The sequence below is a fragment of the Stegodyphus dumicola genome, chromosome 9 (assembly GCF_044657685.1).
Source record: "Stegodyphus dumicola isolate Sdum_Otavi_A_Nest chromosome 9, ASM4465768v1".
Lineage (NCBI taxonomy): Eukaryota > Metazoa > Arthropoda > Arachnida > Araneae > Eresidae > Stegodyphus > Stegodyphus dumicola.
In genome coordinates this window covers 85,392,619-85,517,242 of record NC_140776.1, presented here as the reverse complement: position 1 = coordinate 85,517,242, position 124,624 = coordinate 85,392,619, and the positions used below count along the sequence as shown (strand labels likewise).

Below are 124,624 nucleotides of genomic sequence, written 5' to 3'. Positions count from 1 at the left end.
ATATACTCTTTTGCAAAAAAAAAAATCGAAACACCAAGAAAGACTTTTGTGCTAGTGATGAAATTTGGAATGCAAAAACATCTTGATCGAACATGCAAATGATCAAAGTTTCAAGCAAATAGTAGGAATTCCGATCATAGCATGCATTTCTAGTGCTCAATTCGCAAAGTATAAAACCAGTAACAGAGCCAGAAAATTTATCTTTTTTTGTTGCTGCCATTGTAATTCCGTAAAGAAGCAGCTAAACATGCCATCACGACGATATTAAAGACCTTACAGACAACTAAACGACTTCAAACAGGGTTGCATGAAGCTGGGTAATCATACCGAGCAATAGGCCGCGACCTGCAACGTACAGACACTGCTGTGCAAAGATGTTGGCAGCAATGGTTGCTACAAGAAAATTGCTGATGAAATGAAGGCTCTTGAAGGCTAAGGAGCGGAAATGTGAGGCAATATAAGCCAGGCCCAAACTGCCCCAACACTATCATTGTCGACTATTGTCTATAGCTCCCGTGGTACCGTCCACCAACTCACGGCGCTTGTCTGAGGCGGGGTTACGCTCAGAGAGGCCTTTAAGATGTTTGCCTTTGACCCTACAACATCGGCGGAGTGGTGTCGCAGCCAATCATCATGGCTGCCATCAGACTGGCATCCCGCTTAACTCTTGAAGCGAATGACCACTGTGTTTGTGTCTGGAAAGGACGGGGCCAGTGTCCCACCCAATCAGCCTTTGTTTTACAAAGGCATACAGCCATAACCCCTGGTGTGATAGTGTGAGGCACTATTTGTTATGACAGCATGTCATCTTTAGTCATCCGCCGTACATCTCTAACAGCTCAAGGATATGTTGATACCATCCTGTGGCCGGTTGCATTACCCTACATGGCACGTCATCCTGGGGCAATTTTCCAACAAGATAATGCCAGCATTTGCATATTCCTGAACTGTCTCCGTGCTTTTGATACTCTTGCTTGGCCAGCAAGGTCACCAGACCTTTCATCAATCGAGCACGTCTGGGGCATGGTAGGCTGAAAGATTCAGGTACCACAAAATACCGCAGATCTGGAGCGACAGCTAATGAATGCCTGTCAGAATGTGTCGCAGGATGACATTGGGAACCACACCTTGTCTCAACGAATTCAAGCATGCATTGCCGCCAGGGGCGGTTCGATCAACTACTAATTTTAACACTCATAATGGGTGATTGTGAGCCGTGAACAGGTGCTATAACCATGATTTTTTAATAATTTTATTATCTGTGTGTGAGCTATACACATATTCATTTTCAACAACAAAAAAACCTCTTCATTCATGGCGCTTTGATTTTGATCCCCCCCCAAAGAGTATACATGGTAATTTCTAAAATAATTGAAAATGTTTAAAAGTGGGTTTTTTTTTTTTTTTTTTTCCCTTTCAAATTTTTTGTGCTATGTAAATATAAACCAAATTTATCATATTTGACCAATTAATATTATTTAAAATTCTTTTTAGTATTATTTTTACATTAGGATCAAAAGAGTCATTTATAGTGTGGTGTAGTGGTCGAACACGCTACCCGAAGCTTTTGTTGTTTCAAGGTTGAAATTACTCAAACTCGTGTTATAAAACAATAGCGAGAATTTTAATAAAAGTATAAATATGAGAAGTTAAGATAACATCAATCTGGTATGTGGATAACACTTAATCCACATAACAGACACTGTACTTTTAAACGGTTACAAATGTTCTGCGTTAAAACAACAGCATATTTGGAAAGATTAGTCCATGCAAATCTCTTAGCACAACAAAATACTCCAAACAGAACAATGCTACCTCCAGTATTCTCGGTGGACATGCGGTCTTCTAGCTTGGAAAAGTCGGCTCGTTGAACGTGCAGATAATAATTTCGAACTTCCGTACACACTCACTGAGGTATTCAGCTACGCTCTCTTGAAACAACTTTGTCCAAACCTTGACTTGAAACAACCTTCACAATGTCCAAACCTTGACTCCCGTAGCAGGTACAGTTGCAAACTGCACTCCAAGCCCTGTCCAAAACTCCCTTTGTCTGGGAACTATATCTTTGGAGGGCGAGATAAGGAACATCTGAGAGTGAAATGAGAGCCTTTAGTAGTGTCATCATAAATATGGGTCTTGTTGTTTCACCAGCTTTGGAATCATACTGGTCTCAAGCATTTCATTTGAAGATGTCATTTTTTAAAAACATTTTTTCCAAATATTTTGGTCATTACATTTAGAAGCAATTTCACCAAACACTCAAAAGACGAGGACAAGGATAGAAAGAGTGAGCAGCTTTCTGGATTACCTAAACAAAAAATTAGTGGAAAATTATATATCTCATGAAAATTTGGCAGTTGACGAATCTATAATCTATTTCAAGGGGAAAATTCGTTCTCATGTCTAACCTTAAAAAAAACCAACAAAATGGGGACTTTGCGTTTATGTTTTAGCAGATTCTAAGACAAGTAATTTATATGCATTTGTTCCATATTGTGGAAAAATTACAACAGATGGCTTAATGAAACCAGATCTTGATATCACTAGCAGAATTGTGATGCAACTCTATCGAAATTTACGAAATTTGATTCCTGAAGGTAAACGGTATCATATTTTTACTGTCAGATTTTATACGAACCCCACTTTAGGTGCAGAACTTCTAAAACCCAATTGCGTTCTTACTGGAACAATTATGACCAATCGAAAAGAATTGCCAGAAAAATTATATAAAAGAAACAAAATTAGCTGTTGGACATAAAATCGCTTATAGAAAAGGAAAAGTGTTAGTAACATGGCGTGACAAAAGAGTGGTCACAATGTTTAGTACAAAACAATCTTCTGTTTCACAACCTGCAAGAAAAAGATCAAAGATGACTGAAAATGCAAGTGAAAAAGAAATAAACAAACCGACTATCATGTTAGATTATAGAGAAAATTTATTGATAAGTCTAAGCAAAGGCTTTCGTGCTCCTACACAAAAAACCTGGCCGATTATCCACAGATGTTTAGATGGGAAGACTCATTTTATTTTTTCTCATAAAAAACACAAGGACTGTATGGTGTGTTCTAACCGGAAAGTCAAAAGAGGGAGAAAAGAAAACATTTTATTGTGATAAGAAACCCAGTCTTTATCGAGAAGAATGTTTTAAAAAATATCATACTTTGAAAAATCATAAATAATTAAGGGAAATTAATTGGTTAAATATATAAATTTATATTTATTTACTATCCTACTACTAAATATAATCGAAAAAATATCTGTTACACACTCTGCACAATTGCAATACAACCTTTTATTGAGACTTTCTTTTTTTATCTATTTGGTAAATGAATTAAGGGGTTGCTGGTTAGTAAGGAAAAAAACATTAAGGAGTGGAAAAGGTTAACGAAATGCATTTAAAAGTGTATGGTTTCATTTTCTTACAACATTTCCAGTAGGTGGTGGATGGGATACCATCTAATTTTCATTTTATCAATAAGCAGATTTAATTTCCATTTTTCTGGTTCAAGCAAATTTGGAAAATCTTTTTATATTTAGAATCCCATTATCTGAATGCAGGTAGTTTTATCTTTCAATTGCTGTCAGCTTCATGATCATTTCATTGAGTACTTAGAAATTGCCAATACATATGCTCCGATAGTTTGATTTTTCATTATGATATCTAAAATATTTATAGGTATGGTAGATTGACATCTCACTCCTTATTTCAGTCTAGAATTAAAATTTTCTACAAGACCATTTAAATTGCACTTCATATTTTTACATACAAGTGAATATATTTTTACATACAGATGAATGTAAACCAGCAGTAGGCAGCCTTTTTCTTTTTTAAATCATAAAGAACTGGATGTTAAATACTGTTAAGTTAGCTGATAAAACATTATTTTATAGGAGTTAGTATCTGTAAAACAAAATGCTTAGACTGATTTATAGATGTATTCAAAATTTATGTGCAATAATCTGTAATGTGGTTTATTGATGAGATTTCTGTAAAATTTATTTCACTGAGTATATGATGAAAAGTAATTCAAATATTCATTCGTTAATGCTGATCTGTAGTCATATTTTGCACATTTCATCTTAGAAAATGTCTTCTCATTGAGCACAAGTAATGTTATTTACTGATACTTGTTTATCAGAGAGTTTTTAGTTGAGTAGGTTACTTGGAAGGCATTTCGGTATAATTTGTCTGGATTCTTCTTCTGTTATTTGTTTTGGTATATTATTTCTGTGCTGATTATCACTTCCAATTGAAAGTTGGGAGGAATTTACTCAAATGCATAATTAAATGTATTTTGAAGTGCAGAAATTAATTTTGCATTTGTATCGAAGTCTGTAAAAGACTGCTGGAGACTGTAAAGATGTGCTATTAAGTTTAATTGAAGAATTAATTCACAATAGAAAAACCTTGGCAAGCCAAATTTTGTCTAAAAGCCATTAATCGAATGAAGAAATGCCAAGAACTTGCAGTGGAAAACATGAAAGAAGCTCAACAACGGAGGAAAACATGATACGATCGAAACGCAGTGAAAAGAGAATTTGCTAGAGGAGATTTAGTTCTTGTTTTATCAACGAATCGTCAAAATAAACTAGAAATACAATGAAAAGGACCTTGAAAAATAGAACAGAAAATTTCAGAAACCAATTATATTGTAAGTTTCGAGGAACGAAATGAACCAAATCAAGTATATTGCATTAACATGCTTAAACCATATTACAAAAGACCAGAAATGATTAATATGATAACTGAAGTAGAAGGGGACTTAGAAATGGGCATACCTCATTTATCTTCCAATAAAAGTATATTAAATTTCTCGGACATCATAGAGGAGGATGAACTCGAGGAAAGGTTAAAACCTGAGCAAATAGAAGATTTACAAAAAGTTTTATGGAAATATTATGGTTGTTTTTCAAATAATCCTGGACTAACAAACTTAGTTTGTCACGATATTGAGCTATTAAATAACGAACCAATACAAATAAAGCCATACAGACTGTCATCCCGACAGACTGAAATTCTCAAAAAGGAAATCCAGAAAATGCTCGATCTTAAAATTATAGAGCCGGGAGAATCAGACTATACATCTCCCATGCTTTTGATAGAATCTTCATCAAAGGATCCTCGGCCTTGTATTGATTATCGTAAACTCAATGCTGTTGCTAAAACTGAATACTATCCTATATTGAAGAACGTATCGAAACTGTAGCAAAAGCAAAATATATTACCCTATTAGCTTTATCTAGAGGCTACTGGCAAATTCCGTTAACAGAAAGAGCCCAAAGATATGCAACATTTGTAACTAGTTTTGGAAGTTTCAGGCCTCTACGTTTACCCTTTGGATTAAAAAATGCCCCATATTTTTTTAGCAAAGTTATGACTAAAGTCCTGGCTGGATGCGAAGGATTCACTGTCTATACCTGGATGACATTGCCATTTACTCTGAAAACTGAGAAAAGCACCTTAAAAACTTAACTTCTGTTCTAGAGAGAATACAGAAAGCAAACTTACGACTAAAGCCATCAAAATGTAAATTTGCACACGATCAAGTGAGATATCTAGGCCATGTTGTGGGACAAGGACAGCGAACTCCTGATGAAGTAAAGATCCTGGCTGTAAAGGTGTATCCTGCACCTGAGACCAAAACAGAAGTATGCGTTTTCTTAGGACTAGTAGGGTATTATCGCCAGTACATACCGAGAGTTTTGGAAATTGCTTCACTCCTCACGGATGCTTTGAAGGGGGTAACAAAAAAGGAAATATACAATGGTCTGAGATATGTGGCCAAGCTTTTAAAAATTTAAAAGAGTTGCTATGCAAGAAACCAATTCTGTATGCTCCCGACTTTGATAAAAGATTTATTATACAAACCGATGCCTCAGACAATGGCATGGGTATAGTAGTATGCCAATTAGATGATGAACAACATGAACATCCTATCTTGTATATAAGCAAAAAATTTACTAAATTTGAAAAAATTATTGTACACTGAAAAGGAGTGCGCTGCCATCATCTATGCTATCAAGAAACTGAATTTTTATCTGGATGGTCAGCAGGAATTCTTGATTCAAACTGATCATAACTCTTTAGTCAGGCTACAATCCAATGCAAAATGTAGCTGTAGATTGATGCACTGGGCACTCTCATTATAACCTTATAATTTTAAGATCATTCATTGCAAATTATCTTTGCACAAGAACGTAGATGTTCTGAGTAGAAATAAGTAATACCATAACTCTTAGTGTATGTAACCACGTTTATAATTTATTTTATTATTTAATGTATACTCACCTGATTGTATTTGAATGTTCTGCATTTTTTTTTTTCAATTTAAATATGGTGTAAAAATATTTGTTTAAAACTTAAAAATTTTAGCCTGAAGTTTGGAAACGCGTTTCCTTTTTAAGCAAATGAGCAAGCTGATCTTATAAACTTTCAAATTTTACAGAACTTTTCTCTTCGGAAAAAGTCTCTGTTGGGGGAGAGGTTGTAATAGCTTTAAATATTATTGAAATCTTATAGTTTAAATAATTAAAATAGATAAATATTAAGGTATTCGTGAATGCCAATGTTTGAAACCAGGCTCGAGTGCCACGTGCGACTCTCGCAAGAAGAATGTAATTTATTTTTTAAACGTTAGAATTCTTTCTTCTTTTTGTTTTGTATGTCGCCAATTTGAGTGCTAAATAAAGTTTTTTCTGTGTTCCATCAATGGAGTTTGCTTCATATTGCGAAAGAAGTATATTGTTATGATGAAAATAAAGAAATGTTGGCTTATTAAGATTTTTTTTGTCTTTATTCATAATGCACCCAGCCTCGGGTAGAGACAGCCCGCAATCGAATGAACTGTTTTGAATATATTTCATTTTTCTGTGTTCTCCGTAACATAGTGGTACCCTCGGCGGGACAGTATGCTATGGATTAGTATTTTCGGACTGAACTTCTGATTTTGAAAATGGATTTGATCGTTTTATAGGCGCAAAGGAAAAAACTTAGAATTGAGTTTTCTCAAAACTCAAAGAAGATCCAAACTGAATTAACTAAAGAAGTAAGAGATTTAAAAATTCTTTCGATTTTGAAGTGTCAACTTTGTGATAAATTCCAGAGACTTGACGTATGTCAGGATGCTATCTCGCAGCAGATTTTGCAGAGATTGAAGATGGAGAAAATTATTTATTGATTACTTTTAAGAAGCGGAGAATTACCGAGACAATTTCTAGAACAGTATGCTCAAATAGATGCGGAAGTACAAGCCTCCTCTCTTCCAAGTAACTCAGAATCGAGGATTTAAATTGCCCAAAATTGAATTTAAAAAGTTCAGTGGTGGAGCAAAAGATTACCTGACATTTTGGAAACAGTTCCAGAAAATCCACAACGACAAAAGCATCGCTGATGATAACTAAACTAAACTCTCCAGTACCTCGTCTAAATAAAACTCTCCAGTACCATTTTTTTCGCTCATCGTGAATGGTAATATTTTTGAAAATATGGGAGTTTACGAAGCAACGCAAGTGAGCAATGTACCTCAATACTGATAATAAAATGCAGATGATATAGCAAATGGCAGTATCTGTTGCAGGCCATGGAACCCAAATCGAAGGCAAGACGCCTAGTTCTTAGCTTTCCGGCAATGGCAGCTAATTATCCCAAAGCCATCGAACAACTAAGAGAGCGCTTTGGACGCGAAGATTTATTTACTTGTGAAAATATATGTGAGAGACTTATTAAGCCTAGAGATGAAGAACGCTGTAATCTAAAGAGCAAAAACTGATCTACCCTCCCTTTATGATGAACTAGAAGGAAAATTGCGATCGTTGGAAAGTCTGGGGAGAACCCAAGAAGAATACGGTGATTTTTTGACCCCCTTAAGTGGAAAGTTGCTTATCAGAAGAACTGATGGCGTGGGAAAGAAGCCGAAATCACAACTCCATTGAAACTAAAGGGACTCGATCCTCACAACATTTAATGAATTTCTTAACACTTTACCGACCGCTAGCGGTTCAACATCATACGCACGTCCGATCGGCCGCTCAGGCGCAGATTCTTCATGTTCTAAATAACTGTCAGGACAATCTGATAAATCGTCTAAATAAAACTCTCCAGTACCATTTTTTTCGCTCATCGTGAATGGTAATATTTTTGAAAATATGGGAGTTTACGAAGCAACGCCAAGTGAGCAATGTACCTCAATACTAATAATAAAATGCAGATGATATAGCAAATGGCAGTTGTGTATCGCCATAGCTACCGATTGATAGGCTATTTTTAGGTAGCCCTGAGAAAAAAAAAAGCGATTACCGTATTTGACGGCATATAAGACGCACCCTTATTTAGAAGGCCACACACAAGGAAAAAAAAGTTTCAATAGTCCGCGCGAAAGCGCTGTACCACAATAACTTAAAATGTGATTTCTTTTAGTTCTCACATTTCGTAAAAGCCGAATAAACAATCATTGAATGGAATTACCAAACATATTTTTATTAAGGAAAATTACCGAAATGCTTTGCTGCTGCTCTGTTTCCATGCACTTTGGCGTAGTTTAACACTCCTAGTTTATACTGAATTGTATAGCTTAATCTCTTGTTTCCTGTAGTCATATTTTCTAGGGTATTTTTTTAAACAAATAGTTTTAAGCACCGATACCGACACGTTTATACAGAGTAGCACCGGTACCGACGCGTGTCGGCTGAGTCAAAGAAAGTCTATGTAAAGAAGGAAAGGCTCCATAGACGTAATGTGACCGTTGAACCTGTTCGAACTCCGACATCAGCTTCGAGCGTTGGCGCTTTTTGGCGACAGATATTTCACGCATGCTCAAAATAATTATGGCAGATGTAGAAAAAGTTATGCGTGTTTAGACATTTATTCGGGCTAAAAATAGCATTCAGTATTGAAAAGTTAACCTGTATCCTTCCCGTATAAGACGCAGGTAACTTTTTTGATACCAAATTTAGGGAAAAAAGTGCGTCTTATATGCCGTCAAATACGGTAATAGACTATCGTTCGGCAGGCGTTGCCTAAAAAAAGGTCAGTTAATAGGCAATCGGTCTCTAGACGTTGATGATGAAGAGCCGATTAATAGCTATCGGTCGGTAGGCGTTGGCGATAAAAAGCCGATTAATAGGCTACTGGTCGGTAATGTGTTAAAACAGGAAGTCAAAGGCGAAGATATGCTTCTACTCGCAAGAACTGGTTTCGCCTCCCAAGAGAATCATAGGAAGAAAGACTTTCACCGCGGACAGGTAAAGCAAAATGAACCCGTAACAGTGTTAGCTAAGTCTTGAGAATTCAGGTAAGAGTATTCACAACTGTAATTTTTGTAAAAAAAAAAAAAAAAAAAGTTATTGAAAGAAAAGGTGCTTGTTTCTCTTGTCTGAGAAGAGCGAGTCACATTAGTAAATTTTGTTCTTCGAAAAGTAAGTTAAGTTGTTCTATTTGCAAAAGTTGTAATCACTTTGATGTAATGTGCAACAAAACACTAAAAAATAACGATCAGACACGTATTTCAAAAGACAGTTCTCTTTCTAACTGTAGCAGAAGCGAGACTATTTTTGCAAACGCTTTGTGTTCGAGTTCTGTGTCAAGGTCGCGAAAAAATTATTCGCTGCATAAGCGATAGCGGAAGCCAAAGTAGCTACGTTAGTGAAAGTATGATGAGTCAGCTTAAAGTATCTCCACTTAGAAAGGAGACAGTTATACATGCACTGTTTGGGGGGGGACGAAACGAAACCTAAACAACATGAAGTGTTTTTAGTCGAGGTTAGCAATTTAAAGGGAAAGTTCGCATGTAATTTTGAAGCACTTATTGAAAAAAGGATTTCCGATTTTATTCCTAAGGTTAAGGATAAAGAGATTTTGAATGAATTAAAAGAAAAGGAAATCGAATTTTCTGATCCATTGCGAAAGGAAACTGAAATTATCGGAGCAGATGTTATAGGAAAATTATTGACGGAAAATTCTATTGAATTACAATCGGGGGGTAACGGCTGTCAAAACGAAACTTGGGTGGACTGTATTTGGAAAACGAAATTCGGGTGAAAAGTATAATATTTTGAAAACATTTTCAATGCATGTCCGGATAATTCCTTTGAATGAGTTATGGGAACTCGAAAAAATAGGAATATGCACTCCAATCGAAATTGTAAAAATGAAATAAAGTTTTAATTTACTTGAATTTGAGAACAAAATGAAAATTCTTCCAGACGGAAGATATGAAGTAGAACTTCCGTGGAAATGTCATACGACACATTTAAGCGATAATAAAGAATTATCCTGGAAGAGGTATCAAAAGATGATCTATAAACTCAGATGTAGCAAACTTTTCGATGATTATCAAAATGTGTTCAAGGAATGAGAAAGGTTGAATATTATTGAACGCGTACCAAAAAACGAACTGAAAATGAATGTCATTATTTGCCGCATAGGAATGTAATCAAATTAGGAAGTGAAACCGCAAAAATTCGTCCTGTTTTTGACGCTGGTTCCCACGCCGGGAATCGAACCCGAGCCTCCTGGGTAAGAGCCAGGTGTTTTGACGCCTCTGCCTCTGAGAGGGAAACTCTGAACGAATATTTATGTAAAGGAATGAAGCTTATTAAATTAATACCCGATATTACAGATCGTTTCAGGATATATCCGATAGGTATCAGTGCCGATATTGAAAAGGCTTTCTTAATGTTATCCGTCGCATTTAAAGATAGAGATTTTTCTCAATTTTTTTTCCCATGCAGTGAAGGACATTAAATTTATAGGCACTCCAGAGTTGTGTTTGGAGTTTCTTCGAGCCCCTACTTGTTGAACCCATCTAATAGAAAACTGCCTATGTCAGCATAGTGAAGTTACTCAAAAATTGAAATCATCATTTTATGTGGATAATTGTGTATCTAGTATTTTTAGTATCGATGAACAGTTTACGGTTAATCTTTAGAATATGGTAACAGGTAGTTTGGCGACATTTTGGTAAGGCGATAAAGGTTACTAGCTAGGACATTAGCAATAATCTGAGAAGTACACAATTTGAATCACAGATTATTTTGTCTCAGAGAAATGAGAGATCATGAATGTGACATTTTCCAGAAAATTCCGATCGTGATTTTAGCTAATAAGCACTTACAAACAATTTCGCTTCTAAAGTGCAGAATCGCCCATTTATCTGTTTGGTGCCTTTTACAAAAGTAAGAAGAATTGGATTTTTGTCAGTTTTCTTTGACTTTTTAAGTGAAAATAGGTCGATGTGTACATAGATAAAGTCAAGAGTGTACGCAATGACATTTTTCTGGAATTCTGGGATTTTTTTTAAGTGAAAATCGGTCGACGTCTACATAAATACCGTGTATGTGCAATTCTTAAAAATTCTTAAAAAGCAGTTAGCGATTCTGCACTTTCTCCCAATTTCGCACCTAATCTTCGTCATGATTTTCCATAAAATTTTTGTTCCATAAAAGTGCTAGTATAAGCGTAATTCGGCTAGCAGATTGTTGGAAAAAATGTTGAGTAAAGAAAACATGTCTTTACTTCGTGAAAAAAATGGCGTCCAAAACAAAACTAGCAGGTTGCTGCTGTAGCAGGGTTGGTTGCCAAATTTTCGCAAAAGAATTGCCAAGTTACCATAACCTAAAGATTCACCCAGTTTACTTTTATTGAGCATTCCAAATTAATCATGTCAAATGGATGTTGTAACTTGCGCGGTTTTGAAAGCAATGTGGCTGGTACAAATGTTGACAATCATTCAGGGGATACGGTGAATCTTCGGATTATAGTAACTTGGCGATTTTTTGGCGAAAATTTGGTCAGCAACCTGCTAGTTTTTGTTTAGATGCCATTTTATTTTCACGAAGTAAAGGCATGTTTTTTTTTACTCAACATTTTTTTCCAACAATTTGCTAGCCGAATTACGCTTATGCTAGAACCTTTATGGAATAAAAGTGCTTAATCATGACGAAGATTAGGTGCGAAATTGGGAGAAAGTGTAGAATCGTCCACTGCTTGCCGCGTTTTTAAGAATTGCACATACGCATTATCCATGTACACGTCAACCTATTTTCACTTAAAAAATCCCAGAATTGCACAAAAATGGCAGTGCGCACACTCTTGACTTTATCCATATACACATCGACCTATTTTCACTTAGAAAGTCAAAGAAAATTGACAAAAATCCAATTCTTCTTACTCTTCTAAAAAGCGCCAAACAAATAAGTGGGCGATTCTGTACTTTTAGCAGCGAAATTGTTTCTAAGTGCTTATTAGCTAAAATGACGATCGGAATTTTCCGGAAAATGTCACATGACATGTCTCATGATCTCTCATTTGACTGAGACAAAATAAACTGTGATTCGAACTGTGTACTTCTCAGATTATTGTTTAAGTCCTATCTAGTAACCTTTATCGCCTTACCAAAATGTCGCCAAACAAGCGGTTACCATATTCCAAAGATTAGCCGGGGATACTTCCGTTTCAGGGGTAATTTGGAATTTGCATAATGATACGTTGAGTTGCTGCACAAATACAGATACATTGACCTGTAATACGAAAATCACAAAGAGGACAATTTTTGATCGTATTGGTTTATTAACGCCAACTACATTGCTTCCGAAACTACTGTTGTAAAAATCGTGTAAAGTGAAAATTGCATGGGATGATGAATTGTCTCCAAATGATGTAAATACATTTTTGAACTGGTTTAGAGAACTTAAGGTTTCGAACGGTGTTACTTTGCTTCGATACTTGTTTACTAATGACACGTCTGAACTACATGTATTTATGTATGCTTACAAGGGGGCGTATGCAGCGTGAGTCTTTGTTCGATCAGTATTTAATTCTGGTAAAAATAAATCTCGTACGGGCGAAGTCTAGAGTATCGCCTTTGAAACCTTTAAGCATTCCTCGCTTAGAATTAATGGCCTGTTGTATAGGTTCTAGACTTGCAAATCAAGGCTCTCAGTTAGCCCGACTTAAAAGTTACCCTCTGGTCCGATCCCACCACTGCCCTTTGGTGCAACAAGCAGAGGAAGGAACAGAGCAAGGAAATTGGTCCGTTTTCGTCGAAAGTAGGGTTAAAGAGATTCGAAAGTTGACTCGAGGTCATTCATGAAGACATGTCCCAGGGAAACTGAATATTGCCGATTTGTTATCGCGCGGATGTTTTGTGAAGCAAATGCTTCGGTCTAGATGGGGCGAAGCCCCCTTGTGGTTGCGAGAAGGCCCTGAAAACTGGCCCACTGGTGAGATTATTTGTTTGTATGATGAAGTAGAATTGGAGAGGTAAGAGATAAAAAGAGTGAATATTGATCTATCAAAAGACGCACCCCTTGGTATCGAATCACTGAATCCAATTATGATAAAATGATTAGAATATTTGCATGGATATTTAAATTTGTAAATAATTGTAAAGATGGTTCTGAAAAGAATAGAAACATTGAACTTTCACATGAAATTGAAAATTCTGAAAAAATTATAATTCATTTGGTTCAAAATTATTATCTGACTGATACTATAGCCAGAAAAATGTGATTTCATTAAGTTATTAATCATAAATGTACATAATAAGAATTGTCATGCTGGTCTTCAGATGATGCAATGTACATTACGAAAAACATTTTGGATAGTCAGAGCTAGAAAGGCCATTAAAAATGTCCTCTTTAACTGTATCATTTGTAAAAGATTAAATACCCCTGTTTTTAAAAAAATGGAGGAAAGGTGGGGATCGCGCTGTTCACGTGCACTGTGTAGCGTGCCATTCACCTTGAACTTGTAAATTCTCTTTCTACGGATCTTTTCTTCTGGCGCTTCGACGATTGGTTGCTAGGCGCGGATGCCCTAGTGAATCTATAGTGATAACGGGACAAATTTTCGGGGTGCATCTAATGATTTATGAAAACTAAATTGGGCTAAAGTATTAAAGGAAACGGGAACTGTAAAGGTACTCTGGAAATTTATTCCACCTTCTGCAGCTTGGCGCAGTGGCTAATCGCACCGATGGTTCGAATAGCTAAGAGACTGTTCACACCACCTACGTTTGCGCTTGCGCACAATCAGTCCTGGTACCAGCATTTTACGCCGATTTCCGTAAGGCAGGCGGTAGCGAGAGCGAAGGTTTTTAACCCTAACTCAGCAATAGAAAGGGTTGTTAATAGTTCACCAGCAAAAGAATAATTTGCAAGTAATAATTATCAGTTACAAAAACGAGGTCAATCTATATACATAATAATGTTCAGGAAAGGATTAGTTAAAATAGGGATTTAATGATAATTTAATTGCAAGCGAGGACGTGTAATTAGTTCAAAAATTGTTTAATGTATTGACAAAAAGGCTACAGAAAATACTTAAATTCTTTTATTTAACAGAGGAATTTTTATGCAAACTTAGACCCAAGTCTTATAGCACAGGACTATCAGAATTTATTATTCAATAAGAAAACTTGCTGGAAATTATAATATTCTTCTATATTCATCACTTTTTCAGTATCCACACATGGTTATAGGTTCAAATGCCATATTTCAAAATCAAAGTTATTTATGAAATAAAGCCTTATAAAATCTGATAAATCATTTGTGTGTGCAAACTTTTAAATCCGAATCTCTTACATTAAATTATTTCTGCCTTTTAAATTACATCCCATTCTTTATTTCAATTTAATTTATTAATGTGTTTGTACTAATATTTTAAAATTCTTTGAAGTACTTTTTGTGACCTGAAAATGTCAAGTATTTCCATAAAAAAAATAACAGGCATGCAGAATTGTTAATAAACAGTATTATATGATTAATTGTTGATTTAATCGCTTTTAACTTAATTCATGTCTAAATTTTCTACACAAAAACCCTCTGTCTAATTTTGATTATCTTTATTTCTAATTTTTATTCTCGAACAAAAATTTTCAAAGAGGAATGAATTAAAGTCTTGATTGCGCAAAACACATCTTTGAAGTTAAATGTATTCTAAGAAGTACAAAAAATGTGAACAAAATCCACCCCCCAAATCAGTCATTTAAACTATTCCAACCGTTCAGGAAAACGATAAACATTGCGAACATAAAAATCTGCTTTTTTATATATATACTTCAATAAAAGGAAATGTGTTCCTTCTTTTTAAAAGAAAAGGAACCCATTTTCCTTTCTAAACTTTTGAGAGTCGCCAACGCTTTAAAAATGATAATACTAACTCACCTTTTAAAAAAAGATTCACTACAACACTTGGGCAGTTTGCGTACGTAGAATCCGTTCTTTTCGATTGGGTTCAAATGACGGATCTGACAACTCAATGCGCATGCGTGGTTCATGATGGTGCGAATAGCTTAAGCGGCTAATCGCACCGCTGGTGCGAATAACATCGGCTGCAGCTTGGTGGGGCGGCTGGTGGGAGAGGTTGGTTCGAAACAAGAATTTCTGAAACGTACTTTAGGTAAATCAGTGTTATCATATGAAGAAATTTATACTATTATTTGTGATTGTGAAACTGTAATTAATAGTAGACCCTTAACGTGTGTTTCTGAAGATCCGCAGGAAATTGTCTCTCTGACAACGCTATGTTTCATATCGAGAAGAGAAATTCCAGTGTTGAAGATCTTGATGAATTAAATTCGTCAAGTCTTAATAAGAGATTAAAAACTAATCTGTTAAATGAATAGAACTAATCTGTTAAATGATCTGCGACAACGCTTTAGAAAAGAATACCTTAGTCAACTGTTTCAAAAGCATAATGAAAAACTATCTCGGGAACCTGTAGTTGAAAAAATAGTACTGATGGGGGATGATAACAAAAAACGTTTATTTTGGCCCTTAGCCCGAATTACAGAATTGATCCCTGGACGTGATGGAAAGATTCGCACGGTTAAACTTAAGACCCGGCATGGAACGGTTGTACGACCAATACAACGCATTTTTCCTCTGGAGATACAGGCCAATGACAGAAACATAATCCCTGATAAGAAACTGTGTAAAGAGCAATCTAATTCTTGTGCTGGATGTACGTTAAAAAGGGGAATTGAACCTGATAAAATGGTAATGCAACAATATTCCTCCTCTGGACGATTCGTAAAAGCTCCAAAAAGACTTGGATCTTTTAAATAATGTTTGTTATGAGCTTGACACTCAACCTGAGTGTCAAGACAAGAGTGTCTGAATCATTTACAAACATGGACCTTATAAGAGATAGACTAACCCAGTGGGCGGGGCACGCGTCACCGACATGTCCGCAAGAAAGAGTAGGGACGATCTGGTTTACATGATCTGGACGATCTGGTTAATTTTAACACTGAAACCTACGGCGTTTCTATCACATAATCTTTTTAATTATTAAATGTGATGCGTTGTATAGTGATGAGACAATGAAAGCCACAGTTTTTTCCAAATAGGATTTAATATAACTCATTAAAGCACGTTTTACTGCATTTCGCGCATTTTTTTCACGCGTAGTTCTTGTATAAATATCTTTACTTTGGTAAAACGGTACAAACTCTAAGCACAAAATTTATGAACTTAATTTCGGGTAAAAATAAAGTAAAATTAAATAAGATAGATAGTACGTGATGCTTCGAAATAAATAAGGTAAAATTAAACAAGATCTGATAATTCTTTTTAATTTAATGAACATTTTCAGGCAGTGATTTTCAAAACTATAATAACGTTACAAAACGATCATTTATTTGATTATATGATCATTAAATTACTAACATTAAAGTGGATTATTTATTTTAGTAATTTATAAAATTTAGAGCATAAAATTTTCTGAGTGTAATGAAGTGAAAAAAAAGATAAAATAAAATCTAGAAACTCTCAGATTTTATGTTACGCCAAAAAGGAACCTTTTTTTAAAGTTTTGTGTGTTACCTATATTTATTGAATATCATGTTCTTCGCCCATAAACTACATACATTTCAAAACAGCATATCTTTAGAATTTTCGCACTGGAGATAAAACTGTTATTTTCCGTACAGTGCTCGCTCGTTGAGTTTTTTAATCAAAAATTCGTTAAAGTTTTATAAAATATGAAACGGATTAAAACAAATTCGAAATTCGCCCGTCCAGATGCCCATGTTACTGCGAAGGATTATATTATTCAAAATTTTCTTGCTCTAGATACTGTCGTTTTTGCCACAGTGTGAGAAACATACATGTAATTCATGCAGATTCTTCATTATTTAATTTCTTTACACATAATATAGGGTGATAATATTTGGTAACAAGTTGCAAGGAGATACGGACATTTATACTAAAAGAGCGCAAAATGCCCCTTCGAAACTAACAGCATTTGTAGGGTACCGCCCCTTTGGGCTAATAAATTAAATTAACAGTAAATAAAAAAAATCTTATGCAGAATAAAAAATAAATTAAAAAAAATAATCACTATAAAATACAAGCAAAATTAATTATTATGGTTAAATACAATTTTAATATTAGAATTAAATGTATAAAAGTTAAGGAATCAAAAGTGTTTATCATTATGAAATATATTTGAAATAAAATTCCTTCATAGAAATTTTGCTATAATACTCATCTATAATTTAAAAAAAGCAGCACAATTTGGACTTTTAAACAAAACTTTCAAAAATTCTTTTTGAAATATTTTAGTATTATTTACATATATACACCAATAAAAAGCATAAAAATTGCAAGAGAAAATTGCTTGTTTGAAATTTCGGTTAGTTCAGATATAAAATATTATTTTCTAAAAGAAGTAGTTACAAATTTCCTTACAGCATAGGAAAAGCTAAAAAAATATCCAGCCCTGAAAGCATGCAATAGCTTTATAATTATTTGGAACGTTAATTATGCTTGATAAATATATGCTAAATTTTTAAAAATCAATCTCTCTTTCAAACATAAAAATATGTAGAAATTCTAATTTATGAAATGAGGCGCTACAATCAGCTTTTTCTTGACAATTATACATACTGCAATAGGCAACCACTGTTAAATTTCTGCAAGTCGTCCGTACTCCTCCGGATGTGATCAAGGTGACAGCCGGGAACGCCTCAGGAGAGGGAGAAAAACCATTTGGGTTAGTCTATTTCTTATAAGGTCCATGGCGTGCTGAATATTTTGGAAATTTTTTTTTCTGTAGACAGAACTAAAAACCTGATCTCGGAAGAGAAAAAAAGACTGTTATGATGAAAATAAAGAAGTTTTGGCTTATTAAGATTTTTTTGTCTTTATTCGTAATGCACACAGCCTCGGGTAGAGGCAGCCCGCAAATGAATTACCTGTTTTGAATACATTTTCTTTATATATTTTCTGTGTTCTCCGTAACATCATTTTCTTGTTTAGCAAACTCACTAGTTGAAGCTAAAGTCTTTAAAACCCTCTGAGCCCTGAAATTTCAAAGGTTCTCAAAATGTCATGAATATGTGATATTTTTTTATTTTAATTAAAAAATGACTCTTTCATTTTGTACTTTGATTCCTTTTCTTCCAATATACATCCAAACTGAAGCTAGATACTTCTAGACTTTCAAAAATCTAGCAGAAATTTTCATGTATAATGAATGTGGGAGGCAACTTTCTGTACGGAATTTTCCGGCCTTAACGCTGAGAGGGAACTGAGTGACATAACATTCAATTGTTTGCCCTTCTTGCTGGGCTACACAAAAGGAATTTGTAACGTTCATATACGACACTCTGCCGTGGTGAACAATAATCTTCAAAAGACTTCAAGACCTCTTCGTACTTCTCTTTATTCTCAGGTGGCTCAAATCGAAATGTGTTATAAATTTCGAGTCCTTTAGTACCGAGTAAATTCAAAAGAATTGCAATTCTTATCTGGCTTGGCATCTTTTTTCCGTTGCAAGTAAATAGTTTTCTAGCTCTTGTTTCCATTTTTCCCATTTTCTTTAACATTTTTGATGGAGAATGTCAGCGGAGCAGGTGGTCTGAAATCCATTTTGCTCCTGACACCATGTAACTTCTTATTTAGTTTGTTTCACTTAATAACTTCTAGACTTCCAAAGTAGACTAAACTAATGAATATGGCTCAAATAATTCAAATTTTAATTAAAAACAGTTCACATGACATTAAGCTAGTACAACAACAGACAGATAAAGTAGACAGATGTAGACAGACAGACAAAGTAGACAGATGTCTTGTTTTGCACCCGCTAAGTCTTTCTGCACAGATGAGCGTAAAATCAAGCATAGGTGCGAAGGAAAGGTATATAGAAAGGGGGGCAATTTCGTATTTGAGGAGAGTAAAAAGGAACTACATTTCATTCATTAAATCTTTCTTCGCGACTGTTGGCAACTAAGCGAAATATCCCATTCTACCATCTCGATTCTTCTTATCATCCTTTTGTTGTTCCAGATATTCTTTTATCTGATGCAGAATAAAAGCGCGCTGTCACTCTCTTTCCATTCGACACAAGTCAGGCCAACACCAAAATAACGCGTTCACTGTTGATCACCAGAGTGATGATGCTGATGTCAGCAAAACGTCACCAAATCCCGTATGTGTCTTATACGAAGGTTAAACACTCAGGCGGATTGCCTGCTGTCTATTTTATTTGATTTCTTAGGTGGTTTCCCTGCTGCCTGTTTTATTTGATACTTAGACGGATCTCCTATTTTATTTTGGTTACTTATTCCATTTTTACTTTTTCTTTTTACTGGTTAACCGTAGGGAAGAATGAAATTAACATACAGTCTCGCAACAAATGTATCGAAGACGAACTATCAAACGTCTGCTATGTACTTCTGCAAGCTACTTCTTGATGATATAGAAAGACTACTCTTTGATGGTATTTCTTAGGTTATGAGTATATTATATTTTTTTTAAGATGTACAAAAACCGCTTCCAGTAATATAAACCTGAAAATATTTGCCTCTTTTGACAGGAGATACTTATCAGTTTGGTTTCTGAAAAGGGTAAAGCCCCTTCATTTAAAATCAAAGTTATAAAAAAAAAAAAAATAAATAATAATTATTTGACAGACTCTGTAATTTAGTGACATTTGTATCTCTTTTATTACTTACAGTATGATTGTTATCTTTATTGTTATTTAATTTCTGTTTAAATTATTGCAGTTCCTGATTTTAAGGTCTACTTCAAGCTACCAAAAACCATGGTTTTTCGAATTTGGCAACATTGTCTATGTTGATTTATTTGTAGGGGTTTGGTATTGCAGACACATTTTATTTCAGGGATGAAGAAATGGGGGATAGTTCTCCTTCTGCTTCTGGTAATTTACCCTCTTTTTAGAATAAGGATAAAAATTGTAATTTCTTGTTTTTGTCGGTTGTCATGTATAATATTTATGTTTCATACGTTTGAAATAGATGAATCTGCTAATGTTTGCGCTGGATGCTTGAATGTTATTGACGATGAATTTTTGCAAGCATTAAGCAATGAGTGGCATGTCGATTGTTTCAGGTATGAATTGAGAATGTTTTTCAAGTTTTTTTTTTTTTTTTTTTTTTAATATACAAGAGATGTTGATATACTCTGTGTGTATGTATTAAGAAGTCCTATGCTGTACTGCTGCTGCATAGTTTAAAATTTGTGCATATTAAATATGTTGATGAATTATTAAAAGTTATCATTATAATATATATGTGTGTGTATGTAATATAAAAGTATATTAGTATAGAAAGCAAAATTTCAACTTAGATTGCAGTAGTCCTTTAATTCTCAGTTTTAATTTGGTTATTTCTCCTTTCTGCCTAAAAATAGTAAGTGTTCGTAAAAAATCTGTCTAAACAGGGTCGTTTTACAAACAAACCGTACAAAGATAAATTCGTGTGTGCAGTCGCCTTCAGGCTGCATTGTTCAAGGTGCTTTGAGGTGTGAAACATCTCTGGCTCTGACATTGCAGAAGCAATAATTTTTCAGTTGTAGCTCCACTTGACATTACAAGAATCATAATTTCACAACCAGTGTTGAGGGATTTTAGGATTTCTGCACTCTGTCTGACGCAAACCCTCTCGATTTCAGGGAGGCTGATGGACTAGTGATTCTGTTCTTCTCTAATATCGTTTCAACTATAACAAATCAGAGGATATAAAATATGACCAAAAATAAAGAGAGTATGACTTATTCAGTCTGCAGACTGTTTTAGACAAGGCAAGACCTCGGAATCATGTCAAATTCTCGTCTGGACAGACTTTTGCTGCTAGCAAGATCCTAATAATACAGACAATAACCTATGATAATTATTTTTATGCCTTTAGTGTTGTTATGTATTGTATTAGAACTTCTCATAGATTTATATTAAATGTAGTTTTGTTCTATATGCAGTAAGTAATATGCAACTTTAACAAACGTGAACATTATGTTACCACATAAAGATTCGCTATCACTGCAGAGTATCGCCATCACCCTACCCTAAACTACACTGGTGAAATAAATTAAGAGAATTTGCATATTTTATCGAATTGCGTGAAAAGAACTGAACTGAAAGAAAAAACATTGCTTCTAGATAAAAATGCAAATCTTGTATGGCAAATACATAAGCGTATACGTGTGTGTAGGTGGAGCCATCAGAAAAACAGGCTTTATAAGTGCATGGAGAGTAAGATGAATTGCATTGGCTAGCACACTTAGGCAAATTTATTGGTGTTATCTTGCAGCAATCGGTTAAATTCACATCAGAACAGTAAAAATGAGTAACCATCAACTTTTAGATGATGGAATGAGGTGGCGGATTGTGGGGAGGCTAGAGGCAGACCAATCACAAGTCCGGATATGTAGAGAGTTTAATTTAAAGCCCAGCATTGTGTGTAATCTATGGAAACAGTTTCAGGATACTGGATTCATCGAGAGAAAGCCTGGGGAAGGTTGTCCAAGAGCCACGACGGCCTGAGAAAATCGCATTTTGTCCATTTTAGTGAGGCGTAACAGAAGGGCTACAACTTCTCAGCTCTCTCGGGACCTGTATGCAGCCACAGGATCCCGTGGGTGACTGTTTCCAAAAGACTGAATGAGGAAGATTGTTTGCCAGAAGACCATCTGTTTGCGTCCCACTTACGTTTACAGATAGGAGAGTCCGATTAGCATGATGTAGGCAGCATAGTGATTGAGTACGAAGCAATGCTCCCAACATACACGGTAATCTGTTTTCACTTTAAAAACATCAGAAAATTGCTTAAAGTCAACATCCATACAATTCACTACTCCAAACTGTCTAAAACACACAGATACTACATGTGTATTTCAGTTGCCACTTAAATACCAGTTTGTAGATTTACTTATTATTTTGTGACAAACTGCATTTTTTTTTTTTTTTTTTTGTAACTTTTAGGGGTGACATAATTAAAAAGTATCTAATTTTAGTTCACTTATAATTAATGTAATGCAAATCATTTGTAGATAAATACAATATTGAGTGTGGTAAGGCGAACGTAACATGACCAGGAAAAGTAGAATTAAAAAAACAGGCTAATCTTTAGAAAATGGTAACAGGTAGTTTGGCGACATTTTGGTAAGGTGATAAAGGTTACTAGCTAGGACTTTAGCAGTGTACATGGATAAAGTGAAGAGTGTGCACAATGCCATTTTTGTGCAATTCTGGGATGTTATTTTAAGTGAAAATAGGCCGATGTGTACATGGATGATACCGTGTATGTGCAATTCTTAAAAACGCCGCAAGAAGTGGGCGATTCTGCACTTTGTTCCAATTTCGCACCTAATCTTCGTCATAATTAAGCACTTTTGTTCCATAAAAGTTCTAACATAAGCGTAATTCGGCTAGCAAATTGTTGGAAAAAAATGTTGAGAAAAAAAAAAAAAAAAAAAAAAAATGCCTTTACTTCGTGAAAACAAAATGGCGTCCAAACAAAAACTAGCAGGTTGCTGTAGCAGGGTTGGTCGCCAAATTTTCGCCAAAAAATCGCCAAGTTACTATAATCCAAAGATTAACTAAAAAACACCTTGCGCAACCAACTGAAAGGCAAACTGTATAAACATTATAATTGACCTTGCTAGCACATTGAATCTTTGAAAGCATTACTTTCGAGGCAGTCACACATGATGAAGATATCAGCTATCTTTTTTTCTACTTTAAAAAAGTGAAAATCGAATCTGTTTATGTAACTGTAAGTTGGCTAAAAATATTATACAGGCAGGGCATTGACAAGCTTAAAACTATTCATTTAAGAATGAACAAATTTTGTGCTTCCATACATGAACTTATATTCCATGTGCAGATAAATACAGTCAGGCTGATTAAAATGTTATAATTTAGACATATTGATGGCATAGTTGTCAATGATAATACAGGTAGAGGTAAATGTGGAATAGGCACCAGTCCATCGCCAATTAGTCTATCTTCTACCATCATGAGCATAGTTTCCTAACAGATGGGATGAACCGTTACCATCAAAATGATAAGGCTTCCCTTCTGCTGTGAATGACATCACTAGAGAGGGAACTAGTAGACATAACAACCTATCACTGCTGTTTTGGAGGTAACGAGCAAAACCAACTCATAGTACTGCATGCTTGTAATTTCAGCAAAAGATTTGTATATTACATGAATGTTTAGAAGAGATTTAAAAAAATTTTATTTGGTAATAATCTATTGAAAAGTAATTTATTTGGTAATAATCTGTTGAAAAATAATTTACACTTTTTGTGCTCCTTATTGCAGAGAAAATTATTCAAATACTGGAAAAAAAAATTTTTTCCTTTTTCAAATTAGATTTGATATGAAAAAGTAGTTATGTGCAATTTACTAGCAGAATTTCAGCTTATCAAAACATTCTAAGGTATGTACCAGCAGTATTTTAAACTATACGATTTTTTTAAATTGAAAATACATTTCAATTTGTGCATTTAAAAAATGTGTATTTCTTGATTTTCCAAAAATTAGGCCTTACTGTTACAAGTTTTATATTGACTAAATGTTCACAGTTATTTTAAATTCAATAAAACCTGAAATTAATTATACCGACACATGAATTAACAAATAACACAGTAGTTAATCATTAATTCGAAAGCATTTAACTAAATCTATAATAAAATGTGTTAAGATATTAACTAAGGTATAATTAAGGTATACCTTGTTGAGGTAACTAAGGTATTTTTAAGTTATTAATAGGCAAGTGGAAACTTCATAAATCTCTCTAGAATACCAGGATAATGGGAATATACATTTAAACACAGCTAGCTAGCATTTCCTAGATTCTTCTTCTTATTTTATTTATTTATTTATTTATTTATTTTTCTGAATGGAAACCTAATGAATTGCAAAGTAACCTGCATTTTCATTTTACGTTGAAACTATTTATAACATTTTCTTATGAATCTATAGTAGTAGTCGATACTAAATTTTTCGGTTAATCTTTGGATTATGGTAACTTGGCGATTTTTTGGCGACCAACCCTGCTACAGCAACCTGCTAGTTTTTGTTTTCACGAAGTAAAGGCATGTTTTTTTTTTTTTTTTACTCAACATTTTTTTTCCAACAATCTGCTAGCCGAATTACGCTTATGCTAGAACTTTTATGGTAAAAAAGTGCTTATTCATGACAAAAATTAGGTGCGAAATTGGGAGAAAGTGCAGAATCGCAAACTGCTTGTCGTGTTTTTAAGAATTGCACGTACACGGTATCCATGTACACGTCGACCTATTTTCACTTAAAAAAAAATCCCAGAATTGCACAAAAATGACATTGCGCACACTCTTGACTTTATCCATGTACAGTGCTAAAGTCCTAGCTAGTAACCTTTATCGCCTTACCAAAATGTCGCCAACTACCTGTTACCATATTCCAAAGATTAGCCAATTTTTCATCCTTTATAGATTTATGAAAATATTTTGTTGAATCACACAGTGAAAGAGCAACTGAACATTTTGAGGAGAAAATGGAACTTCTATAAAAATTAATTTGGTTTGTCCTAAGTTTCAAAAGGATGCTGCACTTTCCCAACTACTTGACTGCCCAAAAACTTCCAGAGAAAGTGCTGATGATAGGAGAGTTCGAACTGATAGAAACAAAGGTTAGAGTAGACTTTAAGGTACCCCTTGTATTATGGCGAAGTTGTTTTATTTATCGCCAAGTTGTTGTTTTATTTATGGTAGCCTGAGTAGTTAAATGTTATGGAAACCCTATTGTGACATAATCGGGTCCATGATTCTGGGAAATTTTGAATCATGGGATGTTTCGTAAGCGCTTTTGTGGTGTGTGTTTGTTTTATTGTTTAGATGGTAGAATGGCTGAATGTAGCAAGATTAATTCAAAGTTTCTGTACGATTTGGAATGAAAGGGGAAATGAGCGTTAAATGACTGGTGTGTAAATGAAGGTTTACTTAGTAGGCATTATAAGTGTCCTGTATGTAGGAAGGATATGCATCTAGTTGAACGTAAAAAAATGTTTAGATGGATTTTGAATGCGATCGTAGGAAGAAAGGTTCAGGTGTGGTGACGCCGATATACGGATTCGAGTTCAGATAATTTTAGGAAGTTTTTGGATGCTGTTAGGGAATTTGGTGTGCCACAGACTAAAGACGAAGGAACTTCTAAATAGGGTAAGTGGGTATTTGCTTTTTGTAGTGTTTAAATGTATAACATGTTTTTCCTTTTTTATGTTATTTTATTGTTTGGTTTAAAATGTAGTTTATTGAGATTATGTATTTTTTGTATGCCTGTATTGTAGAATTGGGTGCTCCTTTGACTTTTCGAGTGAAAATATATCGATGTTATCAATGAACAAAGGGAAGGGAGTGCACAATGCAAGTTTGTGCAATTCTTGGATTTTTTTAAGTCAAAATCGGTTGACATATACATGGATAAAGTGAAGAGAGTGCGCAATGCTATTTTTGTGCCATTTGGTTTTTTTTTTTTAAGTCAAAATAGGTCGATGTGTACATGGATACCGAGTTTGTCCAGTTCTTTGTCTTGTTATTTTGGCTTTGTGTAGCGGCGATTTTTGGCAAAAATCGCCGTTATGCAAGCCAAAATAATAAGTCAGAGAATTGCACGAATTCAGTATCCATATACCGCCAAAAATTACCAAGTTTCGTAAAATATGCTTTTACCGAAACAAATTACAGCTCAAACGTTCTGCAAGTTCTACCAGTAAGAGAATTTATGACAACAAGAAGGTCTAACATATTCATGAGTTGGTCAAGGTAGAATTGAAATATGTGCAATGACCTTTTACATTTTCTTCTGTCTGAAATTTTTATAATTTTGATTTGGTTACCATTTTAGAAAAATATGAATTGTTTTAAAAAAAATAACATAATTATTCAGATATTATTATTTAGAAAAAAGTGAAATAATTTATTAATTAGCACAGTTAATATTCTGTATTACATTTGAATTGCAAATTGATAGTTTTCTTACTGTATTGCATTTTGAAAATATAGTGATGTTTTTATAAAAGTATTAAATTAAAATTTTATTGTACTTGAAATTTAATTTTTCAATAATTATGTTTAATAAATTCAGTAATGAAGTTTAAAATTTTCTGAGCATTTTATTTAGGGAAGGTTTTTAAATTAGATTGTGACTAATAATTATATTTTTGAATTATTAAGAATTCTGAATTATTTTGAGAATGAGGTGAATATGAATAAATAACTGAGTATAGAAAATGATATAAAATTGTGTTTTTAAGTTATAATAAATATACAGTTATTAATGATTGATAAATTTGAATAATTGTAATAAAATTTATTAACGTGATTCAAAAATGAAATGTGTAAAAAAATAATTTAAAATTATGATAAATGAATGTTATGTAAATAATTATGTTATAGGGAGTACTAGTTCAGAAACAGAGGAGTGTGTTTTACCTCAGAGTTAATCTTTCCTTTTACCCTTTCATGCAAAGGAAAGCTGAAGATTACCATGTTTAGGAATGAGTGTAATATTTAGAACTTTGCAAAAAAATTTTTTTGAACTGGACTGAAATTTCAATAGGACTAAAAATTTGTGGTTGCGTTCAAAATTTCATGATATATGTTATCTCTTCATATTTTTCAGCTATAATGCTTTTTCTTTAAAAAAGCTTTTCTTTTGCCGAACCATTTTCTGTTTGAGGGGGAACATACGAGTTAAAAAGAGTATTGAGTCTAATAGCACACCTAGTGCTAATAAAGAGTCATGTGTTATCAAATTTACTAAAGCACCATGTAATCTTTCAAAATTCTGCGAGAGTGATTGGTTTAAGTGTTCCATGATCTCCAAGAACTTTCACAATCAATGGTTACCCATTTGCTCTCCCAGTTTTTCAGCACATCTCCTAGTTTTTAATTTTTAGCTATACTGAGTGGAATTTGTAAAGAAAATGTTTCCCAGCAATAAATGAAATTCATTGAATTAACAAAACTTAAAGAATTCACGGTACTTTTCCGTTTCGCCGGCGCAAATCTCGCCAAGCAGACGTTATTGGCGACAACATACAGTATACAAATAAAAAATATTAACAAATGTTAGTTCTAAGAATTTTTTATTTTGAAGGCATAAATATTTCAATAGAGCTTAAAATTTTGTAAAAAGCCAATAAATAAAAACAATAAATATGTAAAAAAGACATTAATTTAAGAATTTACTATGCTTTCATTGTTCAACATCCTGATTCACTGGTTCGTATCACATGACCCCAAGAGATCTCATCTCACGTAAACTATACTACCAAAATCTAATTCTCTCAGTAATTATCTACATTAATTTCAAGTTAAATCTTGTTTACAAATCTTGGAATACAAGTTTAAATGCAAGAATTGTTTCAATTTGTACGAATAGCTTACTCAGAAATTATGTAAAACCGCAGTGCTTTACTTCGCTTGTGCATTAGAATTGCTGAATTTAACTCTTGACTTTGCCTTTACTATATTTTCGTCTTCGGTGAGCGGTGTGATTGCTTCCTAATTGACTTAATTACCGAGAATGGTCTTGGGTCATAAAATTGAAGTATCTGGTAAATATTCTATGTAATTTTATGCCAGTATTGAAAAAAAAAAATTAATCTGATAAGAAATGGCTGCGACTTTTTTTGAAAATGAGGCGTAAAAGGTTACCAGCGAGGATATTCCTTTTGGCATTAGTTGTACCATTACTGGTGACTTTATCGCCTGCGCCGGCAAAACGGAAAAGTACCGAATTCACATTTAATTCTCCCATCCCTAATAATTTTCAGTATGATTTTATTTTTCTTGTTAAATTTTATTTTATCTAAATTGTCTTAATTAATTGTAGACATTTGTAGAACTTTTTATGAAGATTTAACCAATATTTAATCTTGATTTACATCAATAAATAGTATACAACTAAGTTTATCTACATAATAATATGTGCATTAATAATTAAATTTATTTTTATAATATTTAAAAGTACTTTGATAAATATAATCTTTTTTCCTTAGTTAGGATTTCCTCAGTATAAAAGTGAAAGAAAATTATAAATTGAAACTAGCCAAAGAACATAAAATTTAGAATATCTAAGGATTAATTTATTATACATCAGAATCACACTGATGAAAATAGTTCAATAATCTGTATCATGTATTATAAAGTGAATTTAAGTCACTTTATAATACATGATATTCTTTTTTTGTGTGGAATTCTTTTGAAATTGTGTTTTCGTACAGTGTGAAAACTCCTGTTAGTCAGGGATAACAGCTTGCATTTATTATTATACTGGTCATAAACTAAACATAAACATTAATTCTTCTTAACTGATACATTAACAGATGTAAATCTTTCCCCATTCTTCCCACCAAAAGTAAGCTCAAAAGTTAATTAAATCGATTCACTATTATGCGGTTTGGAAAGATTTTGCACCAAAATAATATATAGCTTAGATCTTTTCACTAAAATATGTACTGCCAAAATGAAAGGTGCTGAGTGGTCATCTGTGCCTGCACGTTTGCTCGAGAGATGTAGCAGACTGACAGAACCAAAAAACATGCACATTCTTTGACAGAGCGAACATACACTCAGTCTTTACAATAGCCATATTGCATGATCTTTTGTCATTCTCACCATCTGATTCATGCCACCTGATTCACTCTTTTTTTTTCCCAATTTTAACACAGGACTACATTCCTTAATGATGGTGTCAAGGACAAAAGAATTTTAATATGCAAAACATGTTTTAGTAGAATGTAAAATATGGCCCACCAATAGCTGAGTGGTAAAGTTATTGAACACTGGTAGTTTGATCTTGGGTCTGAATCTTGATGAGCAGGCTGGCTGCATGAGCATTTTCATGGGTTTTCCAATGTGTAACATATTTATATGAGCCAGTTTGCCTTAGAAAGTCATCCATGAAGATATCCCTCCTGTTTGGCAGAAAGCCTCTAAATGCTTTGCCATAATCAAGTAAACTTAATAGAATGCTTATATCTCAATAACCCCAAAAGCTATAGTTTTTACAAAACACATTTTTTTTATTTTTTTAATTTAAATTCTGTTTGAACCACAGTAAAGTCTAAAAGTTAGGCAAAAATACACAATATTTTGATGACATCGCAAAGTTAGGTGTGCACAAGTTAGGTTACAGTACTGTTCAGTTCTGTGTTGGAGTCGATGGCAAGTAGTTGTGGGAGCAATGTGTTGATTTTGTTTGTACAAAAATAAGTATAAAATCCTGAAAAGTAAAGATGCATTGAGAATACAATGCAAAAGACAAACAGAAAATTTAAAGATTCATTAAAAGACGATAATAAAAAAATGTTTTGCTGTAAGAAGGAAAGAATGCAACATGTGATATTATGAAAATAATAAAGAAAATTAAATTGACTGAAGCTGTTTGTTTTCAAATAAATCAAAGTGCTTCAACTTCTTCTAGTGTTGCTAATAGTGAATTGTCAAATTTGGGTGTACCTTCACCAGATTCTAGTAGAGAGATTCTTCAACTGTGTCTGTCAAATAAAAGAATTGATCATTTGTGTACACGATACTTAAAAATCTTAATAATTAGTCCTGCATACCCTTAGTCTTTACGATAGCCATAAAGCATGATCATTTGTCATTCTCACCATCTGATACACTCATTTAAAATTTTTTTTACTAATAATTCATTCCTAAACCTCTTTTTACTGAATGGAAAATGAAATCTGATGCTGAACCAAACAAGCATAAATTATTGAATTTACAAGAAAAGCTAGAAATTATCAAAATTTTTTAGAACAGTGCATCATATGCCAAGATTTTAAAATAAATGAGTGTCAGATCAAAAGTTTGTAAAAGATTAAAACAATATATATATATATATATATATATATAAGGACTGTGGAATGTCTACAAACTCTTTTGCTTCAAAAGAAATTTGTAAGATAAAAAATGTCCTTTAATCTTAAATATGGAAAGATTTCCTTCACTTTGGATAAAAAAAAAAAAGGAATTTTCTCCCCATAAGTCAGCTACAAATTCTAGGAGAAACATCAAGTCTTTTTCTACACTTGAAGAAAAACAGTCTGAAAACGAAACTGGTGAAAATTTTCAAGTAAGTCGCTCTTTTTGCTTTAAAAAAATGCTGAGAGATTTATAATATTTGTATTGTGGGTGAAAGTGCAAGTGCAGATAAAGAAGCAGCATCAAAATTCCCAGAAGAAATAAAACAAATTATTGAAGAAGAAGGCTACCTGAATGAACAAATTTTTAATGTGCAAGAAACTGAATTATACTGGAAGGAGCTGCATTCTAGAACTTGTTGTTAGAAAAAAAGCAGTCTCACATAGGTTATATAGCATCAAAGGATTGAATTACCGTATTGTTAGGAGGAAATGCATCTGGTGATGTCAGATAGAAGCCCATGCTTGTGACTCATGCTGAAAATCCTCACACTTTAAAAGGATGTGCTAAAAACTCCTACCTGCGTTTTGGCATCCTAATAAGAAAGGCTAGGTTGCTAAAGCAGTGTTTGAAAGTTGGTTTAAAGACTTGTCTTCACCCTTTGTTAAAAGTTTATCATGAAAAACAAAACATACCCTTTAAAGCAAAGCATCATTGATATTAGATAAACCAAGTCATCCTATAGGACTTTCTAATCATTCTTATAATGTCAGAATTGATTTTCTTCTCACAAATACTACTTCTGTGCTACAACCTATGTATCAAGGGTTTATTGCAAAATTTAAAGCTTTTTATTTGAAAAGGACATTTTTGCGGGCAATAAAAGTAACTTCTGGTGAAAAGGTCCCATCTTTGATCACATTTTGGAAAAATTACGATATCCCAAATGCTATTGAAAATATCAGACATGCATGGAATGAAGTGAGTGAAAATAATATGAAAAGCGTGTGACGGTATGCTTTGTCTCATTTCGCTATTGATTTTTGCGGCTTTGATTTTCAAATGGACACAATCTCAGCAGAAGTCATGAAACTCGGACAAGGTTTAGTCTTTAACTCACTGGATGCTGCCAATGTCATGGACTGTATTCAAATGGTATCTCAGCCTTTTGATGACAAATCTTTCATCAACATAGAAGAAGATTGGGCTTAATGAAGAAGAAAGTGAAATTGAAGAAAACTGGAAAAATTTCACATTGAATAATCTCAAAGAATTATTCAATACCATTGGAAGATCATGTGAATTGGTTGAAGAAAATGATCCAAATGAAAAAATGAGCTTTGAAAGACAAAAATTAGAAAATGCAATTCTTTGTTATGGCATGATAAATGAAGAAAAATTGGTACAAAAAACTTTAATTGTTTTTCTGGTTAAAAAAAAAAAGTTTTTCTTTTGATTTTGTAAACAAAAAATAATTGTCTTCTATTATGTACTGTACTTTTATTATTTTCCGTTAATTATAGGTAAATACGTAAACATTTTTGTTTTAACAAAATTTGATAGGAACGAATTACTAGTTTTACTACAGAAAAAATGTTTCACTTAGTTATTCTCTCTACTAGAATTTCACTTTTGAATAACCAGTTAACAGTATGAGGCAAGGTATTCCTGTACTCTGTCTTCATGTACTGACAATAAAACTTTGATTTACCAAGAATGCAACTTACCTGTGAAATATAATTTTGGATAGGGAAAGGCTCTGTCGTTATTGTACCACGTGTTCCTAGATCAGTGTGGTTATGAATACTTTCAGGAATGCATGCTTTTCCTTGATTATCACATTTTTCTTACAGTACTGATGTCTGGAGCGATATTACTTGTCATACATAAAATAGTTGTGCATATTCTCCAAGCTATTTCTTTTTTAAATTGGTACTTTTATGATTATGTTGTTCTTCCTTTTCTCTGACGTGGAGCATATATTTGAAATACAGTTCTTATAATGATCTTTTTTTCATTTATGTAATTTACTTTCAGATAAATTTTCTTTATTTCTAAAATTTTAACTTTTGCCATTTTCAGTATTTTTTTATGAGATTAATTCACTTTCATGTTCAGTTTCAATATACTTATCTTCTAAAACACTATTTACCCTTTTAGATCACTTCATTGAAACTTTTTTTAAAAAGTCTCTGTTAAGTCTTTTTTTTTTTAATCATAATGTGCATTACTTTGATGACCTCACCATACAGATGCTTTGCAGAATTCATAATGTAAATAGTCATGTTGTAGACTATATCACACTAAATACTATTTCTGTTTCAAATGTTTATACAGTAAAAACGTGGCAGTCCAACATTTAATTAACTAAAAACCTCAAGCAACTGTAATTTTTTTAATTTCAGATTTTTTTGCCATTCATTTTATTAACGTTCGTTAATAATTCAGCATTTGTAATGTTCAAATTTTTATAGTGATAGAGGTTCACTGTGGGGGGGGAGAGGGGCAGTTCTATATCTCCTGTTCTACTGGTCCGATTAATGAAATTCAAATTGCGTTTTCCATGTCTCTAAAGCCCTACTTAAGATGTGTGTTAGATTTATATATAGCACTATTCTAATATGGTTGTTTTGACACAAATCGGATTTTTTTCTGAAATGACATGCTGATTTTTTCCATATTTCGATTCTATGACTCATATTATCCCAAACTGTCAAGTTTTGCAAAATTTGCACGAGTAGTTTTTAAAAAATCAGCTCTAAAAATTTTAGCTCCTCAATGTTAATTGAATTTGGTATATATTTGTTAATATCTCTTTTTTTTTTTATTAAACTTATTTTATTCTTTCTTTCACATTTCGAAATTTAGGTTCATTCCAAATAAAATTTGCCCACCTTTTATAATTTACCTTTAAAGTTTGTGTTTTTAAATAATTTTCATAAATTTTTCGAAAAAAATTTGAATTATAACCTATAATATTTTTAACATCATCTTAAAGTAGATGTATTTCTAGGCACATCTGCAAAAAACTAGAGTTTTTTATTCAAAATTTTTTAAATATACATGAATTTACATATTGGCACATTTTAAAATTTGGCATATTCATTAGAGGTGATAATAACGCCAAATGTAGTTTACTTACTTTGTTAAAATTATTTGAGAGTATGAACGATGACTCTTTTTTTTTTGCTCGCCTGCAATGAAAGAAAGGAAAGGAAAATAGGTTGTTATAAATTAGGAAGTTCGCCAAGTGAATTATTCTTGGCGCAAACTGGAAAAATACGGCAAGATAAATTTTTGAATTTCTCTGTAAATTTGGCGCCAAATTTTACAAAATTTAATATTTAGGCATGCTTTGAGTCGTTGAATCGAAATATGAAAAAAATTTGGCATGTCATTTCAGAAAAAGGTCAGATTTTGTATCAAAATACCTTTATTAGAACAATGCTATATATATCTAATATATATTCTGTGTTTCGCTTTCGAGACATGAAAAACTCAATTTGAATTTCGTCAATCGGACCAATAGAATGGAGGATATAGAACTGTCCCCTCTTTTTTTCCTGCAGTGTACATATTAAGAACCTTTTGTGCATTAGTTGAATATAAAGGGAAGTCTAAGAATCACTTTCTATTTTCTTGATAATTTCCAGATTTCGTTTTAAAATATTGTAGTGCATTTTGTGTCATATTTGATTGCAAATATATATAATCTTTAACTGAAGCCTAAAATTTTGCCAAAATTATTTTTTTGTGGGAGGGCAGGGGTAAGGCAGACTGACTTGTATATTCAAGTATACAGCCAACTAATATGTCACTGGGTTGTTGTTATAAAATGTGGAAGCTTTTTTATTTGTGTTATTTTAATAAGTTTCTGTCATTCTTTTTAAGATAGAAAGATCTGAATTTACGTTTTATTGGTTTTACGATTACACATAAAAGAGATCATTCAATTCCCCCTTGTATTAATTTTTGTAATACTTAATGTTTTGCATGGTAATTTTTTTACTTTTTGTATAAGTATTTTAATATTTTTATGGGAATATTATGAAGCAAGGAAAAGAATCAATAGTATTTTCAGCTTTTGCAATTAAAAAAAAAAAAAAAAAAAAAAAAAAAAAAAAACATTTAATATGTTGGAAAATATTTCAGATGCTCAGTATGTGATGTTCTGCTATCTGACTGGTACTTTGAAAAAGATGGCTTGCTATTTTGCAAAGACGATTATTGGTCAAAATATGGAGAGGCCTGCCAAGACTGTAGTGAGATCATTACGGGTCCAGTTATGGTAATGCTTTTCAGATTATAAATTAATACAGTACAAAGTCCGAAATCCGGACTTGTTGGGACTTCGGCGATTCCGGATTTGGGATTTTTTCCGGATACTAGATCATCAATTTAAATCTGGTAAGATGGCATGCAGAAATTATACAATTAAAAATATGAAATCAATTTATGAAATAAAGAACAGTTATAATCTAAAGGGTATCAAAATTTACAAAAAAAGCTTAATATTTATTTGTTTACTTTATTAAACATTTCTCTCAATGTAAGTTGTTTAAGTTGCTTCCACAAAAAATTCAAAAAGTTCCTTTTTCTTTTTTCTTATGTCGTATACAGTCGACTTTCTAATGCAATTTTGAGACGGATATGCTTTTATCCATTTTTTGCAGCAATCCACTTTTTGTTTAATGGACATCGAAAAATGGTTTCGCTTTGTAGATTCTTAGGCAGCCGCAGTATTGGAAACTCTTTTCGACATAATCAAAAGTTCAAGCTTAATTTTTATAAAATTGCCGTAAGAATAACAGTCTGTAAAAACTAATAAGCTGGAACAAATTACAAGGTTAAGAGAGCAGCACAATCTGCTACATAACCTGAAATGCCTTGGAATCAGTAAAGATAATTTTAGTATAGCTTAATAGTGTCCATTTTACGTTATTGGCTGTGTATCACAAGATTGGTGACGAAAGGCAAGTTGTTTCACTAAATTTTGTCTTGCTCCTACTGCGTAATGAATTAAGCCTGAATTGTATTAGTTATTTACTATACCTACGTTTATTTCTTACTTATGCTTAAAACTAATCTGAATCCTAATCTAAATAAACTTCCACATATATTATTTAGTGCCGGACACTAGTTACTGCCTGGTGCAGTCTCTATGGGTCCTAAATTTGGCTACAAAGTGCCTTCCTAAGTTCTAAATTTTCACCGCGTCTAAACTTTGGATCCCAGGTGTTTTCCCTAAATCATAAAAAGCATCTCATCCCTTAATTTTGTCACTGGGTGCTTCCCCAAATTCCAAAAATTTTGTCTTTCCTAAATTCTGGTTTCCGGTGCTGACATATTCTACTGCTGCTTCTGGGTTACTTAAGAATAACATGTCAGTTATTCTTAATTAAAACAGCACTAAATGTAATCTTTTGGCCTATGAGTTTCATTACAAAATCTAATTTTAGCTTATGAAAAAAAAATTTTGTTGAATTTTTCTTCGTCATCATTTCTTAAGGCATTTAAAAATCTATAAACATTGCCAAGCGTAATGTTAGCATAAAAGGTTGCCATACTCTTGTTATTCAATTACTAATATAAAAAAAAGTTTAGACATCACTGCATGAGTTGTTACCTAAGCTGTCATGTATTGATAAACGTGCAGTGATGAAAGCAAAATCTAATAAATAATGACTCGTCAGGTCAGCATCAGGGATATAAAATAGGTGAATGTTTCGTTTGAGATGTATGCTAAGCAGATACTCAACTATGAAGCCAAATTATTAATATCACAAATTTATGCTTACATGATTGTTTTTTTATAATGAGGTATTTTATTTAGTGCCTAAATGAAATTAAAAATCGAAATTTTTAAGGGAAAAATCTCCACACGTTTCACTGTCGAAGGAAAAATCAAATGCACATGCGTAAAGCATTTAAAAAAATATGTTTGTGGCATTGAGGTCTCGATTTTGGATCATTCCGGATAATGGATGTCCGGATTTCGGACTTCGTACTGTATTCTGTTTTTGCGTATTAATTTGTAAATTAATACATTAAGAATTAAATCATTCTGTGTGCTAAAGATAATCTGTACTTCAGTTTTTAATGAACTTAGAAACAAACTATTCTTGAAAATTAAAAAGTAATTTAAAATTTAAAAGAAATTAATGGTTTAGTTACCTAAAAGACTAAGTTGAATAGTAATTGGAAAAATATATGCTAAGCGAGAGATTGTTAGCATCTAAACATTGTGTACGTATATCATATGCTACAGAAAAAAACTTAAGTGTTTACAAAATTAATATACGCAATTTTTTTAAGACTCAACAATAATCTGGTTACAATTAATGTGAAAGTTGTTATATCTGCATTAATGTACGAGGGCCATCCAGGAAGTAGATTACGTTTCCGTCTGTGTCCGCTAGGGGCGGGGCTAGCGCGGCCATCTTGGGGTCAGAGCGTTGCGCAGCTCAGTCTGCATCTAGCCATGCTAGTGAGAGGTTCGTGCTGTGCTCCGTTCAGATACTGTGACGGTTTGAAATGTCTGCGTTAATTGAAAATCCCGCGAGCTGCGAGGTGTGCTCAGTAATAAGGTTTCTGACTGCAAAAAACTGTAAACCGATAGAAATCTATCGGCAGCTTCGTGAAGTGTATGGGGACAACATTATCACTGAAGGTGGAGTGCGTCAGTGGGTCATAAGATTTCAAAATGGCCGAACCAATGTTCACGACGAAGATCGAAGTGGGAGACCCAGCATAGTGACCGCCGAACTTCTCGAAAAAGTCGATGCTAAAGTCCGTGAAAATCGAAATTTCACAATAACGGAACTTTCTTTGAGTTTTCCACAAATTTCGCGAAGTTTGTTGCACGAAATCATCAGCGAAAAGCTTGGTTACCACAAGTTTTGTGCAAGATGGATTCCAAAAATCTTGACAGAGGACCACAAAAATCAGCGAATGGCTGCAGCGTTGAACTTTTTGGACGCTTACCATAAGGATGGTGACTCTTTACTCGATCGCATCGTTACTGGTGATGAAACATGGGTGAAACATGTGAACTGTGAAACGAAATTGCAATCAATGCAGTGGGGGCACACAAGTTCTCCCCAAAAACCCAAGAAATGCATGCAAACAATGTCGGCAAGGAAGATGATGGCGACTGTTTTTTGGGACAGAAAAGGTGTAATTTTGGTGGACTTCCTGGAAAGAGGCACTACAATAAACTCTCAAAGGTATTGCCAAACTCTCCAAAAACTCAGAAGAGCAATTCAAAACAAGCGCAGAGGAATGTTGAGCTCTAAGATCTTGTTGATTCACGACAACGCCCGGCCCCACACGGCAAATGTCACTCGTAAAGTTCTTGAATCTTTTAAGTGGGAGTTGTTTCCTCATCTGCCGTACAGTCCCGACCTGGCACCGAGCGACTTCCACCTATTCCCAGCAATGAAGAAGTGGCTGGCTATGCAGCGTTTTGATGACGACGCACAGCTGCAAGAAGAGGTAACGAAGTGGTTGAAGGCGCAGGCGGCCGAATTTTTTGACGAAGGAATTTCCAAGCTCGTACATCGCTATGATAAATGCCTTAATTTGTATGGTGACTATGTAGAAAAGTAGTATTTGAGTGTGGCTTTCATCTGTATATAATAAAATTTGTTTCCTATACTTTGTTTATTTTTTTATTCCAAAACGTAATCTACTTTCTGGATAGCCCTCGTATGTTTCACAAAGTTATATAAAAGATAATAATTATTAAATAGAAAAATTTCAAAATTTTCTTAATTTAAAAGTGGGGTTTTATTGTTATTTATTTATTTATTCACTGTTCACTTATTATAAAGCTTGATTTTTTTTAGCATAAAATTCACTAATTTTTGTTATAGGTTGCTGGCGACCATAAATTTCATCCTGAATGCTTCAAGTGCACAAACTGTGGTGGGTTCATTGGTGATGGAGATTCATATGTTTTGGTGGAAAGATCAAAACTGTTCTGGTAATTATCATCTAAAATAATAAAATATTAAAATTAATATCTAAAATAATAAAATAGTTTTTTACAATTATAAGTATTTAATAGTTAGATTATTTCATTGGAATAATATCTCTTAATCTTTAAAATTTTCAATAAATTTCATAAATCACTTTTTACATCAATCACAATTTCGGTTACTTTTCAATAAATTAGTCTTACAAATTCCCATAGAATTTGGACATGATCTTTTTAAAAAGTAGGTTATAGTTTTATGGCATTTAAATGTTTTAATTCTCCAAGAGTTATGTAAAATTCCTCATAGAAGGACGGGTTTCCAATTTTAGTAAACACAAAAATTTCTAACAGCTCCTGATATATCCAATTTCGGGTTGGATTCATACTGGAAGAAAAGGATTACCTAATATTTTGTTAAAATTGTTTTTTAAGTGTTACATATTTCTATGAGGATCAGAATATTAACTATTTTCTGGTTATAAAAATCTTTGAACATCATTTTCTTATTAGATTCATTATCCCTTCACAGTAGTTATTAGAAATGTTTCCTTTTTCCTTGCAGTTGCTTTTATAAGTGAGATTCATTTTCATTTATGCTTCTAAAAGTTAGACGTTAATTTTTTGAAAAGAGAGCCATATTACATTTCATAAAAAATACTTGTTCTTTCATATCTGCAATGCTTTTAAAATCGAATAGATTATAAGCTGAAAGTCATTTAATGGTTTTATAAGATTATAAATTTCATGGTGTCATTTAAGAGCTGAATTATCACCAAAGTGTGAAATGAGAAAAATCTGGATAAAAAGGGTTATTTTTCTTAATTTCAAGCTATGTATAAAATTTAGCACCCATAGTGTGCCATCTATATTCAATAAATTTAGTTTGTTTGTCTAACTTAGTTTTTGGATGTTACTAAAAAAAATTGGATTGTTAGAAATGAATTGAACATTAAATGAGATCGGCTTGGTTGTAAACTGTGGCAAAGTATGATGCAAGTATACACTTGCTCGTGTGCCTTTAGGCAGAAATCTCATTTTTGGCATAGTTTGTATTGATCAAAATGTTTCATGACATTCTGCTTATCATTCATTATTTAATCTATTAACATCAGGAACCTTTTTTCTAACCTAATATTTCATTTTTAGTTACTTAGTAGGGACTGGAAAATCATATAAAAAATTTTTCATAATTTTTTTTAAATTTAAAATTCCAAAACATGAATATTTGTCTTATTTACAACATTTTAATAACTGGAAGTATTTATTTAGGGCCAACAATTGCAAAAATAAAGTTGCATGAGGACTTTTATGGCATTATAAACCCTGCCCATAAAATATGTTATAATGTTGTCATAATTATGTTTTTTGTTCATATTTTCAACGTAGTTCGAAACTGATAGAAATTTTAAAATATCAAAAGAATAACTAATATTTTACTTTTGCTGGCTGAATCTTTTACTATCTTATAAATTATGCTGTTATCAAAATAATTAATTATAATTATTTTTAGTGGAGGATGTTACAAGCGACATATGCAGCCGATTGCTGACCAGTACAGCCGTCAACCACATAGCATCCAACTTGTTGAACTTCCAGTCAATGAAAGCGGTTATGAAAGAAAAATTAAACTCTCTGTAAATAGTCCTAAATGCTCAATAGCTGGGGGGGTTCGATTAGGAGTTCATGTTGTAGAGTGAGTATAAATATTTTATCCAAGTTATAAATATATATGAATTCAGTCTTAAATATCAATCTTAAATCATTTTAATTCATTTGCATTTTATTATATGATTTTAGCAATCCATCATAATAATTGAATGTTGTAAAAAAAAAAAAAAAAAAAAATTCCATGTACTCTTCTATATACCAAAGCCGAAACCTTTTTATGACTTTTGGGGGGATGAAGTCAACCTGGTTTATAGCTATTCTACCATGAATCATGTTGACATGTTTGTAGCTACCAACCTATCATGAATGCTTTGTACTGCGATTGCTATATATGTGGAATGCTGCTCTATTTGTGACATTTGATCCTGGAGCTGCAGATGCTAATTGAAATGTCTGATCTGAACTTTGGCTGCAGTTGCTTTTTTCTTTTTTTAATAACAGTTTGCTTCAGGGATAATTATTCTCTTTTTCAAAGCTTTCTTTAATTTTTTAGTATTATGTAAATGATATTCTACTCGAAACTTTACACGCTATCACAATTTCGAAGACCGTATTGGAAACATAAATACTCTAGAGATTGCAATGGTAAATGCTGCATGCAGACAAGCATCATTTGCCTTTAATGGAAGTCTACAAGATCTTACATCTTGCTTTGTCATCAAAATAGCACATCTAATGCCTAATTACTGCTAACAATCAATAGAAAATGTCAATGTTGAGAAGGATTTGAAAACTAAGACTTCCTACACCTGAAAAAAGTGGTAATAATTTAGAGATGTAAAACAGTATATCTTAGTTCAGTACTGCCACTGCTTTATGACACAAATGTTCTTATGCTGAACTGTGTACATTGCGTCCACTAGAATTTGATATTCGTTGCCTAATATAGAAATCACTGCTGCTATCTTGGTGCAAGGGAATGTTATTTTAAGTCTGGCTGCATTCAAGCCAAATAGTTATATTGAATTATATTGAATTGCAATGAGTATGTGTTTATATGTGGAAGAGACAGATCATGGATTCAACTAAGCTGCAAGCTGAGGATGATTTCTCATGATGTGCAGTCTCATGATCTCACGGCTGCTGCTGGGTATTTTGTCACTTGGTGCAATCTTTGTGGGTCCTAAATTCTGCTACTCAGTGCCTCCCTAAATTCTTGTGCCTGGTCCTCTTTAAAGTGCTAGAAATTTTGCCACCCCTAAATTTCTCCCCTTGATGCTTCTTCAGATTTAAAAAAAAACTGCTGCCCGTAAATTTTGCACCTGGTATGGTTGCACTGGCTGCCTTGACAATGGTGCTAACTGTATGTGTTCTGTTGTCATATGCAAGGACAACTGTTACAACAATTAAGACACAATAACACACCGAATAAATACTAATTCAGAAGTCAAACAACAAAAATCAGCATTATATTTTCAAAATTTTCACAGGGCTAGTTTCAATGGTTTTACCGAAACACCATCCTCAGCTGCAAAACCGCAAATGAACAAGATAGGAAATAATGATTAGATAAGATAAAAAAAGTTTGGACAAGAATAAGCAAGTGGCGCCATCTGTTGGTGAAACCAAAACTAAAACATAATTTCTTCTTCTTTTATTCCTATGTTTTCCGTGCTCTTGAAGTTTGCTCCTTCAAACTAGCCCTTGATGAAGAACTAAATTATTTAAAAGCAATAGCTATAGACAGGGGCTTTTCACCCAACATTATTAATCAAGCAGTTAAAAAATTCTCATCTCAACACACTAAAAGGCACACTCTTGTTTCAGGAGATTATAAAAATTCCGTTGTCATTCCCTTCTTTTCATCGATTAGCTATAAAGTTGCACATATTTTGCAGAAATTTAACTTTCGGGTTGTTTATTCTCCCATCAATAAAATTCAGAGTTCCATACTCAAGGACCCCATTCCGGATATGAATTCTTGGGGTATTTATAGGATTCCTTGCCAGTGTGGTTTGATTTACATTGGCCAAACTAGGAGAGCCTTAAAATTTCATGTCAAGGAACATGAGGCATATGTTAGAAAAAAGGAAACACAGAAGTCTTCTGTTGCTCAACATTGTTGGTCCGAAAATCACACTTTCAATTTTTCTGCTGCCAAAATTATTCAAAAAACATCTTCCATTGGAGAACTGGATTTTCTAGAGGCATTTCACATTCAAAAAAATCTTTCTGTTATAGTTAACGATCCTAATTCCAATGCATCTTTGCCTTCGGCCTTTAAAGAAATTATGTTTTTGTTCTGGTTTCACCAACAGATGGTGCCACTTGCTTATTCTTGCCCAGGCTTTCTTATCTTATCTAATCATTATTTCTTATCTTGTTCATTTGCGGTTTTGCAGCTGAGGATGGTGGCTCGGTAAAATCATTGAAACTAGTCCTGTGAAAATTTTGAAAATATAACGCTGATTTTCGTTGTTTGACTTCTGAAACTGTTACAACATTTTAACTGCTCTTGAAAAAACATGACATACATAGAACTTGTAGCTGTTTTGTAACTTGTTTCACTTTTGGAATAACCTGCTCTCTGATAGATGGCTTTGTACTAATGTGATTATGCTTTTCCCCTTTGCATGTTGGTAAGACCAAATTAGCCAAGGGAGTACTATTATTGACATTCAGGAAATCCATTTACTCCTGCACCCTTAAATTTAAACCATGTTAAGCACTTATAGGACAAAACCCAAATTGCATAAATGCTCTGAAAAAGCATGTAACAAACAGAACAGCATTACAGACAACTTCAGAACTTGTCTGTGTTCGTGTGCCATCTCAGTGACTGATTAACTCATTGCTATGTTGACAAAAGAGTCAAACATTATTAAGTGTACTTAATATTTAGATAATTCCTTGTAGTAGTAAAACATTATTTGAAATATTTTAGAAATTTGCAGCTTATAATTTGATGAAAATCAATTTATTATGTTATTTATTGTAAAGTTGTGCAAGCGATTATCGGTATAAAGCATTTACTTCTTTTTCTTTGCTTTTAATAGTATAGATATAAGTCCTGATCTTATGTCTATACATGTTGGGGATCGTATCCTGGAAGTTAATGGTGTGCCTGTAAGAAATCAAGCATTAGAAGAAGTAAGTGCAGCTTAAACATCAGCTTGTAACATGAATTCATTTCTTATAAGTTGTTAATCTAACTTTTTCTTCTTTTTTTTTTTTTTTTTTTTTGTGTGTGTGTGTGTGTGTGTTGTTAATGTAGAAATTTAAATTTCCAGTAATTTTATTTACATATACAGATTATCAAATTTGGCTGTAAGAGTGTTTTCTTTTTTTTTTTTTTTTTCTTTTTTGAAACAATTTGATATTTAATCTTTATTTATTTATTTTTATTTATTTATTTATTTTTTCGCATTAGTAAATTTTAATAATTTGTTGTAATGTAATTAATTTTTTAAACTTTGTTATAAGAGTTTAATTATTAAATTATTGGGTGCATTATAAAATCTAAATATGTATGTTATAAATTTTGTAAAAGTAAAAACTATATAGAGCTCCCGATTCATCCCTTTTTATAAGTATTATTACAAATAAAATGTAGTTAAAAAAAATGTAAAAGAAATTATATATTGAAAACTACAGGTGTTTTGCTTTGAATAGTGGCAGTACTTCTCTAAAAATGTCACAGAATTGGGTGAAAAGACAATGATCTTTCATATCATTAATCTTACTCCATTTTGTGCAAATGACTGTCCTTTTTCCTTTCATGTGTATGTGCAGTGACAGAAAGAACAGAGCTCCATACTAAATGGCAATCTAATATTGTGAAATCATGCTATTTTCAAAGCAGTAAATAGCTGAAGCACAACAGTTCACAAACATTGAATATGCTAGAAGTTGTCAATATTATGATAATTAAGACTTAGAGGAGACTGGTGGAAAATCGCATTACCTTACAGAAAGCTAAATGGTTGAAAGCATTCAGCAAGAGATGAGAAACTGGAACAGCTAATCTTTATCCAGAACATTCTTACATAGATGGAAAAATGCACTACTGAATAACTGATGCCATACAATTCATAACTTAACCTTCAGATAGGACTAGTATACATGATTATGCTGCACAATATAAAGGAATGCGAAATTTGTCTGTGCTTCTGAAATTTGAATCTTGATGACTTCCGTGTGTTTTTTAGAAATTAAGAAATTCCAGCAGTATAATGCTGCTTATCCCATTTGAAGCATTTTGAGAGGAAAAAAGAGGTTTTCTGTGATGCAGTATTAGAAGCCAAAAATGTAGTGCTATCCAAGTAATTGATGTCATTATGCAACACTATGAAGACTAAATTTATGGTAATGTTTACGTATGACTTAGATGTTAATCTACAGCAGACATGTCACACTTATGACCACAGGCCACACGTGGCCTTTGACTGCTTTTTTTGTTTTTTTCTTTCCGGTTCGCAGCTCACCCTTCGAAAATTCTGAAAATTATATAATTACATAGTACTAAAAATTAGAATTCTAACCAGTGTCAAAATTTATATACAACCCTGGATGTTAAAAGGAACTCTTAAAAATGGTTTCTTTACAAAAGTATTTTTTCAACCAGTGTTGGAAAAGTGTCAGAACATCAAGCTGTATGTCTTTGGATATCTGAAAACTGGTTGAAAGGTAAAGATACCAAGTATAGAGGAAAAAATACGATGTATGCAACTACTATCCGGATTTTATTATGATCCTTCTATTTTTTAAACAACTGCAGCATTAGATAAAATTTTATGCATTTACCGACTGTTTTACTGAATATACCATCTCTACATATAATAAAAGAAAGAGTCTGTCTCTGTGTGTGTGTGTGTCTTTCGTTCGCGCTGCGTGTAAGTTAATAGACCCACGGGTACGAAATTTGGTACATAGGTCCATCTAGACAAGAGCCAGTGCACCTCAAAGCGATTTTTTCGAAATTCGCATTCGAAATTTTTTTATTTTATGTTTTGTGATGAAATCGCGTCATTTTGAGACATAATGGTCTATAGGAAAGCGAGATTGTACTCTACACACTCCATTTTCGCATCGTCATGAAACGTAGGCACTTAGCTATTTTATGAACTTAAAATAAATTTTGTGTTTCAATAAATCAATTAAATACAAATTTATTTAACAAAGGGAGCTTAATACCTTTTCAATGCAATTTTTTCTAAAAAAGTTTATGTTTAAAAATGTACAGTTTATTTTTCTTTGATTTTTGGACACGTTAAAATTTCAACCTTGCGACTGCTTTTACAAAAAGAATTTTGAAAAAATGATAATATTTTGTATTTTTTTAAAAAATTTTAAATGAAGCTTCCGGATGCACATCTCACATCTTTAAAAATGTGATTTTTGGCAACAATTTTCCTGTCTTATTGTTGTTGATAGATTTTTGATGAAATCACATCATTTTGAATAATTTCATTCTTTTAGAAATATGAGTTTGGCAACAGTATTTCATCGTATGTCTTATGTCACTGTTTCGAAGAGATTGGCATGTTTCATTTTCATTTATATATATATATATATATATATATATATATAATACATTTTTATTGACTTTTTTAAATAAAGTTGTTCTGCAGAGTAAAATTCTGTGCGGAATTTTATGTTTTTTGAGTTGCTTTCATGTTATTTTTTGCTTATTTCACTGTATGTAAGATATTGAAAAGTTTTGCATGATTTTTTTTCTTCAACGGGAAGTTGGTTAACTTTTTTATTAGGATAATTAATATTTGTATTAAGGGATATAGCTTATTATTGCAATTTTTTCTCTTGATAATATAAGATAAAATATCATTAATTATACTTTGCTTTTCAGAATTTTTTGTATTCTTTTATGTTATTTATTGCTCATTTCACTGCTTTTAAGATATTGAAAAGTTTTGAGTGATTTTTTTTAGGAAACAAAGTTCTTAACCTCCTTTATACCATTTGAGTTCTTAATATTTTGCAAATGGAAGTTGGTTAATTTATTTATTAGGATAATTAATATTTGTATTAAGGGATATTGCTTATTTCATTGTAATTTGGGTTATGTAATAACTTTTTTTATGAAGTTGTTCTGCAGAGTAAAATTCTGCGCAGTTTTTAAATTTAACGTTTGGTGTTCCCTTCAGCCATTTTTTCGGTACATTTAAAAGCCAGACGAAGGCTGGCAGCGAAGCTGCTAGTCAAATATAAAAATTGACTTTTTCCCTTCAACATCCGAACCATTGTACACTGATGACTTTGCATGATCATATGCAAGCACACGTGGTGCAATTTATGTTTTAATTGTTTGATCAGTGAGACAGAGAAATGTCCTGCCGTCCACCACACTTCCAGACTTAAGTATGACTTTTAAGACTTGAAGAAAATAGCTTTGTGGTATTTGTTTTCCAAAATTATTCAAACAAGAAAATGAGTTATTCTCATTTTTCATTTGAATCATCAACAGAACAGGCATTGCCAGTAGCATCTTATGGTCTTCCACAGTGGTTACACCCTGTGCCGATGAATACATTGAAAGAAAATAAAATCATGAAACATGTATTAATACATGAAATTTTGATGCATAACTTACTTTAAAATGCAGATAAAGTAATTTAAAAATATTCAAATTTGCTTATATAAGCATAAAAGAAAGTATTTAATAATACAGGTTTACCTCACTCAGAGCCGGTTGACAATTTGCAAAAATGTATAAACATAGGAATAATAGCAGTGGTAATGTATAAACATGTGAATAAAATGCAGACTATATGAAACTGGTATAAATTGCAAGGAAATTTTAAATGTGTGATTAATGGTGTAAATATCAGAATCATCCTCTAAGAGAATTCACAAATATCTCCTTGATAAAAATCCAAATACAGAAACTATTTGAAAATTAAAATAAGTCTGCAGTTATATTTTCGGTAACTAGTTTTCTGATCCTGCCACTACTTATGAAAAATTATTCAGAAATTTTTTTAATGAGATAAATGGGGAAAAGGAATCATTAGTAGCGAATGAGTTGATAAGTCTGTCTCAACTGTCTTAGAGGGTAAGGCATTTCTTTGTATATATACAGGGTAGTTCAACAGTATATGCCGAAAATGTAAAGGCAGATAGAGGGTGTCTGAATAAGCAGATTTCATATAGGAATGTGTGTGCGGTAATGTTGCGTTAAAGTGCTAGCACGTAAAATAGTATGAATCACAGAAGTCTGGAAAGACAACTAAAGACAAAAGAAAAAATATTAACAGTTTACAATAGGTAAGAGCAGCCACCAATAGTGATACAAGATTCACAGTGGTGGAGCATGGATCAGCGTACATTAGAAATGACGTCAGGCATGTTGAACAGATGTGCAGCAGCAGCAGACAAGTGGGCAACAAGATCTTCTGCAGATGTGATGGGGCTCTTGTACGCAAGGCTTTTAATATGACGCAAAAAGAAGAAGTCCAAGCAGGTTAAATTAGGAGAACCCAGGGTCCAGGGAATTGGTCCACCCTATCCTATCCAATGCTGGCCGTATACAGCGTCCAGGTGATTCCTGTTGTTCCGGCTGAAGTGAGCTGGGGTTCCATCGTGCTGGAACCACATTCGTCTGAGAACAACTGGAGGAACATCGACTAAAGTTCAGGTAAGACATCCTGTAGGAAGATGCTGTACATATGACCAGTTAAACGACTAGGTAGAATGTACGGTGCTACTAAGTTATTGTGCACAATGCCTGCCCAAACATAAATAGAAAACCTTTCTTGGTAAGCATGTGTTATTGTGCCATGTGGTTTGTAATGAGTCAACAAGTGAGAGTTATGGATATTAAACATACTCGACCGCGTAGAGGTAGCCTTATCAGTGAATAAAACACCTGCAGGGAAAGTTTGATTGCGTACAGTATGCTGTAAGTTTCAATGAGCCAAGTTGAGACATGGAAGATAATCATCAGGGGTCGTTGCATGCACTCTCTGTAAATGATACGGATGCATTCTGTCTTCATGCAAGGTCCTCAAAACAATTCCAATGCCACTATCATGCCTGGACACATAAAACAATGCACTGTCTGTAATGTATACATTGTGCTTAACTTCTGATGAAGACCTTCGAATGTTCTATGATCTGGTTGATTCCTATCCTCTGTACAACCTTTGGGCAGCTAATCCAATTCTTTGTGAAGCCCCATACATGAAATGCATGTCGGCAAGCTCCACATTGGTGTAATGATGCGTGCTGCTTGAGATTCATGTGGAAAATGAAGAATCCAGCTAGTGCAGCGCTTCTATATGCCGCACCCATCAGCACTCTCTACCATTCAACCCAGCATTACCGCACACACATTCCTATACAAAATCTGCTTAATTAGGTCCCCTCTACCTGCCTTTACATTTTTTGCATATAGTTTGGAACCACCCAGTACATATATATATGCAAGATAAAAAGTACAGTCAAAAGTCGTTAATCCGAACTCGTCAAGACTTCGGCGATTCCGGATTATCGATTTTTCCGGATTATAGATCATCAGTTTAAATCTTGTAAGATGGCATGCAGAAATTCTAAAATTAAAAATATGAAACCGTAATTTATGAAATAAAGAACAATTATTATCTAAAGGGTATCAAAATTTGCAAAAAGAAAAAGCTTAATATTTATTTGTTTACTTTATTAAACATTTCTTTTAATGTAAGTTGTTTAAGTTTTGCTTCGTTTCATGTGATAATACTTTCTCTTTAATTCTATTAAACAGACATAATTTCTTGTTCAGTTACAAAGTTCCGCTGTTCAAGTCCTATAATTTCTGTGTCAAGAACACCGACTAATTTGTCAATCGAAATTTTTTCGTTTTCAATAACCTCTGTTACTTTTTTTCGCTATCGGAAGCGAATTATAATGACCAGGAACTTGTTTTAAATCATATCAAAGACGGAGCATATCGAGATGAAATACTACATTTGGTAAGGAATTATAAGCCAAATAAAAACATCTGCGCTGAAGATAAGGCTAGTGCTGACAAATCAACTTCCAATTCATTACGCGCCCGCCGCGGCGCGGCGTTCCCCCCGCCGAGCAGCGTGAAATTGATAAACAGATTTCGGATTTCAAAACATACTTTCGCTTTAGATCCTTTACATATTAACAAATATATATCGGAAATTCTATTTGATATAATCGAAAGTTTAAGCTTACTTTTATAAAATTGCTCTTACAGTCTGCAAAAAATAATAAGCCGGATCCAATTCGAAAATTAAGGAACAACGCAATCATCAACATTAACTGAAATAGATAATTAGATAATTTTAGCTTATACGTCCATTATACATAAAACGCGCGCGAAAACGTATTCTGCACTTGCGCACACTGATATGTGCAGTCGTAAAAGGTCTTACGCGCACGCGTAAACGCCTATGCGCATGTGTCAACGCGGCGCATGCGCAGAAAGTTTTTAGTTTTGATGTCCGGATTATAGATCATTCCGAATTATGGGTGTCCGAATTAACGACTTTTGACTGTATATAAATGTATGTCTGTCTGTATTATATGTCTATAAATGTCCAGAATCGCAGAAGTCTCGACGAGTCCACGTCTGGGATTTTGTACTGTGTATTATTTTAAATGGTGTTTCAAATAAAAATTTAATTACATTATAATATTTTGACATTTTTCATGATTTTGTAATGTTAATGGATGTGTTTGAAATTTTTATATTTGAAAAGGTTTAAAAGCCTTCCCTAAACAGATATAATTATGGAATTTATTTTCTTATTTTGTATTCAGAGAATTATGTGGTCCATATTATTATTGTAAGTCAATGTAGAATTTTATGTGTCTTACATTTTAGTATTTGTATATTTTTTTCATTTCAATTAACTAGTTTGAAGATTTTTATGGCCATAAATTATAAATGTAAACTTTGGTGAGTATGCAGTAATAGAGGCCAGGTACCTTTATTAAGGAATAGAGGCTTGTATGTGTAATAATAGTATTTAGGCATCTCACAGCAATCAGCAAGTTGTCTCGCTGATTTGCATTGCAGAGGATTTGCCCATTTTTATCAAAGTTTATTTTGTTATCATTTTACATTGCTTTACAATTAAGAAAATGTGGATTATTTTATGAATAATTCATTCAAATTTTGAGAATCTGTAAAAGAAAATTTTGGTCTTATATTGACAACAACAAATTTTACAGAAGATCTTCAAGCTAAGGAGTGTGAAATATTGATTATGATTGATATTCAAGCAAATATTTTACAGAGCTGTGAATTCTTCCAGATACCATTTGAAAAAAATTGGCACATTTTTATAGTATTTTCACAGAAAAATGAACTTGAAGACTTTTAAATTTCAATAGAATTTTCAGTTTTAATTTATTTAAAAAATTATTTATAGGAAATTCTATAATTTTTTTCACTGTCGTATTTTCCCTTTTTTTGCTACTGCTGTAATTTTTTTTCTAAAAAGGCTTTCCTTTCACCAAGTTTCTCTTTAAAGGGGGGAATATCTAAGATAAAAAAAATCTGTAAATCAAAATTATAATTTAAACTAATAACAACTCTTTAATTCTCCCTCTCTATTTTAAAAATTGTAATAACATCTCTGGATTGCATCATTTGTAGATCATTCCATTTTGCATGGCCTACACAGCACTGATGACATAATAATTGAGAACTGAAATTTTTAACTCAAATCAAAAACCCTTTCTCTTCGTGCATTTCCATGTTGGATAACTACGCACTTTAGCTTCTGTCTGTGCAGTGCTTGTATGCTATTTCGCTGAGCTCGCTTCCGCAATAATATCAAAAATGTAAATGTTCTTGAATAGGCATGACTAGAGTACCAAGTGAACTGTGTCCACAAATATGATTTGAAAATAAAAATGGAATTAAAACTGCCTCAACTGCCAATTTTTTTTAGATATTACGAAGTCAACATATTAGTAAATCAGATTTCTTCCTCTTCAATATGGATCTTCGATCTATCCTATATAGCTATTATGCATCAACACTGCTCCGTTTTTTTCTTGCTATCATTATATATATATATATATATATACAATACAAAGTCCGAAATCCGGACTTTGGCGATTCTGGATTTGGGATTTTTCCAGATATTAGATCATCAGTTTAAATCTAGTTAGATGGCATGTAGAAATTGTAAAATTAAAAATAGGAAATCGTGATTTATGAAATAATGAAGTATTTATGATCTAAAGGGTATTTTACATTAAAAACATATTTTACATTAAGTATTTTCACTTCATATTATTAGAAAAAGCTAGCATTTACATACACACATACATATTAAAAAATCAATTTTCAGAATTGCCAGTAGTCATCATAATTATATCAGATTCGTGTTGGAATTATTATTTTCATCCATAGTAAATTCAAGAGATTTCACTTTTGCCTTCCCTTATGTTCTCAGAGTAATGTCATATTGCTGTGATATATTAAAGAATACCTAAAACCTCCTTATTTTATTTATTTATTTATTTTCCAATAGCATGTGTCAATGTGTCCTAAATAAGCAGCATATTGATATTTATGAGGCTTATTTTATTTTTATTAGTAGAAGAAAAAACTATATTCCCTGTTGTACATTTTGTAATTTTTTAATGATTGAAAAATATCTTAAATTTTTTTTTGAAGTAAGTTATTTAATGAAATGCATACGTATGGTATGAAAAAAGGTAAAACAGCTCATTCAACCCACAGAATTTATTTGCATATACAGGAGAATTTGTTTACATACACATTAGAAGAAATTTTTTATTAATGAAGATTGAAACCATCTTTAGCATGCAGTTCTGTCAATTGGTGACTAAGGGAATATTGTATTATTCTTCATTGAGAAACTGGGCAGATTTCTCTAAAGACATTGGTGGTGGTTACCAGTTCATAACTTTATTCTTTAAAACAGTCTACAGTGGCTTGATAATGAGTTTGGTGGAATGCGATGTCCAGGAGAAAATGCCATTTCCTACAGAAAATAATTTTTATGTTATAGAATAGATTTAATCAGTTAAAATTTCAGTGCACTCCTTTGCAGTTACTTTTTCTTTTAGAACTACAGTAAGCCCAGGAGGCCTTGAGATTGGTATACAAATAATGAGGAATCCTCTTCATGTATATAGGTGGTATGAAGCAACCTAAATCGTGCAGTTTTGTAGGTGGCTTCCAGACATACAGAGCTGAAATTGTGCTGCAGTCTGTTTTGCATTAATTCTAGCCTGAACTCTGAATAAAGGGCTTCAGAGCTTCTTTTATATATCATTTTTATAATATGGTGTTTCTATACTACCATTAATTTTTGAACTTTTTTCCCCTTCTCCTCTCCTCTGCATTTTCAACAAATAAATTTTATTTTAATTTATAAATATTCCTTAAAAATAAATTTTAACTTCTAAATGCCTGTCTTTTCATGGGGAGCAAGCACTTTGACAGAGGTTGAGATTTTTAAGGAGAAGAAAGCCCCTACCTACATGTCAAAGGCTTACTCTCCAGGATGTGCAGTCAATTTATGAGAGTAGATAAATTTTTCATTCGCAAAAGTACTAAAAGGGGTCACACTGGTCATGCACCTCCAACACTAGTGACTTCTTACTGCAGAGCACATACACACTTTTTGAACAATGTAACTAAATGCAGGGGACACAAATTGTTACTTGTACAAAACCTTGCAATTTGTTCTCACATTGTTATCAGGTCAGATTCAAGAGAAATTTTTTCTAGTCCTGCATTTTGCTTGACAGCTAGAATTATATTGGTGGAGCATTCCAGTCAGAAAGTGTTGGACTTTTCTGTCTTTGTTCTGAAAGCTACATTTTTTCATTAAAATTTCCTTCTGTTTTGCCATACTGTTTTTAGCATTCTTTCCAGTCTCATTAGTGCTGCTTTAATTGCTTTATCATTTTTTACTGTTATACTGGCTAAAGAATGTTTTTTGTTTTAACTTATTTTATTTATTTATTTTTTCCATCCTTCCTGGCAGCCATCCATATTGCTCTTGTACCCCTAATTTTAGAAATAAAGCCATGGAGGCATATGCCATTTCCTGTTATAGGAATGTACTGTATGTGGAAGATAAATAATCTAAACTAATGACATCTTTCCCCATTTCAGGCAGCCAGGATGTGTGTGCTGTAGATAAAGTTTTATATTCACATCTGTTACAAAGTGGCTTAGAAACTGTTACTGTGCTATAGATATTTTATTTGAAAATTTCCCTCATGGTGTTTTATAACAGAATGAACTTTGTGCTCAATTAATCTTCTTTTTGTAAGTTTGTTGGTTGATACTAGAATCTACGTATAGATAAAGGGATATTTAGACTTGTTTTGTACATCTGCTATGAAAGACAATGGTTGGGAGTTTTTAATAAGAATAATACTGCTCATTTTACTTTAGAAATGTTAATTCTGTGGTCTTTACAGCACTTTCTAATTGCAATGTATTTCTCTTTAGAAAACTGTAAATTTTGATATCAACATATTTTTAAAATATGCAAACAAACCCTGTACTTTGGTAACTCTTAACCCATTAACCGCCAAAACTACAAGGAATGATTATTTTCTCATGAAAATAATAACAAATATTAAATCAAGCATTTATAAGATAGATTTACATTGAAAATAAAAATAATGCTCTTACCTGTGGGAAAAGCGAGTGTTGTGTTCGCGCAACATCAGCGGAATAAGACTACGAATGTTTAGTGAGCAAGATTGTACTCGTATGATGTTTCCTTTGAGTGAAGCACTGGATTACTTTTTAGCTGTATAACGTTTTATAAATATACAAATGACTTTACTTGTAATTAATTTAATCTTAAAATATACATTATATTTCTTTTGCAAATACAGATTATTTCAATTGAAAGATTCAAGCATGAAAAGCTTCGCTACAATCATGATGTAAAGCTACATTACATACTTTGCATTTATAAACAATCTGGCTATGGCACACTTTACAACAAAGTCTTTTGTTATCATCGGACTTTACAATAAAATGTCTACCATCTCCATGCAGTAGTTTTTTAATGCTGAATTTACTAGGTCTTCCTGTTGCTGATCTATTTCTGGCTAATTCTACACTCTCAATAGGAGTTTGCAAAAGGAATAACACAATCTCACGCCTGAAATCTAAAAGAGACTTTTTATTTCCAGTAGTAGAAAGTTGTGATATTTTCCATGCGTTTATAAAGGCTACATTAATGTAATTAGTAAATATTGGCCATCACCATTTTTTGCCACGAACCCTTATTCTGTAATTGGCTACTAAATTGTCACATAAATCGACTCCACCCATTTGGGCACTGTATTATTCAATAAGATGAGGCTCAGATATAAAAACCTTTTTCCTTTGCGTTTTTGAATAATGGGAAACATTTTTTTATGGGCTAAATGTTTCCAAATATACAAAATGATTGAACCAACAGTTACAACCGAATTGTTGTTCCATCGGACAAAAATTATTTTGTTTTTCTCTTGATACTGGGAATTACAATAACTCCTATCTTTCTTACGGACAGTTTCTAGTGGGCATATTTGTATGCGGTTTTCCTGAATTGTTCCTGTAGCACTGAAACCTTTATTTTTTAGATGACAGAGAGGCTGAAATGATATGAAAAAGTTATCAAAATAAATAGCATGATTGGTGGTAGTTTCAACAACACTGAGAAAATTTATCACCACACTTCCTCCAAGGCCAAATTCTTCATATTCTGGTAATTTTGGAGCTTTCAACTTATCTGAATAAATATCGAAATGAAACACATATCCATCAGATGAACACCAGAGTCCATGCTTTTGTATCCAAATCTTATAGGTTTCCCTTTTAAAAACATCTTTGCTGAATGTTTGCCTCGATAAGGAATCATTTGCTCGTCAAGACTAAAATCGTGAGAAAATATATCAAAATTGTTGGAATTCCTTATTTAGTAAGTTTAGATACAGACTTAACTTATTTATCAGTATTGTCAGTTTGACTATTGTCAGCTAAATGCAAATTCTGCTTCATATTCCTGTACTGCAAACGTGACATCGATTCTCATACAATAGGAACAGAAATGTCCTTATCAAGAGACCAATACATTTCTTGAGGTAACGAATGATATCCCATAAGCAATAATATTCCAATAAATCTTCTCATGTAGGCTTCAGATAAAATAAATTCTGGACGTGTTTTTTTTTTTTTTTTTTTTTTTTTCTTCTGAGCATATATATTTGTCTGCTCAACAAGAAGAGAGTAAATGTCTGAACCAAAAAGAAAATCGAAAATCTCTTCACAAGTTTTACCTTGTATTTTGTCTATTATAGTTTCTCTTCTATCTCTTTCTTCATTTTCTTCCTGAGACATAACTGACGGTTCCTTTTTTATCCATTTCAAGTTATCAGTTTTCTGCTTTTTAAACTTTTTCGTGTGACTAGCACTGCTTTTAGAAGGCTGAAACTTGCTTCTTACATGAATTTCAACTTCCCCAGCAGTATCATTTGGTAATATAACATTATTTAAAATGCTGTCATTCCCTTCTTCATCACTAGGTTCTGCAATTTCTGGGGGAACAATAACAATATCAGTTTCATTCTGGTCATTATTAACATTATCATCATATGTTTCTTCATTAAAAAATCCTTGAAGGGTTTTTTTTTCTAATGTAAGATACCTTGTTCTTGACATTTTTAAAGCAGCCAGAACATGAACCAGAACATCGAAAGGAAGGACTAAAAAAGGACGTTGCCCGTTTCCTGCTGACGTTGCGTCAGCACAACACCTGTTTCCTCTTTCTTCCCAACACAAATATAAACATCTGATTGATTTAATATTCTGATAAACAGTGACCTTAACTAAAAATAGATCACTCATAAAGACGGCGATTCTTTCGTTAAATATGTTTGGCAAAAATACCCGGTCGAAAATTTTGCTTAAAGTATGAGATTAATTATTATAAACAAAATGATTGTTGAAGGCAAATATTTTTTTACAGAAATAATCTTCCCTACACAAAATCATCTGCTGGTATAAAGTATTTTAGGTAGTTATATTTATATATGCATTTATTTTTACCATTGCATCAACGCAACACCAGCGGCTAATGGGTTAATATTCAAATTTCTTTTCTAATAGATTAAAATTTCATTTTACATTAGAAAACATAAATTATAAAAAACATAAATTATAAACATAAATTATAAACTGTTCATTTGTTTGTTTCAGATTGAAGAAATGATTAAAACTGCTAACAAGCCCTTGCAGCTTACCATTGAGCATGATCCTAATGCCATACCTAAACATCAAGTCATTCCATATTCTCACCAGCAAGTGTCAAAAGAAAGACTGTACAAAAAAAGAGATGGTAGGTCACGGCAACTAAAAAGAGGCAAAGGAAGCAAAGAAAGATCTTCTTCATTGCCTAGGTTTCTTGCATGGTATGTTTAAATTTGTTCATTGATACCTTGTTTTCTTTGCTTTGATAAATCATTCCATTACAATTTTCCATTAATATAAAAAAAACTATTAATTCATTTTCTATCCATATAAAGCTATTTGTCATTTTAAAATGTTTTTGCTATGATTCATTACACATGTTTGCCATTTTGTAATGGTAGTTGATATAACTTTAAATGAAAGCAGAAGTCTGAATTTTAATTTTTTTTTTCTTTCTTTTTCTATAAGTCTAACTTTCATAACAAGGAAGGATTTTTAAATTTATTTTCTTTCCCATCAGTATGTTTCAATAATTTTAAGTGTTAGTCTTTAGAAAGTACTTCTAAAATTTTAAGGAATAAAAATATGAAAAAAAAAAAAAAATAGGTATAAAATTATCCATTCAAATTAGTTTTTTTTTTCATTTGTATCAGTTAATAAATGATAGTGCTTTCTTTAACTATTATGAATATAATTATGTTTTAAATCATTTAATTAAGACCTTGATAAGTTAAAATCTCACAATGTATTTTTAGTATAGTAATATATTATTTCTGAAGCACTGTATCTGTGTTTATTGTAAATTGGCATTTAATGATGTAATTTCTATTTCAGTGATTCATCATCTTCAAATAAAAATTCCTATGACTTGAGTCGGACAAAATCTTTTCGTGTGGAGCCAAAAAATCATAGGATATTCCGTGCCTCAGATCTAGTCCAAGGAAAACTTTTAGGAAAAGGATTTTTTGGCCAGGTGTTTCAGGTATGTTTATTGCACTGTATTAGTTCTTAACCTATAGTAAAAACTATTTCAGAACATAATCATGAAAGCATTTTAACAAACAAAATTAATTATGTGGTTATTTCCTCAATTAGGTTACACACAGAGAAACAGGAGAAGTGATGGTAATGAAAGAATTGTATCGTGTTGATGAAGAAGCTCAAAAAAATTTCTTGAAGGAAGTGGCTGTACTTCGTTCTCTCTGTCATGAAAATGTCCTTCATTTTATAGGTGTTTTGTACAAAGATAAAAAATTACACCTAGTCACAGAATATATTAGTGGAGGTACACTGAAGGAAATTATTCATGATCTTTCCCAAACATTGCCATGGGCACAAAGAGTCAGTTTCGCAAGAGATATAGCATCGGGCATGGTAAACTTATTTATTTGAAACTAAATTTTTGTCACTTGCATTGTAAAATTGCTATTGTTAAGAGTATATTTTATTTAAAAAGAAAATAGAAGTCTTACTTTTAAGATATTTTTGTTGAATGGTTTATTTAAAATTAAATCATTTACTGCGGTAAAGGATTCTAGAATAAAAACTTTTGCAACATTCTTAAGACATTGCAAAATTATATTTTGTTTTTGATATATTTTCAAATTTATTATGAAAATTCTTAATAATAATATCAAGTTACCTGGATATTATTTAATTACAGATTAAGTTTTAAATATAAATTTTTATAGCTAAATATTGTATTTTTATCTTATATTCAGGTATGAGTCAGTGCTGTCTGTATCTTATTTTGTGCCTAACAACTTGTAGTTTTTTTTTTTTTTTTTTTTTTTTTAATATTCTCAAAATTTTGTTTTCACTATAAGAAACTTAAAAATTTATCAATACTATATTCAAATAATTTAGTTCTAAATTACTGTTTTATTATTTTTGTCAATTTGCACAAATTTTTTGTCTGAACTTCCTATGAATTCTATTTTTAAATTGTGTTTGAAAACAAGCAAGATAAAGGCTTGCTACTGGTAATATGGTTTAAGATGTTAAAACATTTACTTTTCATCAAACCAGCTCTGTGCTGGAGCTTTGTTGCTATCTATTATGCTGTATTAAAATATTATATTTGTATTTGCACTACATATATTGAGCAAACCCTGCTGGGCTTTTTCCTAAAAACATGGTTTGTTCTTAATAAAACAGATTTAAGTTACATAGCTTCATAGATAGGAATTATATATTCTTTTATAAGTAATCAAAAAGTGAAATTAAGTAAACTAGAAATAAAAATTCAAATATGCTCTAATTGTAGGAAATGTATTTATCTATTTTAATATTTACTGCCCAAAAGTGTAGTTTGCTGTATTTTGGTTGCAGTTTTTTGTTATATATATAAAACAAGGTATTGATGTATTCATCTTTTAAACTTAAAAGACAGAAGGCATATCTTAGATATCTATATATTCAATTCCGTATTGCAAAAAACTTCTCTGCTTCTGAAGATTGTCTTAATATGATTTTCTTTTCATTTGAAAGATTTATTATGAGTGTATCAAATTTATTATGAGTTATATTAGAATTTTCATGTTTTACAGTTTTGTGTGCTTATGGAAAGTTATGTTTCACTAAATATAAATATTTTTATATGAATTGAATAAAAGTGTAACATAGAATTCAATTATTTATAATGCAAATATACCAACCATCTTAACATATGTTATTAAACTTTGTACCCCTCTTAAAAAGAAATTATGTTTTATCTGTATGGTTTGATATGAACCACCTTTTTGTTATACCTTTAAGGGCTCAAAATTATTTTACATTGAGCTAATTTTATTTAAATATAAATTTATTGATCTAGAATGTATGTTCCATACTCCAACTTTTGTAATGTCACTGGTGCCAGATATCCTTCTTGACATGATATTAAAGTTTTTACCAGTTTAAGAGGTAGAAAATAAATTAAAAGCTTTTAATTATATTAGAATGGATATATGTTACTCATTCCAAGTACATTTTACAAAGTATATCAATATATCCCTAATATAAAGAATATCATAGGGAATGGTCATATAATGTCTTGAGGCAGGATTCTATAGATTTACCATATTTAATTGTACTGATTGATATTTGCAGAAGTTACTCCATCTATCATTTACAGTATTCTTATCCTTGCCTGAAACAAATGCAAGTTAATATAAATTAATTTGCTCTGACGTTAAATTTCATATCGAACTAATTGTAAATTTCTTATCTGCGCATTTATCTGAGATGGCCAAGTGGATAGGGCTACTGAACACTTGTAACCTATGTTTGAATACTGCCAAACAGATTGTTAGGGTGCTTTCAAGGTTTTCTCCATGTATAATGTAAATATGAAAGGGTTTCCCTTCGAAAATTGGAGGTGAATATTCTTCCTCGTGTACTTTGCTATATATATATATATATATATATATATGTTCTTTTGAAAAGGCCTTATATTTTAAGAAAATGGGAAAACATGGTATGAATAGCTTTTTTACTTTTAAAGAAGGATTTACATGCATAAAATAGTATTTATTTTTGCTTGGTCTGAAGTATTAATTTCTGCTGATATTATATAGAATTGGGTTTATAAGAATAAGTTTAGCAGAATACAAGATCTGACCTTATTAAAATTTCAAGATTTCTCCAATATTGGATTTAGGAAATTTCTGGATTTTAAATAATCAATTAAATCTAGTAAGATTACATGTAAAAATTATAAAATTAAAAGTATGAAAGCTTGTGAAGTAATAAAGCATTTATTATCTTAAAGAGACAAAACATTTACATGTACACAAAAGGAGGGAAGAAAGCTCTATGTTAATATTTTGTTTTTTCCAATGCAAGTTGTTGAGGCTTTCACCTCCCCCCACAAAAAAAAAATTATAAAGGGAAATATTTTCTTGTTCAGTTACATTATGCAAATTTTATAATTGCCATGCTTGTGAGAACAACTTAACTGGTGCCTTTAAAAAATTTCCAACATTAGCATATGTCTATGATGCCATATGTCCATATTGTCTGTGGAAGCATTATCTGTAGGCTTAATGTCTCATGACATTGCAATACTCTATACAACACAGATTTTGTATTAAAATATTTCAAGAATTCTATAACAGTCTTAATATTGTATTGATTTTAAGAAGTGTAATTTATATCTGTATATCAGTGCCTGCAAAATTCCAATATCCATTGGCTGATTGATGAAGTTTCAAGGGAAGAGTAAAGTAGAGATGTTATCTTTTACTAAAACTGTAATTTTTATTATAATAATAGAGTGAACAAAGTAATAAGCTGGATTAAATCAGAAAGTTAAGAAAAAATGGAGTTCGCAGCTTTGGGGAAGGTTAGAATTTATTTCTTCTTCTTCCCTGCTATTCTAACAAGAGAAAGCTAGTATGCACAATATTCTACTCCAAATAAACATTGGTCTTTGGTGCTCACATTTTGTGTACAAGGCTAGAAAAGACAGACAAATTCTGCCACCTTACTCAACCATTCAAGAGTCAAAAATGAAAAGGGGATCCATTTCATTCAAGCTGAAACAGTGTGCAGAACTATCTTATATTATTATGGATAATGATGCTTTTCAGATGAAAAACTCAGCTAATTGAAACCAAAATCAATTTATGGTATACTCTGTTTTATTTGAATGTCATATTATATATTCCTACTCTTTGTAAGGGGGAAAAAAAAAAAAAAAAAAAAACGTAAAAAAAAGTTTCATGTGAAATTTGGATAATATATCATTATGGTTATTGGACATCTGATTTTCTGACTTTATCTTCCTTTGTGACTGCATGCTGGAGACAGGTATGTCATAAGCATCCCAAATGAACGCAAAATGTCCCAAATGTCACTAGCAGCCAGATTATGCACTGGTGCATCACTGCTTGCATTTATCTACTAGATGGTTGTATCATATATCCACTTTCAAACATACACATTCTTTTAGAATTTTTTAAATCACTGGGTGGCACTTTGTGTCCACTATAGTTAGCTTATTTGAATATATACATTGTTGACTCTGTCTCCATAAAGTACTTTGATGATTCATTTAGGTGTATGAGTGGCAGATATAAAGTAAACAAAACCCAGCTGATGCGCTGCTGAATCTTTATGTGATATAAATATTGGACAATTTTCGATGCTTCAAATTTCTTTTTTGTCTTTTCTCTTATGAGAAGATGGGGAGTGGAGCTGTGGTTTTAGAAACTCATATTTTTATTCAGTTTACATCTTCTTTAGATAGTAGATGTAAGTTTTTACCCTGATTAAGAGAGTTAAACTAATATTGTGATGTCTAAGAGAAAGAAATTTTTAATGGAAGAAGAGTATATCCGATGGTAAATGAACTCATGAGTGACTATTTTGACACTAAAACTTTTCTAAGACTTAACCCGTTTGCGACAGGCACCTCTGTTACCGAAGCGTTCTCTTGGAGCGGCGCATTAACAGGATGCGTCGTCCTGTGGGGACGGGCAATTTACCCTTCTAAGCCTAACTTTGGAAAAAAATTCGTATAAATTAAATTTGTCATCCAATTTTTACAATTTGGGGTACATTATGAGAAGAATATTCAGGTAGTCGTCAGAATTAATTTTAGGTCTTTATTATTATATTTTCCTTAAAAATTTTATAAAATACTCATTCTAGAATAGCATAATTTTCCCCTTATCCCACAAATAAATGTATATGGAAAAATATCCAAACAATCGCAGATTTTATTTAACACAACACACAATTAAAATTAAAAAATATTAAAACTGTCAATGAGCAAACAACAAAAAGTAAGCAATGTTTCAAAATGAGACAGTGTATGATATTCTTTGAAACGTGAGTGTACGCAAATGTCCAACCAACATTGCATTAGTCACAGGAATATAATATCTGCTGCTATTTTACTCAGCAAATTTGACTCATTTAGCATTAGTGTATTTTCTACAGTCAGATAGTGCTTTTGTTTTGCCATTAAAAAAAAAAAAAACTCTCGCTAAGCGATACAAAATATTCGTCTGAATGCCGGAAATCTCAAAGAGTAATTAAAAAAGTCTCTAATTATAGAACGTCTACTCCACTATAACCAATAAAAAAATAAAATAAAAATAAGAAAAAATAATAAATTAAATTAAAAGTATTCTAGAGCATCCAGAGCATGTTCATTTGTTTATATAAAATGATGCAGTAAGAGCCATTGCATTACTCAACACTAACGAATTAGCGATTGTGTATATTCTACGTTTAGGTACTGCTTTCGTTTGCCATTAAAAAAAGATACGTTTTGCTGACAATTAAAAATATTCATCTCAAAGCATGAAAAGTCTAAGAGTAATAAAAAAAATAAAATAAAATAAAAAAAAAAAAGGAAAAAAATGAGTAATAAAAAAAATCTCTAATGCTAGAACGTGTATCCCTCTATATCGCAAAAATAAAAATAAAAAGTACGTCAATACAGCGAGAGCACATGCATTTGTTTATATCAAATGGCACAGTTAAAGAGACATTACATTGCTCAACACCCACCCACGAACTTCACTCTCATTCCGAAACAAAATACCAAAAATAAAAATCATTGCATAGGAATGAAGGTAAATATACTTAACTTTCGATATATTTCCCCATAAGAGGCATATAGCTACATCTAGTGACAACAAAAAGTATTAATTAAAAGTGCTATCTAAAAAGTCAAATGTGGTACACCCAGCCGGTAGAGTGAATTAAATGGCGATTCAAATATGACACACCCGGCCGTGAGGTAATGTTCGCTGCTGATGCACATATGACATGCCCCTATTGAACGGGTTAAGTGAGGGTAATGATTTGGATACTAAAATTTTGTCAGAGACTGAATTGGGAGCTTGTTTTGCTTTCCCCTTACAATCCAGCACAACAGTGGATACTCCATCAGGAACTTGATCTGTTAAGAAATTGATGCCTTATGAATTTATAGAAGCAGCAGGAGTAAATCTGATTCAAAGTTATATGAATGAGATTGAGTTTTTTCACTTTTTTCGATGATGATCTACTGAACATAATAATTAAAAAGACATAATTTCTCTAAACAAAAGATGAGTGCAAATCCATTTTATCCAAAATCAACAGCATTTACTTTTGTAGATGTGCCTAAAATGAAGGAATTCCTAAGATTAATTATTCTACCAGGAATAATTAAAAAGTCTGATCTCAAAATATATTTCACAACTAATGAAATGTTAGCAACTATCTCACACTGTTTCCTTTCTGAATCATTTATACTGTAATATTTAATCATATATTTTATTATTTTATATACATTTAGATATAGATTTAAATAAGTTTTGTACAACAGTTAATTAAGATGAGTTAAATATTTGATTTTGAATTTAGCTTTTAATTAAAATGTTTTCAGAATGTCTTGATGTTTTATATTTATGATTATATTACTCTTAAATCCTATTGCAGGAAAAAATCAAAACAATTTTTAAGTATGGCTTAACCATATTTCTAGATCAATAGCATCTTCAAGGTGAGTTGCGCTGAGTTGCATGCTGTCACATAAGAGGATGAAATACTGCTGCATATAGTATGATACCCCCGTCATGAAGGGGTTGAACTGTAATACACTGCTGGCCATTAAAATTGCAACATCAAGAAGGAATGATCTGAGAAACATCAAAATTCAAAGGAAGAAAAAGTTGGGATATGCAAATGATTAGTATTTCAGCACATACAGACTACGCAGGAGAAAGAAATGACATCTGAAGCACTGCATAAAAGAAAAGTTGTGTAGTGGACTTCTCATTCAGAAAGTGCATCGTAAGGTTAGAGTTTGCTCAGAGTATCGTGTTATGCTTCGACAACACCCTCCCATGACTAATGCCAGAGAGAACAGATACTTTGTGAGGTCAGCCCTGTAAAATTGTATGATCACATCACAGACCATAAGTCAGGAAATGGGCATGTTTGCAGCATGCTCAGTATCAGCTCGTAAGGTGTGTCGACGTTTGCATCAGCGTGGTCAATCAGCAGGGTGACCATTACTTTGAGTTCTCTTGACAATGCAGCATAGAGAGAGATGGCGATGCTGGTGCACCAGATGACAAAGCTGGGTACAGGAGTGGCATAATGTCATCTTTTCAAACAGTCCCGGTTCTGTGTACAGTATTCTGATGGCCATATACATATTTGGATTGTCTGAGGGGACCACACATCCCCTGCTTGCATTTGATATTGGCATAGGGGCCCTGTACCTGGTGTGATGGTTTGGGCAGCCATTGGGTACACGACACAGAAATCTCTAGTTTGAACCGAAGGTAATTTGTATGAAGATGAGTACATTTCTGATACTTTACATCCAGTGGTTGTGTCCTATCTTCGAAGCCCCCAAATGCCATGTTCCAACAAGAAGACCATGTGTTGCACATCGTGTTCTGACCTTCCTCGATACACAGGGTATTCATTTTCTTCCCTAGTCTGCACAGTCTCCACATCTGTCACCCATTGAAAACATCTGGTCATGGTTTGCTGAGATATGGCCCGTCACCCCTCTCCGGCTAATACGGATGATGAAATGTGGCATAGACTTGAAGCAGCATGGAAGGAGTTGCCCATTTCTGTCATCCAAGCCTAGTTTGACATGCCTAATGGAGTAAGGGCCGTTTTAGCTGCCAGTGGTGGCAAACGTTTCTACTAACATATCGTTCAATAAGTCCGGGGACTAAACAACAGATGGTGTTAGTATTATCAACTTGACTTCGTTGTTTGAAAGGACTAACCTTCAAATAACATATATCTGATTTTCATGGCAATCGGATCAGAAACAGCGAAGCTGCTGTGGTGAAAACTTGTGCATTTGTGGACAAAATGGACAAAAACGAATTTCGTGTGTTGATCAAACATCGCTATTTAATGGAAAAATACCGTGCATGCTTAGCAGTGGCTTAAAATATTATCCAGACTCTGGTCCATAAAAGCAACCATTTGCCGGTGGTATGCTGATTTCAAGCACGGTCACAAATGATGCAGCACTCTCTGGTAGGCCAAATGAAGCAGTCACTCTAAAAAATGTGAAAGAAGAGTTGAAAATCATGCTGAATGACTGCAAAGTGAAAGTTCGTGAGATTGCTGAGATGGTAAATGTATCAACTGGAAATGCATGTACAATTTTGCACAAAAAGTTGGGCATGAAAAAAGTATTTTCCAAATGGGTGCTGCGTGAGCTCACAATCGAACAAAAGCAACAAGTCAACAATTTACAGAGCTGTTTGTCACTGTTTACTCGCAGATTTCTTGCATTAGCATATGACAATTGATGAAACATGGATCCACTATTTCACTCCAGAGTTGAAGCGGCAGTCAGCTGAGTGGGGTGTACCCGATGAAAGCCATCCGAAGTGTCCAAAAATGAAACAGTTAGCTGGCAAAGTCATGGCATCAGTGTTTTGGGATGCGCAAGGTATAATTTACATCGACTACCTTGAAAAGGGAAAATCGATCAATATTACAGTGAGTTACTAGTGTATTTGAAGGATGCAATCGCAAGAAAACTACCTCGCATGAAGAAGGAAAAAATCATCTTCCATCAAGACAATGCCTCGTGCCACAAGTCAATGCAAACATTGGTTATATTGAACAAGTTGGGCTTCACTCTGCTTCCTCACCCACCATACTCTCCAAATCTAGCCTCCAGCGACTACTGGCTCTTTGCTGATCTCAAAAAGATGCTCCAGGGAAAAGGATTTGGCTTCAATGAGGAAGTCACCGCTGCCACTGAAGCTTATTTTGCGTACAAGGACAAATTGTTTTATAAGCATGGTAGCGAAAAGTTAGAAAAGCATTGGAATGATTGTATAGCTCTTGACGGTGATTATGTTGATGAATAAACATGAATTTTGTGAAACAAATGTTAGTTCCAGGACTTCTTGATCGGTGTGTTAATTTCACAGCCCTGTAAACTTCCAAAAATGCCTACAAGTTTAATCATTTTGCCTTCAGGCCATACTGTTTATGTGCAATAAATATCTTTTTTATATTTACTTTCCTTCATGGTGTTGCCATTTTAATGTCCAGCAGTGTAGCTTCTACTGTATGTTTAAATTTATTAGACTGTATAACTCTCTCCGGTTTGTAGTGATAGGCATCAAAAATTATTATCCCATGTTGTAGAGTTAAGATATTAATGGCACGAGTTAATTTGTAAAGCATGACGTAATCTGAAATGGAATAAAATAGAGAAACATTTAGCATTAATTAATATCATTTTTTTTTATTCCCAAATTACTGGAAGAAGAAACACATTAAATATTACTAAATAATGCATAAAACCTAAAAGCAAGAATAATGTAATAAATATGCAGCTCAGATAAATGGAAACAACGTGTAAGGTAGATTCACTTTAGAAATTGCAAAGCAATGAGTTTTTTCTTAGGTAGATTTTAAAATTAAAAACCATATTTATTAACTATTAAATAACATTTCAATAATAATTATTATATAAAAATGTTGTTTTTACTATCAGTTATATGTATTAAGTTGCATGTAATTTTTTAAGATGTACAATTTTTCAGGCATATCTTCATTCTATGAATATAATTCATCGAGATTTGAATTCAAACAATTGCCTTGTTAAAGAGGTAAGAATTTTTTTAACTAAATATTATTGATATCTGCCTTTTTAATGGAGTTTTAGTCTTATTGCAAATTGAATATTGCTTAAAATCCTGTAAATTGGTTTCAATCACAAATGGGAGTATTTAATCTATTCAGAGAAAGAAAATAAATGTGGGAGTTCTCAAGTAAATTGAGGGCTGTTGATACATCTTTTTAATGAGGATCAGCCAGATCTTCATTAAAAAGATGTATTAACAGTTAACAATTGAAATTAATTTTGTAACTGAGAATAAATAATATTAAATTGCATATTCAGATATGAAAGATTGTGCCTTTTGTTTTTATTTTTATTCTGAGAAAAACCTCAGTAATTACCCAAAATTTTACATTTATGAAAAAAATTGAGGCTTTTACTCCTGATCTGTTATAGTATCTTCATAGTCCAAAGGTGCTTTGTTCCTGAAGGCTTTGTTACTTCCTATTGTTTTTGTTTTGCGATTTTGCGTCAATTCACTTCAAACGGCGAATCACTTTTCAAACTGTTGCCACAAAGTATTATCACCCTGTGTTATATTTAAAGAAATTAAATAATGAAAAATCTGCATAAATATATGTATATTTCTCGCATTGTGATAAAACAGCAGTATGTAGAGCCATTGAATTTTGAATGATGTAATTCTCCTACGAATATGGGCATGTGGGAGACCAAATTTGAAATTTATTTTATTATCGATTTCCTATTTTAAGAAACTTTAACGAATTTTTATTAATAAACTCAAGGATTTCAAAGCGAGCAATGGCAACATTGTACAGAAAAAACATTTTTATCTCCAATGCGTGAGTCTCTGTATCGGAAATTCTAAAGGATATGCTCATTTTAAAACTATTTTGTGATATTACTGTTGAACTGAATTTTATGGTTTAAGTGTGAAGAACGTGATATGTGTGCGTGTGTGTGAGAGAGAGAGAGAACTATAGTTTTGGTAGTGATCAGATAAAGCTATTTTCAACATTTATTTCATTTTCAAGAAAGGAAAAAGGCAATACATAAACAACTAGATCATAGTAAGAATTGAATTCATGTGCTTAATTTCAAACTGGCAGTCTGATTTCCAGCATGCTGTCTGAGATGGTCCATCTGTTAAAATTAATATGCTATTTTATTTATTGCTTTATTAAGTTTTAAAGAAATGTATTATAACCCACTATTTTTATTAAATGCTAATCAGAATAGAACTTGGAACTTTCTGTAGACATTCCTAATATGTTTTACTTAAAAATTTTACTATATATTAATTTATCTAAATTTGGAATTATAATATTTTGTCTTTTCTATGGCTGAGCTATGGCAGGAGCACAATGTTTTTCAATAAACATTTTGCAATGAAACAAAACATTTCACCGATTTTTATTTATTTATTGACTGGTGATAATTTGATTAGAAGGTTGCTGAAGTGGGTTGAAAATTACCAGGTTTAAGCAAAGGTCATGTGTTATTTTGTTTCACTAACAAGTGACACTTATTATTTAATGTTTCACTAAACTAAAGAATATATCCTTATATAATAACTAAAAATCACATTTCCAAAATCTGTAAGTGATTGTTCTGCGGCTAAGATTTTGGTGCTGTTTTTATGTTCTGTATGTAGTTTTTCTGTTTGAACGTTTATAATTATCTGTTGTATATTTATTACGTATTACTGCACTTTTGATATTTAAGTTAACTATATGGAACTGCTTTGCTTTTTTATATTAGTGATATCTTCAAATATATCTAGCAGTAAAATTGTATGTATTTGTTTAAATACATATATTACAGAACTGTATGTATACATATTTTACAGAACTGTAATACAGAACTGTATGTGCTTAAGTATGTTTGAACTAGTAAATAAGAAATCCAATTTTTAAAAAATGTTTGCCATTCGTAAAGTAAAGCAATATTATTTGCATTCTGAATTTAAGGTATTTTTTATTTGATAGTGTAACATATTTGAAGTCAAAATTTTGTGTTCAGTTTTAAATAATTAAAATGCACAATTTATATTGTGAAGCTGATCTGTTTAATGTTGCTACTTTTATTAATCATCACCACATTTTATGCTTTCTTTTTCCTTCAAAAATCATTATTCTGAATTTAAAATGTTTTTCTTTCAAAAGGATAAAACAGCTGTTGTTGCTGACTTTGGTTTAGCTCGGATTATTTCAGATCAGAATATTCATCATTCTTCCCGGCGGTATGGAAAAAGAAACACTCCCAAAAAGTATGAAAGGAAGAAGAGATACACTGTTGTAGGGAACCCATACTGGATGGCACCTGAGATGATGAAAGGCAAGAAATATGATGAAAAAGTTGATATATTCTCCTTTGGCATTGTTTTATGTGAGGTAAACTTTTTGTTCTTTTTCAGTGTTGGACTCTAAGGTGTAGAGGATTTAAATAAAAATTAAAATACAGTAAAATTTCTGCTGCCTTGCACAGGACTAAAATTTCTAATAGTTTTAATCTAATTGAAATTTAATTTAGTTAAGAGTGAAATTTAAATTGCATATTAAGGTATAAAAGATTTTGCTTTTTGTTTTTATTCTTATTTTTACTATTTCATTTTACTATTCTTATTTTCTATTTCATTAGTTAATTAAGAAAATTCTCTTAAACTGTTAAAACATATGCAGTTTAAGAGAATTATAATGCACATATTACATCAATTATGCCAGATGAACAAAATTTTAAGATTAAGCTAGAAGCTAAGTTTTAATAATAATTAAGATCTGAGAAATTTTATTTAGGTTTTTTTCCTTGCAGTGATACAAAATGACTAATTGTTCAAAGCTAAAACATTATAATAATATTTAAAACCAATACTTAAAAAGTGTTGTGATGTAAATTTCCATATTATTATACTACTCTCAAATGAGTTTAAACAGTGGTGTGTGTTATAATTATTTTATTTTTTCAGATAATTGGAAGAGTTTTGGCAGATCCTGATTACTTACCTAGAAGTCCAGATTTTGGACTTAATACTGTAGTTTTTAAAGAAAAATTTTGTGCCACTTGTCCTGAAACTTTTTACAACATTGCCTTCCTTTGCTGTGATTTGGACCCTGAAAAGCGGTATGAAACATGCTGAATTTATCTTGGAATCTAGAAACATTTTATTGAAATAAAAATGTTACTTTAAGAGACAAATATAGAATTATGTTTCAGCTGTACTACCTTATTTATATATAAAGATAATACATAAATAACATAATTTTAATATACAGTACAAAGTCCGAAATCCTGACATCCATTATCCGGAATGATCTAAAATCCGGACCTCAAAGCCACAGACTTCTCCCCCCCTTCTTCTTTTTTTTTTCTTCTTGTTGTTGGCTTTATGCATGCGCATTTGATTTTTCCTTCCATAATGAAACATGTGGAAATTTCTGATTCGTAATTTCACTTAGGCACTAAATAAAATACATCATTATGGAAAAACAATCATGTAAGCATAAATTTGTGATATTAATAATTTGGCTCCGTAGCTGAGTATCTACTTGGCATATACCGTATTTAACGGCATATAAGACGCACCCTTATTTACTAGAAGGCCACACACAAGGAAAAGAATTTTCAGTAGTTCGCGCGATAGCGCAGTACCACAATAACTTAAAATGTGGTTTCTTTTAGTTATTACGTTTCAATAAAAGCCACATAAACAATTATTGAATGCAATTACCATATTTTTATTAAGGAAAATTAACAAACGGCAAGCTATTTTGAACATGATATGTAAATTTGAGTAATGAATAAACGGCATGCAATCAAACATAATAAAGCAGAAACAACAAAAAACACAGATTCAAGGAAAACGTTGCCTATCATGAAATTAGACTTTAATCACTTTCAAAACATTAAAATCCTTTTCACTATCATCATCATCGAAAATGAGAATATCGTCATCACTATTGTTTCCGTCATCGCTAGTATCACCTTCTTCGAATAATGCGTTGTCTTCTGTTCCATCAAGAGCATTACTGTTTCCGCACTTCTTAAAGGACTTAACAATTACTTCAGCCTTTACGTCCTCCCAAGATCTTTTTACCCACTCGCAGTCCACCAGGAATGACAGCTACTGGGTTTTTAATTCTCTCGCTTTATTCTTTATGGTTTCAGTTCTATGGGCGCTAAACTGATCCAAAACCAAAAGAGAGGGTTTTCTTAAGAGTTCACCAGGTAGCCTCGCCCATACGTTCTGTAACCACAGTTTCATTCCAGCTTTGTCCATCCAACCTTTCGGATGAGCATGAACAATTACACCCGTTGAAAGTTTTTCTTTCAGATGAGTTTTTCTTTTGAATATGAAAAACGGCGGTAGTTTTGTGCCATCAGCACAACGTGTTAGAACAGCCGTATATCGGGTCATTTTCATGACCTGCGGTTTTTATGGTTGTTGATTTAGACCCTTTAACACTCACAGTCTTGTTGGAGTGTACATCAAATGCGAGTGGAATTTCATCCATATTTCCTATTTGACCGAGCTCAAAAGAAGTTTTCTTGCGTGCATTTATAACAAACCTATGAAATGCTTGTATTTTTTCTTCATAATCTGCTGGTATTTTTCTGTTCAATAGTTGTTTTTGTGCACATTAATAAGCCTTGCCTTTTCATGAACCTGTAGCACCAGCCCTCAGACCCTGAAAAGTTCTGATTCCCATGTTTTACTGCAAATCATGTGGCCTCATTGATTATCATTTTGGTTGAAACACTTATCTCAGATTTCCTCTTATCTATCACCCACATTTTTACGCCATTTTCAAGGTCAGGCCAAGATGAAGCTGGGCATCGAAGGTTATGTTTTTGTTTTTTAGAAGTCTTCAGTTGATCTTCTTGCAGTCGCTAAGTACGTATCATTTCTTCGGTAGGTGGTGGACCGAAATGCCTTGCTGCTGCCCTGTTTCCATGCACTTTGGTGTAGTTTAACACTCCTAGTTTATACTGAATCGTATAGCTTAATCTCTTGTTTCCTGTAGTCATATTTTCCAGATTATTTTTTTTAAACAAATAGTTTTAAGCACCAATACCGACACGTTTATACAGAGTAGCACCGATACGTGTGTCGGCTGAGTCAAAGAAAGTCTATGTAAAGAAGGAAACGCTCCATAGACGTAATGTGACCATCGAACCTGATCGAACTTCAACATCAGCTTCGAGCTTTGGCGCTTTTTGGCGACATATTTCACGCAAGCACAAAATAATTATGGCAGATGTAGAAAAAGTTATGTGTTTTTAGACCTTTATCCGGCCTAAAAATAGCATTAAGTATTGAAAGTTAGCATGTGCCCTTCATGTATAAGATGCAGGTAACTTTTTTGAGACCAAATTTAGGAAAAAAAGTGCGTCTTATATGCCGTCAAATACGGTATCTCAAACCGAAACATTCACCTATTTTATATCCGTGGCGAGTCATTATTTATTATATTTGGCTGTCTTCACCTCATGTTTATCAATACATGACAGCTTCAGTAATAACTCATGCAGTGATGTCTAAATTTTTTTTTTCATATTAGTAATTTAATAACAAGAATATGACAACCTTTTATTCTAACATGTTTGGCAATGATTATAGATTTTTAAATGCTCTAAGAAATGTTGATGAAAAAAAAAATTAACAAAAATTTCTTTTCATATGCTAAAAATAGATTTTGTTAATGAAACTCGTATGCCAAAAGATTACATTTAGTGCTGTTTTAATTAAGAATAATTGACATGTTATTCACCATAAATCCAGAAGCGGAGGCAGAATATGTCGGCACCAGATGGCAGAATTTAATTTAGGGAAAGCACTGAGATCCAAAGTTTAGGTGTGGCGAAAATTTAGAACTTAGGCAGGCACTTTGTAGCAGAATTTAGGACCCGCAGAGACTGCACCGGGCGGTATCTAGCACCAGCCCTAGATAATATATGTGGGAGTTTATTTATTCAGGACTCGGATTAGTTTTAAGTATAGTAAATAACTAAACTAATACAATTCAGGCTTAATTCATTATGCAACAGGAGCAAGACAAAATTTAGCGGAGTAACTTGGCTTTCGTCGCCAATCTTGTGATACACAGCCAATAATGTATAACGGATGCTATTAAGCTAGGTTAAAATTATCTTTACTGATTCTAAGGCATTTCAATTAATGTAGCAGATTGTGCTGTTCCTTAATCGTTTAATCTGATCCAGCTTATTATTTTTTTCAGATTGTTGTTATTAGAGCAATTTTATAAAAATTAAGTTTGAATTTTCGATTATGTCGAAAAGAGTTTCCAATTCTGGATCTGCAAAGCGAAAGCATGTTTTGATGTCCATTAAACAAAAAGTGGAATTACTGCAAAAAAATGGATAAAGGCATATACATCTCAAAATAATGCGAGGAGTATGGCATTGGAAAGTCAACTGTATATGACATAAGAAAAACAGGGTTCGTATGGTCCTCAAGAGTCCTTAAAAGTCCTTAGGAATTTTGAGACCGATTTTTGTTTCTTAAAAGTCAGCCCAAAACGGCAGAATTTCCTTAATCATCTGAAATTTCTATCTGTTTTTACGACTGCTATTTTGAGTTAGAACTAGCATTTTGTAGGAATATTTTTGGCGATTCACTGACAAGTATGGTTATCTTTTGAATGGGTTCATGGGTTATAATTTGTTCCTATTTGTAATATAAATCATGGGACTGAGCAAAAGTAATATGTAAGCATTTCGAAATTATTTTATTTTTTCAAATGAAGAGCTCTTAAACATCTTTTTCCTTTTGGGGATGGGAATTCTTTTATTAAACAGTTCTAAATTTGGAGACTTATCAACATTTTGGTGCTTTTAAGATCAGTTCGTATAGAAAAATTTTAAGATCCGAAATCTGGGAATTTTTTGACGTTTTTTTTAAAACATTGCAACATTGATAAATTTCATTAACATAATAATATATAGAAATTATATTAAAAACATAACATTAAAATAAAACATTGTTATTTTTCACTGTCATACAAGTTTCATTTTGGCCACCTATTATACAATATTTGAATCTGGATATTAAACAAGGTATAATGCTATAAAGTGCAAATTACAAAACAGTTCTTAGCAGAAGCGAAATAACTATGTAATTTATTAACTCGGCATTACACGCGCGAGAAAACCGAACGGCATTACACGCGCTGGGTGTGTCATACCCAGGGTAGTTTCTTCATATTTTCTACTATAAAATTTACACAAAACATAAAACAGAAGAAAAAGATAAAAGTCGAAACAGTTTTAAACATATATTTCAAATATTACTTACAATTATTCTGTACATTTCCTGCAAATACATGCCATGTGTTCCATACACACATGTTTTTGACATTTTTCACAAATATATTTTGTTTTTCTGTTCCTTTTAGATCCACATTCAGCACATCTTTTAATTATTACTTTTGCCTTCTTAGCAGATGGTTGAGAGTCCTCATTCTTTACCAGTTTTACTTTCAAACTTTGCGGGAGCATTGTTGGCTGGCTTCTGATCTTTTTGTAGTCTTCGATTAGTTTAAATCCCAAACTTTTCAGAAAAGAACGTCGTGTTCGATTCTGAATCGGTAGTTCCTTAGTGGATAGCAAAATAACGCGTGCATTTATAGCAGCTGCATTCAACATTGCATAAAATATCATCATAGTCCATCGATTTGTTTTTTTAGTTGTTGAATACGTTGCAGCCAATTCGTAGACAACATCGACAGCTCCTTTCGTTATATTATACAAAGTTATTATTTCGGGTTTCTTTGATTCTCCAGTAGTGATGTCTATTGCATTATCGTTATGCATTGTTGACAGCAGAAGAACATTTTTACTCTTCTTTGGTACATACGAAACAATAGTCATTTCTTTCTGAAATCCAAACATGGAAGAGTAAACGTCCCTTTTTTTTTTGTACTCAAGAATATTGGAGGAATTTCTTTCTTATTTTTTCCTCAATGTTCCAACAATCGCTATATTTTTTTCAAAAGTTCTTTTGAAAGTGGATAAGAAGTGTACCAGTTATCCACTGTTAGATTTCTTCCTGAATTATACAGAGGTTCCCTCAATCTTTTTACGACACTACTGGGAGAATTATCTACTTGAAATGGACCTTTCGGCTGTTTACCGGCATATATTTCCATTTTCCAAGTATAGAACACTCTCGAATTGACGAGCGCAAAAACTTTTATTCCATACTTCGATGGTTTCTTTGGTATTTATTGGCGAAATGAACATCGCCCTCTAAAAGATTCTAATTTCTCGTCTATGGTTGCGTACTCTCCAACGTTGTACAATTTTTGACAGTTTTCTACAAAATTTTCGAAGAATTCACGTATTGGGGCCAATTTGTCTAATTCTTTTCTGCTCTGGCGAGTTTCTATATTATGAAATCGGATGCATCTCAATATAAAATAAAAACGTGTTGATGACATGGTTGTACAGAATATTTCTATCCCAGTGCCGTCTGTTGCCCAAAGATCTCGTATATACACATGTGATGATTTATGCAAACCAACGAGATAAAGCAATCCAATAAATGCTTTAATTTCAGCCTCATTAGTTTCTTTTGCATCTCTTTCCCGTGAAAAACGCTCTCAAATCGATTCTATAAAACTGTTAGTCCAATGCACTAACTTCTTTATCATATCAGAAGATATAAATAAGGAGGTTCCAAGCATTCACAGGAGAAGTTACATTCTTTGAAACGGGTGTATTTCCTGGGAGTTTTGATATTATATTTTTCGCAGAAATTCTAACATTAGCTTTGAATTTTTCTTTATTCCACTTCGTTATGTTATTTCTTCCGATAAAATAATTATCTTCACTTGAATTTGAAACATCGGTTCAGAATCAGATTTAATTTCTGTTGAAGAATCATGATCACTACAATATTCTTCGTCATCTGGCTCTTCATTACCTGAAAAATCACTATCTTCCTCTATATTTCTTCATCAGAAGAAACAGTATCCAGTAAATTTTTCAAATACCGCATTTCTTCGTCATAAGTGCGGTAACGCGCCATAATGAAAGAACGATTTAGATACGTCTGCCTGTACTGAGAACAGTTACAGAAATGCTCTCTCTGGGTGTGAGATACCCAACCCCCGCGATTTAAGGAGATCTATTTTTAGAATTCTTTCGACGATTCTCCCCTTCCAAGGGTTATGACCTTTGAGGTAGTTGTAGAAGGTAGCTACATGAAGACTCATCCATTTTTGAAAAAAGTTTGGGAAGAAAAAGTGCGAAATAAGAGTCACTGGGTGTGAGACACCCAGCGCGATCAAACCCGGGTTAAAAATGTCTTCTTAATTTTTTCATGGTAAGAATTTTTCTATATAATCCTTTCAGAATATTCTGAATTCTTAGAATATGCATCAGTTTTCTCTATAAAATTAATTTTACACTTTTCCCTCCCCCCCTTTTTTTTTCCAAAATATTTCTGGCTTTTTGCTGTTACAGAATTGGCAAGGGTAATTTTTCTGTAGGACTTTAGACATTGCAGCTTAAAAAGTTTTAGTAGGATTTGAAAGCAAGATTTTTTGACCCGCTATTCTAGAAGATTCCAGAAAAATGTGACAAAATGAAAAATGTCTCCATGGTATTAACACCCAATGGATGTATTTTGCATAAAGTTTGGGATGAGTTTCTTACTTTTTGGTGAACATTTGAAAGAACGATGACAACATAATATTAGAATGTTTTACTTCTGATACTAGATCTTTTTCTTAACATGTTTATCTTCCCTTTATTTTCTCTACTTTTCACTAGACACAAGCATGGAAAATATCAAAAATGGCTTCTAAACTTAGTACATGGACAGGCATTATAGAAAGGAATTTTTTTATTAATAAAGAAATTGAAAACTGACAATGTAAAGATTCATCTAATATGTCTTAATCATACACAGGGCTGGCACTAGGCTTTTTGTCACTTGATGCAATCTCTGTGGATCCTAAATTCTGCTTCCAATACCTGCTCTAAATTCTAAAAGTTTTGCCATTTCTAGATTTTGTTGCTCGGTGTGTTACTAAATTCTAAAAATTCTGCCACGTCAGTTCTGTAATCGGTCCTTATCATATATTATTTCATATTTTTTCTGAATGTTCTCATTACTGAAGAAATAAAATTAGTAGCTTTTTCTGTAAATTCTAAATGCATTTAGTTTTTTGTAGAATAACAGAAATCTTTAATGAAATCCAAAAATTCTAAATTGAAAAGGAAACGTGTTTAAGAAAGAAATTGAATACATAAAAAGAAAGAAAATTATTCTTCAAAGATATGTACAGTTAATATTTAAATTACCCAGTTGCTTATAATTTCAGCATTTACTATAATTTTCCATTTACATTTCTTCATAAGAATACGAAACGCTTAGACAGTTTTGAAACTGAGGCTTAAGGAGTTTAAGACAGAGTGTGTTTCTGACCTCCGTTTGCTCCCTGTTTAGTTCCTACTAGCTCTGATAATTTGCAATTATTTGTCTTTGTATTATCACTGCTGACATTTGAATTTGTTATGACACTAGAGTTACTGAGCCATCTTAAATTAAAATTCAGTTGTATAGTCTTTGACGACTAGTCCACATTTTTAGTTTGAATTTGACTCTTCTTTTTTAATTACATCACCACGAGATGTAATTGATTTTGTTAGCATAAGAACATGCCATTATATTCCAAGTCCTTTTTAAATAAGAGGCTTACTTAAACCTTTGTCTGACTTTGTAGTTACTTTCAGACATAGTGATAATTTGCTTCACATCTGTCGGGGGGCGTGGACTATTTAACTTTTACCAGATCAAGTAAACCCTCATAGGTACATTGTGGAGAGGGGTGACAAGTTAGGAGATAAAGAACGTAGAAACTAGTGAGAACATTAGTTTGCGTATTGGAACAAATTTTTAATTGTTAGAAAAGAAGCCTAAAGCGAAGGAAATCAATATAAATTTGCCAAAATGTCTGGGAAGGTTTCAAATTAAAAAGACTCATTTTGTCGAGTGTTGTTGCTACAAAGCATTTATATTTTGTAGCAACAACTGCTTTTAATGTGTAATTATCCTAATATCATTTAAGAATCAATGCCATAAATTACATGTATTTTAAAATAAAAATTTAATCATAGCTTTGTAAATCCATAATGACTAAGGTTATTTAACCATCTAATTTAATTACTTGTAACTAATGCTTACCCTTAAAAATGATCTCTGCACATTAAAGCCAGTTATTGCCTTTTATTAATACTTACTATTGTCACAAGATAAAACACAGAAATGTAAAAATTTCGTGTGTAACTTATTCTGTGTGTCTTGTGAGACTTGAAATAATACAAAACAGCTTATTACCTCCGGTGCTTTGGTGGTTTACTGGAGCCTTAAAGTATATTAACTCTGTTACAACCCTTGGAACTTTACAGGAAAGTACAACATTAATTGCATCAGACAGAGCCCAACTAACTATCAAAACTTGCCAGCCATGCCTACACCAGACCTTTTAGGTTTGCTCTGATCAACAGGTCTCTCTCTAGGCAAACAGCAGCAGCGACAGCAGTCAGTCTTTTGTTTGTTTGATTATGACTTTTCTTGTTATTTTCACCTATGCCACTTGACATAAAATCTACCTGCTAGTTACTAAACCTCTAGACTGAGCAGGTATGTGAAAAAAGGAGACATGAAAAACATCAACATAAAGCTAACTGTTAGTAAAATGTTAATAAAGTCACTTATTTTCTTTCAAATCTGTCCAACTATTATGAGCATAAAATATTTATTGCTACATGTATTTTAAAATAAAAATTTAATCATGGCCTTGTAAATCCATAATGACTAAGGTTATTTAATCATCTAATTTAATTACTTATAACTAATGCTTACCCTTAAAAATTATCTAAATTTCATAAAGTTTATTTTATTCTCAAACTTATTAATAACTATATTAATTAATTTAGGTTTAATAATAACTCATCCTACTTACGATCTATTTTATTTTTAGGATGGTATTACAAAAGTGAAGTTCAGACATATAATATTTTTAATTGAATTTATTCAGTTCCCATTTGCTCATAGGTTCTTAATTGTTTTCACTGATGGTCCTTAAAAGTACTTAATTTCTATGTGTAGAAATGTGTACGAACCCTTGAAAAAGGAACTTTTTGAATTTTTTGTGGATTCCGGAACCCAACTTGTAATGAATAACAAAAAAAAGTGTTCGTTATGCTAAAAGTGACGATCATGACAAAGTGATGATTGAATGGGTCATAGAGCATCACAGCAAAGGCGTACCATTTACGGGTCCAATACTAATGGCTCAAGCGAAAATATTTCATGAAGAAATTAACTTATTATGAGTGCACTTATTCGATTATTATGAGTGCACTTTATAGGTTGGTTAACCAAATTTAAAAATTGCCATGGTGAAAGACAATTAAAAATGTCAGGTGAAAAGGCTTCAGCTGATACTGAAGCTGCTGAACAATTTGCAGATGAATTCGTTGAACTCTTTACTAGTGAACAATTATCTCCAGAACAAATTTACAACGCTGATGAAACTGGTCTTTTCTGGAAATATGTACTGCGAAATACCTTTGCAATCTCTACAGAAAAGGCACCAACTGGTGTCAAAGGTTCCAAAGCAAGACTAACAATTTTAGCGTACACAAATGCTGCAGGAACGCAGAATAGCAAACTTTTTGTAATCAGAAAACTTGCATGACCTCGAGCATTTAAAGGAGTAATGATTTTCCCCGTTCTATATCACGCAAATAAAAGAGCATAAGTGACACAAGTGTTGATGTGATTGGTTTGAAAATCATTTTATACCCGAGGCTCGGCAACATTTGAATTCAGTTGGTTTACCCGATGACTCAAAAATAGACCTGATTGTAGAGAACTGTTCGGCTCATACTTCACTTAAAGTTTTAATGAAAGATAATGTATCTGCATTATCCTTCCCGTTAACTTGTATGACTATCATTCAGCCTATGGATATCAGAATAGGGCGGGCCCTGAAATGAAAATATAAAGTAGCATTTTTAAAATCTATGGTAAATTTCTTGAACCATGGCAAGACTATTCAAGAATTTTTGAAATATTTTAGCATAAAATCTGCTGTGTGGAGCATCGCAAGATCGTGGGAGGATGTGTCTCCAGATACTTTTAAAAATGCTTGGCAGAATTTATGGCCGGGTACCATATTTCATGGTGAGGACAATGAAGATGATAGCCACGAATTTGAAGGTTTTCGGATATCACAAACTAAAGGTGAAGTTTTTCAGTTATTGGATTTTGTAAAGAAATGTGGAGAAGCAGTAATAAAAGATCATATAATAGGAGTTTTTCATTGTGACGACAATGTTCCACTCATCAATCAGTTAACGGATAGCGAAATCTGTAGTGTGGTTCTAGAACTATAAAATACTGCTACCGATAGTGAAGAAAGTGATAGAGAGGTTATTGAAAACAAAAAAATGTCGATTGATAAGTTAGTCAGTATTCTTGACACAGCAATTACAGGACTTGAACAGTGACATTTTGTAACTGAACAAGAAATTATGTCTGTTTATAGAATTAAAGAGAAAATATTAGCACAAAAAACGAAGCAACTTAAACAACTTGCATTGAAAGAAATGTTTAATAAAGTAAACAAATAAATATTAAGCTTCTTTTTGTATAAAATTTGATACCCTTTAGATCATAATTGCTCTTTATTTCATAAATTACGGTTTCATATTTTTAATTGTATAATTTTTGCATGCCATCTTACCAGATTCAAATTGATGATCTGTAATGTGGAAAAATCCCAAATCCGGAATCGCCAAAGTTCCGATGAGTCCGGATTTCGGACTTTGTACTGTATATATATATATATAATAATTACACATGAAACCACAGTCCATTATATATATATTTATATAATGGAGTGTGGTTTTTATTATTATTATTTTAATGTATAATGGAATGTTTAAGTGCAGTGCAAAAAGTCTAGTTGCTTTATACAAGGAATGTAGGCCTTTATAAACAACTCCCAAACATCTGTTAACCCCTGATGGATTAGAACATCAATAAAGTTGATATACCTAACAGATGGAGATATGCCCAACAGATGGTTTGTGTTTGAAGAAAACTATGGGGTCTTTCAGTTTTGCGCAAAATAAGAAAATCAGAAATGTAATAATAATAATAATAGCCATAATTTCAGTATACTATTACAAATGATGTTAGCATGCAAGTTATAATAATAAAATGAGTTATAAAATTTTGAACTTTAAATTCAAATAATATTCAAAATAAGTATAGGTATACAGAATTTTTATATTTGTGAAATTGTGTGAAAAGTTTTGAAAAGCCTTCCAGGAACAAATATGATTATGAAGATTCTAAACCAAATTGTGGCAAGTTACTCTTGAATTTGATTCTCTCTCAGTCTGACTTTGTAGCTCTCTATCTTTCCTTCTTATCTATCTATCTACTTATCTCTCATTCTTTCCTTTAAAAAAAATTTTTTTTGAATTATTATCGTTAGGGTTTGTACAATCCTTAAAAGCATTAAAAGTGCTTAGGTTTTTTGGAAATGAATTTTGGGCCATAAAATTCTTAATTTCTGCCTAAACTGGCAAAAGAAGTTCCTTAATTTTACTTATCTGGCATTTTTTTTTTTTTTTTTTTTTTCCATTTTTTAATGATGAAATTTTAAGTTATGTGGTATATACATTAGATTTTTTATGATTTAATTACTTTATGACTGATTACTGTTTTATGATTTAATTACTTTATGACTAATCACTGTTTTTTATGATTTAATTACTTTATAATCATGTGTACTTTAGATTTATTTATTCTAGGTCAGCTGTTAAAGGAAAAGTTACCATCAGTTTTACTATATATATGTATATTTAAATATTTTTCTCTAATGTATATCCTGTCATATTATTCTGTAAAGAAATAGTTGATATAAAATTTAGTTTTGTATTTCATATGTTGCTGCTCTATACAAAGAATATATATTTTTTTGTAGACCTCCTTTTGAACAACTACAACCATGGCTTCAAGGTATGGTTATACATTATGCAGTTGGTGCTCCTTTGCCAGCTGATATGGTTAATGAAGTTCGTAACTATTGTAATAGGAGCCCTTCATCAACCTCTTCTGAATCCACCCCTGAAGCTTTGGTCCATAGTTCTACCTGTCCAAGTCTTCATGCTGTCAGTAAGCATGATGATGATTCATTTGATTCCTGTGATGCGATTACGTATCGCATGTAAAGAATTATCGCTGTAAGTTTTTCTAACAAAGTAAGTATGATATTCCTATTTTTATACCATCATTAAAATTTTCAGAGATTTTGTGGTGTGTCGAGAACTATCGATGTGGTATATCATAATTGGACTTCAAGCTGGCACAGTGCCAAGCATCGAAGCGCGCGCAGTAATAAGAAAAGGACTGAAATGCGAGTAGCTGTAGATATAAGTATGTATGCGAGTGATGATACATATTGTATATATAATAAAAGTAGCATGTAGTTTAAAAAGTGTATCTTGTGAAATAATTACCCACTAAAGGATACACGACAGCTGGCAACGAGGATGTGTGATTTTAAAAAAAAATTGTTGCTTAATGCAATTTCAATAAGGATTTAGGGGATTCCCTGAAGACTGCTCAAGGTAAAACTTTTATAATCACTTTTCTTTCGGGAGACTCATCATGGAGCAGCTTGTAACTGAGTTAATAGCACAGAATAGAGCTCTCATGGAGAGACTTACTTCAGTTATTACTCCGCAGATGGACAATTCGAAACGTTCAGTTCAGTTTGAAAAATATAATGAACATGAAGAACAATTTGATTTGTTTCTAGAGAGATTCGAAAGTTATTTAGATATACAAAATGTTTCACAGGATAAGTGTGGGAAAGTACTGATTTCTAGTTTGTCCGGAAAAATGTATAGTCTCTTAAAAAACTTGCTGGCTCTTGATGATCCTTCCGATAAAGATTGAATGTGTTAAAAACAAAATTAAGAAATCATTTACACTGCTGGCCGCCATAAATGCAACAACCTGAAGGGAAACATGCAAATAACATGAAATTTACAACATGCATTAGCGGAGGTGAGATGTTCAAATGATTAGAATTTCAGCGCAGACGCACATCGCGTGCCCCTGTGGCGACACTTCAAAGCACTATTTAAGGTTTGTAGTTTTCGACGATTTCAAATTCGGCAATTCTGTTTTTCTTGTGGTTTTTCAAAAAAACGATTAATTATGCCTCGTAGTAAACAGCAATCATCGTTTGATTAAGTATCCGAGTTCGACAGAGGAAGGATAGTGGCCTGCCAAGAGTGTGGATTATCTTTCAGGAAAATCGGTAGTTGTGTTGGATGATACCAAACAACTGTAATGCGGATATGTGACCATTGGATGCAGGAGGGTACGACAGACCGACAGGTTCGATCGCATCCACCTCAGTGCATCACTTCACGTAATGACAGGAACATTGTGTGCATGGCAGTGACGGATCGCTCAGTCATGTCATGAACCATAGCACAGCACAGCACATTCAGTCTGTAACGCATCATCCAGTGTCTGCACGTACCATTTGATGCCGTTTACAGCAGAGTGGTCTGTCCGCAAGATGTCCATTGCTTCGTCTACCCTTGATGCAGAACCACAGATATCTCCGTCGCCAATAGTGCAATGAAAGAAGGATGTGGAAGGCAGAATGGAATGAAATTTTCTTTACTGACGAGTCACACTTCTGTCTGCAACACCACGATGGTCAGATTCGAGTCTGGAGACACCGTGGAGAGAGGATGCTAAACAGCTGCATTATGCACCACCACTGGTCCTGCACCGGGCATTATGTTATGGGGCGGTATTGGATATCACTCTCACACTCCTCTAATATGCATTGCCGGTACTTTAAACTAAGGTGTTGGAGCCAGTTGTCCTTACTTACCTTCAGGGCTTGCCCACAGCCACATTTCAATAGGATAATGCGCGACCACTTGTGGCACGCATCATCCAAGTGTTCTTCGTCAATCACCAGCTTGGATGGCTTCCCTGGCCAGCTCGCTGTCCTGATCTTTCGCCGATAGAAAACATGTGGTCCATGGTTGCTGAACGATTGACCTAGATTACATCCCAAGCTGCCACACCAGATCAACTTTGGCAACGTGTGAAAGCTGCTTGGTCTGCTGTACCCCAAGAACACATCCAAAGTCTCTTGAATCAATGCCGAGGCGTGTGGCAGCGGTGATCTCCAACAATGGCGGCTACTCTGGCTACTGATTCTGGATGGAACCACACTTCACAGAAGTCTATAAGTTTAATCATTTGATACTTGGTCGACATGTTATCTACTAAATAAATTTTGTTGTGATTTGAAATTTTGTTTGGGTGGCCAGCAGTGTAAATCCTAAGCCACTTATAATTCCTAGTAGGCATATATTTTTAAATTGAAAGCAGCACGAGGGGAAACAATTAGTGTGTATATGGCAGAATTAAGGTCACTTGCTATACCGTGTGCTTACAATCAGAGTATGTTAAATGCGATGTTGTGGGATGTATTTGCTAGTGGGCTAAGAGATAGGGCTATTCTGGATAGAATTTTTGAACAGGATGATCTCAGTTTAGATGATACTTTAAAAATAGCTTTGGCAATGGAAAAGGCTTTAAACGGTGCAAATGAAATAATTGGGAAACCAATAGAAATTAAGGAATTTAGTGCTAGGAATAAAGGTCAGTCACTCCAAAACAAAAGTTTGAAAAACAAAACTTCGCAGAGAGTGCTAAAGGCAAATGTGTTCGCGATGTACGCAGGGTTTGTACGGCCCTTAAAAGTCCTTAATTTTTTCAAAAATGATTTTTGGTCCGTAAAAGTCCTTAATTTTGGCTGAAATGAATAAATGGTTTTTAATTTTGCTCATTTGACATTTCTTATCATTTCTAATGATTGCCATTCTAAGTGTGAATTACGATTTCTCATGGATATGGAATTAAAATTACATGGCTCTTAACCAATCTGTTGACGGATTTGCATTGCAAATGATAAAAAAAAAAAAAAAAAAAAAAAAAAAAAAAAAAAAATTAGCTACCCGAACGAAAGTATTGGTGTCTGATTGGCTATTCACCCAATCTTTCGAAACAGGTGTTATCCATAAATTTAGGCAGATTGTGACGAAAGCGTGAAGCCGGAAGTTCTTTAAGAGGCGAAAGTGATGATGAAGGTGCTCGAGAAAAAAAAAAGGGGGGGGGTGAGGATTCTGAAAATATTTGCCAAAATTAGAGCAATCCCAACCTGGAAGCCCACAACCCTTCCGACGCCAATAGGAACGAGATGCCTGGAAAGTGCATTTTCAATAAACTGTGGCTTCATCAAGCTGATTACAAAGACTGGATATTGATGGATGACAATCCTTAAATGTGGTCTTTGCCTGAAACAAATTGAAATTTCTAGAATGGGAGAGTCAGCGCTGAAAATTCACATGAAAATTAAATTTCGTTTCATCATTTTAATTTGTTTTTACACGGTTTTACTTAGCTTAATTTCTGTGTTTGTTTCAATTAAGCCATAAATTAATTTTTTATCACCTTCTACGGAGTTTATTCTCTTTCCCATACTATATGTATGGGATATCGGGATTATGAGTTTATTTCTACAGAGGGTCTGTTATCGATTTCGCGGGAAATCTGTTAGCTCCATTTCGATTTTAGGTCACCAAGGGCAAATTCGGTAACGCTAGCCGAGAAAAAGTGAAGTTCGGAAATATGTTTTGAAGCTTCAATAGACAAATAAGTATTTGGTTTAATCCTATGCTGTTGATAGTAATGCATTATTTTTGCTAATGGCAATACAATTATTAGTTGAAAATAACTAACTAATTAAAAATTTTTTAATATTTTTAAAGCTGAAAACAACTAATTGAAACTAATTTTCCTGAATTAAGTAGACGCAAAATTAACTTTCATGAATTACTAAAGTTATTGGGTAGAAGTTTAATTGAAAAAATACATTCCGTATTATATATATATATATATATATATATATATATACAGTACAAAGTCCGAGGTCTGGACTCGTCGGGACTTCAGCGATCCCAGATTTGAGATTTTTCCGGATATTAGATCATTTTAAATCTACTAAGATGACACGTAAAAATTATAAAATTGAAAATATGAAATCGTGATTTATGAAATAATGAAGCATTTATGATTTAAAGGGTATCAAAATTTACAAAAGAAAAGAGTTTAATATTTATATGTTTACTTTATTAAACATTTCTTTCAATGTGAGTTGTTTGATTTGTTTTCTCTGCTAATACTTTAGACTAATACTATAGACATATAATTTCTTGTTCAGTTATTAAGTTCCATTGTTCAAGTCCTGTAACTGCTGTGTCGAGAATTCCGAATAACTTGTCAATCAAAATTTTTTCTCGTTCAGTAACCTCTCTGTTACTTTCTTAAGTATCACTTATCAGTAGCTGTATTTTATGGATTTAGAACCATACTACAGATTTCGCCCTCCATTAATTGATTGATGATTGGGCATTGTCATCGCAATGAAAAACTTCTGTTTAACTTCCCTAAATTCTGCCGCCTGGTGCGGCCATGCAAGCTCTGGCGCTGGTTCTGGCTTTATGTGAATAACAAATCAGTTATTCTTAATTCAAATAACACTAAATATAATTGTTTGTCCTATGAGTATCATTAACAAAATCTATTTTTAGCATAAGGAAAGAAATTTCTGCTAAATCTCCCCTTGTCAACATTTTAGTGCATTAAACTTAAATCTGTAATCGGATAATACTCTGTTATTTGGCGTCGCTGCATGAGTCATCACTCAAGTTGTCATCCGTTGATAAACATGCGGTGATGAAAGCAAAATACAATAAATAATGATTCGCGATTTTGGCATCAAGGATATAAAATATTAGTTGGTGTAAAATTAACAAACGTTTCGGTTTGAGATTATGCCAAGCAGATATGCAGCTATGGAGTCAAGTTACTAATCACACAAATTTATGCTAAAATAATTATTTCTTCAATAATGAGATATTTTATTTAGTGCCAAACTGAGATTAAGAATCGGGATTTCCGGCATGTTTTTTTATGATGAGGAAAAAAATCTAATGCACGTGCGTAAAGCATACCCCTTCCTTTCAAAAAAGCCCTAAAAAATTGGTTGGTGGTGGCTTTGAGGTCCGGATTTTAGATCATTCCAGATATTGGATGTCCGGATCTCGGACTTTGTACTGTATGTATGTATATATATATACAGTCAAAAGTCTTTAATCCGGACTCGTCGGGACTTCGGCGATTCCGGATTATCGATTTTTCCGGATTATAGATCATCAGTTTAAATCTGGTAAGATGGCATGCAGAAATTATAAAATTAAAAATATGAAACCGTAATTTATAAAATAATGAGCAATTGTGATCTAAAGGGTATCAAAATTTACAAAAAAAGAAGCTTAATATTTATTTGTTTACTTTATTAAAGATTTCTTTCAACGCGCGCATGCGTAAAGCATACCTTACGCATAGCCGAAATTAGAAAATTGCGACCAGAAAACTATTTGATTTGTATTCGTGATATTTATAATGACGAAGAATTTTATTTAAATCATATCAAAGACGGAGTACATCGAGATTAAATACTACATTTAGTAAGGAATTATAAGCCGAATAAAATAAAAACATCTGCCCTGAAGATAACGATAGTGCTGACAGATCAACTTCCAGTTCATTGCGCGCCGCGACGTCCCTCCCCCGCGCAGAGCAGCGTGAAATTGATAAACAGATTTCCGAACGGTTAGATAAACAAAGGATATGGCTTTATCCATTTTTTGTAGCAATTCTTTTTTTGTTTGATGGACATCGAAACATACTTTCGTTTTTTAGATCCTTTGGGAGCTCCAGCATCGGAAATTCTATTTGACATAATCGAAAGTTCAAGCTTACTTTTATAAAATTGCTCTTACAGTCGGCAAAAAATAATAAGCCGGATCCAATTCGAAGATTAAGGAACAACGCAATCATCAACATTACCTGAAATAAATAATTAGAGCTTATACCGTCCGTTATACATTAAACACGCACGCGAAAACGTATTCTGCGCTTGCGCAAACGCATATGTGCAGTCGTAAATGTCTTGCGTAAAATGCAATGCGCATGCGCAGAAAGTTTTTAGCTTTGAGGTCCAGATTATGGGTGTCCGAATTAACGACTTGACTGTATATATATATATATATATATATATATATATATATATATATATAAATGTGTACTTTCACTATTCAAGTATTCACTGTGACAAGTATTCTTATCTTGTCACATGAACAGGCCTCTGTGGAAAGGGGCTTCTCTGTAAATAAAGCAATTGAAATTGAAAATTTAAGTGACTGACTCATCATACATTTTTCAATGCACAGTATTTGATTACATAAAATTTTCTGGAGGTGTTCATAATATCGAAATTAATAAAGAAATGAGATCAGCAGCAGCTTCTGCAAGGTCTAAATATAAGCAGTATTTAGAAGAACAAAATTCTTTAACTAAATCTGAAAATTCAAAGAGGAAAAGAAATATTATTGAGGAAGAAATTGATTATATGAAGCAGAAGAAAAAATTTCTTCAAAGGGACATTAAAGATATTAATGAAGAAGTAGATGCTTTAGCAGATGAAGCTGAGACCAGCAGGAACATTGATTTGTTTATCAAAGTAAATGAACTTAGAAGAATAGTTAAAGAAAAGGAAATAGACATAAATAAATTAGATGTTAAAATAGCTGAAAAGATTTCAGATTTAAAAAAAGCACAAATGTTTTGTATCTTTTATTGTACAGTTTATTATACTAGTATCTTTCAAAAAAACCAAGGAAATGAATTGTATGTTTACAAATCAGTTATTTTAATCTGCAAAATATTCTTACATTGTGATTATAATAGTAGTTGACTGTGTTTAAATAAATATCAAATAAGTTAAATAATAATTATGTAAATCTCTAAAATAGTGACTGTTATTAGTGTAAAATACACTTATACATGTTTTTCAAGAAATTATGTTCCTAATTTAATGTTATCTACTTCATAACTTGTAGGGAGTTAGTTTAATTTTCAAAATTGTTTTATGGTAAGTATTAAATTGAATTTAATAATAGTGCATAATACACACTTCTGTTAGTTTCTTAAAGTGAAATTACAAGCATGAAGTCAGTTGTATGGATAATTGCTTTATTCTATTCATTTTTTTGTTTGCTGATAGGTCCTTAATTTTTTCTTTGATGGTCCTTAATTTTCATGTAAGGAAATGTGTACGAACCCTGTGTACGGGATTTGACCATGATAGAAATTCTTGTAAATTTAAGACAAGTATCTGCAGATTTTGTAAGAAAATCAAGCACATTGAAAGGGCGTGTTACAACGCTAAAAACACTGAAAAAATGAAAGCAAAACGAAAACAATTAGATGTAGGAAATGAAAACACAGTTTCTATAAACAGCATGCATTCCAGTGAGGTGAAAAATAGGAAACCGCCCATAATGGTCCAAGTGAACATAGAAGGAAAAACTGGTAGCTATGGAGCTGGATACAGGGGGTGCAGTATCGGTAATGAATTTAATAAAAAATTTACGCCAAATTTCGAAAAAGAAAATTACAAATACAAGTTTGGTATTTAAAACATATAATGAAGAAAAACTGATACCTTTAGGATTTACTACAGTTAAGGTAGCTTATAAAGGTCAAACTAAAAACTTAAATCTTTACATTGTTAAAGAAAACCTGGATACAATATTTGGTAGAGAATGGCTTTCAGAAATTAGATTGGTCCTCAATAATTTCTGTCTCTCAAAAGAGTAGTTTAAATAAAATATTGGAACAATATAAGGAGATTTTTGACAGAAAATTAGGAGAGATAAAAAATTATGAGGTTCAACTTGAATTGAAACCAAATGTTTCCCCAAAATTTTATAGAGCTAGGCAAGTACCATTTGCATTAAAAGGCCGGGTATGGAGAAATTGATCATTTAGAAAAAGAGGGTATAATCGAAAAGGTTAAAACTTCCGAATGGGCAACTCTGGTAATACCAGTAGTTAAGCCGGACGGCTCTATACGACTCTGTTCCGACTACTCGGTGATAGTAAACCCAGCAACTGTTACACATCAACATCCTTTGCCGACCATAGAGGAAATATTTTCATGTTTGAGCAGGAGGAAAGCATTTTTCGAAAATTGGTTTTAAACATGCTTATTTACAAATGAAAGTACACCCTGAGACTCAAAAATTGCTAGCAATAAACGCACAGAAGGGATTATATAAGTGTAAGAGATTAATGTTCGGGCTAAATGCAGTGCTGGCAATCTAGCAACGTTACGTAGAAGGACTATTCCACGGAATAGAAGGCTGTAAGGTCTTCAGGGATGATGCGCGGATAACGGGTGGATGATGATACACATTTAAATAATTTAAAAAATTTCTTCGAGAGATGTAAAACTCATGGACTGAAATTAAAGAAAGAAGATCACTTTTTTGGCGAATTGTGTATCACGTGAGTGTCATTCGGGCAGCTGGCATAGAGCCAATTTTCGCAGCTCCAATTTGATTGTCTTTTTAGAAAGGCAAAGCAAGTTTCCCGCAATTTTTGGTTTCAAGTAACCTCGAGAATCGCATGTGCAGTGCATGAACTAAAGAAAGTACCTGTTCTCGTATAAAACAAAATGGGTTTAATCCTAGTATATGGTACCATGAAGGTTAGAATTAAAAAAATATGTATTGTAAAGAAGGAAAACCTCTCTGCAACAAACGTGGCTCGGTTCCATCATAGCGGGAAACAGCTGTGCATGCGCGATATATCTGTCGCCAAAGCTCGAAACCGGTGTCGAACTTCGAAGGTCACGTTATCAAGAGTTCATAAAATGAATATCGTTTAAAATGTCTTTAAACTCTAAAGGAAAAGAAAATATTTTTTGGCGCAAGTAAATTAATTCATGGATTAGTTATTTTGACGGGGGGGGGGATCTACGAAAATTGGATTTTTCGCAATAATTTAAAAACGGATTTTCGTAGTTTTCTTTTTTGTCAAAGAACGTTTCTTCTTAACACGTGTTTCTCAATTTCCGGAGAGGGAAATTCTGGCCGTTCCGTCGTCAAATCCCTTGGCAAATTTTCCCTCCGCCTTTTTACATAGACGTTCTTTGGTCAGAATAACGGGATTTGGCGACATGATGATGAGCAGTAAACGGGTCATTTTGTTCTTGGCGACAATTTTCAAAATCATGCGAAGGCCGTATGGTATACTAGGATTTTACCGCAAAATGTTTTTTTTCTTTTCTTTTTAATAAATAAATACCTTGTCATTTTGCAGTAAAATAAAAAAATAGTAATCAATCATCTTGGATAACTATATTCGCTAAAATATTGTTGATTATTTTAATTAAATTTTTAAGTAATTATCTTTATTTTTATGTTATTCATATCATTTAATGTTGTTTCTTCCCTCTAAATTTATTTATCATTAGTAAATAATATTTCCAAATTTCAGGAAATTTTCTCTGGCATAATCCTGAAATTAATTCTAGCAGTATGATGACATCACGAAATTTAATGCACATATTTTTTCCTTATGTATGCTGCGAAATAAATATAAAATACCTCAATTTAGTAAAAAAATATCATTAAATAGATTTCTTTCTTTCGTTTAGCTGCAGAATGCCTGCAAAAAAAGGCTTATTTTATTCCAGATTGGGCAGATTTTAATTTCAATCTTCAGTGGAGAAAACAATTCCTATTATACTTATATTTGTGTTTTCAAGTGTTAAGGTGCCTTTTAAGAATACACCTTACACAAATTAAATTTACCTAAAATCTAACCTAACTTTTAGCATTGCGTTGTGATTTATAAGAACCGGATTAGCCTCGTGTTGAACTGGGGATGATCATGAGTAATAATTAAATAAAATGTACAGTTTTTATCCAATGTATATATCTTAAATTTTATTAAGTTTTTTAAGTGGAAAAGTAAACAAAATTATCAAACAAAGTGTACCAAGAATAATTAAGAATAAATGTCCTCTGGGATTTATTGAATAATTAAGTGAATTTGCTACACAGTACAAGTAGTACCATAATTAATTTACCTCTTAGCACAGCCAACGTACATTACGCGGATAGACTGGAATTTTCTTGAAACATACCTGGAAAACCTGGAAAAGTCAGGGAATTTCATTCTCTTTGAATGGCAACCCTGATAGGATTCTTATATCATTTGGAACCTGTTTCTTTATTGATCCATATGTTACAGAGTTTCGGAGCTGTGGAGCACTACAAAAACCCTGTGGGCTCCTTGATAAACTCTACCTTCAATAAAAATATTCTTATTAAATAAGTAAATAACTTTTCTTTCGTTAAAATAACTAAAATTGAATCTGTAAATATTTTGAGATGCCAAAATCTCTAAAGATGGAGAGCAAAGATGACCAAGTAATAGAATCAAATAATATTGATATGATTATCACTGTGTATTATTTTTAAAGAAATTATATAATGAGAAATCTGCATATGTTCCTTGCCTTGTTAAAAATGACAATACCTAGAGCCATCGATATTTGAATAACGTAGTCCTTCCCCCAAACACGTACACTGGAAGCCAAGTTTTGAATTTGGTTTATTATTTATTTCATATTTTGTAAAATTTTAATGAATTTTTGATTAACAAGCTTAATTATTTGAAAGCAAGCAGTCACAACACTTTGAAATTAAAACATTTTTTTAAATTCCTACTATTAACTGACCCTTTTCCTATATCTTGTTCAAATTTTCAATCATTAATAAGATACTTTTTATTCATCCACTCAAGTTAACATACATTTTTTTAAACTTGTAGTGGATGCAGGGTTGCCACGCTACCTGGAAAACCGGGAGAACCGGGAAAAGTCAGGGAATTCGAAAATTGACCAAAATATTCAGGGAAAAGTCAGGGAATTTAAGTATTTTTGTCAAAATCTGTAAAAGTCAGGGAAGTTCATACAACGATCCCGCCAAAAAAAGCGATTTTTGCGCCGACGTCGGAAGAGGTAACTTTTTTGGCGAATTATGTATCACGTGAGTGTCATTCGGGTAGCTGGCATAGAGCCAATTTTCGCAGCTCCAATTTGATTGTCTTTTAGAAAGGCAAAGCAACTTTCCCGCAACTTTTGGTTTCCATTATTCTCGAGAATCGCATGTGCAGTGCATGAAGTAAAGAAAGTACCTGTTCTCATATAAAACAAAATGGGTTTAATCCTAGTATACGGTACCATGGAGGTTAGAATCAAAGAATATGTATTGTAAAGAAGGAAAACCTCTCTGCAACAGACGTGGCTGTGGCTCCGGCTCCGTTCCATCATAGAGGGAAAACAGCTGTGCATGTCTGATATATCTGTCGCCAAAGCTCGAAACCGGTGTCGAAGTTCGAAGGTCACGTTATCAAGAGTTCATAAAATGAATATCGTTTAAAATTTGTTTAACCACTTGCGCAAAAAAGACGTGCCACGCACGTCGAGATGCTTTTGTCTCAAACCGCGAGCGACGTGAACACCACGTCGATAAGCATTTATCGCAAAAATGAAAATAACGTGGTGCACACGTCGCCTAACAACGAGATTGTTTATTTCTCGAGTTACAGCTCTGGATTGCACTCGCAGATGCGGAGCGGCGCAAATGAGACACTTTACGGCTTGTTATATTGTAGCACACGGCACCGCAACTGTGAAGTTTAGTCTTAGCGCAAGTGGTTAAACTCTAAAGGAAAAGAAAATATTTTTCGGCGCTAGTAAATTAATTCATAGATTAGTTATTTTCAGGGGGGGGGGGGAAAAAAAAAAAAACTACGAAAATCCGTTTTTAAAATTATTGCGAAAAATCCAAGAAGAAACGTAAATCCAAGAAGAAACGTTTTCGCAATAATTTAAAAACGGATTTTCGTAGTTTTCTTTTTGTTAAAAAGCGTTTCTTCTTAACACGTGTTTCTCAATTTCCTGTACACATCGCGGAGAGGGAAATTCTGGCCGCCAGGTTCCGTCGCCAAATCCCTTGGCAAATTTTCCCTCCGCATTCTAGCGGCGTAATAGCATTTTACTTGTATGGAACCTTTTCTTCTTTACATAGACGTTCTTTGGTTATAATAATAATGGGATTTGGCGACATCTTGATGCGCAGTAAACGGGTCATTTTGGTCTTGGCGACAATTTTTAAAATCGTGCCAAAGCATTACCGTATACTAGAATTTTACCGCAAAATCTTTTTAAACCTTTTTTTTTTTTTTTTTTTTTCCTTTTTAATAAATACCTTGCCATTTTGCAGTAAAATAAAAAAATAGTAATCAGTCATCTAGGCTAGCCATGTAATATAACTATATTCGCTAAAATATCGTTGATTATTCTAATTCAATTTTTAAGTAATTATTTTTATGTTATTCATATAATTTAATGTTGCTTCTTCCCTCTAAATTTATTTATTATTAGTAAATAATATTTCCAAATTTCAGGAAATTTTCTCTGGCATAATCCTGAAATTAATTATAGCAGTATGATGACATACCATCACGAAATTTAATGCACATATTTTTTCCTTATGTATGCTGCGAAATAAATATAAAATACCTCAATTTATTAAAATAGATTTCTTTCTTTCGTTTAGCTGCAGAATGTCTGCAAAAAAAAGCCTTATTTTATTCCAGATTGGGAAGATTCTAATCTCAATCTTCAGTGGAGAAAACAACAACTATTATAATTATATTTGTGTTTTCAAGTGTTAAGGTGCCTTTTAAGAACATACCTCACGCAAATTAAATTTACCTAAAATCTAACCTAACTATTTAGCATTGCGTTGTGATTTATAAGGACTGGATTAGCCTCATGTTGAACTGGTGATGATCATGAGTAATAATTAAATAAAACATACATTTGTTATCCAATATATATATCTTAAATTTTATTAAGTATCTTAAGTGGAAAACTAAACAAAATTATCAAACAAAGTATACCAAGAATAATTAAGAATAAATGTCCTCTGGGACTTATTGAATAATTAAGTGAATTTGCTACACAATACAAGTAATACCATAATTAATTTACCTCAACCACAGCCAACGTACATTACGCGGATAGACTGGAATTTTCTTGAAACACACCTGGAAAACCTGGAAAAGTTAGGGAATTTCATTCTCCTGTTTGAGTGGCAACCCTGTGGATGACATTTGATGTTAATAGGCTAGTTTCAAGTTGAACAATCTGTACAATGTACATACAGATGTTTGGCATTGTTCAACTTGATCATTTCATTACTTAAAACTTGATCAAGTGTTAAACTGTGAACTTTGGCAATAATGGAGTTCACAGAATTGAGCCAATATCGGTGTAATTTTTCACCAAAATGCAGCTACGGTACAGCTGAATGAAGAATGCTACCATTAATACTATCATGGGCAACAACAGTACATAAGATGCAAGGTAACATTGTAGATTATGCAGTAATATATCTAGGACAAAAACTCTTCGCATCTGGTCAAGCATATGTTACTTTGAGTCGCGTGAAATCATTAGATGGAATATTAATTGAAGAACTGAACTGCTCGAAACTCGCTGGAAAGGGTCTTTGCAATAATGAAGCATTACAAGAGATAAATAGAATGAGAAATTATAGACCTCCATCAGCTTCATAAATTAGAAACAAAAAAATTTTAATAATATTAATAAAAAGTAACTAAAATAAAATTTTACTTTGTGGACTAAGTAGAAATTTAAAAAAAATTTTTTTTTATATTACTTGTTCCTCCATTGCATGGGACTTTTGCCATTCAGAAAAATGTAAGATATTTTTATCTTTCAATGTTAATTAACAAATTTGGCTCTATGAAAGCAGTGTGTTAATATGACCTGAAATAGAATACTGTTATGTTTCACACGCCAACATCTTGCCATTCAGTAAAGCCTAAGATACTTTCAAAATTAATCTGGAAACTTACTGAGTAATAACTAAATTATTTAGCAATAAACACAGTTTTTTAGAATATTTGTTTCTACTTTTTATTGTGATTGTTTTAAATGAATGTGTTAAAATCATGAGATGTCTAACCAGAAATATTCAATATTTTTATGAAATTACAGTAGCTGGACTGATTAAAATAATTATATACTTTTTCTTTTTTATGACAACTGTTTCAGGTCGCTACCTTCGCGAGCAATTAGTTTTTAAAGAAATAATGTAGCGAATTTAAAAATATGTATGGCAACCTCTAATGCTCTATTGGGAATTTTAAAGATGCACATTTTGTAATTTTGCTATTGAACTGGATTTTATGTGGCCTGAGAACAAAGAACGTAATATTTAATAAATAAAATTAACACATCAAAAGTTAAGACAGAAACATTTTTTATTACACCAAGAAAACTGAATATTGATATGATGAATTGACTGAAAAAAATATATAAATGTATGCCAACATTTAACACTGCATCAAGAATTCTAAGCGTACACTGCTATACAACTTTTAAAAATTTTGTGATTTTTCTCTTGAACTGTATATGATATAAGTGCAAAGAAAATTGTGCTGAATAATAAAGCTAAAAGACAAAAAAAGGGGGGGTTAGCAGGAGTGAATTCGAGAGCAGACAAGTAGACTGTGATTTCAACGAGAGAGTAAAAAACCCTAATAAATCCTTTTTGATGACCATTAAAATCTGAAACCTTTAATAATTTTCTTTTTCCTTTAAATTCGGAAATCCTATAATTTGAGCCTCATCTTGACAAAGTTTTAACATCATAAATCAGCTCCCAGTTAAGATTTAAATTACACTTTTGTGTAAAACCTAAGCAACTTCTTTGTTTTGGGACATTTAAAAAAAAAATAAAAAAATCATTAACTTAGTTACTGATACTTGTTGAAACTGAAAATAGCAGTACTACATGCTTATAGGTTTTAGGTTACATGCTGAAGAAAAAGCAGCAAAACTGCTTTTTTTTGCCAAAAACAAGGCTTTAGATTTGCCTGGACTTTTAACAGAAAAAAAATATTTTAGACTGGAGGGATACCAAAGATGAAACTCCTATTACAGTGCAGTTGATTGGTGAAGAAATTATTTCGGTTATTTTAAGTACAGTTGATGAAATTCTGATACTGAGCCTGATTATGAGAATGCAAAAATTACTTTTGATGATAATTCAGTAATAGGCCAACAGTGCCTTTTATAACACAGGAGGAAATGAAAAAAATATGTAGAAAGGAGTAATAAAAGAATCCTTAAGTCTTTAAACAAGCAACAATAAAGGTGATGTTCCAGAATGTAATCATAGTATTAATGTACGTATATGATTATATTGAAATATATTATGGTTTTGTATCAAAGAATTCTTAATTAATGTAGACATTTATTCTTGTTATTTTATTTCCTCAATGTAGGCATTTATTCTAGTTAGTTCTCTTTATTTGCAAATAATCCAAATGTAGTGTAAAAATTAGAAATAGGGCAATATAAATAAAACTTATGACCTTTAATCCAAAAATGTACTGATTTTCACAACCCTTGGTCCCAAAGTGTCTGGATTAAAGGAATTCTATTGTTTTGTAAATAATGTGGGTAGTTGGCAGTTTGTCATGAAATGAATATGCACATTCAATTTCTATTCATTTCATAAGAAACTATTTGTATTATTTACAAATTCTACAACGTATCAGATTGTTCCATCTTGTATTGCTGAATATTGTAGTTTCATAGCATTTATAATCCTTTAGCCATGTAAAGTCTGTGATTTTTGAATTTGTTTTGAGGAGGAGACTAAAAAGATCCAAGTTAATTTTCATTTTATATTCGTTATCAGTTGTAAGAGCTTTCACTTTTTTTCAAATATTCATTTTTTAGTTTTGTTATTTGTGTACAATAAGTTGCAGTTGTTTTCTCAGATTCTATGTAAGTTTAAAAAAAAATCATTCAGTACCAATGTAAATAGTGTAACAACCGCATTATATTATGAATATTACTTCAACCAATTTGAATCTCCATAACTGTTTTACTATGGGTTTTCTTTGCAATCTCTGACTTTTCTTAAACTAATTTAATGAAATAGCCATAGTATTTAAACCAAATTATTTAAAATGTTATATTAATTAATTAGTATTGCTAACTAATTTAATGCTTTTATTAATTGGTGCTAGTTGTTGCCATTTTAATTTGTTATAACCATATTCTGCTACTGATACAGTAAGAAGTGTTGCCAGCGTAAAGTTGCTCTTGATACCCAGTTATGTAGAATCACTAAAAGTAATAAACCTGAGCTATAGTGAATGTAATTGCGTATTTCCAAAATTAAGCTATTGATAGCGGCAATTCTCCTATTAGTATAGTATGACTGAATACTTTTAGTTTTCATATAATGCCATTAAAAACTTCCATGATTGAAACATTACCTTCATTATCCTGGTGCGGTCCTGAAACTATGACATATAGGTTTTAAGTGAGCCTGTGTTAGTTTTCGATTAGGATTTTTAGCATCATCATGAGTACCTTTGGCAGTTAGAATATATCTATCTAATGTTTGAAAAACAAATTAAAGTGCTGTGTTGTCTTAATGGAGGAATTGTATGGTTATTGCATTTCATTGCTGAGATAACAGTCATGATGCCATATGCTCAGCTCTAGGATCAGCTATATACAATATGAGTATATATACAATATAGCCAATATGAGTTCTTTGAATAGATGTCTGTATATGGTTAATTTAGCCCTCATACATTGCTGATGTAAAAGTATGGAAGCAGCCAGCATGTGTTATTGTAGAAGAGAAACACACGAATATAATATTTTGAATTAAGAAAAACAGCAACCTTATGTTGATGTAGAATTTTAATAAAATGATTGATTTTGAGGGTGATCAGGCACAGGTCCATCTGGATCCATCTATATCAGGAGCAAAGAAATTCTGCAAAATAAAATGAGCAATTGCTGTTATTTATGTCAAAGCAATTGACAGAGCAAAGCAAATATGAACATGGTGCCATCTTTCGAGGAAAATAATAATGATATGTGAAAAACTAATATATTAGAGTTTTAAAAGTGTAGGAGGGACTGAATATAAATTAATATCATTAACTAAAGAAGAAAGATTTATTGAATATGAAAAGCTTTAAGGAAATCCAATCCACTAACCAAAGAAGCTTTGTGAATAATTTTTCCAGAACTAGAGTGTCAAAATTGGGACTAAGTATCCAACTGTGATTTATTATTGAAGATTTGTTTATACTTCCATGTCAGACATAAGATTCAAGTTCCTTGATGTGAAATATTAACATGCTTTTAGTTTTTCCTGATATACCCCAAACTACACTGACAAGATATGCTATTAGTGCAGTATGTATACAGATAGAAAAATTCCCCTTGAACATAATTAGGAGAGGGGATCTTTAAGAATTAAACAATTAATTTTATTTGGTAGATGAAAAAAATTACCTTAAAACTGAACTTCTGAAGAATCCATAACTAATAGAAGGATGGAGTGAAATGACAATAAAGTAATTAATATTTTTCTGATGGGAGAATTTCTTTGATGAGAAGACAAAAATTTTTTAAAGGCTTTATTCAAGATCTTAGAAAAAAATCCTCTGTTAATGGCAATCTTGATGCTGTTTCAAAGTGCAAGATAAAAAAGTTTGAAAAATATTACATACCCTATTCATACTTTTAACTATAGTGTTAAATGAGACTTTACAAATGACGTGGTGTTCTGACATCAGGAATTCTTAAATCTGCTATTTTGGTATACTCATCATTCCAGTCATTAAATTTAATCTTAAAACTTAGCTGTCAAGTATTAAGTTTATGAATAGGATTGGATTCAGCTTTGAGCAAAATTACGACTCTTCTTACAAATAAAATGGCTAAAGTGTTTGTATATAAGATTGAGCAAAATAGATTTTTCTTTTTTAAATTCTCGTGTTATTGTGTGGTGTAGACAAGTGTTGAAAGTTAAGGAACTGCTCCTGATTTGCTTTCAAATTTTGCTTTTCAAGACTATTATTGCATAAAATTAAAGCATATTTAAGTAAATGCTTACATCAGATGAAAACCCTAATCAGAGATCATCAGCATATGTATCTTTTTATAGTTTAAAGCATTCTTAAAAAAAAACTTCTTTAACAGTTTTATATATATATATTGTTTTAAAAAGAATGATTTAACTGTTTTGAACTGGATAATGGCTCACATGAATATTTGATGTTTAAATTAGAATTCTAAATGTTACATTCATAATTTTTTGTATTTTATTTTAGTATTTCCCATATCTGTTCATTAAATTATAAAGAAGCATTAGGTTATTGTAATGAATACTTCATAGTTAAAATTTATATACTTGTTTTAATATTGTACAAACATTAAAATTCTAGACAGCTATATTCACCTCTAAATTTGATTTGACAAATTTGGTGCATCATATTTTTTCCCCATTTGGTTTTAATCTTGCACATATTATTCCATGAAATTCTGAATTATCCTGCATTTCAATTTGTCACAAAAATTCCCCCCCCTGCATGCATTGAATCTTTATCTCTTTTTGCATGAAGTTTGCCATGTACTTGATGGCTCATTTATATTTTAATTGAAAAGTATTCATTTTTATCATTTTATGACTTATCCATTCAATCAATTGGCCAATCAACAGCCAAGCAGAAAAGTTGCTGAACAATTCCAAGCGAATGGGCTGGCTGCTTGGGTATTTTCATTGTTTTCTTCATGTTTAATGTGGATACAAGTCAGTTTCCCTTGGAAGGTCCTGCACGGCATCCCTCTCCTTAAGCAGATAATGTACTGAGCTGTAATCAAATAAAACAATTTCTTTGTTCAATCTTTCTTGATCATAGTAGAAATATACAGTACAGTCTGAGATTTTGTTTATACTAATTTTTATTATTAGTGATATATTTTCTGCTCTGTTTATAAAGAACAGATAATTTGAATTCAATAATTTATGTCATGTATGTAATTTTTATAATTAAACTTGAAGAATAAATTCCCCCCCTTGTTTTTGTACCCCTGATTTGACTTTGATCTGTTATTGTACTCCTAGTTGCTTGGTTTCACACCTCCGCCGATTGGTGAAAGCAGTACAAGTTTCGCTATGAACCCTTACAATTATTGACATTTTTAAATTTAGCAACTGCTCATTTTTTACATGCATGTCACAAATTGGACCCTTTGTATGATATTTTTTAAACGTGTATATTGAAACTGCTTTCATTGCATACTTTTGCAATATTTATACAATGCATTGCTGAAAATTTCTACGAATTTTTAAGCATGCGTTCCCAAACTGTTACATTTTTGAAAATAACAGCATATGCATAGTTTTCTTATTTATGGAGATTTCAGACTTAAATTTAGAAGTACCTGATCTCTGATTCTTTTACTAGGTGTTATTTTATGTATAATGTAATACATAATTGTATTTAATTTATGATGATCCATACTAATTGTATCTTAGGTAATTACAAATAATCTAAAAACAACCTGAAATATAAAAATAATCATATCAAATGTTTTAAATATTGCATGTACCTGTATGTAGTACATCATGAAATCCAGCTAACTAAAAATAGTCATAAATGCAGTATAAATATAATATTTATTTTTTTCAAATAGCATTATATTAAAATTAAATATAAATAATGAAATAATTTAAGATTTCTGAACATAATGAAAAGAAACCTTCGGTAAAAAATGGAAATAATCCTTTTACCATGCTCATTGTTCCTGAGATAAGAATGCCTTTTGCTAGTTTTGATTGATCCATTGAATGAAACAAAGATCAAGTTTTGAAAACAAAGAATTTTTAAATGACTTCTTCAAATTTGCCATAATTATAGTGTCAGAGTCACTTGCAAATCTCAGGCAATTTTTTTCTTTCTTTTCCTTGAAGTCATAATTCTAAATCCCAATTCTATAGTAAATTTGTGAATTGATTCTTCTTTCTTTAGCTTATTTCTCTCTATCCATTTTTTTTTTTTTTTAATTCTTAAAATGGTATTTTTTTTCCCTCTATCTAACTGGTTGCTTAGGCTCATTTGTTCTTGTATAAGATTAATAAACACATGTCAAAATACTTTTAATTAAAACATTTCAGATTGAAGCATATATTCACAAATAAAAGCTTTCTGATCAAATGCAAAATATCAAATGATTATTAGAATTAAATCTAATAAAAGATTCTCACTGAAAATCCTTTAACTTGAGGGTACATGTTCACTCTCCTTGTCTTTTTCAAGAAACTCCAGAAATAAATCCCCAGTTAAGAAACAAAATCATTCTGCTTTTATGATTTCAGCACATTAACATATCAAATATTCTGTTTTTTTATTTCCATAAGACTTACGCTTATGTTTTTTTGTGGGGAAGAGGGTTAGTGCAGGCAGAAAACGTTAAGGCTGATACAGAGGGTGATTATTGCTTAAATTCTGGCATTTTCATATTTGTCTATCTCACCTTCCCTTTCTCCTTTGTTTTATTTTTACTTACTTATTTACTTAATGCACTAATTCTCCTGAAAATGAATAATCTGCAGTTGGATAATCAGGAGTTCAGTATGATATAATTTTGTTGAAGCTAATAAATTTTATGAAGTTTAAATATTCATTCAAAATATTTTATATTTACAGGTCCATCGAATTTTGAGCTCAGACAAAGCAAATGGCCTCTCTTGTTACATTTACTTTGAATCTCAATGTATAAATGTGTATAGAATTAAGTAGCATAGTTTTTAATCAAAAGAAGTAGCTATTTTGTATCAATAGTTTGTAAAATACAAATGCATTGTTTTATAAGCTGTATTTGCAAAAGGAACTTAGAGTATTCAGTTTTTGTTCATGTTTTTATGTATGTTTTATAACATTAATGGGAAAATGACATTCCGAGCATTCTTTTGAATTCTGATTAAGCATGTAATGTGATATATATGTTTCTTGTTATTTTTAAAAGAAAAAAAATATGTAGATAAGCTCATTATTTCTATGTCAGTATCACTAGTATTAGTTTAAGTTTTTCATTATCATTATTTTTTTACCCTTATATAATCTGCACTTAGTGCTTATATTTTGCTTTATGTGAACATTGAATTAAATATGAACATCAGTCTGTTTTTCAATTTTTTACAGCTATACACTATTTAGAAAGCTGAAAGTGCTGTGCACCTATAAACATGATTCTTAAATACAAAATTGCCTGTAAAATTACACTCAAAGTATGTGAGAATCAGCTTATAGAAATTAGTTTAAATGCTAATTATAATTTTAATGCATGTCATTTCATTGATTATTTTTAAATGTATTTATGTTTAGAATTGCAGATTTTTACATTGAGCATTTAAAAGCTGCTTTTATATGTAGTATAAAAATAGCTTAAATATTTTGTAGTTGGAAAACCTTGTATTTTATTTTTCATTAAAATAATTTGTACATAAAATATATAGGTAAAGAAAGTACAAAGATATATTTTAGATAAACTAGATCATTTAAAATTAAATGTTTTCATAGAAGGAAATTTATTTTAAGCTTAACCTATTAATTATTTAAAAATTTTTACTTAATATTTAATTTTTTCACATACTAGAATCGCAAAGAAATTTTGCTGCATTCAGTCATAACTGCATATGATGCATTTTATTATTATTAAAATTTGTCTGATAAAATCCAGGATACAGGTTTTTGCCTTTACTAGATCTAGTTCTTTATCCAAGATGACACAAGTTTCAAGATAAATTAAACAGTAGTTAAATTGTAATAAGTAATCAGGACCTAGAGTATTTTATTTTCAGATTTCTTAATTATACATACTAAAAATAATTTCTCTTAACTTGAAGTTTTGTTTCTGAATGCTTATGTCTTGTTAAGCTCGTGTACAAGACTTTGATTGTTCTTTAAAAATTAAAGAAAGGGAAAATATAATTCCTTTATTTTTCAATCAGAGCAGTAAATTGCAAGTTAGTTGACTATCAAGTTATTCTAAGTGAAGTTAATTGTAATTTTTAATGTTAAAACATTGTAAATATGGAAGATGACCTAACAATGAACTGGTTAAAAAAGAAAGAAAAAAAAAATTTCTTTCTTTCTAACCAATTCATTTTTAGGTCATCTTCCATATAAAAAGGGAAGCATTCCAAACTGCATTTTTAAGTTGCAAGTATACTGGAATTATTATTATTATTATTATTATTTTTTCCTGTTATACTGTACTTGTTTTGTGTGTGATTACATTAACTTTTTACATTATTCTATGGCTCTATATCCTCAAACTAGTTAGTATAAATGCCTGAAAAAATTCATCTTATGATATGAGGTAATATTTTCATTATATAATAGTTCTTATGTTATGGATAGTATATAAGATATCAAGCACAGAATAATAATTTAAAAGGAGAAATTGCATATTTTGCCATTGACCATGAAAATCTGACATAATGAAAATGTCTTTATTCTTCTTGTTCTGCTTTCAAAATAATGTGCTATTAAATGAGATTTGAATTGTATGGAATCTCGGTAAGGAATCTCAGTATCTCTTAATAATAAGAGTAATTATAAGCATTTATTAAGCTATGTTATTTTTCTTTTCTTCATATATTTTATTAAAATTTTTTATGAATGTGAATGATGAAAAAATATTAGTGGCAAGTATTTTAACATACTTGAAAATATTTAAATTTGGTTTTCCTTAGTGGAAAAGTGAGTTTGAAGATATTCTGTACAATAAAAGTTTAATATGAGTTGGTAGCAGTTTATTTTTTATAACAAATAATACACTCTTGATTAATATTTTGCCAAAATGTCTGATTGTTGCCAAACAACTGAAGCATTACTGTTGTCAAGATCATTACCTCACTTTCTACAGAAATTTAATCAAAAAGTCTCATTTAGTTGAAATTTTTAAATATGTTGTACACATTCTATAATGAAGTAATAAAAATGGTTTTGAACTTTCATTGTTAAAATATTGGATGTTATGTTTTAATTTAACCCTCTGAGCAGCATGACCGGCTTCATCCAGTCATGAGATTTTTTGTCAGTTGGTTCATATTAGCTTATAATTTAGGTATTGTGCTTTCTTTTTATCTTTAATAATGTAAATGTCATCTTAATGAATGTAATTTTGTGAAAATAAAGACTAAAAAATATATACATGTTTAGCTAAAAAATGCTGTTTAAGCATAGGTCTTCATGACAGTTCTAAAAACCCGCACCGCTCAGAGGGAGATAATCAGATATCTTTTGAGCAGTATTTTAAATACATATATCTTTCAATAAATTTACTGTGTTTCATATAAAAGGTATATTAGGAAAAGAAATACACTTTTTACCATTTGTCTTGGTAAAACTAAACTAGTCCTGTGATAATTTCAAAACACTTTAAATAGTTTGATATGCTAATATTATGTATGAGTAAATTCTAAAAGTTGAAAAATTACATATTAGCAATTTTGTGCTCATATATATATTTCCTAATATTTACTTAGGATTGAATATTTTTACTGATGCAAGATTCCTTATACAGTTATATATTTAGCATAATAAAAATTTTCAGATTACAAATGAGATTTTCACTGAGACATTAACCAGTGAACAATTTCTGTTTTTAAGTGAGGTAAATGTTTTCAAACATTGTTGGTTTATCTTTTATTGTAAAGCATATTTTTAGAAATATCAATTGGTGCTGTTTTGTGATGATAATATATCTTGCATTTGTATATATATTTTGTTAATGTTTTTATGCTATATTGTACGTTAATATTTTTAAAAGTAGCATGTTAATTTTTATTGTTATTTTTTATTAACACAAAGAAAATCAAAATAAAGTTCAACAATGATTTAATTTCTTGAATTCTTAATTGATTAAGTTATTTGTATATATCAAGACACAGTGAGCAATTTTTAAATACTTGTATTCAATTTTAATGAGTAAAAATTTTGTCATTTATATATATATTTGCAGGAACTGGAAGCTCATCCATTTAAATAACATTCCTTGTTTCGCAGAGTCGTAGCTAGGGTTTTCAGCGCCCAGGGACAACTGAAGATTTCGCACCCCCTACTGCTTGCCAAGAATGGAAAACATTTAATTCTAAAATGTCGTAACGTCAGTTTGGCGCCCCTTGGATTCTGGACAGATGCCCCCCTTGCCCCCCTTTAGCTACGCCCCTGTTGTTTCGTTATTTCCTTAATTCTCTGGGTGATAACCCACTAAAAACCATTTTTTTTAAAATACTTTAGTAATATTTTAATTTACTATTTTAACAAGTCCCAGATTTTAAAACTGGTTCTTAAATCATAGCAATATAGATTATATTGAAGGATGGTTACTATGGACGAGGGGTATCGCTTGATCTGACACCATAACTGAATGAAACAGCATTGATATAAAAATATTTTTTATTATACACACAGGAGCAAGACTCGTACCGGGAGCATTGCGTAGCAATCTTTTCACTCCAATAGCTTCGGCCAAAACGAGGCTGTGAGGCGAGACAGAAGTTGCGAAGTAACAGGACAGGTGTTGTTGCACCTCTTGCTGATTGTCTACAGAGTATGCCCCCAGTGAGGAAGTCACGATTACAAATTACAATAAATATACAGAAAATGATGATGTAATAGTGCAATATAGAATATGAAGTACACTATAATAAAATATACTGTACATGGTATAGATACAGTAGAAATGTATGCATAATACAAAACGTTTCTACTCAAGGAATGTAGTCTGTGACTAAATGCTTTGGAAATTGGACTTTACGCCAACTTTTAGTGGTAGATGTTTGATTAAAACATCATGGGGATGGAGTTGAAACTGGAGTTAAGAATGAGGTATGAGTAACATCATCTGGCAGGAGGTAAGTTAAAGTAATATAAAAAATCTGCACCTATGATCGAGCATGTAACATTACAAATATAAAAAGAGAAAGTAAAATTGAGTCTTAAACCAAAATTAACAGTTATTGTTTTGCGACCATGCACATTGATGGACAAACCATTAGCGAGTGCTGGTGCCTTCAGCTCAGATTTATTTACAACAATTAAACTGGCATCACTCCCTGAATCTATTAGAAAACATCTACCTGTTGATCGGTCACTACTGAAAAGGCGACGTGATGTATGAGGATGGAAAGAGTCGGTCGCCTCTACTCTTCCTTTTTCAAGTTTCCCTTGTAGGAGCACGGAGAAACGCACTTTTTTGCATTATGCTTGAATTTTCGATGATTCCAGCACAAAGTTTTCTCATGGCGATTTGGAACGTTTGCGGCCAGCAAAATTGGTACGAGATAAACGGCGAAGTTCGGACACTTTTTTTTTTTTTTTTTTTTTTTTTTTTCCCGAAGAGCTTTGATTTTTTCATAAATTTGAGCTCAAGATGAATAGTTGGCATTCGCCGAAGAAGATTCATTGTTAGAGAGGATGGCAGATATATTCGCGTTGTTGATAGCTAAAATTCGAACAGCTACTTCCGCAGCTTTGTCCGAAGTAATAGGAGAGGTGGAAACTAAAATAGTTTGAACAGGAAATCAAAGCGCTTCCTGCGCTTTTTTTGCAGCTTTTCTTCCTCAATGCGTTTTTGGATATTAATTGGGTATTTTTTACAACCACGGTAGGAAGAAACGTGATTTTCTCCACAAAGAACACAGATGGGAACATGGACACCTTTTTGCGTTTTGCATAAGTGCGTCTCGTGGTTTTCTGCGCATTTTAGGCACCTAAGAGTGTAGTTGCACAGGTCCCGTGTATGTCCGTACTTCTGGCACTTATGACATTGCACAGGGCCTGGTTTTGATTTGTAGTTTACTACGAGAACGTCTAACCCTCGGAGTTTCTTTATGTCGAATATCTTTTTCCCATGGGAGTTTCTTTGCACCTCCGCTAAGAAAACGGGTACTTTAATTATTTCTCCATCTTTTTTGGCAGTTATCTGCTTTATCTTTTCAACGGGGATTCCTAAATCCAAGATTTCTTGTTTTAGAATCTCAATATCAGATGTTTTGGGGAGTTTCTTGATGACAGCTTTTATTGGCTTTTCTGATTTCAGCTTAAAGGTGTGAAATGGAATTTCTCCCTTTTTTAGCAATGAAGTAATGGTTCTATAGTGATATGATTCAAATACTCTTGATTGTCAGTCTGCCGCCTGACAGATTGCCGGTGTATTTTTTGATGTTTAAATCATTTTCAAATTCAACTTTTAATTTGTCCCAACTTCCTGCAAAATCTGCGAGGACGATGGGGGGAATGTGACCTGCGGTCTTTTTTGGTATAATGAATGGTTCGTTCGTCATTATCATCATCCATTTTGTCATCAGCATTTAACTTATCGAATTAATTTTTTTGAGATGGATATTCCGGTTCCTCATTTGATAGTGTACGCTTGTGCGTAACAAATTCTTCTTTATCGGTGGATTGCTTTTTACGTTTTTTGTCGCTTGCGTTTCTAGTTAAAATATTTCCCTTTTCCATTTTTTGGGATGAGTTTGGGGTTTGTGAATCTCCTTCCGTTTTTTCTTTATTATCCTTTTCCATACTGATAGTAATACTAGCAATATGCTCGCTTAAATCTTTTAGCCTAGCATCATTTTCAGGGCAATTGTTTTGTTTAAGGGCATCTAACTCCTGCATTAGTTTCTCTCTAATTCTGTAATCATCTACTCCTGGGTAATACTTACGTAGCCACTTTAATCGCGTTACATCCGTCTCCATAACCTAAGCTGCTAACGGGCTGCGTTGGCACGGTAATGCATCCTCAAGAAACAAAAGATAGAATTCTTACCAAAGCGATCCAAAACCGCCAGGCCTCCTTTCAATTCACCAAGTCTCGAACAATCCTTATCTAAGATAGCGATCTAACTTGAAAAGCCAAAACGTCCGAAAGATTAGGAATGAAAGAAAAAACGTTTTATTTAACTCCATCCCCACTATGCTTTAATAAAACGTCTACCACTAAAAGTGGGCGTAGTCCGATTTCCAAAGCATTTAGCATTAGTCATTAGCATTAGATTTCCAAAGCATTAGTCACAGACTACATTCCTTGAGTAGGAAACTGTACTATAACGTTTCGTATTATGCATATGTTTGTACTGCATCTATACCACGTACAGTATATTTTTATTATAGTGTCCCCCATAACACAACACATCCTAAGGATATCCCATTTAAGTCGCAATGTCCCGGGAAGCAGTTAGGATATCCTGAGGACTTCTTAAAAAGTTGATGTGCCTTTTGGAACGAGGGTCACCCGACCGCTACCATTCCTTATGTTTTCTGTTCTTCTCTGCAATAATATCTCTTATGTATTTAGAAGATAGAGAAAATTAGGTTTGCAGGGATAAGTCGCATTATTGATTGCATCTTTCATTTTAGTGGTGAATTTATAAATTTCATCTTCGATATCACCGCAATGATTATAATTATTTCTGCAAGTGAAGTCTTGCATAGTATCAGAGATTTAGGTCCAATTTATCTTAGTTCTGTGTTTCTTTAACGGGGAATAAAAGCCATAAAAGTCGAAGTTCACAGGAAGATGATCAGAATTTAAGTCAGTAGGTATAATAGGCCGGTTCTGCGCCATGAGGCGCTGGGACTGTGTGCCGTACAAGGAGGGGGATTTACGGAGGAGCACGCGGGGTTGCTATGTCATCAAACCCGGACGCGTCGCATCCTGATCGTGACGTCATCACGCATTATCACCATCTTGCTATTGCTACGTCAGCCACATCCTGTTTGTGTTGTAATCCGGTTTCATGTCTGCGCTTTGTTATACTTAATCCGCAACCTGATTGCAGCATGCAGATACATGTTAGAATTTCTAGAACATTCTATATAGTTCAGCAACGACCGCTAGAGGGCAGTAGTCTTACCCATAGTGCATTCTGATTGGTACTCGTGGGTCCTGACGAAGTTATTAACCATTATTTTTAATTGATTATACTATTTGACATAATATAGTAGTATTTAATGAAAAACGTTCATGTATTTACATGTAAATTTCATGCATTTGGCCATCTATGGCGTGCGAAACGTGGACGATAACACAACGCCGTGCTTTTATCTCCTGAATCCTATTATTTGATCGTATCTATCCTCTTTGTTCATCTGACTTAGCGGAAACCAATACGAGGCTGATGGATTGCACATAGGCAATTCTGTTCCAACTTACTCAGACATTTGTACATCCTCGATAATGAATGAATCCATAACTTTAAATTTATTTTGTTTCTATTTTAGGTTAAGATATTTTAAATTTCTCATTTCCTTATCTTACAAACATAATTTACGTAATTTTTTTTCTTCTCGCCGTTAAATTAAATGTATTAATTTTCACACCATATTTTTTATATATAAACATAAGATTTTCTTTTTTTTCCACATTTTTAAGTTTTGCATTCTTTTCCCCTACGTTTAACTTGCAAAAGTAATAGATTTTATAATAGTAATACGTTTTCACAATTTAATTTTTTTTTTCTTCGTCTTTTTATTTTACAAAAGGTTTTTTTTTCCCTTCAGTTTAATCTTTCCTTTCCATGTTTTACATTTTTCACTTTATTTGCTTTACAAAAGTTGTACTTATTTCATATGATTTTTTATTTATTTTTTACGAACTCGGTTTTTTTTTCCTATATTTCACTTCAAGAAGTAATTTTTAATTTTTCTTTTATATAAAAGTATTTTTTTAATTCATTGAAGAATTTTCTTCTCTCATTTCTTTTTCTTTCTTTTATTTTCCTCTTAAGTTTTTTTCTTAGTGTTTTAAATATTTATTGATGTTACACCTCCATTTCTCGAAGCGTAAAGTTACATAGTATATATTTCTCTGTCTATGAAATTTAAGCTGAAACTTAAGCGTAAAGTTACATAGTATATATTTCTCTGTCTATGAAATTTAAGCTGAAACTTACACGCATATAATTTCCCTGTACAGGCTTTTATGGATAATATTTTCTGTAAATTTAAACCAATAAGTACGATGTTCCTTCCATACAGCTTAATTAGCATATTATATTTCTTCTTATTTTTTTACGCTACTAAAGATATACAAAACTTTATCTTCTAATGTATTAACACCATACTACTAACACTTAACAGGTGATACTCCGAACTTTCTCTTCTAACGTATTATACTAACTTTTTGAAACACTATACAAAAACGTCGCGGATTCTCTTTTACACGTCTCATTTTTGTTCAAAGGATTCACGAAATGTGTCAAACAAATGTAAATTTTTAACTTTCTATTTTCCATTTAGACATTTTACCTTACATTTAACCTTTATCATGTTTTTAAAACATATCCCTGTTAATATTTCTGATTCTGTTTTTCCTAAAAATAAATACGGACTTATACGGATTTTTTAAAGATCTACTGACTTTGAATTAAACCTTCTAATTCAGAAAAAATAAATTTTCACAACATAAAATCTACTTGAACTAATATATGGACATCTCTAGCCAGTTTAGTTCAAATACATACGAAACAATATGAAATTTCTTATTATTGTCTACCCCAGTTTAATACGTACCAACAACATTTCATTTCCTATTATTTTACATTACAGACATTTACATGAATATATGCAGAACACTCCTTTTAATTGAGCAGGAGGTTTCAGATATATTACTAACGCAGATTGACTCTTTAAAATATTTTACAAAAATATCTTGGATTTTCTTGTACACATTGTATTTAATTCACCCGGATTCTTAATGTAATCCCACCATTTACCGCAGACCTTCATAAACACAGCTATATTTGAACTTAACACAGATATGGTTTTTTAAAAAGTTACAGAATTTTTAACTACAGAGAAGAATATCCACATTGTAATGTAATATTTTAAATTCACTATAGAGCCATATTTGTGTAAAACGTCTAATAAGAAAGGATGTCTCGACATGGAATTAATGTTAAGTCACGGAAGTGAAACTTTGTCATCTTTTTCCCAACTTAGAATATAAAAATTTCTCAGCTAGGAATATATATATATTTTGATCATTATTTTTACAAGTCTCAAAGCTTTTTAATATATTCCTTCTAACTTAAGATATGCATTTCAAATTGACAAACACTGAACTCTTAAAACTTTTTTAGAATGATTTTTAAGTTATGATACGTAGCAAATAAAATCCTACATAACAGGGAATATTGACATGAATTTTCAGATAATAATCCAACGTAACTTCAATATATTCAATTTAACTGAAGATACGCATTTCGAACTGACATTAGTTTACTTAGAGTTCTTACAGCTCTTTGAGTACATCTGATATTTAATTTTTCACAGATATGAGAAACATTTTTGCATAAATACCTACAAAACATATAATATTGACATGAACTCCATATCTTAGTCCAACATTTGGTAACTTAAATGAACCTTTAATACATTTTTGTATGAATTAATTTTAAAAAGAAAAATTCAAATGCAAGTATTAAAACAGAAATGCTTCACAAATTTACATATTAAGCAAACATTCAAGAGAATACCTATATATCTATAGCTATTATTTACATTACTTGGTAATGTAATTTATTAGAACAGCCACAGACATATAGGAGAGGTATGCCATATTCATGAAAAAACTTCCTCCCAAGCCAAACAGCAATAGTGAAATATAGCATGTAAGAAGAGAAAAAAATGTCTGAGTATGGAAAACATGAACAAGAAATGAATATTTTTTTCTGAAAATATGCCGAATGGGATAAGTCAGGAGTAAGAACCTTAACCAGTTTCAGGAATAGGGCCTGAAAAATAATGAAGTATTTTTAATCTTATTTTTTTGTCTACAATGCATTTATTTATACTAAAATATTGTGTTTGAAAACTATATTCTACACTTAGAAGGAATTTGATAAATCAGAATGATTTCATTTTTTGAAGATTCAAGTTCAGAAATATTACAACTCAAAAGCAAAAAGGTTAGAGCGAGAATGAAGTATACCGTAACCGATAAAAAATGTTTTCCTTCCTTTAAAAAAAAAAAAAAAAAATTACAGTGTAACTTTTTTCACCGAAACAAAATCTAAATGAATTTTTTTCGACTTTTCGAAATCAAAGTGGAGATTTTTCTCCCTAAAAAAATTAAAGTGAAACTTTTTCGACCTAAAAAAATTTAAATTAATTTTTTTCGACTTTTCAAAATCAAAGTGTAAATTTTTCCCTTTACATTTTGAATTTAACATGGGTTTTCCCATAGACAAAATAAAAGTGGAGATTTTTCTCCCTAAAAAATTTAAAGTGAAATTTTTTCGACCTAAAAATATCTAAATGAATTTTTTTCGACTTTTCAAAATCAAAGTGTAAATTTTCCCCCTTACATTTTGAATTTAAAATGGGTTTTCCCATAGACAAAATAAAAGTGGAGATTTTTCTCCCTAAAAAAATTTAAATGAAATTTTTTCGACCTAAAAAAATCTAAATGAATTTTTTTCGACTTTTCAAAATCAAAGTGTAAATTTTTCGCCTTACATCTTGAATTTAACATGGGTTTTCCGATACACAAAATAAAAGTAGAGATTTTTCTTCCTAAAAAATTTAAAGTGAAACTTTTTCGACTTAAAAAATCTAAACGATTTTTTTTTCACGTTTTTAAACGCAAAGTGTAATTTTTCTAACTACATTTTGAAATTAACACGTTTTTTTTCCCATAGATGAAATAACAGTGGAGATTTTTCGTCTTAAAATATTAAAGTGAAAATTTTTCCAATATATTTTTCTGCTTTTTATGCCATTACATTTCCAATGAAATTTGATTCATTGCCAGATAGTTAAATGTTTTTTTTTTTTTTTTTCCCACATCCGAAAGCATTTCGTGTCTCACATATGCTCATTACAACCAAGTTAGAAGTTAAGTGAATTCTTCTTGAAATACTGTACATTTCATTCCGGAAAGTATCTTCATTTTGAATTCTCTAATGTTTCTTTTTTCCTGCATTCCAAGTAAACTTTGTGCATAAAGTTTACAGTTTCGATGGAAGTTATTTGCGGATGACTATGATGTTATCGTGTTTCCATAAACCTTTTGAAAACTTTTGAGTATTACCAATTTTTAATGTTACGGCCACTGCAAATCATTGAATTTTCAGATAGTTTCTTATTTATCTTTTACATTGCCATGTAAAGATTTGGGAATAAATTTCTATTAAATAGATATTGTTTGATTGATAACGTGTTGCACGTTGATATATTGTTTGATTTAATAACGTGTTGCACGTTTGCAAGATTTGACTTGAATATCACTACCACGCTGAATCAGAAAATTAAGAAAAGAAATGGAATTTTTTTATCTTAGTATACTATGGGAATAGAGACTGTTAACCCAGCTCAAAGAATATTTTCTCGAAGTTACCAAGAATCACTGACTTGCACTATCATAGATTTTTCTCATGAAGTCTATTTCTTTCTTAAAAGAAGTTTATATACTAATTTCATTAGAAACATGTCTAAGAAAATATCTGACATTCATGAGAAACATCAGCACCTTGATTTAAATTACTAGGAAACTAAGAATCATGATTTTGTAAATATGTTTCTCTTTGACTCAAATTTACTTCTTTATCATATTCTAAATGAACAACTAACCGTACATAAGTAATATATTGTATTGATGAACCAGTGTTATATTTTAACTTATTGTATTACATATTAAATGACTATGAGAAGAAAGTCATGTTTTCCTCTAAATGCTCATTTTTTCAAGTAGAATTTTACTATCACACACATGTGTTTATTTTTTGATAAAATCTCAAATTTTGTTTGTTTTTTGATAAAATCTCAAAGGCTGAAATGAGTGTTTCATTACCAAATTTGTACTTTCCGACTTCAGTGTACTGAAACGGAAACATTCATAAGTTATTGCGAAGAAAAATTTGTACAGGTTGTACTTTTGATTAATTTTCATACCACTTGATTATCTTTGAAAATTTGTTTCTTAGTCCAGTGCTAATATATTGCTAATTTTCGTTTTTTCAGTGCCTTTCGTATGTGACATAAACTCAGTTTACAACCTTTTCTTACTTAACACCTTACATTGCATTGCTAAACCGGGGCCATGCTTTCATTTTTATTACATATCATGCGAATATTATAAAAAAGGCACATTTTTTCCTTCTGTTAGCACAATTTGAACGCGCATTTTACTATTACAGAGACTTCTTTAGTAAAATCTCAATGTTAAACTGAACGTTTCATTACTAATTTTGAAGATTCTGGATGTATCCTACTTAAACGTCATAACTGGTTAGCAGAATAGTTTATACATGTACTCCGTTGTACTCTTGGTTAATTTTAAATTGTTTTTCATCTATAACACTTGATTTCTAATGAAGTATCGAAATGATTATTAACTATCTGCTTTTTGCAAAGAATTTCGTAGATACATGTGTTCAATACAGAAAAATGTTCTAACTTATCAGTATTATTACCAAAATAGAATGCAAAATTTCCCTAAAAATGTATACATTTATTTCTTTAAAAACACATACAGAATACCCACATTTAATAATTTAATGAGTATTTTTCTATATCAGAACGAAAATTTTTAAATAATGTCGTGTTCCATAAAATTTATGAATTTGTGATGTCGTTGACTTTTTGCAAACGCTTTGAGAGAGTGTGCTCTCGGTACTTTTTTAAACACTTCGAAACTGTTTTCTCTTTGCTATTGGAAACTATTTTATCTTTGCTATTGATATATGCCAATGAATTCTCGATACTTTTTCTCTTGGTTTATTTTCAGCTTATGAATAATTTAAATACTTAAAAATATATTTGTAGATCATTTATGTTGACACTTGTGATAGATTTCCTGGATGTGTTTTTGGAAAATGTATTTTTTCCCGTGAATGAAACTGATCTTTTCTTAAAATTTTATTATTCAGAGTATCACTCAATTATGACAGAATGCCGGATTTGTTCCCAGTATTCAACATTCATATGAACTTCAGTATTCTAAATCTCTCACTAACTTTAATTTTTCCTATCAATAATAAGAAGACGAATGGAATAAATGCAGGTTATGCAGATATAAGGTAAAAATCTGGATGTAAAAGAAATTCTTCAGATATAGGCAATTCAGTAGAATGTGCAAATATCCATCCTATTCGAAGTTTATTTTTGGAATTACATAGCATAAAAATGTAAATTTAGTGAAAAGAGATGTAATGAAGTTCAAGTACTCTGCAAAATCTGGGCGGTAATTATACAAAACTAGTTATATGGAAGATTTCCATAAAGTGGTTCGAGCGAAGGAAACACGCCCGCCAGCAGTCTCCTAAAACTTTAAGTGAGCACCTGATCTTTGCTCTTACAAAAGTTAAGTAGAATTGAAGATTCTACGTAAGAGAAGAAAATTCTTCAAACAATTAAAAAAATACTTTTATATAAAAAAAAAAATTAAAAATTACTTCTTGAAGTGAAATATAAGAAAAAAGACCGAGTTCGTAAAAAATAAATAAAAAATCATATGAAATAAGTACAACTTTTGTAAAACAAATAAAGTGAAAAATGTAAAACATAGAAAGAAAAGATTAAACTGAAGGGAAAAAAACCTTTTGTAAAATAAAAAGAGAAAGAAAAAAAATTTAAATTGTGAAAACGTATTACTATTATAAAATCTATTACTTTTGCAAGTTAAACGTAGGGGAAAAGAATGCAAAACTTAAAAATGTGGAAAAAAAGGAAAATCTTATGTTTATATATAAAAAATATGGTGTGAAAATTAATACATTTAATTTAACGGCGAGAAGAAAAAAAAATTACGTAAATTATGTTTGTAAGATAAGGAAATGAGAAATTTAAAATATCTTAACCTAAAATAGAAACAAAATAAATTTAAAGTTATGGATTCATTCATTATCGAGGATGTACAAATGTCTGAGTAAGTTGGAACAGAATTGCCTATGTGCAATCCATCAGCCTCGTATTGGTTTCCGCTAAGTCAGATGAACAAAGAGGATAGATACGATCAAATAATAGGATTCAGGAGATAAAAGCACGGCGTTGTGTTATCGTCCACGTTTCGCACGCCATAGATGGCCAAATGCATGAAATTTACATGTAAATACATGAACGTTTTTCATTAAATACTACTATATTATGTCAAATAGTATAATCAATTAAAAATAATGGTTAATAACTTCGTCAGGACCCACGAGTACTAATCAGAATGCACTATGGGTAAGACTACTGCCCTCTAGCGGTCGCTGCTGAACTATATAGAATGTTCTAGAAATTCTAACATGTATCTGCATTAATTCAGAAGTCAAACAACAAAAATCAGCGTTATACCTACAAAATTTTCACAGGACTAGTTTCGATGGTTTTACCGAACCATCATCTTCAGCTGCAAAACCGCAAATCATTTGCGGTTTTGCAGCTGAAGGTGATGGTTACCATCGGTAAAACCATCGAAACTAGTCCTGTGAAAATTTTGTAGGTATAACGCTGATTTTTGTTGTTTGACTTCTGAATTAGTATTTATTCGGCGTGTTATTGTGTCTTAATGTATCTGCATGTTGCAATCAGGTTGCGGATTAAGTATAACAAAGCGCGGACATGAAACCGGATTACAACACAAACAGGATGTGGCTGACGTGGCAATAGCAAGATGGTGATAATGCCATGGACCTTATAAGAAATAGACTAATCTAAACCGGTTTTTCTCCGTCGTCTGAGGTGTTGCCGGCTGTCACCTTGATCACATTCGGAGGAGTAGGGACGACTTGCAGAAATTTAACATTGGTTGCCTATTGCAGCGTGTATATTTGTCAAGAAAAATCTGGTTGTAGCGCCTCATTTCACAAATTAGAATTTCTGCATATTTTTATTTTTCAAATTGAGATTGATTTTTAAAAAATTAGCATATTTGTCAAGCATAATAAATGTTCCAAATAATTATGAAGCTATTGCATGCTTTCAGGGCTGGATATTTTTTTAGCTTTTCCTATGCCGTAAGGAAATTTGTAACAAATGGAATTTTATTTCAATTTTATTTCATAATACATCATAATGATAAACACCTTTGACTCCTTTAAAATTTTTATACATTTAATTCTAATATTAAAACTGTATTTAACCGTAATAATTAGTTTTGCTTGTATTTTATAGTGATTATTTTTTAAATTTATTTTTAGTTCTGCATAAGATTTTTTTTTTTTATTTATTTACTGTTAATTTAATTTATTAGCCCAAAGAGGCGGTAACCTAGAAAGGCTGTTAGTTCGAAGCGGCATTTTGCGCTGTCTTACTATAAATGTCCGTGTCTCCTTGCACATTGTTGTTACCAAATATTATCGCCCTATATTATATGTAAAGGTATTAAATAATGAAGGATCTGCATGAATACATGTATGTTTCTCGCACTGTGACGCCCACCAGCGGCCGAGCGGTAAAGTCACTGAACGCTGGTAGTTCGGTCCGAGGTTCGAATCCCCCGAACGGTCTGGCTGTATGGGTGTTTTCGTGGTTTTCCCCATATGTAACGTGTATACGAGCCAGTTTGCCTTAGAAAGTCCTCCACGAAAGGCATCCCTCCCCCTAGGCAGATAGCCATAGTGTGCTTTGCCATAATTAAATACACACACACACTCGCACTGTGACAAAAACGTCAGTATCTAGAGCCATCAAATTTTGAATAATGTAATCCTCCACCCGAACATGGGCATCTGGACGGCCGAATTACGAATTTGTTTCAATCTATTTCATATTTTGTAAAACTTTAACAATTCTTGATTAACAAACTCAACGAGTTCAGAGCGAGCACTGTACGGAAAATAACAGTTTTATCTTCAGTGCGGAAATTCTAAAGATATACTGTTTTCAAATGTATGTGGTTTACGGGCGAAGAACATGATATTCAATAAATATAGGTAATACACAAAACTTTAAAAAAAGGTTCCTTTTGGGCGTAATATAAAATCTGAGTGCTTCTAGATTTTATTTTATCTTCCCCCCCCCCTTCATTACGCTCAGGAAATTTTATGCTCCGAATTTTATGAATTGTTAAAATAACTAATCCACTTTAATGTTAATAATTTAATGATCATATAATCAAATAAATATGATCGTTTTGTAATGTTATTATAGTTTGTAAAATCACTGCCTGAAATTGTTCATTAAATTAAAAAAAAAAAAAAAATATCAGATCTTGTTTAATTTTACCTTATTTATTTCAAAGCATCGCGTAGTATCAATCTTATTTAACTTTACTTTGTTTTTACGCAAAATTAAGTTAATTAAGTTAAAAAATTTTGTGCTTAGAGTTTTTATCAAAGTAAAGATGTTTGTACAAGAATTACGCGTGAAAAAAATGCGCGAAATGCAGTAAAAAGTGCTTTAATGAGATATATTAAATCCTATTTGGAAAAAACTGTGGCTTTCATAATCTCATCACTATACAACGTATCACATTTAATAATTAAAAAGAGTTATGTGATACAAACGCCATAGGTTTCAATGTTAAAGTAAACCAGATCGTCCCTACTCTTTCTTGCCGACATGTCGGTGACGCACGCCCCGCCCATTGGGCTAGTCTATTTCTTATAAGGTCCATGGATAATGCGTGATGACGTCACGAACAGGATGCGACGCGTCCGGGGTTGATGACATAGCAACCCCGCGTGTTCTTCCGTAAATCCCCCTCTCTGTACGCCACACAGTCCCAGCGCCTCAGCGCCTCATAGCGCAGAACCGGCCTATTATACCTACTTAAGTCCGTTATTACTTCTAAGAGAGGGGTATGAGGAATATTTTTCAGAAGTACAATGTCCAAAACTTCGCCGTTTCCGTTAGCACCAAATCTTGTTGGAGAAGCGGGAGCAGCAAAATTGAGGTCGTTGCTAATTAAATAGTTATGTAAAGTGTTTCCATTGCTGTTAGATATTCTAGAATTCTAGGCCCTGTGCTTTGCGTTCAAGTCCCCTGCGATGATAGTCGGGAAGTTGGTGGAGGTTAAGATATTTAGGTCAGTATTAGTCATCAGATTATTAGGAGAATTGTAAATAGAAATAAATAGGTAGGCTTTATTTAAAGCAGTATAAATGATAGCTGAAGTAAATTCGAACAGACTATTGTGAGGAAGATCATATTCAGTATGCTTTATGTGATTTTTAATGATAATTGCAGTACCACCCCATCTACTTCGGGTTCTGTCTTTCCTTATAACATTATAGCCGTTAATTTTAAATCTATCGCAAGCTTTAAGGTGAGTTTCACCTATCATCATTACATCAATGTTGTACTTATCCAGGTAATCTTTAATTTCATGATATTGTTTTATTACACCATTCGCATTGAAATAGGAAATTTTTAAAAAGCTATTGGTAGCTGAAATCATCGCGTTTATATTGCTATGAGGTCTAAAAGTCGTAGTCTAAAGAAGTGAAATATTCAGTTGCGGCCATTCCGACCTCGAGTTTACCCATGATGTTTTTTTGCTTTTTTTTTTTTTTTTTTTTTTCTTTGTTAATTATTTTCACGCTTTTTAAAATTCTGTAAAGAATTTTTTCGCTTTTAATAGTTGGGTTTTTTATCCACGCAAAAAATGAAACTTCTTTAGTTTCGCTTTCTTGTTTATTTTTGTTTTCCTTTTGGGTTGTCCAAAACCTCGGTTGATTTTTAGTATTTTCGTTTTCCAGGGAGGGTAGGAAAATCTTCTTTATTTAATTGAAATTATTCCTGGTCCTGATTTTTCTCGTTTTGATTGCTCTTATTGAAGACTCTTTTGGGTACGTTATCCGGATGGTATTTACATTCCTTTGAGTTGCTCGGGTGGCAATCGCCGCACAGATCGCAGAGCCCTGGTAGTTCGTCCTTGTTCATCTTTACAGGTGTAAGTTTCGTGCGGTTCGGCGCATTTAAGGCACCTAGGTTTGTAATGACATAGATCTCGAGTGCGTCCGTATCTCTGGCACCTGTGGCATTGCACAGGGCCAGGTCTGGATTTGTAAGCACGGACTATGACGTCTAATTCACGAAGTTGCTTTATTTGGTAGATTTGGTTACCCTTTTCGTTTCTTTTGATCTCATCTACGTAGTTTAACAATTTTTCCTTCTCGGAATCTTTCGAGCTGACGTATCTTTTCTACAGGAATTTCATGTTCAGTAATTTCTTTATTAATTATTTCCACGTTTGAGTTTCTAGGCAGCTTCTTAATCACTACTCTTTGATTGGTTTTTCGGAATTAATTTTGTATGTGTGGAATCGCACACCTCGTTTGGCCAGAAACGCCGTGCTTGCGCGATAGTCATCTTTATCCCAGACTTTGATGTTGAGCGTATCTCCTGTGAAATTGCCTTTGACTTTTTTTTACTCCTAAATTTTCAATTTCCTCTTTTAACGTATCCCAGTTGGTTGTAAAATCTGAGAGAACAATTGGGGGAATATGTCCAGTGCTTTTTTTGAGGAGAGTAAATCCTGCGGACTCTGAGTTCGATTCCTGCTCCATGCTGTCATCGTCCTGTTGGTCACTGAACTTATTTTTCTGTGCGGGTAGTTCAACTTCCGATCCATTTGAATGCGTTCGTTTATACGTGATACGGGGGTTTTAAACCCGTTGCTGTAAGTAGTAATTTTCTTATTCTTAGATATAGTAGGACGCTCGATATCATTTGCATCGCTTTTTTGTGTTTGATTAGATGATTTTGCTTTTAACATAGCAACGCTTTCGTTATTATTTTCCATGATGGAACTGTTTGTTTTATTTTTATGCATGACGGCCAGATTTAAGAGTGCGTCGTAATCGTGAATGATGATGTCGTTATCGTGAATGATCCGCTATACGTTTGAGATCATTGCTAGTTTTGTTTTCAACTGAGTTGAATTTAAGGAGATCAGCAATAGCTTGCTTTTTTAGGGTTGTGTAAGAGTTAACATTGGGTGGGAGATTAGCTCTCTTTATGTGTATATTAATGCTACCGAAGGCTTGTTCGGTGGCTGAGATTTCATTATCTAAGTTTGCTGATGGCTGACACTCACTCATATTTCACGGAGGTAAAGCATAGTGAGGAAATCAAAAAGCAAAAATAGCTTACCAAAATCCAGAGCAGCAGTTTCGGCGAAATACCGGAAGGCGTACTCCAAAGAAAAGGAATAATATTCAAATGGATGCGCAACCGATGCGTTGAAAAACTCGGATCTGGACGCGATTAAAAAGGCAACCAGCTCAAAGCAAATTCCAACTCAGAATCATATTACATTCAGAAAATTTGAAATATGAACAATTTATTATACTTATTGCTATATCTATAGAGTTATAACCATTGTGACGTCAGAAGCTTAGTCCCACCCATTTACGGACGTCACATAGCTCCGCCCATGGACCTGATAAGACCTTATATATTATTCTTATAAGGTCCATGACTCCGCCTTCGCAAATTTGTTTATGCAGCGTATTCTGAACTTTTGCCATATTTTCTTAAAAAAGTTGTGCCTTTTTTTTTTTTTTTTTAATATTTGTTCTTTGTTCGATGCCATTTTGTTCACCTTACTTTTCGTCTCACTTGGCAAAACGACACTGAAGGTTTAGAAACTGAGTTAATTTGTTGTGGACGCTATGCTGAATCAATATATGGGATAATTTAATAACTTAAATGATAATTCCAGAATGGATTAAGCATGATTTAATTCGCAATAGTGAAAGAAGACGTTACTTTGTTGTTGCGAAGCTTAGTTTCTCTAGATTGGCAACAAATCCACTATTCTGCTAAGTTTCAAATGTAAACAAATATGGTTGCTATGGTCAATCCTTTCTAAAGCAAAAAACTGTACCAAATTGAAACGTGCCAAATTGGCTATTTTAAAAACATCGTCAAGCGGTGGGCTAAAGCACATTTTCACATTTCAAGATGGCTGTTACCCCAAACAACACCGAAAATATATGTTACAAAAACAACAAAAGTACTCGCCTCATCGTCAGTATCGGATGATTACTGCACAAACATAATTTCCAAATCATGTATTTCCGTAATTGATCCTTCTTCTCCTGATCCCGGTATTAGCGAAGCCACATAAACTTCGCAAAGTAAAAATACAAAATGTCATCCGACGACTGCTGAAGAACACGCTTGCAAAAACTAGCTCTTAATATGACTCCACATTCCCTCAATGTGTTCGTATTAACGCCTCGCTACAAATCGACTCATAGCCATCCGATTGAACCTTAAATTCGATCAGATGCATATCTTTCGTACAAACTTGACATTCATGGCAAGAATAATTAAATCTTCTTTCATCCACCAATCAATCAGTTATAACCTTCTTATCCTTTCCCTCTAAATCATGAAAGAAAGAAAAAAACAAGTATTTATCTTACGTATTTATCTTACTTATTAACGTACTTCTTTGCGGAAATAACCAGAAAATGATTAATTAGAACCCGTCCCGGATCTAGGGGGGGCAAGCCGGGGTCCGTGCCCCGCGCGGCTACTTCTGAGGGCGGCAGATTCAAGAGTGACGCTGAATTGTATTTGGAACGTTGTGAAATTTTGATGCGACATTAGTACTTTTAAAGCCAGATTTAAAAACCTCTTTTAAGAATATTTAATTAATTAGTCGAAACATTTCAATGGAGCAAATAGTTTTAAAAGTAAGCTAAGTACAGCCGAACACGACTCTAAAGATCAGATCAGGGAGAGGACAATAGAGGGACTCTAGGCTTCACTGAAAAAGTGAAAGGAATCTGTCCCTCTGCCAACCCAATATGTAATTTTATTACAAAGGTACTCCCTAGACGCCTTGGTCTTTGGTCCCTGTAAGTGACGCATAGAGCAAAGAATCTATATATATTTCCCCTCAACTTCTTTGCCTAGAGTTCCTCTGTTGGCCTCTCTCCTGGAGGGAATATTCAAATGAAAAACAGAACGATTGCATAGAGGCGCCTTGTTTTTATTCCAATGCCTCTTGCGAAATAAATGGAGTAAAAACACTGTAAATTGTAACTCTTTCCTAACACCCAATACAAATTAACCTTGGACTAATGAAATAATTCAAATTAATGTACGTCGAGAATATACAACAGAAATGAAGTAAGGTATTTTGATTTTTTTTTGTAGCCAGTCAGCAACCTAGGTTTTAAAAATGGGTTTATTATTTTTGTAGTTTTTAAAGTTTTTTTTAGTTTTTTTAATCTGGAGGGTTTTTTGTTGTCTTATTTTCTTTTAATATGTCTGCTTCTAGTATTCCTCACTATATTTAGCGAGATGCAACCATTTAGTTAGCGCGCGCGTCTGCGGCGCGGCCTTAATACTGTTGAATTTAATTACGTCAATTTTTAGCTTTTCTTATTAAGCCAAGTTATACTGCATATTATTTAGGGTGCAATAAATCATGAGAGGGTCTAGGAAAAAACTCTCAGGGCAGAATATAGAACCAGAGCAAAAGATAGGACCGAATAGAGAAAACTAATTGCAGCTAAAATGAAAAATGGCTTCACGGAAAAGACGAACCGTCAGACCCTGCCGCAACTTCCGATGGTGCAGAGATTCTAAACGATATTGATATTTCTTGCAATTTGCATGCCCAAAATGCATAATCTTCATCTATCATCCTCAAACAGACTCTATTTCAGCAACTGAGAAAACAACTTTCTTCATAGACCCCAAACGAACATCTAGAGGACATGAAATTAGAATATAATGTATTTTCTCATTTAGGTGAGTGTGGGCAGCAGAAAGAAGACTTAAAATCTTTTGATTTGTCGGACCCAGGTAGTTGGCCAATCACAGAAAAAATGAACGATCAGCAACAATCTTTCTTAGCAGTTAAGCTGTATTATTAGCCGAAAAATATCCAGAAAACGTAGACCTTAGTACACTGAACGTGATGGAAGACATTTGACATCTTCATTGTGGCACAGAACATTAGCAAATAATGTAAGGCTTAAAAGATCTTGGCTTATATATTCTAAAACTAAAAATGCAATTTTTGTACACCCTGTGAGATTTACCAGAAACATGCCACTGCCGTTACATCAGCATTGTGTACTGCAGGATTCACTAATTGGAAAAAAGCTTCAGAAAGGTTAACTGAAAACGAAATATCTGAAATCCAC

The 124,624-nt window shown here is 32.4% G+C and overlaps 1 protein-coding gene across 2 annotated transcripts; it reads left to right on the top strand.

Moving 5' to 3' along the window:
• The first annotated feature begins 20,029 nt into the window (after positions 1-20,029).
• Positions 20,030-105,420, top strand: LIMK1 (LIM domain kinase 1). Of its 2 annotated transcripts, none has more exons than XM_035353502.2 (14): positions 20,030-20,165; positions 20,263-20,356; positions 34,319-34,454; positions 38,041-38,150; positions 39,655-39,837; positions 42,809-42,902; positions 55,975-56,186; positions 56,800-56,947; positions 57,061-57,339; positions 66,489-66,554; positions 68,692-68,919; positions 69,492-69,646; positions 81,556-81,814; positions 102,219-105,420. In XM_035353502.2, exons 1-13 carry the CDS (start codon positions 20,138-20,140, stop codon positions 81,800-81,802), a joined length of 1,980 nt encoding a protein of 659 aa, XP_035209393.1. In that variant the 5' UTR covers positions 20,030-20,137; the 3' UTR covers positions 81,803-81,814; positions 102,219-105,420. The 2 variants fall into 2 exon arrangements, with proteins under 2 accessions (XP_035209393.1, XP_035209392.1); XM_035353501.2 differs by having other exon boundaries at positions 81,556-81,832.
• Positions 105,421-124,624: the final 19,204 nt, after the last annotated feature.

Excerpts from the sequence above, each read along its gene's own strand:
- LIMK1 (XM_035353502.2), top strand. The coding sequence starts at position 20,138 with ATGGGGGATAGTTCTCCTTCTGCTTCTG. Across the intron at positions 66,555-68,691 it reads ACAATTGCCTTGTTAAAGAG|GATAAAACAGCTGTTGTTGC; the intron begins GTAAGAATTTTT and ends TTCTTTCAAAAG. Across the intron at positions 69,647-81,555 it reads GATTTGGACCCTGAAAAGCG|ACCTCCTTTTGAACAACTAC; the intron begins GTATGAAACATG and ends ATTTTTTTGTAG.